The 144,179-nt window shown below is 38.9% G+C and overlaps 1 protein-coding gene across 1 annotated transcript; it reads right to left on the reverse strand.

The window, feature by feature from the left end:
• Window positions 1-35,040: 35,040 nt before the first annotated feature.
• On the reverse strand, window positions 35,041-35,816 carry LOC132229334 (jun dimerization protein 2-like). Its single transcript, XM_059686028.1, has one exon. The coding sequence runs from the start codon at window positions 35,787-35,789 to the stop codon at window positions 35,301-35,303; it is 489 nt and encodes a 162-aa protein (XP_059542011.1). The 5' UTR covers window positions 35,790-35,816; the 3' UTR covers window positions 35,041-35,300.
• Window positions 35,817-144,179: the final 108,363 nt, after the last annotated feature.

Genomic DNA, 144,179 nt, shown 5'->3' on the forward strand with positions numbered 1-144,179 from the left:
CCTATCAAATAATAGATAAACATGGTAATTAACCGTACCTCTGACATGCTTCCCATTGGCTAATCAGGGCAATATGCAAATTAACTGCCAACCAAGATGGCGGCCGGCAGCTGAAGCGAACAGGAGGCTTGTTTGCTCCAGTGATGGAGGAAGCCAAGGTTCCCCGCCTGCCACTGCCGGCCTCTGAGCTGCACTCTAAGAAACAATGAAGCAATTATAGAAGCTAAACAAACCCCAGAAACCTGCTTTCAGCCAGCCGGGCCTCAGAGCTGGAGCTGCAACAGTGTTTCAATTATAGAAGCCAAACAAGCCCAGATACCTGCTTTCAGCAGCCGAGGCCTCAAGCTGGAGCCAAGCCTCAGAGCTAAAGCCGGCTCTCAGCTCCAGTGACAGCCATAGAAGGTAAATAAATCCCAGAATAAAAAAAAAAGAAGAAGAAAAAAAGGAGAGGTTGGGAGCTTCAGTCGCCCGCCAGTCTGAAAATGGCCCTCAGCCCCTCACCCAGACTGGCGAGGCACCCCAGTGGGGACCCCCACCCTGAAGGGGGTGTGACCAGCTGCAAACACCCATCAGCCCCTCATCCAGGCTGGCCAGGCACTTCAGCGGAACCCCCACCCTGATCTGGGACACCCTTCAGGGCAAACCAGCCGGCCCCCACTCGTGCACCAGGCCTCTATCCTATATAGTAAAAGGGTAATATGCAAACTGACCCTAACAGTAGAAAGACTGGGAATGACTGGTCACTATGACACACACTGACCACCAGGGGGCAGACGCTCAATGCAGGAGCTGCCCTCTGGTGGTCAGTGCGCTCTCACATGGGAGGAGCTCTGTTCAGCCACAAGCCAGGCAGATTGTTGCCAGTACAGTGGTGGTGGTGGGAGCCTCTCCTGCCTCCTCAGCAGCGCTAAAGATGCCCGACTGCAGTTTAGGCCTGCTCCCCACTGGCAAGTGGACATCCCCCGAGGGCTGCTGGGCTGCCAGAGGGATGTCTGATTGCCATCTTAGGCCCAATCCCCCGGGGAGCAGGCCTAAGCCGGCAAGTGGTCATCCCCCGAGGGGTCCCAGACTGCAAGAGGGCACAGGCCAGGCTGACGGACTCCCGCCCCACCGAGTGCACAAATTTTTGTGCATCGGGCCTCTAGTCCTATATAATAAAAGAGAAACATGCTAATTAGCATCCCTCCATTATGCTCAAGCCACGCCCAAGCCATGCCCACCAGCCAATGAGGAGTGGGTATGCAATTTAACCCGACAAAGATGGCAGGTAATTTGTAATTTGCATACACAGAGCAGAGTGGGAGAGCTGGCAGCTTGGAGGGTCGTGGCTCCCTCGGTCTGAAAAAACCCAGAGAATGGGGAGCACCCGGAATTCTTGGAATAGTAGTTTTGGTGGCAGCCCCAGGACCAGAAGCGGGAGCCCAGAGCGAGCGGGGGTGGGGAGCACCAGGAATGCTGGGAATCATAGTTCTGGTGGCAGACAGCTCTCCTAGACACTGAGCAAAGTGAGCCTGGAGCACTGTTGTGGTTGGGGATGGAGGGAAAGCAAAGGTGAGAAACATAAGTAAAATCAGAGTGTCTAGGAAAAATTAAAGGGAAAATATCCTAAAACTTCCAGGAAATCTCCACCAACGGAGCAAAGAAAAAAAAAAGCCTCTATTATTCTGTGAGTAACAAACCAAACTGGGTTGGGGGGGTCTCAGACAATTTGTTCATATGACTGCAAAGACAGACAGAAACTCCCGGATTGGAGAGGGCTCCCAGATTGGAGAAGGTGCAGGTCGAGCTGAGGGACCTCCCCTTCCACCCCCACCCCTACCCCCCCAGTGCACAAATCTTCGTGTACCGGACCCCTAGTTTAGATATAATCTAACTTCCCCATTCTAACCGACTCAGGAGGGGCTGTGGAAGCCCACCACAAAAGCCTGGTAGTTAAGAAACAGATAAAAAACAAGGAAACCGAAGGGTATAAAGAGAAAGCTTCCTCCATATTGGCTTACTCAGGGATTTGGAGACCTGGCCCCCTGAGTCACTGTACTAGTATTTGTGAAACATCTGAAAATAAATGGGTTTATCCTGGACCTCCATTTTTCGGTCGCCTGGTAAATTAACAGTAATATATATTCGAAAGTTGCTAAGAGAGTAGATCTTAAATCTTCTCACTACAAAAATGTAATTATATGAGGTGATGGATGTGTTAACTAACTTTATTGTGGTAATCATTTAATATATGTGTGTATCTAATCTTGTTGTATACCTTAAACTTACACAGTGTTATATGTTAATTATATCTTAATAGAGCTGGAAAAATGAAGGGAATAATAACCAATGTAGTACTTACATAAAGATGACCATATGGATCAATGAACTGTAATTCAGAGTAAGGAGAAACCTTCATATCAACCATCAATTGATGTTCAATAATAGTGTAATAATACTTAATTGGAAAAGAGTCACTTTTTAAACAAATAAAGCTAGAACAACTGATAGCCACATCCAAAAGAACAAATGAAAGAGTTTTTAGGGGTAAAATAGGCAGGTTTAGGGAGTTTTAGAAATAAAGAGGGTCCATTGGGGAGGACTGCAAAACTGTGGGGCTAGGAGCTGCCAAAAGGCATATATTCACAAAGAACTAAAGGCACCACAGCCTAAAGGGGAAGGAAGACACCCATTTACAGAAGACAGGGAAAGCCACAGGGAGTAAAAAAACAAACAGGAGAAAGAGGAAAACATATTTTCACAGGGATAGAGAATTCTACCACTGAGGGGGAGAGGTACAGGGGAATCCCACGTGGGGTTTGAGCTCTGAAGCTGCTACAGTGACCAATCAGAGGGGATATCAGGACACAAAGGACTGCAGCCTTTATAAACCCTAGGAAAGAGGAACTGAGTGGGCTACCCCTTTGGGACCCCTGCCCATGTGGGAGTCTGTGCTTGTTTCCCAGTAAATGTCCACCTTTTCCTGTACCACCTTTTGTCCGTGGCTTCATTCTTCAAATGCACCTGGACAAGAAGCTGGGAAATCACCTTTGCCTCCTGCCCAGAGGAAAACCAAGCATTTCGGTTTGATTTCTGTGTTTCACAAATTTGGGTGTCTCTTTCATAGCATATACAAAAACTAACTCAAAATGAATTAAGACCAACATGTAAAAGCTAAACTTAGAAGAAAATATAAAGGTAAGTATTAGTAATCTTAAATTTGGTAGTAGTTTTTAAAATATGAAATCAAAACAAAAATTAAAATAGATAAATTAGACTTTATCAAAATTAAAAGCTTCTATACTTCAAAGGATATGCTTAAGAAAGTGAGGAGACAACCCACAGGCTGGGAGAAAATTTTTACACATCTTAAGTTTTATAGGCCAGGGGACTTACACCTAGAATATAAGAGAATAAAATCATTACAAATCATTAATAAAAAATCAAATCACCCAATTATAAAATGGGCAGTTCTGAATATACATTTCTTCAAAGAATATATACAAATGAGCAATAAGCCCATGAAAAGATCTTCAGCATCATAGCCATTAGGGAAATACAAATCAAAACCTCAATGACGTACCACTTCACACCTAGTGTCACTGAGGATTTGAAGATAATGGAACCCTCATATGCTACTACTAGAAATGTAAAGTAGTGCAGCCACTTTGGAAAACAGCTAGGCAGTTCCTAAAACGATTAAACATAGAGTTACCATTTTACCCAGAAATTCTTTCCCTTTGTAATTAGCTAGTTATTAATTAGAGGAAGGGAGCGAATGGAAGGCCAAACATTATAAGCATGGCCATTTAGGTAGCTTCAAATTTCAAAAACTCCCCAGGAAACCATCCATCTATTTCCTGCAAATCAATGGGGGAAAGGGCTGGACAAAGGGGAAGATGGGAGCATGTGCAGTGAGTCAGGATGCTGTAGGGTGCTTGCTGCCAGTCAAAACTGGAAACAGAGATCATTGACTAGAGAGGGTGGAGTCAAGGAAAGCCCAGAAAAATTTGGAAATGCATACCCTCCCCCCCAAAAAGAGCTCACTCTCTTGGTGCTCATGGTTCTCTTGGCTCTGTGGCTTTCTTGCATTCTCCCATGTTCCCTCCATAGCCACGTGGACCCCCCACCCCCCACACACACAATGGACTGATGGACTAAAGCTGGGACCACAAACTGATCTAGCCTGATGCTTGACTGGAGTCTGCAGACATGGAGTGGGAACTCTGGGTAATAACTTGAATCCTAGCCATGCTCAAGGAATAGCTGGACTTTCTCCTTGGCTGGACAAAGGGAAATAGGGCCTTGGAAACTCAGGTGTTTGATTTCACAGAAATAAAGCTTTCTGCGATAGCTCTTTCTTCCATGCAAGTCTCGGAAAATTATTTTTCTTGTGACATCACAAGATGTCCACATCCCCTGGCAAGTGGTGGGGATGAGGAGATCTCTCCACCAAAAACATTTACACTTTATACATAAATGTTATACATAACATCCTATCTAATAATAGACAAACATGGTAATTAACCGTGCCTCTGACATGCTTCCCATTGGCTAATCAGGGCGATATGCAAATTAACCACCAACAAAGATGGCAGTTAATTTGCATATGTAGGTGTGATGCTGGGAGGCGCCTGCAGCAGTCGGTGATCGGAAACCCAGGTGGCCAGAAAGAAACGGCCACCTTTGCCCCACCTCCCAGTGACTTCCAGCCGTGGTCGCAGAAGCGGGGGCCTTTGCCCGACCCCCAGCCGCGATTGGAGAAGCAGGGACTTTTGCCCGACCCCCAGCCGCGATTGGAGAAGCAGGGACTTTTGCCCGACCCCCAGCCGCGATCGCAGAAGCGGGGGCCTTTGCCCGACCCCCAGCCTCGATCAGAGAAGCGGGGACCTTGGCCCGACCCCCAGCTGTGATCTGAGAACAGGGGGCCTTTGCCCTGCCCCCCAGCCATATAGGAGAAGTCGTGCGGGGCAAGGGAGAGGTGGCACTGACACCTAAGTAGATCGGGAGCACCTTTAAAACTGCAAACTCCCTGAGACTGGATCCCGGCCGCCATGTGGATTGCGAGCACCTTTAAAACTGAGCGGGTAAAACCCCCCGGAGACCGGGTCCTGACCACCACGTAGATCGCCAGCACCTTGCAAACTGCAAACCCCATGAGACGGAGTCCTGACCACCAAGTAGATCTCAAGCACCTTGCAAACTGCAAACCCCATGAGACCGGGTCCTGGCCGACACGTAGATCGCGAGCACCATTCAAACTGCTTGGGTAAAACCCATGAGAATGGGTCCTGGCTTCTATGTGCTGCCACATAGATCTTGGGGGGCCAGCAGCCGCCTCTTCTCTGCCTCCCCCCTCCCGCCCCCGCCAGTGATCAGAAAAGTACCTGTATTTTTTTTTCAAAGTACCTGTATTTTTAATAATTTCTTGACAATGTAAAAGAATTTTACATTATGATCCAAGGGTGGTGGGGTGAGGAGAAGGAGCAGCAGAAAAATCCAACCAACAAAAAGGGAAACAGAAATGCATGGTGGAAGGGATTTGAAGGGTGGGTAGGGGCATTGCCCAATTCTAAATGGAATTGGTTTCTTACTGAGTACTATTCATGGGAAGACAGCATCCTGACTCCTTCTCTATACAGCATATTGGGAGTAAATATGATGCATCCAGGTGGAAATATGATTAGGGGTTGGAAGACAGACAGGAAAAGAAGTCATAGACACTGAGAGAGTTACTGGCTTGCTGGCTGCAAATACTGAGTCTGCAATAGTGATAGAATAAAAAAGTGGGGGATATCTCTGGACGATTCAAGAGATAAGGGGCAACTCTTCTATGGTTTTGACTTGCCCAGCAGATTCCCACATACACACGTGTACACGCCTATGTTTGCATGCACACACATATACACATAACTGACTGCCCTCCCTGGAAGCACAGAAGAAGAAGAATCCCCCAGAAGAAGAAGCCGCCCACCTTTGGTCCAGGCGCCAGCGCTTGTGGCCAGGGAAATAGGTTCCCTCTTCTCCTACTGCACTCATTACTTCAATATTCCACTTCTAAATTTCTATCCTGTGCTGCAACCCAACTCCACTTTTCATCGGAAGGATACGGAACAGAGAGAGCAGTGTTAAAAGCTTACATTTTAAGCCGGTAAGGTTGGTACTTAGACATATAAATGGAAAACTAGAGTCCTTAAGGTCACAAAGGCTACAAAGGACAGGGACAGCGCATGACCTACTATATCCAGCAATCCATGTGGGGACTGAAAACTTTGCAATGATGACAATTAGTGAAGATATGAATCAGCTAAAATAGTTGACAGGGACAATTCTTCCATCTTTGAAAATATCTATATCAAGTTTGTTTAAATAGATTTTCATCTGCATAATATAACACATTCTGACAAGACCACCACCACCACCAATGTGGTCAGTGTTGTGCTGTAAAATGTTTAATAACTGAGGGATCCCCCCCCAAGTGCACAAATTTTTGTGCACCGGGCTACTAGTCATTATTTATAATAGCAAAAAAAAAATGTGGAAATAATCCAAATGTTCACCAATTGGCAAATAGACAAATTATATATGCAATAGGATGTTACTAGTTAGTAACAAGTAATGAAACACTGATATGTACTACAGTGTGGATGACTCGGGAAAAGTTAGGCTAAGTGAAAGAATACAGTACAAAGGAAGACATCCTTTTATAGAAAGTGCCTGAGAATAGGAAATTCTATATGTATTTAGAAAGTACATCAGTGGTTGCCTAGGCCTGGGGGAGGAAGAGTGGATTGGGAATGGGGATTGGAGGGGTTTTCTTTTGAGTGTGATGAAAATGGTCTAAAATTGATAGGGGTGATTTTTTTCACAACTCTGTGGATATACTAAACAAACAAAATGCATTGTGCTGTACATTTTAAATGGGAGAATCTTGTGAAATGTAAATTATATCTCAAAGTTGTGTCAAATAAAAAACACTTTAATGATAATGTTCAATCTGCTTCTAAAAATGGCTAGTTGAAACTGAAATCTTGGTAGACAGGCATTTTTTTTCCACTCATAAGAAACATTGTTTTTGTTGTTGCTATTTGTGCTATCACATTAATGTGATCTTTGCTATTCTACTTAGAATCTTCCAGCCTGAAAGCAGAGGAACGAAAGTTCATCTTCCAGCTACCTTATTTCTAGCATACCATTAATGTCATACAGTAGCTGATGCTTACTAAGTGACAACATTTAGATGGCTTTGATAGATTTAGGAAGCCAGCATGCCTTCAATAGGCTAAGGAGTGAGGCAGTGCTATTTATACCTACGTAGGCACAATGTGATTTAGCCACCAATCTTCAAGGAAAGCCCTTGAGAGCAAGATATGTATACTTCATATAAAACAACTTTGAAAGCCAAAAGGTAGCCATGAGCATGGAAAGCATCTCTCCTCTTGCTGAGTTTTATGTATCATCTTTCTTGAACTTCACCACCTTCTCATGAATCAAAGTGAGTTATTTCTTGGAGTATGAGACCAGATGTGTGTCCTTCTGGCATAATCCCTAAATATTGCGAAACTTACTTCCTTTATGAACTCAGTAAGAAATTCAGCAGCAAAAAATGTCCACTGGGTCTCTCGGTCAGCGTTCGGAGCACGGAGTTCTTTATTTGTCCATGACTATAATTGCTTCTTGTTTAGTCCTTGACCTTAAGAAAAGTCTTGTTTTCAAGAAACTCCTCAAATTGTCATGCAGTGAGTTTTCACAGATTAAAAGAGAACACCAGGAAGATAATACAAAATACATGGGGAAATGAAGATTTTAAAGTATGTGTGTGTGTGCATTTCTAAGAAAAGCAATTGGAGGGCGTTGTTCCCTTTCCCAGCATATTGAAAAATGAAAACAAGGCAGAAACTAAACAGAGCCCACAGAACTCTGAAATACCCTTCCAAGTCTTTGCTTGAACAATTTCCTTTAAAAACCAGGAGTGCACATTTGGTGTGTTTGTGTGTGGAACCTCAATAGGGTGATAACATACTTTAATCCCACCGTTAATTATAGGGCAGCAGTTTCTCTTCTCAAAACTAGTCAAGCATCTGGTTACTTATTTTATTTTTCTGAGACATAAACAACTCATTTTTTTTAAGAACCTTGAAAATATCCTGTCTTTCATCTAAGTCCAAGAAGTATTGATTTCTCTGGTTATTCATTGTTATTTTGTGAGCAATATAGTTTCCACCTGGCAACAGAGAAGTAAATTGGGCAATTTATAAGATTTCATAGCATTTATTCGTTGTTGAAAGATACTCAAATACACTCCTATAGATCTCAAGTTATTAAGAGAACTCTTGATAGTCTTTCTTTCGAATAAAAAAAGTCAATATGTATTTTGACAAGAAATTGTAGAAAAGAGTGCTCTGTTTTACATAAGATGAGTATTTTTATTCTGATACTGACCATAAGACTGATGCTTAAATTAATCTTTCATATATTGCAGTTATGGCTTACTCAACAAAAATAGGCTTTTAATGTAAAATGAAAACCTGATCAGAGTCTTAAACATGTATGTAATCTCACTATCTTGAGCTAGATTACCTGCTTTATTTAGGTTAGGATTTTTAATTACTTTATAGAGTCATTTGTTTTTAACAAAGTTTAAAAAATAGCCATAGGTATCACAAAGAACAGTTTCTGGGTCACATACAGCTCATAATTAAATGGAATAATGCTGAGGTTTGGAATGTGAGTTCTGAATGGGTGCACAAAAATTCATATATTTTAGAATATCACCAAAGAATCTCTTAGGAAAATGTAAATATAAACTGATTTATGTTAAACATATTCATTATTGTATGTATATTTATCTTTTGATGTAGCTATATTATTATTATGTGAAATTTACAGAGTATTTTCCTATCTTTCCAAAGTACTATTGTTAAACATGTGCTAAATTTGATCCTAATTATACATGACTGTGAAATACTCTACATCAAAACAGATACATTTTTTTTATTGCTTAAAGTATTACAAAGAGTATTACATATGTCTCCTTTTTTTCACCCCGCCCTTGACAATCCCCTGGCCTCCCCTACCCCCCAGTGTCTTATGTCCATTGGTTATGCTTATATGCATGCATACAAGTCCTTCGGTTGATCTCTTACCCCCCCCACCCCTCCCCGGCCTTCCTGCTGTAGTTTGACAGTCTAAAACAGGTACATTTGATATGAATCAATTTGACTATAGTTTTCAGCAAAGCAGAAAGTGTTGTGTTTAGCAGAACATTATAGCTTTCCTCTTATTAGAAGTTTGATAATGAATTAAAAGAATATATGGTGCTAGTTGTTTTGACTTCTCAAGTAAATCAAAGCTTGCTCCTAGTGAGCACTATTTCCATTTTTAAATACTCCCAAAGAATACTGCTTAATCCATTACAAACTTCTTTGCATTAGCATCAGGTTTAGTATAGCCTTAGATATAATAATTTTCTTATTTAAATTTACATATAAAAATACCCCAATTCTCTACAATTTATTGAGTAATCTTTTTAGATGTTATAAAAAATATACCATCAACTTCCCACAAGATCAATTAGAATTTTCAGAAATCATAACCAAAGTTGACTTGTACTCCTTATTGAATCACCTTCCTCTGTAAAGTTTTTTATTTAAAATGTTGATTATAATGCAATCCATAGTGAATAGTGAACTTGACACTGGTGGGGAAACAGTATATACATAGTGAACTGCCAAAATTGTTGAGCTACACAGGGCTTCTAGCTAGGAGAGTTTACCCCTTATTAATCCATTCACTGCTCACTCCCTCTCTGATATTTGGCTTCAGTTTCAAATTTGCATGAAAGCATTTGCATAGAGATGTCATTTCCAGCATGAACAGCAGACAAAGCCATCCAAATATACAAGTCCGGAAAATAAATTGTGTTTTTCAGAAGCAAATGTTCAGTAGCAAAAAAGAGTCATATAATATTAAAGTGAACATTGAATTTATATTCTGATGCAATTATTTGTTAGACTTTGGTTTGCAGTAATACCATAAGGCAAAGTCACTAATCACTTTCACTCAGGTTCAGCATGACGTTTATGTATTTTGTATTTCCTGAAATGAAATTCCTCTTAGCAATGAAATTGATAAAACAAAGTAAAAATGTTTACTAGTATGTTTCTTTTCATGAATTAACTTTACTAAACATCCCACCATATTCTCAGACAAATCATTCATTTAATCAGCTTGCAAGTACATGTGACTCAATGGCAATCAATAGAGAGCCATCATATGTCCTGTCTGGGCCCGTGGCAGGCAGGTGGGGTTTTTCTGTTGTATAGACAAGGTTACTGACTGTTATAAAATGCCACCATTCATGTCACATCGGCTCACTTACTAGCCATTCTGTATAATGTTTTTAGTGAGATTCTAAAAATATAATCTAAATATTAAATATAAAATACTGTCATTTTTATATGATTTAGAGAAAGTACTACACTCCCCATCACATGATTAAAACAAACTAACAAAACTTATGTTAATATGAATGGACATCTGTGTGCTTATGTGAAAATGTTATTCAGTCTGATAAAGAATACTTTTTATTATTGTAAAACTAGAGGCCCTGTGCACAAAATTCATGCATGAGGCAGGTGTGTCCCTCAGCCCAGCCTGCACCCTCTCCAATCTGGGACCCCTCGAGGGATGTCCGACTGCCCGTTTAAGCCTGATCCTGCTGGCTCCCAACCGCTCACCTGCCTGCCAGTGACCACCCCCTAACCACTCCCCTGCCAGCCTGATTGATGCCTAACTGCTCCCCTGCCAGCCCGATTGCCCCTAACTGCCCTCCCCTGCAGGCCTGGTCCCCCCCAACTGCCCTTCCCTACAGGCTGGTCCCTTACAACTACCCTCCCCACCGGCCATCTTGTGTTCACATGGGGACAGCCATCTTGTGTGTTGGAGTGATGGTCACTTTGCATATTACCTCTTTATTATATAGGATAATAATGACCTAACAGTATGGGATATTGGAATAGAACCTCTAAAATAGCATGTAGATAGTCCTCCAGTTCAATATAGTTCCATGTTTCATTTGCCTGGAAAATGTCTGTTCTGCATGCCGTCATGTTGACTAATTGCATTTTCAAATTTCTACTCCTTTCTTTCAGATTTTATCAGGTGAGCCTTCAGGTTAGTTATTGGTGACATATTGCCATTTGTATTCTCTATGAACTTCTCATCAAAATAGTATGAAAAAATAATATACTTTGATCAAAATATTATGAAAAAATAGCATACTTAACAAGCTAGGTTAAGTTTCTTTTCAAAAATTTTAAATCAGTGGCAGACAAGACACTTATATGCCCATTTCTTACCTGCCCACTTTAGGAATGTATTTTACATAATCATTAATCTAGCATATTTGAATTTTAGTTACATCTATATCATAGTTAAATCATGCCTTAACTTGCATAATTAATATATGTATATAATTTAAAGGATGCCTGTAAAGATAGTTTTGGAGGTACGGTTTGGAAACATTAATTTTCTATTTTAAATATTAAGAAAATTGATTTAAAATACAGGGTGTCCAAAAAATGTATACACACTTTAACAGCTTATAGCTCAATTTTTTAAAACAATATGTATTTTAATAACCACTGCCTTTGTAATTATTTAAAGTGTGTATACATTTTGGATGGATACCCTACATATGTGGATTTCAAAAATTATTGATAATTTTATAATCAGAGTGATAAAATAACTGTGGTTAAAGGGCATAATTTAAAAATAATATAAATCAGAAGATACTTTTCAAGACAAAGAGTAATGGTTTCCGGCAAAAGTAAATTAGGAAAGAAAGAAAATAGAACCATTTTGACATCATTGTCACTGTTATATGAAATGTCAAACTGAGACTAGATAATAAAAAGAGATGAAACAACAATGGTCACACCAGTCATAGCCAGCCTGTGATCTGGGCACTCTTAGGAGGAGTGATGAGAATTGTTGAAAAAGCCAAGAACACATGTGCAGAACAAGCAGTTACTGTCAACTAAAGAACAGTGTCATCTCCATGTACATACCACTGCTTTTCTTCTACATTACATAAGATACAAAGTCATATTAAATCATGTTCTGCATTCCAAGCATTTTGTTGTTCTTTCCCATGAAGTACTATTACTATAACATGGGGATTTAATTTCATTTTTCATTTAAAAAATCCTCATACAGAATGAGGACAGACTGTTTTGAAAGATGGGAAGATGAAGACATATCTTAGCTGCCTTAGTCTATGCACTACTTTTGTTTTCTGGATGGTGTTATTTAGCCAACTGTAGTAAACCATTACCGTCCCACAAAGCTCTTGAAGGGCTTCCAATAGCTGGGGGAGAGAGGCCAAAACATTTCTAAGAATAGATATTTCCAAAGACTAAATAAAAAAGGTGTATTTTAAGCAACAGATTTGCAGGGATATAGAAAATGAAACTTAAAATGAAAGCCATAAAAAGCAAATGTAATATCAAGGAGGTCCCTGGAACATTACAGAGGACTTGTCAGAGGAAATTAAATAAACAACAAGGCTTTTAAGAAACATGAGCTCAGTCACAGATCACCTGCATTACAATCCTTCAGGCTCCTCTGTTTAACTAGGGGCAAGTTAAGTCTCTAATCTGCAATCCCAGGTTAAATATAATACCTATTTTGTGAAGTTCAAATTAGTTAATTGGTGAGAATATTATAATAGTTTCTGGTCAGCTGTTCACCAAACATTCCTCCTACCCCAAATAATAGAATACAAACAAAACAAAACAAAACAACAACAAAAACAATCTTTAAAGGCTTAAAAATAATTTCAAAATCTTTGCAACAAGTATTAATATATCCAAAAAGGGGCAGTTTATTATAGGTTTTGTGTTTTCAATATTGCTACCAATTGTTTAAACTTTTTTGCTATATGATTATGAAAAGGATAATCCATGCAAGAAAGACTTTTCTAGAAAGGGAAATTATGGTATGTATTAACAGAATCATCCAAATTTAAAAATAAAAGTGTTATGGAATTTTGTCTGTTATCTTCTCAAGAGAGCCTTAAAACTTCTTGTACTGACACTACTCATCCTAAATTCATTGTTTTAGTATGTGCTTTCTCTTGTTTTTTCCATACCATTTTCCCCAATCTACTCTTAACAAATACAGTGAAAGCCCCATTATAAGATAATATTGTCTATTAAATCTTGAGCTAGACTGGGAGCCCTCTGGGGTGGGTAGGGTAAGGCAATGTCAAATTCATCTTTTATTATCTTACTCATTGTGTTCCTAGCAAAAGGTCTCATCATAGTTAGAACTCAGTAAATGTTTATTATTACATTTAATTTTGAAATCTAATATTTAGAAAATGACATGTCATGTATTTTATAGCTGTAGTTAATAGACAAGGTGTTAATTATTGGGCATGCTGAAATATGGTGTCCAATGCATATGAAAACAAGATAGACTTTTTTTTTTCTTTACTGAAGTTGTAGCTATAGGCTGTACATTAATCATTAAATTAAATAATACTATGAATATTATAATTATTCTTTTGGTGGTGTTCTTCTTAATGTAATGTTACATTTACTGATTTGAATTCTGCAATGATTTTTTTCCAAAGAATTTTTTAATGCTTATTTTCATCCTTGGTGGTGAGATGTATGCAAAAATTGTGTAGATACCCACTCCCCCCCACCCCCAGGCAGGAAATAGGTATGGATATAATTTTCAGTGGACTACTGAAGCATGTTGCCCACTGAATTGGTCTAAAATTTTTGTCATTGGGAATAGGCAGAGTTTAGGTATGAATGGAAGAATAAAGGGAGGAAAAAAGCCCTAGCTTGAAGAAATACAAATTTTAGACTTTGACAAAGTTGAACTTGGGTCTCAGCTTATCTTCTTGTAAAAGGAGGCAAATAAACTCTGTTCCCAGAGGCTTCTCAGGTCAACAGGCCAAGGATAGGTTTGCTGAACATTTGTTTTGTAACTTGTGAACTATAAACACAACCTATTACACAACTAAAGAGCTTTAAATAAAACTTTAAGGATAAGATAAAGTAAAAACAAAACAAAAACAAAAATGACAAATAGCAAGTTTTCTTATCTGACGTGTTAGTAGTTGAGTATGCTATTTTGCTCTTAGTCATTCTTAATGTAAGAAGCATCACTTACATTTATGTGCATAACATATGTGCATATATGAACATATTTTCATGAATGTATACAAAGAAAGAGCCTCAGTCATGATCCTTACTACTAATAAAATATAATTAACACTTCTCTATATATTCAAAACCACTTGGAAATCAGAAACACCTAGAAACCAGAGTACTTTCCAGGTTAATAAATAGACTTTAAAAATATATTTTTCAACAACCAATTTTCATAAAGAAAATCACCAGATAAAGATTCTTTTTGAATGGCAGGTAGAGAAATATGGTTCATTTCCAATCACAATATGCTTTGTAAGAAATGAGATCCAACCAAGCAGTTGATATTTCTGTGAAGAGTACAAAAAATTAATTAATTTTTTGTTTTACATCTCATTGGGTAAAAAAACAAAGAGTTTATCCAGCAATTTTCTTACAGTATTTGTTACTATATTAGTCATAGTTCTTCTGGGTCATTTGAGTTAAAGTTGGAAAGAAGAAAAATATAATCTCAATTAAGGTTATTTAGGAAACCTAAGTCTGATACTAAATGGTGAAGTTATCAGAACAGGCATTCTATGGTCAAAAAAAGTTCACTGAGTATATATGTGTGTATATGTTTTTTTAATTTTTTTTTTTATTGCAGAGAGGAAGGGAGAGGGAGAGAGAGAGAGAGAAACATCAGTGATGATAAGGAGTCATTGATTGGCTGCCTCCTGCATGCCCTGCTGGGGATTGAGCCCGCAACCTGGGTATGTGCCTTGACCAAAATTGAAGCCGGGGCCCTTCAGTCCACAGGCCAATTCTCTATCCACTGAGCCAAACTAGCTAGGGCCAATGTGTATATGTTAAACCAGATAATCAGCCTTATGATTGAATTGCCAGGTTAGGTCCTGCTCACCTCTGCACTATCTGCCATAGGCTCCCTTTGCTGCATACTCAGCAACTGCTAAGAGCCTAGTACACCACCATATGTTGTGTTGAATCAAAGTAATAGGATCTTAACTGAATCTGTCATCTCTTAGTTTTGCTCAATAATTTGTCCCCCAAAAGAGATCTTTTGAATTATAAACCACATGCAAAAATGTAAATGTTATAATTTTCATTTCATCTTTCTGAACTATCATGTATCTATCAACCTAAACTATATAGCACACACCTGATGCAGTCACAGCATATGGACTTTTTATTTTGCTCATTTTAAAGAAAAAAATGGACACATTTATTCCTGCCAAATATGTGTTTATCCTTTATGTTTTAATGTATCCTACATATAAAATCTAACTTATGTTAATTCAATAGTGCCCATATTGATAGTTAAACCTAGGTATATAAATTTAGTTTATATAAACATTAGGCAACTTGAACCTTTTCAAGTTAAATTTATTATTTATTCATTTTATTTTTTTAATGTAAAATCTTTTAGATTTTTATAAATATATTTTTTATTGTTGATAGTATTACAAATATCTCCCATTTCCTCCCCCTTACCTTCCCTCCTCCCAGGGCATATCCACCCTCTCAGGTCTTTACCTCCCTATTGCCCATATCCCTGATCTATGCCTGCCCTATATAATAAAAGGCTGATATGCAAATAGACTGAATGGCAGACCAACCGAACAACTGATCGCTATGACATACGCTGACCACCAGGGGGGTGCATGTAGAACATGGCGGGCATTGGCAGCAGGCAGCACAGTGTGCAGCATGGCGTGTGTTGGCAGCAGGAGGCAGAGCACGGAACACGGTGGGAGTCAGCAGTGGTGGGATGGTGGAGTAGATGAGCGGGGGTGCCAGACAAAGGTGGGGCGCCGCTCACTGTCATCAGGATGAGCCTCTGGTAGTTACTGAAAGTTCTTTGCTCCTCCGCACTGCAGTCCCGTCTGGCACTTGCACCTGCTGCTGATGTTGGTCTTGCTTGCACTGCTGCTGGCTCTAGAGCCGCCGCTCACCCCCACTGCTGGCGCTGGCCCAAATCACTCCATGCCATCAGCGGGTGCAAGCAGGGCCAGATCTATCAGCACATGGGAGCAGCAGTGCGGGAGCAGGGCTGCTAGCAGACAGGAGAATGGGGGCCACGGTGGGAGGGGCCAGGCAGGGGCATGGAGAATGGGCCAAGACCTGTCCCTGTGCCCAATGCAGCCTTGCGGCCCACAGTTCCTTTCAAGGTGCATGAATTCATGCACTGGGCCCCTAGTAAGTATAAAAGTTCTTTGGTTTATCTATTCTTGTTCCCCCAACCATACATCGAGGTATCTCAGTCTGTTCCATGCCTCCCTGCTTTGGGTTTTATTTTGTTGGCCAGTTCTTTTTGTTCATTACAAATTTGTTCCACAAATAAGTGAGATCATGTAATATTTGTATTTCTCAGTTTGGCTTATTTCACATAGCATAATATTTTTCCAGGTCAATTGATGCTGTCCCAAAGAGTAAGAGATCCCTCTTTTTTATAGCAGAGTAGTATTCCATAGTGTGAATGTTCCACAGCTTTTTTTATCCATTGATCTACTGATAGGCACTTGGGCTATTTCCAAATCTTAGCTATTGTATAACACTGCTATGAACATAGGGGTGCATATATTCTTTCTGATTGGTATATTAGGGTTTTTAGGATATGTTTCCAGTAGTGGGATCACTGGGTCAAAAGGAAGTTCTATTTTTAATTTTTTTTTGAGGAAACTCCATACTGTTTTCCATAATGGCTGCACCAGTCTGCTTTCCCACCAGCAGTGAACTAGTATTCCCTTTTCCCCACATCCTTGCCAGCACTTGCTGTTTGTTGATTTATTGGTGATAACTGACAGATGTGAGGTGATATCTCATTGTGGTTTCAATTTGCATTTCTCTGATGATTAGTGACTGAACATTTTTTCCTGTGTCTCATGGCCATTTGTATGTCTTCTTTGAAGAAATACCTACTCAGGTCTTCTGCCCATTTTTTAAAATTGAATTGTTTGTCTTCTTTTTGTTGAGTTGTATGAGTACTTTATATTTTTTGGATATTAACCCCTTATCAAATGTATCATTGGCAAATATGTTCTTCCTTTCAGAGTTCCCTTTTAAATTTTATGGTAGTTTCTTTTACTATGCAGAAGCTTTTTATTTTGATGTAGTCCCATTTGTTTAATTTTGCCTTAGTTTCCTTTGCTTTAGGAGATGTATCTGTAAACATATCACTACATGAGATGTCTAAGATTTTACTGCCAATGTTCTCTATAAGATTTTTATGGTTTCATGCCTTACATTTACTTTTTTATTCATTTTGAGTTTATTCTTGTGTATGGTGTAAGTTGGTAGTCTAGTTTCATCTTTTTGCATGTGTCTGTCCAGTTTTCCCAGCACCATTTATTGAAGAGACTGTCTTGACTCCATTATATGTTCTTGCCTCCTTTGTCAAATATTAATTGACCATATGGTGTGGGGTCAATTTACGTGTTCTGTGTTCTGATTCTTTGGTTTTATGCCTGTTCTTGTGCCAGTATCAAGCCGTTTTAGTTACAATGACTTTGTGGTATAGTTTGATATCTGGTATTGTGATCCCTCCTACTTCATTCTTCTTTCTCAATATTGATGCAGCTATTTGGGGTCTTTTATGGTTCCACATAAATTTTTGGAGTATTTGTTCTAGCTCTGTGAATATGCCATTAGTATTTTAATAGGGATTGCATTGAATCTGTAGATTGCTTTGGGTAGTATAGACATTTTAATGATGTTTATTCTTCCAATCTATGCACATGGTATATGCTTCCATTTGTTTGTATCTTCCTCTATTTTGTTTCAATGTCCTATAGTTTTCCAAGTATTGGTCTTTTACTTCCTTGGTTAAATTTACTCCTATATTTTTTGTTGTTGTTGCAATGGTGAATGGGATTGCTTTTTTAGTTTCTCTTTCTGAGAGTTCATTATTGGTGTATAAAAATGCCATCAATGTGTGTATGTTGATCCTGCTACCTTGCCAAATTCACGCATTAAGTCTAGTACTCTTTTTGATGTTTTATGTACAATATCATGTAATCTGCAAATAATGACAATTTTACTTCCTCCATTCCCATTTGGATGTCTTTTATCTCTTCTTCTTGTCTGATTGCTGTGGCTAGGACTTCCAGTGCTATGTTGAATAAGAGTGGTGAAAGCAGACATCCTTGTCTTGTTCCTGTTCATAAGGGAAATGCTTTTAGTTTTTGCCCATTGAGTATTATGTTGGCTATAGGTTTGTTGTATATGGCCTTTATTATGTTGAAGTATAATGTCTCTATTCCCATTTTACTGAGAGTTTTTATCAAAAAAGGGTGCTAAATTTTGTCAATTGCTTTTTCTCATCTATTGATATGATCATGTGGTTTTTATTTTTCAATTTGTTTATGAGATATATCACATTGATTTGCATGTATTGTACCAGCCTGCATCCCTGGAATAAATCCCACCAGATCATGGTATATGATCTTTTTAATATATTTCTGGATCTGATTTGCTAATATTTTGTTGAGGATTTCAGTATATGTTTTCATTGGGGATATTGGCCTGTAATTTTCTTTCTTTGTAGCATCTTTATGTGGTTTTGAAATTAGGATAACGCTAGCCTCATAAAAAGAGCTTGGAAGTGTTCCTTCCTCTTGAATTTTTTTGGAATAGTTTGAGGAGGATTAGTGTTAGTTCTTTGAATGCTTGGTAAAATTCACCTGTAAATCCATCCGGTCTAGGACTTTTGTTTGCTGGGAGTTTTTAAAATACTGCTTCAATTTCATCTACTGTTATTGGCCTACTCCAGTTTTCTGATTCTTCCTGATTGAGTTTAGGAAGATTGTATGTTTCTAGGAATTTGTCCATTTCACGCAGGTTATCTAGTTTGTTGGCATATATTTGTTCATAGCATTTGCTTACAATCCTTTGTATTCCTGTGTGTCTGTTGTTATATTGCCTCTTTCATTTCTGATTTTACTGATTTGAGTCCTCTCTTTTTATTTCTTGATGAGTCTGGCTAGGGGTTCATCAATCTTTTTTATCTTTTAGAAGAACCAGCTCTTGAAGTTATTGATATTTTGTACTGCTTTTTTAGATTCTATGTCATTTATTTCCTCTCTGATCTTTATTATTTACTTTCTTCTACTTCATCTGGGCTTTTTTTGCTCGTCTCTTTCTAGTTTATTTAATTGTATGGTTAGATATTTTATTAGTCCTTTTTCATGTTTCTTGTGGTAGGATTGTAATGCTATTAACTTTCCTATCAGGACTGCTTTTGTTGTGTCCTCTAGGTTTTGGGTGGTTCTGTGTTCATTTTATTTGTTTCCAGGAAGTTTTTAATTTCTTGCTTGATCTCTTGGTAACCCATTCATTGTTTAATAACATCCTATTTAGCCTCCATGTGTTTGAATATATTTGAATTTTTTTATTGTAGTTGATTTCTAACTTCATGCCGTTGTGATCTGAGAAGATGGTTGGTATTATATCAATCTTCTTGAATTTGTATAGACTTGTTTTGTGCCCTAGCGTGTGGTCTATCTTTGATAATGTTCCATGTGCACTTTAGAAGAATGTATACTCTGTTGCATTGGGGTGAAATGTTCTGTAAATATCGGTTAGATCCATCTTATCTAGTGTGTCATTTAAAGTTCTCTGTATCCTTGTTAATTTTTTTTGTCTGGAAGATCTATCCAGATATGTCAGTTGGATGTTAAAATCCTACACTATGACTATATTGCTGTCAATATCTCCCTTAAAGTCCATCCAAACTTTTTAATGTACTTGGGTGCTCCTATATTGGGTGCATATATTTTCTTATTGAATCATTCCCTTTAGTATTATGAAGTGGCCTTTTTTGTCTCTTGTTATCACCTTTGTTTTGAAGTTTATTTTGTATGATATGAGTATTGCTACTCTAGCTTTTTAAAAAAATTTCCATTTGTATGGACTATATTTTTCCATCCCTTCTCAATCTATGTATCCATCACTCTCAAGCTATGTATCTTATGTTCTGAGGTGGTTCTCTTGTAAACAGCATATATATGGGTCATGTCTTCTTATTCATTCAGTCACTCTGTGTCTTTTGATTGGAGCATTTAAGCTATTTACATTTAAGGTTATTACTTATAGGTATTTACTTATTGCTGTTTTTATTTTCTTTATGGCTATGATCTCTCTGTCCTTTGCTTTTTCTTAAAGCAGTCCCTTTAACATATCTTGCTTTCCTGATTTGGTGGTAATGTAGTCCTTTAACTTTTTTTTTACCTGGAATATTTTTTATTTCACTTCATTTTTAAATGATAGCCTCACTGGATATAGTAGTCTTGGAATTAGGTCTTTGCTTTTCATGACTTCAAGTACTTCATGCCACGCCCTTCTGGCCTGAAGTGTTTCTCTTGAGAAGTCAGTTCTAATTCTAATGGGCACTACTTTGTATGTAATTTTCTTTCTCTCTCTTACTGTTTTTAAGATTCTTTCTTTGTCTTTAATGTTTGTCATTTTAATTATGTGTCTAGATTTGGGTCTCTTTGTTTTGATTGGGACTCTCTGTGCCTCCTGAACTTGTGTGACATTTTTCCTCACCTAGTTTAGGAAGTTTTTGGTCATTATTTCTTTAAATAGATTCTCTGTTCCTTGCTCATCCTCTGCCACTCTGGTATTCTTGTAATGTGCATGTTATTACATTTTATGTTGTCCCAGACCTCCCTTAAGATATATTCCTGCTTTTTATATTTTTTTCCATTTGCTGCTCTAAATGGGTATTTATTTCTACCTGGTCTTCCAAATCACTGATTTTGTCCTCTGCTTCATCCAATCAACTTTTAATCCTTTCCAGTGTGTTCTTCATGTCAGATAGACCTTTCATCATTCCTTTCTGGTTCTTGTTAATATTCGCTATTTCACTTTACATGCTGTTGTAATTTGCATTAAGTTCTTTAAATATCGTTATAACTGTTGCTTTGAACTTTATGTCTGATAGGTTGCTTACCTCCATTTCATTTAGTTCTTTTCCTGGAGATTCTTTTCTCTCACTTGGGGGTTGTTTCTTTGTCTCCTCATTTTAGCTGTCTCCTTGTATTTGCTTCTATATATTAGAACTGCTATGCTTGACAGTATTTGTAGGCTGACCTAATTTGGAGAGTGTCTTGAGGGGCCCAGTGGTGTAGTCTCTTTATCCATCTGAGCTAGATGCTCTAGGAATGCCCCCTTGTGTGCATTATTTGGGCTCTCCATTTATAATTGGGATTTGATTGTTTAAGTCCTATTTGTGGGAGGGATCTATCCTCCAACTTGCTGCCAGTGAGGCTACACCTCAATGTCATTGTGCCAACTGTTCAGTGGCCAGGGACTCCTTAGACCAGAGGCTGGGTCTGCCTTGAATCTCTCATCTTGGTTGACTCTGTTCTGAGATGTACTCCTTTCCCCCACAGAACTGGTCCCACAGGTGTCATATGCACGTGCTTGGAGTCCCTCTGGCTTTTGTCTTGCTGACCACTCTGGGATGGTGTCTGCGGTGGCGATCCAAACTGCTGTTTTTAGATTCAATATATTTAGATCCAAGCATTCTGCCAGCCAGTGTGACTCAGGAGTTGAGCATTGACCTATGAACAGGATGTCACAGTTCAATTCCTGGTCAGGGCACATGCTCAGGTTGAAGGCTGGATCTCTGGTAGCGGGTGTGCAGAAGGGAGTTGATCAATGATTCTTTCTCATCATTGATGTTTCTACCTCTCTCTTCCTCTGTGTAATGAAGGAATATATAAAAAAAACAACATTCTGGAATATTTGCTATATTTTTTCTTCTATGTAAGGATTTTAACCCTATTACAATGATTTACATATTAATGGAAGCAACTCATCTATGTCAATTATAGTTTGAGAGGTAAAGATATCAAGAGAAAATTGTGACAATAAATAATAGATTAATTTAGAATATAAAGGACATTTTCCTTTTTTAAAGGCATAAAACAATATTTCTCAATGCAATTTTTCATGAGTAATTTATTACTATTGGTAAGTATATACAAATAAATCAATATACATTAATTTATATACAGATGTCAAATATACAAACTTCATAGTGTAATGAGAAAAATATGGATTGAGAATAAAGACAGATACGAACTTAATTCTGGGTTATAAATTCATTAAATATATAATAGCAGCCAATGTTTCTTAATTCTATTTTGACTCAGTTTTTCTTATCCATAACATAAAAATAACACCCACATATATTTCATAAGTTTTCCCTGAAAAATAATGGGGTGATATATGAGATATTATGTGGTTAGCGAGATTTAATAAAAATAAGTTAATCTAAAGAAACTAATATGGAAGGTGTTAATATGTGATAAATTTCTTCTTTATAAATTATCTGGTCCTAAATACTTATTTTGTATTTCTATATTTTAGTGCAATGTTATTGGTTTAAGCATTCTAACTCGGACATTTGAAATACTAATATTGAGTTTACTACATTGATTTCTTGCCTGAGCCAAAGCATGAGTCCTTATGCATCCTAACTAGTTTTATTTCCTGAAAAGATTCTCCTGTCACTTTCCAGCTTGTAGATTTAAGCTGGTGAAAACAGAAGCCAATCAAATGCTTGTCACCCAGCCAGGCCACAAGGCTCACTTGTATGAAGACATTAGTGTTTCATCATGTTTAGAAGGGTACTGCTAGTCCTGATTTGGCTCTGAAGTTAGGTCACCTCTCAAATATGAATTAAATAACTGAATTCTGGCTAAAATTATCTCTGGGTAATTTTCTTTCTTTAAAGGATATATTACATTCTTTTTAAAGAATAAGTTGTGGTCATACAGTGGCATTTTCTTAAAACCTCCCTTCCCGAAAGTAAAGGAAATGGTAGAGTTGGCCCCTTGAGAAAGTGATTAATCCCCTGGCCACAGAGAAGCAAAATGACAACTTGGATAAATACCTTGTCTTTTAACACTACGCTTTAAGCTACTGTGGCTAGTTGCAGCAGAAATTGTAATGAGGGGTCTGTAGAAAATGGTTCTTCAGAACAAACCAGCAAAGCATTGGTGGGAATGTAAGAAAATGATAGTGTTCCCAGAGGAATTTCCTTTCTTCCAGGCTTACACTTTGAAGCTTCGAATCTGAACTTTTGAACTATGTTGGCTTTATCTTGTCCCTTTGGAGAGATTTGCAAGGTACTCTTATAATACATGCTATAATTTTGTTCTTAAAAATTAATGATACAATGATTTTCAAAGAAAAAACGCCTTGTTTCAAAAAATTCTACAATTAGCAAACACACACACACACACACACACACACACACACACACACACACAACCGTCTTTCTGATATGATTGGTCCTATCACAGTTTAAGGAAAAACAGTCCTCTTTGTTATATCTCCAAGGCTTCCAGTAATTTATTATAAAGCTTATAAGTTATTATGTGAGGCTGCAATGCTCTCTTTATAACAAGGAAGAAGACAAAGGGCAAGCTAAAAGGGTAGAAATCAGAGAGAAAACCAGCATGTGGCCAGTTGAGGATATACAATTGAAGCTGAATATATTCTTCAAAAAAGAATTATTTTTAACAACTATTTTCTTGATATATGATTCAGCAAATATGCTGTTTTTTTTTCTTTTTGGTACTGAGAGACAGAGAACATCACATTCTCTAAACTAATAAGATTAAGCTATTGAAACAATTTGTTGGAGCTTAGAGAGTCTCCTACAAAAAGACAGGTCTCACAAAGACCCTCTATCTGTGCCTTGCAGTCTAGTTCAATTTCTGGTTTAGTATAATGAGAGAAGCCACAGTCACACAAAAGAGGACTGGTATTTCAGTTAATCATTAAGTTTCAAAGCATGGTTATTTTCCAGAAGGAATACTTTAACATTTTTTTCTATATTTACATGTTTTTGTATTGATTCTAAAAATCTGCAATAGGTAAGGTCAAATTTCCTAAATACCTTAGTGAATTCTGCTGTTTTCACTTATTTTCAAATCTCATTGAACCAGTTGATAGCTCCACCTTACAGTGAAGGAAATGCCCTTAACTTGCTTCTTGTCTTTGTTTAGTAAATGTATAAATTTCCAAATGCTATAGTATCAAGACACACATTACCTAGATTAAAACATAAATTAATGAAAAACTTTTCATGCTGGCCAGAATCAAACAGAGACTGATCACGCAGTTATGCAGCTGTCAATAAATTAACTTTTAAAAATGATTAAATTGGAAATATAAACTCTTGAAAAATGTAAATCACCAAAACAGCATTCTAAAATATAAACCTTGCTCTAAAAAGAATAACCTACTGATCACCAGAGAATGTCACATATTAAGCTGACAGTATCCATCAAGAAGTGATGAAATTATAATATTTATATGGTTTCAAGGCACACAATACAAACTTGATGAAAACTTGATTACAATAGTATACCATCTTCAATTTTAAAAAATGAAATATTCAAAATTTATTATTCACTGGAAACTAGTAGAACAACTTATCAAACATGTCTAGAAAAAACATTATGTTTGAATCATTGCCGTAATCATTGACTTTTAACTAGGATATCAGATATTTTATTTTAATTTCACATGAACATATATATATAAAACTTATAAAATGAGAAACAATAATTTAACTATTGTTTTTATGCATATTTTACTCAAACAAATTCCCTGAAAGGTGATATAGATTAGATCATTGTGAGAGTTCTGTAACCTATTAATATGTTATATACAGGGCGAGGCAAAAGTAGGTTTACAGTTCTGTGCATGTGAAACACAGTTTATTTTTATATTGTTATTTATTAATTGTATTATTTTTCATACTAAGATGTTAAAATCTACTTTTCCCCCATCCTATATGTTAATAATATATGTTATTACTATACATTCTGCCTCAATTACAATGATGTAGATGGCTTCTGGAACACATAGTTACATATAATGATGTTAGAAATTTCATAAATATAAGACACATCTACAAGGCCAATCTAAAAAACACTATGCTTTATATGTGGTTTGGAGAAATTTACCTTAGCCTAGTTTGCCATTAATAAGTTCTCTCTCAATAATTATTGAATGAGTATTAGAAATATTTAAAAATTACTATAAATATTTTTAAATAACACATAATGTTTGAGTGCAATGAGAAATTTAGATATTCAAGTTCTGTCAAGCACCTTTTAATTCACTTCAAATATCAGAAGAAAAAATATAAAAAAAGCAAACAACAACAAAAACACAACAATATGTAAACTTCCAAAGTCAAGACATGGAGGAACCTTGGCCACATTTCTAGCACCACTGACAATGTAAGCCCCTGGAGACTCATTTACCTTTGTCAGTATCTAAAGTGGAAATAAGCAATCTTCAGAAGCGGGAAAAGGTATTGTAAAATAAGTCTAAATTCAATGTTTTTCTAGGTTTTGCTAATGCAATACGTGTGTATGTGTAACTCTGGTATGTCCCTTTACCTTTACATTCATCAGTGTCTCTGTCTGTAAGATGAGCACAATAGTAGGTACCTGACGAGTCTAATGTGAGGATTAGAGGGCTTGTGTTTTACAAAGTGTCAAACAAAAGGTCTGGGCTGTGATGAACACTTAATCAATAATAGATTCAACGTTACATATTCTCTATGCTTGCTATATAAGTGCATGCTGATTGATGTTGCGGTGACCTTGCACTTAATGCCGTCCCATTACCAAGGTGTCTCAAACAAATTTGTGATGTGTAGATGAATATTTTCCTCTACCACTTAAACATCCTCTTTTTGCACCCATGGTAAATATAACCAATACTGTTTGATTGTTTCCTGTGTACCAGATATTTTATTTCATTTAACCCTCATAAGAATCCCAAGATAGAGGCATTACCATTAAGCTCATATTACAGAAGAAAATACTAAAATTTGGAGGGCAGTTGGAGGAGTAGTTTAAAGTCGTGACAGCGGGCCCGGCCAATGTAGCTCAGTGGTTGAGTATAGACTTATGAACAGGGAGGTCACCATTTGATTCCCGATCAGGGCATATGCCCCATTTGTGGGCTCAATCCCTAGTAGGAAGCATGCAGGAAGCAGCAGATCAATGATTCTCATCATTAATGTTTCTATCTCTCTCTCCCTCTCCCTTCCTCTCTGAAATCAATAAAAGTAGATAAAAAATGTTAAAAAGTCACATAGCTGGCAAGTGAAGAGTTAGTATTCAAATCCATACAATAATAGCAGTGACTAAGCTCTTACCTTTAAACCATAAACTCTTCCACCTCTTATCCTCCCATTTATCAGTTATGTATTCATTCATTTCTCTCTTCCCTGCATCCTTACACTTGTTATTAGGACCCCAATATCAGACACAGACAGAGGCATTACAATAGAAAGATTTAAAGCATACATGGTCTTAAGCTCTGGCTTTGCCATTAATTAGCTTAAGATCTTGGAAAATTTTACTTAACTGTACTATGACTCAATTTCTCACTATAAAGTGGGAAAAATGAAATAACACAGGTAAAACTGTGATTACAAGGCCGGCACATGTTAGGAGCTCAATATATATTACATTCTGTATCATTTATAGCTTTGTGTGAATAAACCATTAGTTTGAGCATTTTAAACCATCTTTATGAGTCAATTAAAAGACTTGCCTACTTAAATAAATGTTAAAAAGTTCAAGTAGGAATAACTAATAGATATAGATAGTTCTACACTAGTGTCTACAAAAAGAATAAAAATTAGTATGAAAATAATAAGTATTGACTTAGCAATTACCTTTTGCATAATGACATTGTGGAAGTTTCTTTACAGACATTTTTTTACAGACATTTTTTATTCATTTTCTTTGATGATAGAGTCATACTTATTCATTTAATTTTTAGTGTTGAGAGTACTACTGACGTGCCCCCTTTTTCGCCTTTGCCCCAACCCAAGTGTTCACCATCCTATTGTTTGTGTCCATAGGTAATGAATATCCTATCTAATAAAAGAGAAACATGGTAATTAGCATACATCCGCTACCCTTCTCATTGGCTAATCAGTGAGATATGCAAATTAACTGCCAGCCAAGATGGCGGCCGGCAGCCAGGCAGCTTGAAGCGAACATGAGTCTTGGTTGCTTCAGTGATGGAGGAAACCAACGTTCCCCGCCTGCCTTGCCGGCCTCTGAGCTTGCAGTTTGAAACATTGTTACAATATAGAAGCTAAACAAAACCCCAGAAACCTGCTTTCAGCCTGCCGGGATCTCAGAGCTGGAGTTGATACAGTGTTTCGATTATAGAACCCAAACAAACCTGATACCTGCTTTCAGCAGCAGATGCCTCAGAGCTGGAGCCAGAGCTAAAGCTGGACCAGAATAAAAAAAGAAAAAGAAAAAAAGGAGCAGTTGGGAGCTTCAGTCACCCGCCAGCCTGAAAACAGCCCTCAGCCCCTCACCCAGACTGACCAAGCACCCCAGTGGGGACCCCCACCCTGAAGGGTGTGTGACCAGCTGCAAACAGCCATCATCCCCTTACCCAGGATGGCCAGGCACCCCAGTGGGGACCCCAACCCTGATCCAGGACACCTTTCAGGGCAAACCAGCCGGTCCCCACCCATGCAACAGGCCTCTATCCTATATAGTAAAAGGGTAATATGCCTCCCAGCACCGGGATCAGCGGAGCTTAGAGGCCTCTCGGCACCGGGATCAGTGTGACAGGGGGCAGCGCCCAAACCCCCTGATTGCCCTGCGGCTCTGTGTGTGACAGCTGCGGCGCCCCAACCCCCTGATAGGCCCTGCTCTGTGTGTGACAGGGTGCGGCGCCTCAACCCCCCGCCCCCCCACAGGACCTGCTCTGTGTGTGACGGGGTAGAGCCATAACCTCCCCATCCATTGGCCCTGCCCTGAGTGTGAGAGTGGCGGCGCCCCAACCCTCTGATCAGCCCTGCTCTGTGGGTGATAGAGGGCAGTGCCCCAACCCCTGATGGGCCCTGTTCTGTGCATGACGGGGGCGGCACCCAACTCCCCAATCGGCCCTGCTCTGAGCCCGACCAGAGGCTGCACCTAGGGATTGTGCCTGCCCTCTGCCACCCGGGAGCAGGCCTAAGCCAGCAGGTTGTTATCTCCTGAGGGGTCCCAGACTGTGAGATGGCACAGGCCAGGCTGAGGGAACCCCCCCCTTACCCCCGAGTGCACAAATTTTTGTGCACTGGTCCTCTAGTATGCATATAAATTATTTGGTAGTTCTCTTGCTGCCTTTCCCTCTGAGATTCGCCAGTCTGTTCCATATTTCCATGCTTCTGGCTCTATTTTATTCATCAGTTTATTATGTTTATTAGATTCCACATATAAGTGAGATCATGTGATATTTATCTTTCTCTGACTGGTTTATTTCACTTAGCATTTTCATTTCCAGGTCCCTCCATGCTGTCTCAAAGGGTAATAGAGCCTTCTTTTTATAGCTGCACTAGAGGCCCGGTGCCCAAATTTCATGCATGGGGGGGGAGGGGGTATTCCTCAGCCTGGCCTGCACCCTCTCCAATCTGGGACCCCTCGGGGGATGGCCAACTGCCAGTTTAGGTCTGATCCCTGAACTGGCAGTCAGACATCCCTCTTGCAATCTGGGACTGCAGGCTTCTAACTGCTTGCCTGCCTGCCTGCCTGATAGCCTTTAATTGCCTCTGCCTGCCAGCCTGATCACCCCTAACTGCGCCCCTGCCAGTCTGATCTCCCCTAACTTCCTCTGCCTTGACCCCTATCACCATGGTTTTGTCTGGAAAGAGGACCAGATGACTGGAAGATGTCTGGTTGACCTGGTCTAATTAGCATATTACCCTTTTATTAGTATAGATCAGGGGTGGGCAAACTTTTTGACTCGAGGACCACAATGGGTTCTTAAACTGGACTGGAACAAAAGCATGGATGGAGTGTTTGTGTGAACTAATATAAATTCAAAGTAAACATTACATAAAAGGGTATGATCTTTTTTTTTTTTTTTTTAGTTTTATTCATTTCAAACGGGCCAGATCTGGCCCGGGGGCCGTAGTTTGCCCACGGCTGGTATAGATAGTATTCCATTCTGTAAATGTATAACAACCCAACAAAGTAAGACTTTTCATATTTCATTTTTATAGATGTGAAAGAGCAAATTCAGAGACTTTAACTTATTGCCTAAGCTTATACAACTATTAGTTGTCAAAGAAAGAATTTGGATTTTGAGACATATAATCTTCCTGTTGTTATAATCTTTCTCCTCACACAAGAATAAGAATGCACAACTTCCCCTTGGTGGGAAACTAATTCTGCAATGTAGCTTTGCAATGACCGAGGAACAGTAATGGGAACATTTGCAGTTGAATATGAAAACAAAGCAAATGAAAAGGCAAGGAGATTAGGGAAGGCTGAGGCTACTACCCTCCCAGATGCAGCTTTAGACACCCATAGTCCTATTTCAATTCCAGAGGTCATCTTGCCAGAGTACGGGTCACCTTTGCCCATGGCATTGATACCCAAGTTGTCTGGATTCTCTTGGCAGTAACTCAACTATAACACAGAAGATGAGTGGTAGCTTCAGGTTGATAAGCAGAAGACCCTGCTTTGCATTCCTGTTTCACCACTCTCATTAAAGCACACTGTTGGCTCAAGCCTTTTGCTGACTCAGGGCTTATGTCTACTTCTTTCTCTTGTATCCCTTTCCCCTTGCAGCACTTGTGCTATGCAGAACAGTAGAAGCACTTTTGAAAATACCAAAAGAAAGGAGCTTAATCAAAGACATGTAGAGATGACATCTTAATAATAATTAATTACAAAGTGTCCCATGGAAATGTTTTTCAGTCATTAAAGAGGTAAGCCACTATTAGTTTCTAGTTGTTATAATAACTACAAATCACAACAGTAAGTCTAAACTGCTTGAAGCCCATTATTTTAAGTGATACCCAGTTCCTTAGAGCAGTGGTCAGCAAACTCATTAGTCAACAGAGCCAAATACCAACAGTACAATGATTGAAATTTTTTTTGAGAGCCAAATTTTTAAAAATTAAACTATATAGGTAGGTACATTGTTATTAACTTAATTAGGGTGCTCCTAAGGCTTAGGAAGAGCCACACCCAAGGGGCCAAAGAGCCGCATGTGGCTCACGAGCCGCAGTTTGCCGACCATGGCCTTAGAGCACCAGAAACAACAAAAAAAACACCCAAAAAAGTGGAAATATTAAAAACAGTGCCACTATACAGTACAGAAAACAAAAATTACTATCATTGCAAAGGGAAAAATAGAATATGATAGAACCTATATCAGTCATCTAGTCAAACCACATTATTTTACTTAGATGACAACTAGAGCAATGAAGATGATATATTTGGAGTATATTAAGAGCTGGATGAAATTCAAAAGGTCATCAAATAATTTGATCAATCATTCAAACCTAAATGTAAATTAAAACCAATGCCAACTTCAGTGCTATCCATTTTTTCAACATTTCCAAAGAACATTAATAACCTTCACAATGTTCACTTTTTAACTTTTTATTTTATGGAAAACTTCCCTAATCTGATATTCACCCTTAAAGTTGAACTCTAAACCATATTTTTGTTCTGTGTGTGTGTTTTTTTTTCTGCTCTGAGTGAAGTATATCATCCTTTGTCTCTGTATTATAATTAGGCTTGAGTTCAGTTGGCCCTGGAGGCAAGGAGAGAACAAAATACAGAATCTTAAACTCGGTGTGACTTTTTGTTTCTTTGACTGGTCTTCATAGACTTCATGCTTAAAACTTTAAGTTTCTAGTTTTAAATCTTCATACCTCTCTGTAGCTTTTTGTAGCACTTTGATAATTCAGGTATTTTTGCTTCATGGGCTTTTGCTCTGAGGACTATTTGGAAAAACAAAGATGAACAGAAAAAAGTTATTTGGACAATTTTTTTTCTTGTTGCCTATTATTATACTATCTATTGTTTATTGTCTATGTAAGTTTAAGTAGTGTTGATATGAGCGGAGATGAAAAGTCCAATGAGCACATTTGTCAAATTTTCTGTGAAATATTTAATAGCAACAGGTCCACAGAAGAGACATATATATTTTAAAGAACTTTTCTTCATTAGAATCACTTGGAGTTTCATCAATGCTAAGTTCCTTTTGTGGTAAAGGTATTTTTAATTATGTGCATAATTATGGTTCTGTGTGCTTTCTGAAATTTTTATATAAAACTATTTCTGCATTTATTTTACATACTAGTAGCCCGGTGCACGAAATTCATGCACATTAAAAGGGAATTAATTGCCCTAACCAGTTTGGCTCAGTGGATAGAGCATCGGCCTGCAGACTCAAGGGTCCCAGGTCCGATTCCGGTCAAGGGCATGTACCTTGGTTGCGGGCACATCCCCAGTGGGGAGTGTGCAGGAGGCAGCTGATCGATGTTTTTCTCTCATCGATGTTTCTAACTCTCTATCCCTCTCCCTTCCTCTCTGGAAAAAATCAATAAAATATTTTTTTTTTAAAAAGGTAATTAATTAGCAGAGATATTTTAACATTGCTATTTGCCCTTTCTCTATAATATAAATGTGAGAGATGAAAGGAAATTAGTAAAATGTATATGAAAATAATATATAAATTTATTAATAAATAAACAGTAACAAAAGGATATAACAACAACAGAGGCATGATATAAAAACGACAAAAACATGATATGAAAACAACAAAAACATGACATAAAAACAACAGTGATGCAAACAATGGCTGATAAAGTGTTTAAACTTATTCTAATATCTCCCTGTACACCAGATTAAGAATTAAAACACTTTCAGAGCGCTTGACTAATTTCCCTTGTGATGAAGTACTTAGAACTTTAACTGTAACATCACATGCTCTTCAAACTTGAGAGAAAGCGACATATAACTGACCATGCGCAAAAATGGGTTCAGGTAGGAATATGCCTACTTTGTCTAGAGTTTGCCCTTGTGATTTATTAATAGTCATCACAAATGCTGGCATCACGAAAAACCGTCATCAAATCAATTTAAATGGGAGGCCAGTGTCAGATGGGGACAAATTAATTCTTGGAATCAGAACAGCCTCTCCCTCTGCAGATCCTGTTTATATTTCAGCTTCGATAATGTTAGGTCATAATATTTTGATAATAAATCTGGTACCATTACAAAGACCCCATTTACTATTGAGATTTCTCAATAGCATGATGATTGCACCCACTTTCAATTTTAATTTATGACACGGCATTCCAGAAGGAGTAATACTATTCAGAAATTCGATGGGGAAATTTTCCTTTGTTTCTTTGTTATGGGGTGGGGCCACATCAGTAACAAAGAAACAGAATTAAAACTTTATTGTGGGGAGCCGCTACAGTGTTTTGGATAGGTTCAAGCTTTGGACTGATGAGAGAGCACAGTCCTCTCATTGCCACGTGCAAGTCCCAGCTTGGAGGGCAGTGCCCTCCCAGCACAATTATAGCCAACTGTTGTAGTTGTAAGCTTGAACCTATGGTCCGACCATGTACCTGAGTGATGTGGGCTTGAAAGAGTTCAGGTGTATGTAGTTGAGTAGGATTGAAACCCATGAGAATGTTTGTAAACATCTTGGTCACGCCCTTACTTTGCCTCGTAGCATCTGCTATAAAATAAAGGCATGGCTGTGGGCACGGTCGCTGTCTCTCAGAGAAGCAGCATCCCACCGAGACCCGACCTTCATTCTCTTGTCTGTCTTTTCTAAGCCTTTCAGCCACCCCACTCAGGTTCACCCGTGCTGGCGCGGCACACTTTAGAAAGATCTGCCTCCAAGCTCCCAGGGCAGGTTCCTGCCTCAAACTCTGCCTTACAGGAAACAGCTCCGGGAAACAGCTTGGGGGAGAGCGCAGCCGTTGCCAAGACAACCCCTGTAGGACTGACTTCCACTGGGTCGTGGCTGTACGTCTGTATGTGACGAACATCACCCATGGTTTTTATATAAATAGATTAATTATTTACTTATTTATTTTTAACTAGCTGTACCTGGCCATGCGTTGCTGTGGCTCAGTCTGGTTAAATGGAAAAGAAAGAAAAGAGAAAGTGCATGTTTCTAATATGTTTAATTTCACAATGCTTGTAGGTATACAATATTTTTTGTTGTTCCATTGTCTATGCAGATATAGAGATTGTCTGGTTTGCCGACTCTAGATCATGCAACATATAATTGTCCATGTGAGAAGCAATCCATGTCTAGATCTAAACCGCACAATTCTAAAGATTGGCCCGGAGCTTTGTTGATGGTGATTGCAAATGCCAATCGAATTGGGAATTGCAATCTCTTAAATTGAAATGGCATGAACGCTATGATAAATGACGCAGCTCAATTCCAACGCAATGTTACATGAAATAATTAAATCAAAATGAAAAAAATCGAAATCTATGAAAATTCAATTTAACAATGCAATTGGAAACATTGAAATAGAATCGTAAAATTGGAAATTTGGAAATTGTAAATGGATCGTAATCAGAAACATTGAAACAGAATCGTAAAATATTTAGTATAGAGTGTGTTGCTTTTACGTCCAACAGATGGCATTGTTTTTCAAAAAAAGCATGTTTTTACCTGTCACAGGTGTGACATCTATATAATATAGGTATATAAAAACATGTGTGTATTCCAATGCAATGTTGTGTCAAAATTTCAAAGCAATCGGTAAAGAACTTATGGAGATTTAAGATTTTGAACAAACAAACATTTACATTTTTATTTATATAGATTAAACTTATTGGAGTACAGGTTTCAAGTTTACAACTCAACAAAACATCATTTATACCTGCATTGTGCTCCCACTGCACCAAGCAAAGTCTCTTTCTGTCCCCATTCACCCCTCATTTTGCACACCTTCATCTAATCCAGTGGTTCTCAACCTTCCTAATGCCATGACCCTTTAATACAGTTCTTCATGTTGTGTTGACTCCCAACCATAAAATTATTTTTGTTGCTACTTCATAACTGTAATTTTGCTACTATTATGAATCGTAATGTAAATATCTGATATGCTATATGTGTTTTCCGATGGTCGCGACCCACAGGTTGAGAACCGCTATACCCTTTCCCTCAGGCTATTACCACACTTGTCTCTATGTGAATATGAATATACATATATATATATTAGAGGCCTGGTGCACAAAAATTCATGCACTCAGGGGGGTTCATCAGCCTGCCTGCACCCTCTCACAATCCTGGACCCCTTGGGTAAGGGTCTCTAGGCCTGGCCTGAGATCAGGGTCTATCAGGGCTTTCCTTCCCCCGGCTGCAGGCAGCTGGCCCTGCCCCCACTGCTGTCACTGCTTGCCATTTGTGCAGCGCTGCCCCCCCCCCCCCGCCACTGGTTGCCTCCCTCTGAAGGTGGCAGGTATGGTGTGTGATGACTTGGCTGCCCTGGGCCTCCCTCTGTGGGGTGATCGCTGGCCAGCTGCACACCTGCCACAGTGTCGCCAGCTGGTGGCCTGGGCCTCCTCTTTTTTTTTTTTTTTTTTAAAGTACGAAATGTTTACTGAGAGATACAGAACTGAGTACTAGGAAGGGCTGACCAGGATGGAAATGCACCACACCCTGCCCCTGCTCTGTCAGGACATCCAGTCTGTAAACATTCAGTGAGTATGTGCTTTGGCAGGGCGCCCCTGCCTCGTGCCCACAGCAACTCTAGCAGGGCCGGTGAGGGTGCACCCCGACTGCCACTCCGAGCAGGATTGAGCTGGCCTACGGTGGGTGGGTACATCAGGGCCTGGCACCGTGCCCTTCTCCAGCCTTGCATTAGGATCAGGGTCAGGGTTAAGGCTGGGAGAGGCAGATTGCAGTTTTACTCTGAGTTCCATACTCAGTCTAATTTTGGTTGCAACTCATGGCTTTTCCTGGCTGCTCCTTTGGGAGGTCCTTTGGGTGGGTGCCCTGGCGGAGAGGCCGGAGAAGTGCCCACAGCTGCTTGGTTGGGCATCTCTCTGGCCCAGAACTCTGTCCTGCCTCCTGCAAGCCTGGCCCCAGGCAGAACAGGCCTCCCTCAGGACTACTTTGGTCTCAGCGCTTGGTCCTGGGTTTCATCAGCCTGGGTTTCTTCCCCTGGTGTGGCTGATCTGAGTTTCACAAAAAAGCCTGGCCGATGCTGGCTGTGCTGAGCCTCACGGAAGAGTTTTTCATGCAGCAAAGAAGAGCCCTCTGGGACCCTCCTCCTCCACCTTCTCTGCATCTCCTCCACCTCTTCCCCCTCCCAGCCTACGGTCACTTCTTCTCCAGCTGCTCCAGCAGTGGGTTGCCTTCTGAGTCGGGGGTCTTAACACGGTCGGTCCTGACGATGCAGGTGGGGCGATGCCGGTTGAGCATCAGGATGAGCTGCTGCCGCTCCTGCTTCAGCTCCTCCATCTGGGTTTTCAGCTCCGCATTCATGAGCTCCAGCCACTCGGATTCCCGCTGCAGAAACTCCGTCCGCTCCTTCTTGTTCCGACATCGGGCAGCCACCACTTTGTTCTTTTCCAGGTGCCTTTTCCTCTGCTCCTCTTTCTCATCTAGCTCACTTTTCACAGGTTGAGGCCTCTTGCCAAGTTTCACCTCCAGGAAGTGCAAAGGGGCGATCATGGCCCCAATGTGGCAGATGTCAGCATATTTCAGCTTCTCTGCAGTCAGGGCCAAGCTGGGGAATCCGGTCAGGGGACTGAGCCCTGGCAGAGAGCCCGCAGTCATGGAAGGGTCCGAGATCTGCCCAGGCATCATAGCAGGAGGAGTGGCAGTCCAGCCCTGCAGGAGCCACAGGGGAGGCTGTGACCCTGGGGCCTGGGCCAGGCTGCAGGCGCCATGCCCGCTCAGGAGCCGCAGTAGTGCCAGCCCCACCCTGCAGCATCCACTGCTGCCAGCGCCTCCCGTCGCAGCCCCCGAGTGTTCCTCTCACAGGCTGTGGCCTGGGTCTCCCTCTTTGAGGCAATTGATAGCGGGGCTCTGCCTGCCTGCCTCATCACCCCTAACCATTTGTCTGCCTGCCTGATCGCACCTAACCACTTGCTGGAGGGAAGGGCCATCCCTGTGAGGGGTCATCTGCCTACCTGATTGCCCCTAACCATTCGCCTGCCTACCTAATTGCCCCTAACAGCTCACCTGACTACCTGATCACCCCTAACTGCTCTGCCTGCCTGCCTGATCACCCCTACCTGCTTGCTGTGGGGGCAGGGCCAGTGTGGTGGTTCTAGTCTCTGGTTGTTCTGGTCTTATGCCTCTGGGCTTTTATTATATAGAATATATATATGCTTTATTGCTTAATCCCTTCACCTTCTTTCATCCAGTCCTTCAACTGCCTTCCCCTCTGACAGCTATCAGTCTATTCCATGTATCTATGCCCCTTTGTTTCTATTTTGTTCATCAGTTTATTTTGTTCATGAGATTCTACATATAAGTGAGAACATGTGTTATTTATTTTTCTATAACTGCCTTATTTCACTTGGCATAATAATCTCCAGATCCATTCATACTGTTCCAATAGTTACTATTTCCTTTTTTATGGCAGAATAGTATTCTGTATTCCATTGTGTAAATGGACCACAGTTTTTAGTTTGCTTGCTCGTTCATTTGTTTTATCACTTATCTACTGATGGGCATTCGGGCTGTTTCCAAAGCTTGGCTATCACATAAACAAAATGAAGGGTAAAAATCAAGGGATCATATCAATAGATGCAGAAAAATATTTGATAGAATTCAGCACCCATTTATGATAAAAAAAAAAAAAAACACCTCTCAGCAAAGTGGGACAAGAGGGATCATACTGCAACATAATAAAGGCCATATCTGACACACCCACAGCCAACATCATACTCAATGGGCAAAATCTAAAAGTGTTTCTCCTAAAATCAGGAACAAGACAGGATGTCTGCTTTCACTACTATTATTCAACATAGTACTGGAAGTCCTAGTCATAGAAATTAGAAAAGAAGAAAACATAAAAGGCATCCAAACTGGAAAAGAGAAAGTAAAACTGTCATTCACAGATAATATGATATTGTATGTAGAAATCCCTAAAGACTCCACTAAAAATCTATTAAGTCTAATAAATGAATTCAGCAAAGTAGCAGGATACAAAGTTAATATTCAGACATTGGCTGCATTCTTATACACCAACAATGAACTATCAGAAAGAGAAATTAAATTACGAAAATAATTCCATTTACTATTGCAGCAAAACAAAAACAAATCAAGTACCTAGGAATAAATTTTACCAAGAAGGTAAACGACCTGTACTTGGAAAATTATAGGATACTGAAGAAAGAAATTGGAAGATACTAGGAAGATACTAGTAAGTGGAAGCATATGCCATGTTCATGGATTGGAAGAATTAACATTAAAATGTCCATATTACCAAAAGCAGGCTATAGGTTCAATGAAATTCCTATTAAAATAACAAAGACATATTTTGCAAACTAGAACAAATATTCCAAAAAATTATTTGGAATGAAAAAGACCCCACATAGCCTCAGCAATCTTAAGAAAGAAGAACAAAATTGGAAAGAATCACAATACTAGATGTCTAACTAAAGAGCTTCTGCAGGAAAAAAAAATCAATAAAATGAAAAGGGAACACACTGAATGGGAGAACATATTTGCCAATGATACATCTAGTAAGGGATTAATTTAATTTCTCTGTGTATTGCTGGAAGTCTAAGTAATTAGAAAACGATTAACAATCCACACTAATAAAAAATATAAATATATTTCTGCTGTAACCACGTCTAAGTTACTTCTCAATTTGATCTATGTTACTGTGTTGGTGTCCATTCTTATAATGCCCTCATGGAACGTATTTTAAAAAAATAACTATAGCTAAAACTAAGCCATTCTTATTTGAGGTTTTGTGTGTAAATTTTGCATCTTAACTGCTAAGATTAACCTATCTTCAGGAAGATCAAATTCATAAGAACACTCAAGAACAAGTTTATATGTAATTTAATCTATGTAACCAGCCACGTGATATAATTCATAATTTTGTTTTTCTGAGATAGGCAGAAAACTATGTAAAATCTCAAGTTTCTGCAATATTTCTTGAAACAAAGTATAGAAAGCAAATCATTAAGATATTATTTCTAAAAGAAATATGAAAAATAGTCAGCAAAACAAAAGGAATATACATTATGAAATGGAATGTATGCATTAATGTATTTTAAACTCATTGTTTCTGGCTTTCTTTTTCTAGCATTTTCCTTCATAAGCTATCAGCAAAGAATCACTTATAAAGTAATCATTACTTTTAGTCACTTTCACATAAATTAAAATTAAAAAAATTAAGTTTGAAGTAACAGAAGGAAATATTTTCCTTAGGAATTTTTTAAATGACTTACCACCAATTACTTACTTAAGTTCCGGATGTGACTAACAAATGTACATATGAGAAACATACATTCACTGGCAAGGAGGCACCTGCACCATTAATCTCTAATGAAAGACATTTAACATCCTTGAAGTATTTGTCAATTCTCTGCTATAGAAAACCACCTTTGAGCACTGTCTTTGAACACTGTATGTGCTCTGACTTTTCTCTTACTCAGACAAACAGTGTCACTTCACTACTCAATGAACCAGCCAGTAAATTGGTCCTCCACAATGGGTCTGAAATCAATAACTAATTTTGAAAACTGATTAGTTTGCACCAGAGTAGTAGACAGTTCCGAATTTTGCCGGAGGACATAATCAGCCAGTAAATAGAGGTATTAGTGCACTAGTAATAGGTTGGTAATACAGCCCAAATCTATCGTAAACTCTTTTCCGCAAAGGGCAATTTGAGTCTTTATAAGCAACTTTACTTGTAAATTAAACTTTTTTTTGATGTTGAAATAAAGCCTAGTTTTATTATGCCACATAGCTGGTTAATAAGAGTTGTTTGTAAATGAATTCTAATAAAGCAAGAAAACTCAGCCTTGGGAGACTGTTAAAAAGCTACAGACATTTTTATACATTTTGGTTGGTTGTGAATTCCAGATGTTTCCAACATGAAAAATGTTACGTTTTAACAGTTAATGTTGTATTGCTAGCCATTCAGAAGATGTATCTTTCTATTATATGGGAATGTTGCTATGGAGATAATGTATGTCTGACCTAGAAGAGGTGGTGAGGGAATTGTATTGAAGAAAAGGAGAATATCAATTATGTCAATAATTGAGATGGTAGCGAAAAGGTAGACATCTTACCCACAACCACTTCCGGAAAACATATGTGAATACACCAGGCACAAAATGGATGTTGTTTTAGCTTCTTGCATTGGCTTTATATTTAGCTGCATCAACTGATTATATGGATAAAACCTGACCACTTGATTGTAATGCAAACTGGCACTAAATTTAACACATAGCTTTAAAAATCATTCTAAATGCACATGCTATAGTTTGGCAATTGCTCCAGGGTCCATGTTAGGGCTGTGATAAAATGCAACTTCAGAAATCTGTAGTAAAATATGCCCTTCTTAAAATTCTGAGACAGTTGAGATTCCACAAGCAAAGTTAATCTACAAAACTGGGGGTGGGAAGCTTGATAACACAGCATTCCAGACTGAATTGCTACAGCAGAGCTGAATTGTGATTTCTAATGTGTATACTCAGTTCAATTTGATGCTACACTTGAACTGACAGAGGAAGTGCAGATAGAAAAAAATCATAAACTATATTCCCAGCAGAGATTCCTTGTTTTACTTTGGGTTGGGATGTAAATACTTAGAAATCGGATGGTAATTTAAAACCTCAGGTTACCTTCATTTATTCATTGGAAACTCTTAGTATACAATGGTGGCAGTGCTGGGACAAAGCTCTTAGTCTAGAGCAGGGGTGGGCAAACTTTTTGACTCGAGGGCCACAATGGGTTCTTAAACTGGACTGGAGGGCCGGAACAAAAGCATGGATGGAGTGTTTGTGTGAACTACTATAAATTCAAAGTAAACATCATTACATAAAAGGGTACGGTCTTTTTTTTTTTTTTTTTTTTAGTTTTATTCATTTCAAACGCGCCGGATCCGGCCCGGGGGCCATAGTTTGCCCACAGCTGGTCTAGAGTATTTAATTTACTGCAGTGAAGAAACTAATATTTATTCTTTAATATGTTCACTAGAGGCCTGGTGAATGAAATTCATGTACTGATGGGGGTAGGGGGATTGTCCCTCAGCCCAGTCTGCACCCTTTCCAATCTCAGACATCCCTCTCACAATCCGGGACTGCTGGCTCCCAACTGCTTGCCGGCCTGCCTGCCTGATTGCCCCTAACTGCTTCTGCCTGCCAGCCTGATCACCCCTAACCACTCCCCTGCCAGCCTGATCAATGTCTAACTGCTCCCCTGCTGGCCTGATTGCCTCCAACTGCCATCCACTGCAGGCCTGGTCACCCCCAACTGCCCTCCACTGCTAGCCATATTGTGGTGGCCATCTTGTGACCACATGGGGATGGCCATCTTGTGCCAGGGCATGATGGTCAATTTGCATATTACCTCTTTAGTATACAAGGTATTTAAAAGGGAAACATTTCACCCACAATTCCACTTTTGAAGGAAAACTCTCAGGAAGAAAGAAAAAAAAGGAGAGAAGGAGGAGATATGAAAAGCTGAGGGAGCTCCTTCACTTGGGTTTTGATGCCCCACAGAGGACTTCACTGTGGAAAAGCCCTGGTAGTTTTCTTTTTGTTATTTTTTCTTTTTTGTTAGTTAATCCTCACCCAAGGATATTTGACTTTTAGAGAGGGAGAGAAAAAAACATTGATGTGAGAGAGACACATGGCTTGGTTGCCTCCTGCGCACAACCCACTGGGGTAGGGGATCAAACCTGCAACCCAGGTTTGTGCCCTTGTCAGGGAATAGAATCTGTGACCCTTCAGTGTGTGGCTGATGTGCTACCCACAGAGCCATGCTATCTAAGACCCCACTTTTTTTATTTTTACAAATATTTATTTTTTACTAATTTCTTTATTGATTAAATTATTACATATGTGTCCTTATTCCCACATTATCCCCATCTCCCCGACTCATGCTCTCATGCCCCTGTTGTCTGTGTACATTGGTTAGGCCTATATGCTTGCATATAAATCCTTTGGTTGATCTCTCCCCCTTATCCCCACCCTCCCCTACCTTCCCTCTGAGGTTTGACAGTCTGATTGATGCTTCTCTGTCTCTGGATCTGTTTTTATTCATCAGTTTATGTTGTTCATTATATTCCATAAATAAGTGAGATCATATGATATTTATCTTTCGCTGACTGGCTTATTTCACTTAGCATAATGCTCTCCAGTTCCATTCATGCTGTTGCAAATGGTAAGAACTCCTTCATTTTTAATGCAGCATAGTATTCCATTGTGTAGATGTACCAAAGTTTTTTAATCCACTCATCTACTGATGGGCACTTAGGCTGTTTCCAAATCTTAGCTGTGGTGAATTGTGCTGCTATGAACACAGGGGTGCATATATCCTTTCTAATTAGTGTTTCCAGTTTTTTGGAACATATTATTAGAAGTGGGATCACTGGGTCAAATGAAAGTTCTGTTTTTAGTTTTTTGAGGAAACTCCATACTGTTCTCCACAGTGGCTGCACCAGTCTGCATTCCCACCAGCAGTGCAAAAGGGTTCCTTTTTCTCCACATCCTCGCCAGCACTTGTCCTTTGTTGATTTGTTGATGATAGCCATTCTGACAGGTGTGAGAGGGTACCGCATTGTTGTTGTGATTTGCATCTCTCAGATGATTAGTGACTTTGAGCATGTTTTCATAGTTCTTTTGGCCTTTCTTCCATATTCTTTCAAAAAGTATCTATTTAGGTCCGTTGACCATCTTTGGGTTGTTTATCTTCCTCTTGTTAAGTTGTATGAGTTCCCTGTAATGTTGGAGATTAAAACCTTATCGGTGATAACATTTGAAAATATGTTTTCCCATGCAGTGGGCTTTCTTGTTGTTTTGTTGATGGTTTCTTTTGCTGTGCAGAAGCTTTTTATTTTGATGTAATCCCATTTGTTTATTTTCTCTTTAGTTTCCATTGCCCTAGGAGCAGTATCAGTGAAGAAATTGTATTGTCTTTATCTGGTTTTGATATTAGGGTGATGCTGGCTTCATAGAATGAGCTTGGACGTGTTTCTTCCTCTTGAAGTTTTTGAAATAGTCTGAGGAGGATAGGTTTTAGTTCTTCCTTGAATTTTTGGTAAATCTCCCCTGTGAAGCCATCTGGGCCCAGGCTTTTGATTGCTGGAAGCTTTTTGATGACTGCTTCAATTTCTTCCATAGTCATTGGCCTATTGAAATTTTTAGAATATATCTGATTGAGTTTTGGAAGGTCGTATTTTTCTAGGAATATGTCCATTTCCTCCAAGTTGTCTAATTTGTTAGAATAGAGTTGTCCATAGTATTTTTTAACAATCCTTTATATTTCTGTGGGGTCTGTTGTTATTTCGCCTCTTACATTTCTGATTTTGTTTATTTGGGTCCTCTGTCTTTGCTTCTGGGTGAGCCTGGCTAGAGGTTCATCAATCTTGTTTATCTTTTCAAAGAACCAGCTCTTGGTTTCATTGATCTTCTGTATTGTTTTTTTTGGTCTCTATGTCATTTATTTTTCCTCTGATCTTTATTATTTCCTTCCTTCTGGATACTGTGAGCTTTTCTTGTTGCTCTCTTTCTAATTCTTTGAGTTGTAGAGTTAGATAATTTACTACCATTTTTTTTCTTGTTTTTTGAGGTAGGCTTGTAGAGCTATAAACTTCCCTCTCAGGACTGCTTTCATTGTGTCCCACAGATTTTAGATTGTTGTGTTTTCATGGTCATTAGTTGCCAGGATGTTTTCAACTTCTTCTTTGATCTCTTTGGTATCCCAATCATTGTTTAATAGCATGCTTTTCACCTTCCAAATGTTTGATTTTTTTTTATTGTTTTTATTATAGTTTACTTCTAATATTATGCCACTGTGGTCTGAGTAGATGTTTGGTATGATTTCAATCTTCTTAATTTGGGGAGACTTTGCTTGTGACTCAATATGTGGTCTATTTTTGAAAATGTACCATGTGCACTTGAGAAGAATGTATATTTCATGGCTTTGGGGTGAAATGTTCTGAAAATGTCAATTAAGTCCATTTGATCTAGTGAGTCATTTAGGATTGATGTTTCTTTGCTGATTTTTTGTCTAGAGGATTAATCCAATGATGTCAATGGTGTATTAAAGTCCCTTACTATGATTGTATTATTGTCAATCTCTCCCTTGATATCTTCCTGGAGTGTTTTTTTTTTTTAATGTATTTGAGTACTCCTGCATTGGGTGCATATATGTTTATCAGGGTTATATCCTCTTGTTGTATCGATTCCTTTAGTATTATGAATTGGCCTTTCTTATCTCTTGTTATGGCCTTCACTTTGAGATCTATTTTGTCAGATATAAGTATTGCTACCCCACCTTTTTTTTTTCATTTCCATTTGCCTGAAAGATATTTTTCCATCCCTTCACTTTCAGTCTATGTGAGTTCCTCATTCTGAGGTAGGTCTCTTGTAGAGAGCATATATATGGGCCATGTTTCCTTATCCATTCAGCCACTTGATGTCTTTTTATTGGAGAATTTAGTCCATTTATGTTTAAAGTTATTATTGAAAGATACTTGTTTGTAGCCATTTTTGTGCCTGTTTTCTTTTTGTTTGTTTGTTTGTGAAGCTTCTTATTTCCCCTTCAATTTTGAATGATAGCCTTGCTGGATAGAGTATTCTTGGATTCATTCCCTTGCTTTGCATCACTTTGTAAATATTCTTCCATTCTTTTATGGCCTGATGTGTTTCTGTTGAGAAATCATTGGATAATCTAATGGGAGATCCCTTGTATGTAACTTTCTGTCTCTCTCTTGCAGCCTTTAAGATTCTCTCTTTGACCTGAACATTTGCCATCCTAATTATGATGTGTCTTGGTGTGGGTCTTTTTGGGTTCATCCTGTTTGGGACTCTGTGCTTGTGTGACGTTTTTCTTCCTCACCCCAGGGAAGTTTTCTGATATTATTTCTTCAAATAGGTTTTCTAACCCTTGTTCCTCTTCCTGTTGTTCTGTTACCTCTATTATTCGTATGTTGCTTCGTTTCATGTTTTCCCATAGCTCCCTTAGGCTCTCCTCCTGTCTTTTAATTTTTTTCTCCAATTGCAGTTCACTTTGGGTGTGTTTTTCTTCCCTGTCTTCTAATTCGCTAATTCGGTCCTCCGCTTCTCCTAGTCTACTTTTGAAACTTTCCATGGTGTTTTTTATTGCAGCTATATCACTCTTCATTTCTTCTTGATTCTTACATAAGTTGTTGATTTTTTTCATTCATTTCTTCTTGATTCTTGCATAAGTTGTTGATTTTTTCCTCCATCCTGTTTATGCACTCTAGGATCCTTAGTCTGAATTCTTTTTCTGACATATTGCATGCCTCTGTTTCACTTAGCTGCTTTTCTGGTGAGTCCTTTTCTTTCCTTTGGGTGTTTCTTTGTCTACCCATTTTTGGTCTCACAAATTGATTTAGATGTTGAATCATGCAGGGGCTGCTCCTTGGGCAGCAGTGGCTCCTCAGGCTGCGGTAACCCCTCGGGTGGTCACAGAAGTGACTGTTCCTCAATTGGCAGCAGCTCCTCTGGTGGGTGCTGTTCGCAGCAGTGGTGTCTCCCCTGGCTGGTGGGAGAGGCTGCTCACACAGCTGCTGTTCCTTGGACAGGGGTTGGCTGATAACGAGGCTGCTGCTCCTCATATGGGTGCAGACTGAGCACGGCTGCTGCTCCTTGGACGAGGGTGGGGTGTTCATTTGGCTTCTGTTCCTTGACAGGGCCAGACTGCTCATGTGGCTGCTGCTCCTTGGACCAGGGCTGACTACACTCTGCTGCTGTTCCTCAGATGGGGCGAGCTGCTCATGAGGCTGCCACTTCTTGGACAGGGGCAGGTTGCTTACAGGGCTACTCCTCCTCGTATGGATGCAGCTGCTCGTGCAGCTCCTGCTCCTCTGATCGGGGCCTGATGCTTGTGCAGCTGCTGCTCCTCAGGCGGGAGTGAGCTGCATGTGCGGCTGTTGCACCTCAGACGGGGGCAAGCTGCTCACCCAGTTGCTGCTTGTTGGACAGGTGAAGGCTGTGTGTGGCTGCTGCTCCTCAGACCAGTGTGGATTACATAGGGCTGCTGCTTCTCAGACGTGGACAGTCTGCTCATGTGGCTGCTGCTCCTCAAATAGGTTCAGGCTGTTCGAGGTGCTGCTGTTCCTTGTACATGGGTGGGCTCCTCAGACAGCTGCTGCTCCTCAGATGTGGGCAGGTTGCTCGCACAGCTGCTGCTCCTCAGATAGGTACAGGGTGCGGGATGCACGCAGCATGCAGCTGCTGCTCTCTTTGGACAGGGATAGGCTGCACTGGGCTGCCGCTCCTCTATTATGGTCAGGCTGCTCATGCAGCTGCTGCTCCTTGACAGGGTGGACTGCTCACGTAGTTGCTGCTCCTTGGACGGGGGAGCAGGCTGCTCACACAGCTGCTTCTCTTTGGACAGGGGCAGGCCACGTGATGCTTCCATTCTTAGGCCTGAGGCAAGCTACCCTCGGGGCTGCTGCTCCTTGGACAGGAGCGGGCTGCTCATGTGTCTGCTGCTCACGTGGTTGCAGTGCCCTAGGCTAAAGCATTGGGCTGGTCAGAGGGGAGCATGCTTCAGAACTCACAGGAGCCTGTGCCCAGTGTGTCTGGAGACTTGTTGACTCTGGGACCATAGCTGAGGTAGCAGGTCCCTGGCAGGGGTGGCTGTAGAGTCCCAGGTGTTATCTGAGGGCACCCTGGTTGGAGGTGAGGCTGGGCTCCCAGTTACAGCAGCTTTTTCTTTCAAAAGACTAGACCTATGAGGATGAGCCAGCCTCCTGGTACTGTTTACAATGGTATCACAGGCTGCCTAATTAGGCGAACCCAGTTAGCCTGCCCCCAAAGGTCTTGTGGGATCTAACTGTGCCTCACTCACATACACACACACACACCCCACATGACCACACACTCCTCTTTTGCTCCCTTACTCACTCACACTCTCTCCCTCACTGCTGCTTTCTTCCTGTCTCAGTGATTGGTTCTGGGGTGTTATTGACCCGTTCGTGGATGGAGTTTCCTCTCTAGGTGTCTGGTTATGAGGCTCGCTCTCTAGCACCTGTCCAGACAGGATAAAATTCACCTCGACAAGACACAACACAAAGGGAACAAAGCACGAATGTACTCACAACAACAACCCCCCTATAAGTGACCACCTGAGAAAAGAGAATTAGGGGAGACAAAAGAGAGCATAAATGATATCAAAGGTAGAGAAAAAGATAAGAGAGAAAAGAAAAAGGAAGAAAAGGGAGATTTTATATATATATATATATATATATATATATATATATATATATATATATATATAAAACACCACCAAACCAATAGATAAACAAACAGACAAACAAAAAAATACAAACACCGAACCCGCAGCAAAGAGGGGGTGGGGGCAGAATTTGTAAAGGCTGAGCTTATATACAGAAAATAAAGTTAAGAATTGGATGAATATGGGGAGGACCTAAGTTCAGTGTAGAGGAAGTAGAAATGGAATGGGTGGATAAGAGGAAAGGGAATGAGAAGAAAATAATAATAATAAATTTACAAAAAAATTAATTTTAAAAATGGTATAAAAATAGCAAATAAAATAAAATAGAGTGGTGGAAAAGTAATGCGAAAAGAAATAGAAAATAAAGCAACAGACAAAAAGAGGAAAACAAAGAAAAAAGAGATAACAAAATAATAATTAAAAAATAAAAATTTAAAAGTGAAGTGTTCCTTTGGCTGGCTCAGGTTCCTGTTGCTGGGACTGAAGATCTCTCTTTAGGCCAGTCCCTTTGGACTCTCAGGGACTATTTAGATTTTTTTTTTAATCCTTTGTACCATTCAGGGTGGAATCTGGGTGTGGCTGTATTGGTTGCCTAGACACTGCAGTGAGGAGCTATCTCTTCAGGAAAAATGGCTGCCCAGGTCTTGGGCTCAGGCATGACTCAGCACCAGACTCACTGCCGCTTCTCCTGGACTCCCCTCTCTCCCCAGATTCCACAAGTCCACACCTTCTCGCAGACCTCAGCCACAGGTAAGTGTCTGTATCCAAAAGGTCCTATGAACTAGGCTCAGTGAAGAAAGGCCTCTTCGTCTCTGTGCGCTCCTCTCCTGCCAGCACTGCATGGTCTGGTCAGCCCTCCAGGTCTCCCTCTCTGTGTTCCCTTTCCTGACTGTGGACCCAGATCTAGAATCCCCACGCCATCCCGCAGTTCTGTGGACCTTCTTTCTACAGTCAGACACTGTGCCTGTCCCCAGGGACGTGGCTTGGTGCTGATTCTGTGCGGATTCCCTCTGACCCTCTGGGCTCAGAGGTCTGGCAGACTCTCCTGCCCAGAATCTTGATTTTACCTTTCTCCAGGGATCCTCGGCCCTTCCCAGCTGCAAACCGTCTCCCAGCTGAGTCTCTTTCACCAGTTCAGGCTGGATGTTACTCATTTTAGCTGCTCACCCTATCTGCTCTGGGACAAGGCTCGGGATGTGCCTGTCTATGCGGCCACCATTTTATCTCTCCCCCCACTATTTTTTTCTAATCTGTGTTCCTGAGATAATGTACTCAGGTTCAATTCAAGTTCATCCAGAGTTATATTTTAGTGTGTTTTTTTTTAACCTAAAATGGTTAATTTTATCAGAAGCAATAGATACCTGTATGTATTAAAGCTACTTTTATTTTTTATGAATTAGCTGGAAAAAACAGATAATGTTTATCCAAATATCACAAAAACATTCCAAGTCCAGTAAAATACCTTAGATGTATTAGAATACATCTAATTAATATTGGATTAATTAATTAATATTGGATTAATTACCAATATTGGTAATTAATATTGGATTTATTGGATACATAATGTTGATGAAATGGTGGCAAAGCACACTTTTGAGAATGGGAGTATGATGAAAGGGGCCACATGCTAACCTGACAAACTCAAGGAATGCCTGCATAGTGGCCTTACAAACTCAGAAACCTAAAGTAATAACAAAGGATGGTCTGAAATTAAAACATTTTTAACTGAAAGTAGTTTATGGTGGGTAGTCATTGAAAGGCGCACCGCCTGCCTCTCCGGGCGGTGCGGGGGGGAGGAGTCTGGCCGCTGGGCTCTGAAATCCCTCCGCGCCCGCCGTAGGGCCTGGCCTCCCCGGAGCGGTCGAGTCTCCGGACCGGCCGAGGGGTGGGGGCCTGGCGGTGACCGACCACGGGGGAGGTCATGGGAGCGGAAGGCCTCACCGCCTCACTCTTTCCTCCCTTCCCCCGTGGTTGGCTCCCCGCTTGCCCGCGCTGAGGCCGAGGGTCCGTGCGGCCCTCGGGGCCCGGTCGGGGGGACCGGGGCCTGTGTGGGCCGACCGCCGGGCCCCATGTGGGGGGCCATCCTGCCTTGTGGCGAGTTCGAGCGGCAGCAGCAGGAGCCGGACAAGGACTGCGCCCTCCATCTTGCCTTGGGTCCTCCATCTTGGGACAGAGCCATGTGCGCCCTCCATCTTGCCTTGGGTCCTCCATTTTGGGATGGGGCCATGTGCTTCCTCACGGGAAGAAGCCGCTGCTAGCCACACCCAGGATTTCTCTGAATTAACCAATGGTGATCAAGGGAAGTGCACGCCATCACTATGACCACATCCTGTACCGACTCGCGCCTGGCCAATCGGCCGGGCCCACAGTGCCCTCTCCTGCCCTCACTCCACCCCCCTTTAAAACCCCCTGTCCCATCAGGCCTCGCTCTCTTGGCCACTGGACTTTCTGCTGTGTCGGTGGGTCTGGTGAACCGGGAGCGCAGGCCGGCTTGCATAATAAAGGACTCTTTGCTTTTGCATCGGACTGACTGGCTCCCTGGGGGTCTTGGGAACTTTGAAATCTGGGCACAACAGTCATGTCATAGGCTGGTATCTTTCCTGTCAAAGGTCAATTTTTACCTTAACTGAGCCTATCATCTTTTTGCATGTAGGATAACATATTGTTGGAATGTCAAAGTAACTTTCCTTTTTCTGTACCACTCAAAGCACAGGCAGCTGCTCTGGGGAGACCACAGATCCCCTCATTGTCATTGAGTTAATTGTTGGCTGCTAATGATCCTGGACCCTCCTATGTAAAAGAAGCTTGTCTCTATCATTTTACTTTTTATCCAATCCCAGAGGTTTCTCCGTTTTGCTTCTCCTGCCTCCCTTATCCATCACCAAAGGTTTTCATGTAGCCCACTTATATCAGATGAACACAAAAATAGAGAACACAAAACAGGTCATCAGGGTTTACAAACCATTTATTCCTCTTTTGATTTAACATATAAAATAAGGTGAAAAACTACCATTCTCAAGAGCATTATCTCAATATGTTGAGAGTTTCCTTCCCAGCAATTGTTGACAGTTTGGACTCAAATAAACTCACAGAAATTCCTCACAGGTTTGAATGTTTCTTATGTTGACATGAGTGACAGGAAAAGTTTATACAAGGACTTAAACTGGGTTTTCTGAACATGAGAAAATTGAAAGCAAAATGGAAATAATATATAAAATAATAATTAGCAAATAAATATCATAATACAAATAGATTCTCCTACCATTTATCTGGTAGAGAGATGTTTTTATTTTTATTACTGGAAACAAAAAACCCCAGTAACAGACTAAAACTTTTCAATAGTTTTTTCACAAAAATATTGATATCTTGTAAGCAGATGTTATATTTAAATTCAGATATTAAACATACATATTCTTAAATATGGAATTTGAAACAAATGTTTAGATTCTATTTTCAGGGCACAATAGATTATCAGTTGGAATCATGTTTTTTAAATCTGTGACTTTGGAATCATGTCACTGTTAGTTGAGATTAGCTTAGAACAACACTTCACAATATGCTCCCCTCCCATTTCCTAAACTTGCCTAATCATAAGATTCTTTTGTTATGTTGGTAAAAATGTAATTTCTTTTCATGCTCCCCTGGACATTTTATTTCAATGGTTCTGGGGTTGGAGTATAGGGAGTTATTGCTTAAAGGGTATAGTTTCTGCTTGGGGTAAGAAACATGTTCGGAAACAGAGTAATGATGGTTGTACAACATTGAGAATGTTATTAATGCCATTGAATAATATAGTTAAAAATTAAGATGGTAAATTTTATATATATATATATATATATATATATATATATATATATATATATATATATATATAGTTTTTAGTATGTCCATAGAAATTGCGATATCTTTCTGAACTGTGATGCAAAAGTTAGGTTTGTAATTTTGTCCATCACGATAATGTAATATCACTGTATGTACAGATTTTAAAGATCATTTGCATAATATGATTATAGGATGGCCTTAATGACAGTAAACCATTGGAAATTGTATTTTTCTGGGTAACATTCTTTAGTTAGATTACCCATACTACTTAATTAGAAGCAGAAACACCAAACTTTGTTTATTTTCATTCTGCTTTTGTGGTGAGACTCTGCTTTTAGGAGGCTGCCTTCTGGTTGTGGTCATAGTTTTTGAGCTAATCTGCTCCTAAGTGTGTAGAGACAGACACGGTGTTACATGTGATGAGAGAAAAATAGGCCCTTCAGGTGTAACAGCTTAACTAGACTGAAGTAGAGTGAGAAAATACATTTAGAGGACTTCTTGCTTTGAAAGACAGTATTAAATGATTAATAAGTGTATGTAAGTTATGTCTTATTAAGTGCGATTTCAATAGCACTGTCCTAAAATAATGGTGGACGTTTTCCAAACAAGCTAGTGGCTGATATAAACCTATTGGGTCATTTAAATGCGTCTTTCTCTGTAGGGCACATTTGTAGATAAATTTCCCTATGCCAAGGCCTCTGGGTTTATGTTTTATAAATTGAAAGAAAGGTGGTTTTAAATTTGAGAAACATTTTCCAATTTAATTCTGGTGCCTAAATGTTTATTCTGTTGAATAAACAAACAAACCAGTTGGGACCTGTAAATGTCAAGTTACTGAATCCCCCCTCACTTCATTGTAAGTCGCTCAGCATATAGAACTGAGTAGATAGTTGAGCATAAAAGACAGTCAAGGTTAAGACTACAGCTATAGGCATTTAAAAATTCCCTGCAGCAAAGGCACGCTTGAGTACAGACTTACTTTAGTGGAACAGAAGCTGCCAGCCTCTAAATCTGAAATGGTAATATACATAGATACTATCACATATTAAGAAAGGAGCATACGGTCTTTTATGTTGACCTACTGAGATTAAGGTGTGAGGAAGGGAGTTGTGTGTGTGTGTGTGTGTGTGTGTGTGTGTGTGCATGTGTGCTCACGCGAGTGTGCACACACTCTAGTACAGGTACACATGCACACATCTAGGACAGTCTCTCCTCACAGTTAACCAGATTCCCTACCGAACATAACTGAAAAATGATGCTTGACATATCCTGTATGTGCTTAATCAGAAATATAGGTTGAAAGAACCATTTTGTTGTAAAAGTTAATCTCCAAAGTGAAATTCAACATTCTATCAGGGCAGAGTGCTTGCTGAATTGAAAGTATGTTGAATTGGATTAATACCAGTAGGACATTGGTATCATTGAGTATATAGAATAGATTTTCAGCTTTTTAGGTCTGATCTTTGTCATTCAGGATAAAATTGAGTTAAATGTCCTCAAGTCCTGTTTGCACCTTAAAGCTGCCTAGGTAAGCTACCATAGCATTTGCACACTCTGTTCTATTCTTGCCATCACTAAGCATGAAACCCTTGATTGAGCTGTTGCATATATGTCTGGCTTAGTGTAATCATTTAAATTACATCAAGTTGGTAACAGCCATCATCTATTTGTTACTAAACTAAAATTCTCAATTACCAAAAGTTTTTTTGTGACTCTCAAGATGGGTGGCCTTCACAAGTAGCAGGCAGCCAAAATATGCAGCATCATCTTCTACAAACTTGCCTATTACTAGAGGTCTGGTGCACTAAATTCGTGCACGGGTAGGATCCCTAGGCCTGGCCAGCGATCATGGATGAACGGGGTCTTCCAGCTGCCAGCCAGGGCCTTCATTTGTTCCACACCACCCCCTGGTGGTCAGCACACGTCATAGTGAGCAATGGAACTCCCAGTCTCCCAGTTGAACTCCCGAGGGAACACTTTGCATATTAGCCTGAATATATATATACTAGGGGCCCGGTGCACGAAATTCGTGCACTGGGTGTGTGTGTGGGGGGGAGTGTCCCTCAGCCCAGTCTGCCCCCTCTCACATACTGGGAGCCCTCAGGCATTGACCCCCATCATCCTCCAATTGCAGGCTCCGCCCCTGCCCAGGCCTGATGCCTCTGGCCTAGGCGTCCGGCCTGGGCAGCGGGGACCCACAGCTGCAGCGGCCCCGCGATTGTGGGCTTCGCTTTAGGCCCAGGCAAGGGACCCCTAGCTCCTGGGACTGCTAGCTTCGGCCGTGCCCAGCTCCCATCGCTGGCTCCACCCCTACTTCCTGCTATCACTGGCCAGGGCAGAAAAGGCTCCTGATTCTCTGATCATGGCTGGGGGGCAGGGCAAAGGCGGCCCCAGGGCCGCCTTTGCCCTGCCCCCCAGCTCTTAGCTCCCCCCTGGGTTTCTGATCACTGTCAGTGGCAGGGGGCTTCTTCCTGCTTTCCCTTTCGCCTCCCTGCATTGTGCCTACATATGCAAATTAACCGCCATCTTGTTGGCAGTTAACTGCCAATCTTAGTTGGCAGTTACCTGCCAATCTTAGTTGGCAGTTACCTGCCAATCTTAGTTGGCAGTTACCTGCCAATCTTAGTTGGCAGTTAATTTGCATATAGCCCTGGTTAGCCAATGAAAAGGGTAGCTCGTACGCCAATTACCATTTTTCTCTTTTATTAGTGTTGAGATATATATATATATATATATATGTATATATATATATATATATACATATATATATATTTTTTTTTTTTCAGGGATGAAGAGAAGTTAATTCAAATCATTTTTTTAAAAAGCTAAGATTTTTGTATTTATTTTGCTATCTAGAAATTATTAAAATTTTAGCATTAGTATTTTGCCCTAATTTTTTGTCAGAATGGTAACAGATGGAAAAATTTTCTACAGATTTTGTGGTGAATATTGTCAAATGTCCCTGGTTTGGGGTTACATTAAAAGGATAGCATTACTAACTGCCATTTGGCAGAAGTTTGTATGATGTGTGCACATTTTAGTCAACAAATATTTTTAAAATGACATCTGTACAAATTAAAATAGAATCTGAAAATATAATTTGATGAAAATTCTTCTTGCTGAGCATGCCAGGATAGAAGCAAATATAGCTTATTTTTAATGGATTATTACTTTTTTAATTGAATCTATTGGGGTGATATTGGTTAATAAAATTATATAGGTTTGTCGTGCACAATTCTATAATACATCATCTGTAGATTGTGTTGTGTTTTCACCACCCAAAGCAAGTCTCCGTCCATTACCATTTATTCCTCTTTTACTCTCTTCTCCCCTCACTCTCATTTCCCCTTGTAATCACCATATTGCCTGTGTCTATGAGTTTTTTTCTTTGCGTAATCTTTTTACCTTTTCACCCAGTCCTTAACCCCCTTCTCTGACAGCTGTCAGTCTGTTCTCTGTATCTATGAGTCTGATTCTATTTTGCTTGTTAATTTATTTTGTTCATTATATTCCACATATAAATGAAATTATATGGTACTTTCTCTGACTGGCTTATTTCATTTCATGTAATATTGTCCAGGTCCATCCATGCTGTAGCAAAAGATAAGATTTAAATTGTATTACTTATTACAAATATAATGATTGAATATTTTGTATGTAAATCTTATATAATAAAAGCCCAATATGCAAATTTACTGAATGGTGGAACAACCGGTGGAACAACTGGTGGCTATGACACCACCAGGGGGCAGATGCTCAATGCAAGAGCCCCGCCTGCAGGCCCCAGGCAGGTGCCAGCGGGGGGCCCCCAGATCACCACATTGGTCGCCCCACAGATCAGCCCTGATTGTTGACCAGGCCTAAGGATCCTATCTTTGCACTAATTTTGTGCACTAGGCATCTAGTATATACATACATAAACTCCTAACGATATATACTAATATATTATATTGAGGATGAAATTATGCCATATGTGATAATTGTATGCCTCTATAAAAATGTTTTGCACAGTTTAGATATAAATAAATATGGAATTAATGTAAAGGCAAATAATACAGTGGCCATAATTAAGCTTTGTAATTATTGTTAAACTAGAAGCCCGGAGCATGAAATCTGTGCACTGAGAGAAGGGGTGTCCCTTGGCCCAGCCTGAACCCTCTCCAATCTGGGACCCCTCAGGGGATGTCTTACTGCTGGTTTAGGCCTGATCTCTGTGGAATCGTGCCTAAACCGGCAGTCGGACATCCCTCTCACAATCCGGGACTGCTGGCTCCCAACCGCTTGCCTGCCTGCCTGCCTGATTGCCCCTAACAGCTTCTGCCTGCCAGCCTGATCATACCCTAACAACTCCCCTGCCAGCCTGATCGACGCCTAACTGCTTCCTTCCTGGCCCAATCGCCCCCAACTGCCCTCCCTCTCCTGCCGGGCCAGGCGACCCTAACTGCCTTCCCCTGCTGGCCTGGTCGCCCCCAACTGCCCTCCCCTGCCAGCCATGTTGTGGCTGTGGGTGCCGCCATGTTTTAGGGTAGGCAGTTCATTAACATATTCCCTCCTATTGGCTGTGGGCGCTGCCATCTTTGCAATGGTGTGAGGGTCAATTAGCATATTCCCTCTTTAATAAATAGGATAGCACAAAGTTCTCAATCAAATGCAGTATAATTCTTCATGTTTACCTTTGTCACAGTAAGCATGTTTCCAAATGACTTGGGAGAAATTATATATATATATATATATATATATATATATCTAATATGCTAAGTATCTGACCTTTCAATCGTTAGCTATGACATGCACTGACCACCAGGGGGAAGACACTCATTGCACAGGCGGACACATGGAATAAACTGATGAATCTCAGAGGAAAGTGGGGAGGGTGGGAAGAGATTAACCAAAAATCTTGCATACTATAGGCCTGGTGCATGAATTCGTGCACTGGTGGGGTCCCTTGGCCTGGCCTGCAGAGATGGGGCTGAAACTGGCTCTCCAACATCCCCTGAGGAGTCCTGAATTGTGAGAGGGCACAGGGCAGGCTGAGGGACCCCACTGTACATGAATCCATGCACAGGGCCTCTAGTGAAAGATAAGGCAGTATTTGGAATAGTAAACCTGAAAGACTTTCTCAAACCTTGGAAATATTTGCTAAAATAATATAATCAAGATTTTAAAATACTTGTAAGATAATAAAGGGAATCCTCAATAATCAAAAAAAGTAGCAGCAAAAAAGCTGATTAAAAATCTCTTCATGAGAACTACAGCTGCCCTGTGAATGTTTAACAATCTCAACACCCTAACGTGTCATGTTTTAAGGACCATCTTGAGGACAAGAGGCAATATGCTGGGCCCCACAAGGTAAACAATCTGGTTCCATTAAATTCAGGGTCCTTGAAGGACTATACACTCAGTGAAAAGTAAATGTACTCAAAAGCAATATCCATCTACTAAGAATTAGAAACAGATGGAAAGCCTGCCAGACTCCACCTAACCTCTGGAATGGAAAAAAAAAAAAAAAAAGGCTTTCTGAGAATTCATAATTTTATTCCTACCTTTCCTTTAGTTTGGAATTTAAATGTATTCTTTCTGCTTCATCCAGGAAACTTCGAATCAATAAATTATCTAAAAGTGTTACTCACTATTAACACTGAGTAGGGGATAATGTGGGGCTAGATGAAAAACAAACTGAATTCTCTGGAACAACTCATTATCAAAGTAGAACTTGCAGGATTCTGATGAAACACAACATGGTTTATTCAATATTGCAAAACTCATTAGGAGACAAAAACCAATATGAGTACAAGCAACTACATCAAAAGCAGGAATGGTTCCTCAAGGACTTTAGGTTTTGAAATTATCTGATAGGACAATAAATTATGTTTATTTATAATACAAGTTTCCCCCACTATGTGAGAGTAGAGCATTCTCATGAGACCTTTCATAAGTCAAAATGGCATCAAGTGAAGAGAGTCTCATTTTCTGAAAGTTAACATTTCTTCACTTCACTTTTATGAAAGACATACACTAGTACTGTTTTCATTAACTAAAAGAAATCTGAACAGAATTATTGGTTTTACAAAAATAAATGTTATCAAACTGATGTAGATATTTTGTAAAAGCAAAGTGGCAGAATGCAAACTTTCAGAAAGCAAGAGATACCTGTATTTAGAGGAATACAGAAGGTTTTTAAAATATGAATCAAGAAAAAATTGCTCTTGAAAGAAGAACCAAGATGGTGGCATAGGTAAACACCTGTACAGCCTGTACAAGATTACAACTAAAATACAGAACAGCTATCACCCAGAACTGCAGGAAAGCTGGCTGAGTGGAAGTGCTACAACTAGAGCGGTAAAGAAGAAAGCACATTGAGACTGGTAGGAGGTGCTGAGGCGTGGAACAGGCTGGTCCGGCACCCGGGTGTGCCGTTTTTTAATCGAGAGGGAGATCGCCTCTTTGGAGGCCACCTGTAGGAGCAAGGAGTCCCAGCCCCACGCCAGCCCCCCAACCCAGGGTTCCATAGCTTCAGAAAAAAGTATCTACTGGCAGTAAGAACTATGGACTGTGTAAACCAGTGCGGATTGGGGCTGAGTGACACACAGGCTGCTAGAGACTCAGCTGCTCCTCTTAAGAGGCCAGCACCATGAAATGAATTTACAAGTTCCTGCTTACTCTGAGCTCCAGTGGAGGGTGAGGCACTGGGGGACCCAGACAGATATGGGGAGAAACTGGACTGTCTAGCATTGGGGTAGGAACTCGGGGGTGGATTTCTTACAGACAGAGGTGCTCTCAGTGGTCATTGTTCCCATGCCGGGATCTTCTGGTGCAGGGCTGACTGGCAGACATTTCTGCTCACCCTGCCCTGGAGAGTCCCTGAGACACTTCCCCACCCAGTTTACAACCCTACCCAAGCTGAGCGCAGCAGCTTTTGCATATGAATAGCCTGTCCTTTCTCACCCTAAAACCTGTTGAAAAAGCTGAACCTGGATCAGGGAGCCCCAAACCTATCAATAAAAGGCCCACAGCTGACACCAGCACCAGCCTGCCTTGCTTCACAGCTGGGCCTTGTCTGGGAACTTCCAAACCCAATACAAAGAGGAGGAATATGAAGATCTCACTGTAGCTCCTGCTGGATGGACCAAGGGAGTGGCTGACTTTGCAATTCCTTGGAGATCCAAAGGCCAGTGTACCCAGTGGTCATTGTGAAACCATACCAGATTGAAATTCTTCACTTCTATAAGTGATACACTCCAGGGGCAGACTCAGTGAGCAACAAAGCCCCACTGAATCAAATCCTGACCCTAAAGGGTGTCTCCTGCACAGCAGCTTTTCCACTGTAGTCACAGCTGGTCCCCACAGCCAATTGGCCTGGAGGTCAATTCCTCACAGTGATACCAACAGCAATCAAGGCTCAACTATAACAAGACTGTGCACACAGCCCACAAAGGGGTGCACCAAGAGCATCCATCTCAGGTGACTGGGGAGGCTGAGCCACTGGGCCCTATAGGACACCTACTACACAAGACTACTCTATCAACTCAAGGAGACTTAGCAGCTACCCAATACATAGAAACAAACACAAGGAAGCAGCCAAAATGCAGAGACAAAGAAACATGTCACAAATGAAAGAAATAGAAGAAAGCAAATTACTGGATATAGAGTTCAAAACCACAGTTATAAGGTTACTCAAGAATCTTCTAGAAATCTCTGAGGAACTTAGTGAGACCTTCAAGGATCTTAGTGAGAATGTCAAAAAAAAAAAAAATTAAAAAAAAATGAAAAAGGACCAACTAGAAATTAATCATAAACTGACTGAAATAAAAAATATTATACAGAGATCCAACAGCAGACTAGAGGATCCCAAGAATCAAATCAATGATTTGAAATACGAGGAAGCAAAAAACACCAAACCAGAAGAACAAAAAGAAAAAAGAATCCAAAAATATGAAGATAGTGTAAGGAGCCTCTGGGACAACTTCAAGCATACCAACATCCGAATTATGGGAGTGCCAGAAGAAAAGAGAAAGCAAGATATTGAAAACCTATTTGAAGAAATAATGACAGAAAACTTTCCCTACCTGGTGAAAGAAATAGACTTACAAGTCCAGGAAGCACAGAGAACCCCAAACAAGAGAAATCCAAAGAGGACCACACCAAGACACATCATAAGTAAAATGCCAAGGGCAAAAGACAAAGAGAGAATCTTAAAAGCAGCAAGAAAAAAACAACAAAAACAGTTACCTACAAGGAAGTACCCACACAACTGTCAGTTGATTTCTCAATAGAAATAATGCAGGCCAGAAGGGAGTGGCAAGAAATATTCAAAGTGATGAATAGCAAGAACCTACAACCAAGAATACTCTACCCAGCAAAGCTATCATTTAGAATTGAAGGTCAGATAAAGAGCTTCACAGACAAGAAAATCTAAAGGAGTTCATCACCACCAAACCAGTATTATATGATATGCTGAAGGGTATTCTCTAAGACGAGGAAGAAGAAGAAAAAGCTAAAGATAAAAAATTATGAACAACAAAGTGACAACAAATACTTATCTATCAACAACTGAATCTAAAAATCAAGTGAATAAAAAATCTGATGAACAGAATAAACTGGTGAATGGAATAGAATCAGGGGCATGGAAATGGAACAGACTGACGATTCTCAGAGGGAAGGGTGTATGTGGGGTGTGGGAAAAGATTAGACAAAGATCTTATATGCATGTATGCAGTACCTAGGAACACAGACAATAGGGTGGCAAGGGCCTGGGGTGGCTACCGGGTGGAGGGGAGCTATGGGGGAAAAAAAGAGGGACATCTGTAATAATCTCAACAATAAAAATTAAAAAAAAAAACTTAAAAAATGCTCTCAATAAAGTCAAAAGTAAATATGGAGAAATAAAAATTTAAGTTATAATCATAAAATTGTCAATGAAGAGCTCAAACAATAGGAAAATAAAAATGGAAAGATAGATCATGATTTAGATGATTTAAAGGATCAGAATGTAGCAGTGAAAGATGAAGATTATAACATATGAATAGCTAAGATAAAAACAGGGAAAAATTTTAATATATACTTTATTATAATTTCAGAAAAATCTATTGAAGGAAACTATATTAGAGAAATTCCAGTGTTGATGGAAGTAATAAATCTTCTGATTTATAAAACAAAACAAATCACAAGAAGGAAAAGTAAAAACAAATCTAAACCTACAAACAAAGTCAAACTGCAGAACAGCTTTGTAAGCAGAGAGAAAAACTAGATTATCTATCAGGAATGAAAATTATACTGTTTATTCACTTTTCAACATGAATAAAGTTAGGTGTCAACTAAAATTTTTATGTTTTTTAAACAATCATTTGAGAATGATGGATAAAGAAGCTATCAGATAATTTTACACTGAGAATTGACCATCCATAATCTTTGAAGAAAAGAAATTCTAATGATTTTTTCTCAAAAACAAAATAAAAATATCCTATGAGATGCAGTAATAATGATTATGGATATTAAAAAACATGTAGGAAAATAAAAACCAGCATTGATTATGAAACAATACAATATTTTCTAATTTTGGTTGGTTAAAAACCCTAGTAAAACAACACAATGAGATGAATTGAAGTAAAAAGTATTGTTTACAGATGAGAATGATGACTGAGCAAAAAGCAATATCGTATGCAATTAATTTAAGCAACTTGAACCTGTTATCCAAGAAAAGACACAACTTTGAGAAAATGAAATATACTATAAGTAATTTTAAATGTTGTCATGTACTAGACCACTTATATTTTATTTTAAATCCCAGTAAGAGTAGATCAACGAACAATGAAGCACAGATTTCAGAAAAAAAATGTAAAGAAAAAATTTTGTTCTATCAAGCCTATTACTCTAAAAGAGAATGGCCTTCATCTTAAAAAATAATTTTCTGGCCTCTACAGGTATAATGTGTAGGTTGGATGGCTGTTTATATGTTTTCTCATCAAAAGCATTTAGCTACTAAATGGATAAGTTAGGTATAGTATAATATTTCTTCTGAAAAATACTATCTGAGTCAATGATTATAATATACTAGGGGCCCGGTGCACGAAATTTGTGCAGTGGGTGTGTGTGGGGGGGGGGGGAGTGTCCCTCAGCCCAGCCTTCCCCCTCTCACATACTGGGAGCCCTCAGGCGTTGACCCCCATCACCCTCCAATCGCAGGATCGGCCCCTTGCCCAGGCCTGACGCCTCTGACAGAGGCGTCAGGCCTGGGCAGGGGACCCTCATTTCCCCCCATCACTGGTTATGCCCCCAGCCCAGGCCTGGGCAGGGGACCCTCAGACTCCTCCGATTGCTGGCTCTGCCCCTTGCCCAGTCCTGATGCCTCGGCCAGAGGCGTAGACCCCCATCACCCTCCGAATGCCTGATCGGCCCCTTGCCCAGGCCTGACGCCTCCACCAGAGGTGTCAGGCTTGGACAGGGGACCCCCATCTCCCCCCGATCACTGGCTCTGGCCCCCGCCCAGGCCTGAGGCCTCTGTCCCAGGAATCATGCCTGGGCAGGGGACCCCCATCTCCCTCTGATCGCTTGCTCTACCCCCCGCCCAAGCCTGACGCCTCTGACCCAGGCTTCAGGCCTGGGCAAGGGGACCATCATATCCCCCCAACCCCCGGCTCCGCCCCCCCACCCAGGCCTGATGCCTCTGGCCCAGGCATCAGGCCTGGGCAGGGCCCCCCCCCCCCCCGCCCAGGCCTGATGCCTTGGCCAGAGGAGTTGACCCTCATCACCCTCCGATCACCAATCACTGGCTCGCCCCCTTGACCAGGCCTAAGGCTTCCGGCAGAGGTGTCAGGCCTGGGCAGGGGACCCCCAGCACCCTGCGGTTGCAGGCTCCGCCCCTGCCCAGACCTAACGCCTCTGGCCGAGGTGTCTGGCCCGGGCAGCGGGGACCCGCAGCTGCAGCGGCCCCACGATCGTGGGCTCCGCTTTAGGCCCAGGCAAGGGACCCCTAGCTCCCGGGACTGCCAGCTTCGACCGTGCCCAGGTCCCATCGCTGGCTCCACCCCTACTTCCTGCTATCACTGGCCAGGGCGGAAAAGGCACCTGATTCTCTTAGCTCTCCCCTGGGTTTCCGATCACTGTCAGTGGCAGGGGGCTTCTTCCTGCTTTCCCTTTCGCCTCCCTGCATTGTGCCTACATATGCAAATTAACCGCCATCTTGTTGGCAGTTAACTGCCAATCTTAGTTGGCAGTTAATTTTCATATAGCCCTGATTAGCCAATGAAAAGGGTATCATTGTACGCCAATTACCATTTTTCTCTTTTATTAGTGTTGATTATTTTTTCTTGATTTATGATAAAGGGGTTAAATATACCAATAAGCTTATAAAATACAAGAAAATGTTATTATGCAGTGATTTTTGAATGATGAGAATAATAGCTTTCAAATTCTACTTCATAGCAAGATGGAATAATAGAAACTTCATGTATCTTTTCCATCTGAAACTATTAAAACATCATACTAAAGATATGAAACAATTCTTTTCAAGACATTTGACATCAAGCAAATAAAGACATTAATTCCTGAGTAGTGGGGGAAAAAATAAAAATTATCTCTATATTTGTCCCAGTTTACAACTGGAGAGAATTCGTAGGCAGGTACAGGAAGGGGAATCTGGTTAGAACCTAGCAGTCTTCTAAGATGAGGAGATGGACTGGGAGCTTAGGGAGGCTTGGGGCTAATGTTCATAGGAAAAGGTTCCAGAGAAAAAGAGCTGCACAGAGAATTTGGGAGGTCTGAAGTGGGCCCTCTTCAAGCACTCAGTTGAGTAGTAATCAGTGTATGTATATGAGCAAATTCCCACCATTAGACAAAGAACCTTCAAAAAATTTAGAGGAAAAAGTTCTTGATGATCACAAAGGGTTAGGAATAGTTTTTGATCCAGCCAGCCTGAGTAGAAAACCTTATAAATAAAAAAGATAGTTGGTAGAGTACTCAGAAGGTTTTACTTGACTACAGAAATAATTAGCCCTAGTCTAAACACTGCTCTGGTCCTGCCTAACAAAGCTTAAAACCAAGACCACATAGGATCAAGGGACTTAGCCACATTTCAGAACAGATTAAGAAAATAGAGGACATGTGTAATATTTTCAACAATAAAGGTTAAAAGAATAAAATGCCACTCTTCTTACTAAAAAAAGAAGTAGGAGGAGGAGATGTGGTCAGAGGAGTAATGGGGGCTAGATCACACAGGTCCCCCCTTCCCCATATGTCACTGGGAAAAAAAGAATATTTATAGGAATATAAAAATACCTACCACCTAAAATGGTAAAATTCTCAATATCTGACATCCAATAAGAAAATTACCAGGCATGCAAAGAAGAAAGAGAATATGACTCATAATGTATAAAACAAACAAAAACATCAACCACTAACACCAACTCTGAAATTATATTGATGTTAGACTTAGTCGATAATGATATTAAAACAATTATAATAACTACTGGAGGCCCGGAGCACAAAATTCGTGCACTGGAGGGGAGTCCCTCAGCCCAGCCTGAGCCCTCTCGCAGTCCAAGACCCCTTGGGGGATGTCCGACTGTTGGCTTAGGCCTGATCCCCCCAGCAGTTGGACATCCCTCTCGCAATCAGAGATCCCTTGCTCCTTATCGCCCGCCTGCTCACTCCTTACCCCTCAGCTCATTCCTTACTGCTTGGCTCACTGCTCCTTAGCGCTGCTGCAGAGGCGGGAGAGGCTCCTGCCACCTCCACTGTGCTCACCAACCGTGAGCCTGGCATGTGGCCTGTGGGAGTGCACTGACCACCAGGGGGCAGCTCCTGCATTGTGCATCTGCCCCTGATGGTCAGTGTGCATCATAGTGACAGGTTGCTCTGGTTATTCCACCATAATGGTTGCTTAGGCTTTTATTATATAGACTAGAGGCCTGGTACACAAAAATTTGAGCACTCAGAGGGGTCCCTCAGCCCGGCCTGTGCCCTCTCATAGTCCAGAACCTCTTGGGGGATATCCGACAGTGGCTTAGGTCCACTCCCCATATGGAGCAGGCCTAAGCTGCAGTCGGACATCCTTAGGAAGTGGGAGAGGCTCCTGCCACCGCCGCTGCGCTCCCAGCCATCAGCTCAGCTCCTGGCTGAGTGGAACTCACCTTGTGGGAGCACACTCACCACCAGGGGGCAGCTCCTGTGTTGAGCATCTGCCCCCTGGTGGTCAGTGCACATCATAGCGACTGGTTGTTCCCAGTCGTTCCCAGTCATTCAGCTGTTAGGGTCAATTTGCATATTACCCTTTTATTATATAGTATTCCACGTGTTCAAAGGCTGAGGAAAGATTGAATACATTAATTATAAATATAAAAGATATAAAATAAATAGATCAAATTTAACTTGTAGAGGTGAAAATAAAATGTGTGATATTAGAATAATAGCCAATATGACATTTTAGAAAAAAAGATTAATGCTTTTGAAGACAATAATAAAAAGTCTTCAAAATGAAGGACAGAAGGGGAAAAGACTAAAGAATGACTAACAAAGCATTTGAGCTATGGAGGAACGTCCATAGCTGATTTGCATGTAATTGTCTCTCAAAAAAAAAAAAAAAAAAAAAGGAGATATGTTTGGGTGGAGCAAAATACATATTTAAAGGGAAAATTACCAATTTTTCCCCCAAATTTGATGAAAACTAAAAATTCACAGAACCAAGGAGCTCAAAGTACCCTAAGTATGTATTCACAGCCAAATAAATTCAATAATTTGTAATAGCATGCTCCAGGTTTCAGCTTTAATTTTATAAGAAGCATCAGAAAGATAAAAAGCTCAATCTTTAGTTTCTCTTCATTTTGGTGCAGATAATAATAACATTAAGAAAAATTAATAATCAATTTTAATTAATGCTTGTAATATGTAAGAAATTTATGATTTCTTAAGACCTGGGCCCCCACACTATTGTTTAAGAAAAGTTTATTTTTTTAAAATGCCAAATATTTCTCTTTGTTGATAAAGAAAGTACAATTTATTTAATTTTGTTTGGACTATAATTAAGCTGCAATTAACTTTGTTAATTTTGACTTTTAAAATTTGTGGTAATTTATTCAGGGTAATTCTAGCATTTATCTTTTTACCATCTATAAAATATAATTGCTCAATAAAGCAAAATAGGAATCTGCAATATGTACACAAAGTGCCTAGAATAGTATTATGTTTTCAATGACTCACTGACTGCAGAAGTAAGTATTTATAATGAGACAAATGGGAGTTTAACATAAACAGACCTTTTTATTGGGAAAGTTCTTTAACTGCTGTGTTCATTCTAGCTGTATTTATTTGAAACTTTAAAACTAAGAGTTTAAAAATACTTTTGACTTTCTATAAATTTACCATAGTTTTTCTTCAATTAGTCAAACTACTATTTTAAAACAAAAAATAAACAACTTTGAGTTAGACAACTAAGCCCAGTTTGAATTATTGTCTCCCAGTTCATTAGCTGTGTTATCATAGTTTAGTTTTCTCTTTGTTTGTAAAGTGGGAACTACACTATCCGTCCCCTGGTTTCCCTTGAGGATCAAACGACACAGCATAGACATAAACTAAAGTCATTCAGCACACGGTAGGACAATAAATTCTGTAAAGATAAGTGAAAGAAAAAGTAACCTAAATGTTAGAAAACTTTTCTAAATTTTAAGGAACCAGTAGAAAAAACTGAAACAAAAAATGTTCTGTCTCTTTTTAATGATGTGATATCTGTATTTAGCTGTAAATATGTATTTTAGTTATCAAAATTCATTGTGCAAAACCGAATTATAAAATATGGTCATTACTTTTAGTTTAGTAATTGACTTCAACTATAAAGATGCAGTAACTTTAAATGGTATCCTCCAATATGTTTTACAGAAACTTACTATACACATTTCTGATCTCCTTAAAGATCTAATTCAAAATTCCATCCCATGGCAAGTTTGGCATCACTAAGGAAATAGGAGAAAAACCATAATAGTTGAATGACAACATTAGCAATAATTAAGGGTTCTTCCCAGGTCTGCAGACTGACAAAGCTACTAACAAAGAGCAATGAGTGGTATGTGAAGCTCCAGATAAAGGAGGTCAGAGGACATTGGAAGGGAATTTCCCAAACACAAATGCCAGCCCTCTGAGGGAGCCCCTTCAGTAAGCCATGATATGGATTTCTGGGAAAGGGAAAACTCAAAGCCAATCTACTGAAGAAATGTAACATAAATTTGAAAGCACATTTTGTTACTATATTCAAATATATCCTCTACTTCTCCACACACAGCTGAAATACTCATCTGAGGCTAGGTAGACATTGAAAGAGGAGCATTGCCTTAAAGTCTAAGTCTCCACAAAATATTTTTGATAGATAAAAAGTAAATAATGTCACAAAGATATATAGGGTGTCCCCCCAAAACATATACATACCCTTTGAATAATTATAAAAGCACTTTTATTAATCTGCATTTAATTTTCAAAATTGAGCTATCAGCTGTTGAAGTGCGTATACATTTTGGGGGGACACCCTGTATAAGATAATAAAAGTATGCATCTTAGGAGTTTAAATGAAGAGGACTATGACCTTGCTACAGTTTGGTGTTCAACAAAAATTAAGAAAATAAAGGTTAGTATTTCAATAAAGTTAATGTGTTTTCAGTTTAGAGATGGAAAAATAAAGTAACAGAAAGTGAGAGTTATAAGACTGAGTCCATCCAACCAATTCCATATTTTATAGATTAGAGACTGAAATGGAGAATTAACAGAACTGCTCAGTGTCAAAGAGGCCATTGGAGTTGGAATTAGAACTTAAACTAGACTTCTGGTTTCCCAGTGGCCCGTGTTTTCTCTGAGTCAATTGATGTGTTTCTATTTTGTCTGTCCCCTGGAGTCAGGGAAATGGGTTTGTATAGCCAATAAAACTGAGTGTAGAAAACATACTGAGGCACACATGAGCTTCTGCACTTCACAAGCAGCTATCATCAGCATGGAGATAAGTGAGGTGGCCACTCTAAAACCAGTGGCGCTTCCCATGAAAAGATACAGAAGCAAGTTCAGTGGACAGCCTTCCTTTTCTAAATTGGAAAGTATTTTGCTTCTGTAACACAATCTTATCTTATGAGAAATTTGGGTCTGTGTTAACAGAGAGCAGAGCAATAAAGCAGAGCTGGTTGTTAGACTTGCTTGTGCTTCTTAGGCCATGATGTTTCACTTGTAAAAGTGAAACGTTTCACTTGTAAAAATGAGGTGTGCTTTGCAAATGAAAACCAGGCATTCCACTGGGGTGATAAAAGTGTCAAATTTAGAGCTGCTGGGTTGAAAGATGAGAAGGAAAACAAATCACTGAGTTCCAACAGGAAAAAGTTTAAAGTAGGAACTACTAAATCATTTAAATCTTTGATTTCTAAATAATTATATTTTTTTATATTATAATTTAAATAATTCTTCATATGCATGTGTTTCTTTCATACCACAATGATTTAGTATAACTTTCAGAAATAAAGTAGGTAGCAGGATCTTTCTACAAAATTGAACCACAACATTATTATAAATAAATCAAGGAAATATGTTTCCTTTTAGATAACTTTTAGTAATAATATCATTCATTTAAAACTTATTAATAACCTACAGATTATATTCTAAGAGAGATAGTCCCTTTCCTAAAGTGGACGAGATACTATTCTCTATTTTTAAAGTATCATGTATTTTAAAATTTTCTTGGTCAATCAAAAGAAGTTTGTTAGCCAATTATTATGGATCAAACATCATGTTAAGCTCCAATAGTACAGCAGAGATCAGCTCCAGTGCTCTAGCAATGCCCTCTCAAAAATTATAGACAAGTGAGGAAGAGAGATAATCACAAAGAGTTAAGTTCTATGAAGGGGAAGGTTACTGGATCTAAGAGATTATTATTTACATAACTACAGATTATAGCACAATTCAAGAATTAGCCAAATAAAAGAGGAAGCTTCCAAGTGGAGAGATCAGCCTGTGTGAGACTCAGCTTTACAAGAACTCGGCTTAATCCAGGCTTTAAAAAATGGCCATGTACTTGAAGCTTGGAGAGTTAGGGAGATCCTGGCATAATATTGCCCTGGAAAGGAAGGCAAAGGTCAGATTATAAATAACCTTGTTAGTCTATGAAGAATTAATATTATAATAGGGTACATTCTAAATATTTACAATAAACCAGTAACATAAAGATTTAAAATTACATAGAATGACTTAATTATTTTAAAAATTCTCCCTTCATGAGTTGTGAAGAGAAAGTAGTAAAGGAAGGTAAAAGTGAAAGCAAGGACCCAAATTATACTGTAATTTTGACTTGAAAAAGAGGGTGGTAAAATAGATCAAGAAGAGCGCACTCAGTTGAGACAGTTTGGAGAATTAAATTGACAACATTTAATGATGGGGCTGAAGGACATACTGGAGTGACTCCTAAGCTTTATCCTTCAGGAAAAGCATGGTTGAAGGAATCATTTCCTGAAAAGTAAAATAAATTAAGGATAGGAAATATTTTGGGGGGAAATTAAGGGACAAGCAGGCGGTTGGATATACAACTCTGAAACTCAGAAAAGGGATTTGGAAGAAATCTATAAATGGACTTAAAGCCATTGGAATGGTGGGGTCACCTGGGAGAGAGTGAAAAGGGAAATAAGAACCTAGTTAGTGAGATCTGCTATATCTAAGATTGGTGCCTATTTTGTTTAAATGTTACTAAGGGTATTCAATCTCCTTTCAAATCTGAGTAGCAAGAACTCTGTAGATTGATGGCTATTGTATTAATCTGGGGATAATTAAAGTAGAGTCAGTGTGAATGACACAGAAAGGGTCATTCTACTATACTGAATACCATCAAAGAAAAGCAAGATTTAGTATAACACATTCATGAAACAAACAGATAAATTAAGTTTTGTTTTATAGATAATTATAATAGCTGCTCTAACTTGACCAAATTATTGTTGGACCTGTATTGAGAAAATGTTTGAGAACAACACTTACATTAACTTGATAAAAGCCATTCAATCTTCCATTTTGCTAAATAAAGAACCCTTTAAAATCTGCAGTTATATTTGGCAGTTTCAGAATTCCTCATCTGTCACCCCTCCCCCTAAATAAAATGCTGAAAAAATAAATAATAACAATAAGTGAATGGAGAAATGACTCATATTTGTGGATTAAAAGGTCCAATATTGTTTAGATGTGAATTTTCCCCAAACTGTATAGATTTGACACAATACCTATCATAATACTACCAGGTTTTTTATGTAGAAATTGACAAGTATATTCTATAATTTATATAGAATAGTAAAGAACCTAGAAAATTTAAGAGAATTTTGGAAACAGAAGAACAAAGTTGAAGGACTTTGGCTATTTGACTTTCAGAATTATTATAAAGCTAGACTATACAGACAGTGAGTTATTGGAATAAAGATTGACAAATACTCTAATGGAACTAGGGAGTGAGGAACTCAGAAATAGACTGACTTAAATGCTGTCATTTGATATTCAAAAATAAATTAAAGTTATGAAAGCAAAAAAATAAAAAAATAAATGAAATAAAAATAAAATGCTGATACACAAATTGGTCTAGAAACTTACAGTGTTAAAATTAGTCCCTATAAAAGATTCAGTCAACTACAGAATTAGTTGAGGTGTGACTTATTATGCATAATGGTGAGAAAATGGGGCTATTGAAAACTCTGCCATATGTTCCCAAGTGTTTAGATTTTGGAGAAAATATATTACAAGAAAGAAATCATATGGCTCATCACTGGTATTGGTTCTTTATTTATTAGATGTTTTTACTCATTCTAAGTTTTACCAAATTAGAAAAACTAGAATTTTGAAAATTCATTCCACCAAATCACAGAATAAACATATCTATTTTCACATATATGTTACCATGAAGATTTATCAAGAAATCTCTAAAACCTTAAGAAAAGTTAGTGGAAAATAAACATATTTTGAAAACCTAATTAGTGCTAAGTATAGGGCAATTCTTTTCTCTTCTTCTATGTACTTATCATCATAAAATATCTAAAACAGAGTCATGCACCTTTAACTCATTATACCAAATCAATCACAGATCCCATCTTTCAGTTTTCTGCCTTAGCCGCTTCTCCTTCTGACGTAAACAGTTCTGTACATTGCTTTCTTTTCAGAAAAAAAACCTTACAAGCCTATTTGCTGTTGTTGTTGCTGTGTCTGTATGCGCACAGGGATGACTATTGATTGATTTCCATGTGGCCAACAGTCCTCAGGAAGAATGGAGGATTAGTTGGTGAGCCACCTGTGGTACATACGGTCTCATTCATATAAGCTGACCGTCTACCAATTTCTAGAGCTGTAAAAGTTCAAACATGAGGAATCAGCTGAGAGGAGCCTAGTGAAGGCAGGTAGTCCATTTAGGTTCAAAATCTAAGAAAAGAAGCAGAGTCCGTTAAGAAGGGAAGCAGATCCATAAAAGAGTAAAGAAATACAGTGAAGAAAATAGTGTGTTGCCTCAAGGTAAAAAAGCTACATTGATAGCTGACTAGTTTTCAGGTGCCCATTGTATGAGTTCTGTTTGTGCTTAACACTTATAGGTTCCATAATATTTTCTTTATCCACCTATTGACCAAGAGCATCCAGTTTCACCTGACTTTTACTTGAGCTAGTTTGAATTTAGTTTTTCAAATAGACCAAGAAATGGTGTTAACTAAATATTCCCAAATGTGTATGCATGGGTAGTTAGGACAACAAAGTATGTACAAAGTTGGCCATGGAGCCTTATGCATAATATTGAAGAATTGAAGCCAGAATAAATACTATTACAGCAACAACACTTAATATTACAAACTCATTTTGCATACATGCATTGAGTTTAACATAAAGGCTAAAAATATACAATCATATATTTATTTTGATATCAAATATGTAAAGATGGTTTTGTTTGATGGAATTAGAGGTTATTATTTTATTTCACTGGCTTTTTTTATTTTTAAATTGTCCAAATGAAGCATGCATTATTTTCTAATCAGAATAATAAACTAAGCAAGAAAAAGAAAATATACTTATAAGTCAAAGTCAAGAACAGAATACAATAGACTATGATTGTACCTACGATTTTTTTAAAAAGTTAAAAACTAGAAAGTATATATTCTAATATGACTTTAATAAATTTTTATGGTGGCAGATTGGGGATTTTTGGGGGGTGTTTTCACTTTCTTGCATAACTTTTCTCATAACATTTATGTTAATATGTAGAATTATGTTCCACAAATCTGGCACATGTGCAGTAGATATCTGACATTTTTGTCATATAAGAGTCAATTCCTAAGTATATGACAACATGGTGGTGAGGTAGTAATTTATGTTGACTAAAGTGAAATTATTATGTTTAAGAATCATTCTCAAAACAAAGTTTCTAAATCACAGGACAGCAAAAGCTTTTAAATGGATAAATTGTCATCCTAAATATGCCTTAAAGCAAATTTTATGCTACTGAATATTAAACTCCTGAAAGTAGTGGATTGACATGAAATACTGGTAGCATCAAACTATTTTATATAAATACTATTCCTGTAATATGATTTTAGGAGAGATAGGATTGTGTCTTTATGATAGAGACAACATAATGATAGCTAATGTCTGGAAGGTATTAGACTGTGGTTATAATAATCACTGTAATTGTAACAGTTCATGCCAGCTCAACTGCACATCTATTCTTCATTTGTCCCTAACCTAATTTGTTCTACATATGAATATACAACCCTCATCAATTTAAAGTGCCATCCCTTGGCTATGTGGGTCATTAAAGATAATACATAATGTATGAGTTCAACTATCCAAACTTAGAGGGGGAAGTCTTTTTAGCCAAGTGTGAAATCATTGCTACAAGCTGACTTCTGAAATTTAATCCAAAGCAAGCCATGATCACAAATGACTATCAATCAATTTCAGCATTGCTCATATTTTTATTTCGAACGGAAATGTTTCATTAATATTTAGACTCTAATATTCATCATTAAAGCAATTGACCCCAGCAAATTATATAGATAACTCTATGAAGTTACTGAAATTTTTCATAGAGCATTGCTTTCCCAAAAGACAAACAATTAAATCCTAACAATGTGCTGAAGTCATTGGAACTAGTTCATTTAAGAAACACAACTCATTACTTGGGATGACAGGATAAGTAGTAGGTTTGCTGTGGTAGTAAATAAAAAACACACACGCAGTGAGTTAAGTGGAACTAAATATTTCCCACTTTATGTTAATACTTTTGAGGGCTATATGGAAAATGAATATAGAAAAATTAATGAGAGTTGAAGGATTATAACACACTTGGTGATTATGTTAATACCATGACATTATTTTGACTATTTAGCATTTTCCATTTTTATGAATATTATTTTGTTTCATTTCCTATTCCCTTCCTCAAATCTAGTTTCAGTTGCAGAGCTTTAAAAAAGAAAATCCCCATCCTATCAAAATGAGTTTAATTAGAAACACAAAATCTGTTTGTCTAGGATCCCTCAATTCAGCCTTGAATACTGAGGGTAATAGATTGTTTAGGGAGGTGAACTCATTACCTTTACCCCTGTGCCCACTTCCTGTGAACATGAGAGTAGATAAGATTCAAAACTTAGAGAACTTGGAAAATTGCTTTCAGGGATATGCCTAGGTTACAATTTTACTTTGAAAGTGAAATGTGAAAGATTAATTTTTCCATGTCTTCTTCACGCTATGACATATAAGTACTGACTTTCTTGACAGTTTAGCAATTTTTGCTTAGGTAGTCTTCTTAAACAAATATGAAATATTAGAATGAAGGACTGTTTTCTTTGAAATTGATATTTTTGTAGTGCACTTCTTGGCAATAATCAGAAATAAATTGCTGGAGGATTTTTTGGCCAGAAGATTCTTTGTAGTGCAAGTGAAGAGGGAAAAAAAAGCTATAACATATGTAGAGTGAAAAATAGAGATATTCCATGATACACTGGGAATTACAGTTGCAACATGAACTTGTAATTTACATTTCTTTTCAGGGTATGTGTTTGTGTTTCTAAACATGTGCATAAAAACATAGGGGATAGGATCATTTCCTCTTTGTGGTTATAGGATATTATTTCTATTTAACTTTTGCAATTTTTATGGCATAGACTAAATGTTTATTTTAAATTAATATGAAGATACTGAGCTATTAAATGTATTAAATGAATGTATGACATCTTTTTCAGTTTTTTGTATTTTCTTAAAATTTTATATTCCTTTTTATGTCTTCTAGTAGAATACTAATTCCAAAGCAAGAGTGCTACCTTACTTCATATTTTTTACACACAATAAAGTTTTTATTTGTGTTCTATGTTTAGAAGTCCTGGGAAAAGTTGAAAAACAATTTCATGTTGAGCGTTGTTACAACCATATAAACCACTTTAAAGCTTTCGCATGATGATTCTCAATGGAGATCTTGGCATTTATACGTAGCTTAAAATATGTGTTTAACATCCTTGTAAATACAGTACTTAGCTAATAAAATATATTTGAAAATATTGCCGATGACACTGACAATATAATAAGCTTAATGCTAAAAGCTCTTATGTGTGTGTCTCTCTTATAAAGCATACAAAGACATGGTGGTATTACATTTTTAAATGCAATAGAAATATTTAGGTAAATTATATTACTTAAAAGAATCAAAAGCTGTATGTGTTTTCTTGACCTGCAGTAAACTGATGTTGAATGGAAATTAAATGAAACCAAATAGCTTTCACTATTTTACTTCCTGAAGTAAAATAAAATAAAAACTAAAATGACAACGTATTTCTTAATATAAAATACAACTTAATCAAGTTTTGCTTATTTATTTCACTAATCTCAAATTTTTTTCCTTAACTGACTTACAGTTCTTTTAAACCTTTAACCCATGAATACATCAGTGAGTTTAAATTGTAAACATCATTTTAACCTTAAATAAAACAAAGGATCATATACAGGTTCAAAACTAGAAATCTCTGAGCTCTGCAAGATACTAATAGAAAGCTTTCCTCCCTTTGTTGCCCTTGCCCCTGCTTTTAATCATTCATTCATTAAGCTCTTACTTTTTTGCCAGGACCTGTTGGCAAGACCAGGGACACAACAGTGAAAACAGACAAAAATCCCAACACTCACAGAGCTTACATTTTAGTGGAAAAAAATAAGATGATATCTTGACAATTAAGTAAAATGTCTGGTGTTAGACAGTGATAAGAAATAATTCGCAAGGAGGGTGGGTAGGAAGTGTCTGGAGCGACGTAGTTGTACATTTGGATATGGTGTCAGCTAAAACTTCACAATCAACCCATGAGAAGAGGTTTGAGGTTATTGAGAGAGAGAACCATGCACAAGGAGGGGTGAAGAGTAGTCCAGACATAAATATTCTCTGACATGTGTCTGACATGTTTAAAGAACAGCAAACAGGCCTGTGTATAGCAAGTGAGAAAAAGAACAGTAAGAGGTAAACTCACAAACCTATGGAGGCCACTATAAGCATTTTAACTTCTACTCTATGTGAGATCTGAAGCCGCTGCTGTGTTCTGAACAGTGCTTCACATTGTGAGTTCATTTTTGAGGGGTTATCTTGACTGTTGTTTTGAAGGAGGAAGGAGCAATTTTGGAAACAGGAGAATAGTTGCGGGTGCTGTTAGGGGGAAATGAAGTGATTATGGAGGAAGAGGATGAAGTATATAATGAGTTTTCTCCCTTCAAAGATTCAAAAATAGAAAAATAACGTTTATGCAATTCCATAACGCAAAGATGATCACTGCAAATTTTTCATTTTTTGGCTTTATTACTTTTCTCTATTTTTGAAAAAACTGTATATTTTAAAAAACAAGTTATGCCCTTTATATTGGCAAAGTCAAAGATATGTAGATGAAAAAGTATTTCTAAACATATTATATATAATACTGGAGGCCCGATGCATGAAATTCATGCAAGAGTAGGCCTTCCTTCCCCAGCTGCCGACACCGGCTTCCCTCTGGCACCCGGGACCGGGCTTCCCTCACAGCCCCGGCTTCGTCTGGAGGTTGTCCAGTCTAATTAGCATAGTATGCTTTTATTATTATAGACTAGAGGCCCCGTGCAAAAAATTTGTGCACTCGGCAGGGGAGGGGGGTCCCTCAGCCCGGCCTGTGCCCTCTCGCAGTCTGAGACCCCTCGGGAGATAATGACCTGCTGGCTTAGGCCTGCTCCCGGGTGGCAGAGGGCAGGCCCAATCCCTAGGTGCAGCCCCTGGTCGGGCTCAGAGCAGGCCCGATTGGGGAGTTGGGGCACCTTCCCCTGTCATGCACAGAGCAGGGCAATTGGGAGGTTGCGATGCCACCCTCAGTCACGCTCAGGGTAGGGCCGATTGAGGGGTTGGGGCACCGCCCCCTGTCACCCTCAAGGCAGGGTCGATGGGGAGGTTGCGGTGCCACCCCCTGTCACGCACAGAGCAGGGCCAATCAGGGGGTTGGAGCGATGCCCCCTGTCATTCACAGAGCAGGGCCCATCAGGGGGGGGTTGGGGCTCTGTACCCTGTCATTCACAGAGCAGGGCCCATCACGGGGGGGTTGGGGCACTGCCCTCTGTCACGCACAGAGCAGGGCCCATCAGGGGGTTGGGGCTCCGTACCCTGTCACACACAGAGCAGGGTCGATCAGGGGTTTAGGAAGCTCCGCCCTGTCATGCACAGAGCAGGGCCGATCAAGGGGTTGAGGAGCTCCCCCCTGTCACTCACAGAGTAGGGCCAATAGGGGAGTTGGGGCACCGCCCCCTGTCACACTCAGGGCAGAGCGGATGAGGGGGTTGGGGCTCCACCCTCTATCACCCACAGAGCAGGGCCGATCAGGGGGTTGGGGCACCTTCCCCTGTCATGAACAGAGCAGGGCGGATAGGGAGGTTGTGGCCCCGCCCCCTGTCACACACAGAGCCGCAGGGCGATCAGGGGGTTTGGGCGCTGCCCCCTGTCACGCTGATCCCGGTGCTGGGAGACCTCTCGGCTCCGCTGATCCTGGTGCCAGGAGGCCTCGCGGCTCTGCTGATCCCGGTGCTGGGAGGCATATTACCCTTTTACTATATAAGATAGAGGCCTGGTGCATGGGTGGGGCTGGCTGGTTTACCCTGAAGGGTGTCCTGGATCAGGGTGGTGGTCCCCACTGGGGTGCCTGGCCAGCCTAGGTGAGGGGATGATGGCTGTTTGCAGCTGGTCACACACCCTTCAGGGTGGGGGTCCCCCTGGGGTGCCTGGCCAGTCTGGGTGAGGGGCTGAGGGCTGTTTTCAGGCTGACTGAAGCTCCCAACTGCTCTTTTTTTCTTTTTCTTTTTTTATTCTGGGCCAGGTTTAGCTCTGGCTCCAGCTCTGAGGCTTTTGCTGCTGAAAGCAGGTATCTGGGTTTGGGTTCTATAATCAAAACAATGTATAACTCTAGCTCTGAGATCCAAGCCAGCTGAAAGCAGGTTTCTGGGCTTTTGTTTAGCTTCTATATTTGTTACAATGTTTCTTAAACTGCAGGCTCAGAGGCCGGCAAGGCAGGCGGGGAACGTTGGAGTCCTCCGTCACTGAAGCAAGCAAGCCTCATGTTAGTTTCAAGCTGCCTGGCTGCCGGCCACCATCTTGGCTGGCAGTTAATTTGCATATCTCCCTGATTAGCCAATGGGAAGGGTAGCGGTCATACGCTAATTACCATGTTTCCCTTTTATTAGATAGGATGGTATTTCCCTTCTGTACAATAACTTAATATGTAGCAAAAACATTAAATATTATTTAGTCATTATCCTAATCATCCCACTTTTAGGAATCTATTCATAGAAAATAATAAAGATATCAACGATCCTATATAATAAAAGGCTAATATGCAAATAGATCAAATAGCAGAACAACCGAACAACTGAACAACCAGTCACTATGACGTGTGCTGACCACCAGGGGGCGTGCATCGAACATGGTAGGCATTGGCCACAGCGGGATGGTGGAGCAGGTGAGTGGGGGTGCCAACCCAAGGGGGGGCACCGGTCACCATCATCAGGGTGAGCCTATGGTGGTTAGTGAAAATTCTTTGCTCCGTACCACAGTTCCACTCAGCACTCACACCTGCTGCCAGCGCTGGCCCCGCTCACACCCACAGCTGGTGCTGGAGCTGCTGCTCGCACCCACTGCTGGTGTCTGGTGCTGGTACCAATTGCTTGGAGCCATCAGTGGGGGCAAATGGTGGTTGCTAGCACTGATCACCCCTGAGGGCTTCTCATCCTTCCCCTGATCCTGAGGGGTGATTGGGGCAGCAGCCACTGCTGGCCCCCACTGATGTTGCCAGCCCTGCTCACACCCACTGCTGGAGCCAGCTCCAATCGCTCTCTGTTGACAGCGGATGCAAGCGGGGCCGGCACCATCAGTGCATAGGAGCAGGGGCAGTGGGAATGAGGCTGCTGGCAGACAGGGGACATGGGCTGCAGCAGAAGGGGACAGGCAGAGGCATGGAGGATGGGCTGAGGCCCGCCCCTGTGCCTACTGCAGCCTCGAGGCCCACAGTTCCTGTCAAGGTGCATGAATCTGTGCACTGGGCCCCTCGTTTATATATAAATATGTCCTTTGCTGTGTTGTTTGTAATAATGAAAAACTGGAAGAGAACCATATATAATTTAACATACTTTGTATTTTATGGAAATTATCTTAAGCATTGCTTAGAAATTTGGAAAAACTTACTTGGAAAAATCTAGGCCAAGGATATTTTTATTGTTGTTGTTTGGGAGAGGACAGTTTTCTAACAAACATTATGGAGATGCATTTAATAATGTAATTCTGTGAAGATATGAGTTCTGTGTACTTAAGTCCAATTATAATTTCTTGGTCATCTCTTAAGTGTTCTATACCATGGGAGAAGAATAAGAAAAATAAAAAAGAAATAACAACCCAGAGCCCAGCAATGCCCCCCAAAATCCTGCTGCATTCTCAGTAATTTAAGTTCTGCAAAGATTCAGTGCAAGAAGAGGTCAACAAATTTTACTATAGCAAATTATTTATGATAGAATAATAATTTTAATTATTTTCAGCTGGATTTTAAATGTTTTAAAAATGATTTATCTCCTTCGGTGTTTAAATAAAAATGAGTTAGCTAACAGCATTTCTTTGAACTAGACTGTCCTCAACAATTGATTATTTGTGGTAGTTTTTATTGATGAGTTAGTTATTTAACTCCCTTCTAGATTTAGCTCAGTTCATACTGTTGACAATTTCAAACTAATCAAACTTCCACTATTTTGAAGTACAGGATTTAACCTTGTTTCTTCAAGAAACTACTCTAATTCTCTCTGATTAGGACTGTTACATACACAGCCACTTCAGTGAAGGAATTTATTTATGGATATGAGAAAGTAGAAACTGAGCTCTATAAAATACGTAGTGAAGCTGCTAGTGACAATATACTTTTAAGATATTTCAAATGCATTATTCTAATGACATTTCTAAAGAAAAATTAACACAAAGATAAACATTCTCCAAGGAAACCCAAAGAGATTTATAGAAGAGTCCAGTGGCTTCTGTCCAGTAAAGGATCCTGAGGAGACATTTCCATAATTAGCTCCTAGAGTAAGTTTACTCTGATTCTTCACACAGCATTGAAATTCCATCACCTTTGTGTTAACCCCTTTGCTTAACCCTTTGAGTGCCAACCAATATCCTAGGAACTATGCTAAAATTGCCAAGGCATTTTTACTGATTTTACAGCAGTTTAGGGAAAAAAACATATGAATCTCAAGTAAATGAAGTTACATATTCAAAAACTTAAGGAAACCTTTACTACATTGACATATTTAGCAATATCATCATCACTAATAAAAGCAGACTTAGAACTGGACGCCATTTTGAAGCTTTGATAGCACTCCCAGCACTTTTGGCGAAAGACAGGAGGAGCGCAATCCCCGGCACTGTAGGGGTTAAATATCTTCATTCCCACCAAGAAGCCAAAATGTTACTACAACCAAAGGAAATTCAAAACTGGAGTCCAAGAAATGCAGCCACAATTGATTGTGAATTTCATATAATGTAGACATTGTCACACTTCTATGAGACAGCAACTTTGAATCTCTAGAGAAAGGAAATCAATTTGAATCAAACTGGACAATGTGAAATTCTCAGACGTAGAACTTCAGTAACTAGATTTACTTAAAAAAGAAATCAAAAGATACTGTCTAGCGACCAGTTGGCAGCATGGAAGTTTTTAAGATAATCATTATAGAAGAGGAATGTATAGCCATTTAAGACAGACCAGTCATTCTACTGACCGCACTTATGAAGGACAAATTGATCTTTCCTTTATCAGGGGATTATACTCTCTTTTTTTTCTGATCTGCCTTTACATAAGAAACATAATTGTCACTTATTCAAATTTGCTTTTTGATAAATGAATGAATTCACTATGACTTGGTGATACATGTCTCAGTCATGAGATCTTTGTCATTTCAGCTAGTTCTCTTTCCTAGGTGATTCAATATTCTGGGGTTGGATTTGCTCTAGCTCAAGTAGCACTTCCAGAAGGCCCCTCCCTTGCCATCTTAGTTCCCTCCCACAAATTATGCATTTAATAGCGCATGTGATCCTGTGCCTTTTAGTCAATTAAAGAGATGTCTACTATGTTGTTTAGGAATCTTTTCAAAAAATACATGTGAGCTAATTTTAATATTTTAGTATGATTAACATTTTGATATGGAAGACATTTAAATACTGGTGTTTTAATGAAACTGATTTTTAAAATATTTTTAACTTTTCATATATTCAAATGTAAAAATTGGAACAATGTCTTCCAAAGTTTCAACATTCATGAATAACTATTAAGCAAGTATAAAAAGCAACCAAAAGACAAATCAGAATCTGTAGGGTCTTTATAGTCTTTCATTTATTTATCTAACCAACAAGTATTAACTGATGCTTGGACGAAAAGTGAACTAGAATTGTGTGTATGTGTGTGTATCATTATATTTTTCATTTCACACATGTAAACTCACTTCATAATTTTAATAATTCCGGGTTTGACTTACCATCCCTATTTTTCAGGTGAAGAAACAAAGCTCTGAGAGTCTAAGTGTCAGATGGGACTCAACTGTCAAAGGTATTCCAATTTATGGCATTCTAAAAGGTAAACTTCTTGAATGTAAGTACTACAATGATGCCTCAATCTTATGTACCAAGTTTGTGCAAAGCACAGAAGTGTATGCATTATGGATATATAAATCCAATGTGGAATCTGGCTTAATTAGCTTTTAGTTTATAAAAGTGATAATGTAGATGTATACATAAATATATAGCAATACAAAGAAGAATGTTATGAAACAAAATAGATATAAATCTATCCTCCTATATAATAAAAGGGTAATATGCAAATTTACCCTAACAGTGGAACAACCGGGAGCAACCAGGAGCTATGACGCACACTGACCACCAGGGGGTAGATGCTCAACACAGGAGCTGCCCCCTGGTGGTCAGTGCACTCCCACAGGGAGAGATCTGCTCAGCCACAAGCTGGCTGATGGCTGTGAGCTCAGTGGGGGTGGCGGGAGCCTCTTCTACCTCTTCAACATCACTAAGGATGTCCAACTGACGGCTTAGGCCTGCTCCCTAAGGATGTCCGACTGACAGCTTAGGCCCAATCCTCCAGGGAGCTGGCCTAAGCTGGCAGGTGGACATCCCCTGAGGGGCCCTAGACTGTGAGAGGGTGCAGGCCGGGCTGAGCACCCCCTCCCCACAAGAGTGCATGAATTTTCATGCACCAGGCCTCTAGTAGATTATATAAAATCTTGTTTAGGTGAAATTATAACTTGAAAGTCTAAATACCTTTTTACAATTTCTTAAATGTCTTGTCCATTGAGAAATGGAAAAAGAAGATTGAACCTAAAATAGAGCTATAAATGGTTATCTAAAGTAAAATACAACTGTAACCTATAATATTCTAGTTTCTAGTTTATCTCAGTTTTGGTTTCTGGAGAATATATTAAGAAGAAATGATCCACTTCCAGGTCATACAAACTCATGTTCACATTTTTCAGCTCTTTATGCCATTGTATTTTCTCATTCATCCTTTAGCTCTGAACTTGGGAGAAGCACAGGAGGAAAGGACAGGCTGCCAGAAACCCTTTCTGTGTGATTCAGTAGCATGACTGCTTAGTTTCAGGCTGTCGGCACAGTAGTAGGCAGGACATAATGTTTCTGCAATTAATCTTCCTGATGTACCAATAATACTTGGTGGGACAGAATGATTACCAGTAGTTACTAGCTCTTTTTTTTTCTCATTCCTGGCCAATGAGTTCAGCCAATGAGCCAGAAGAACTGTGATTGAAAACCAAAAAGGGGCAAAATCCATTAGCATTTTACTTTTCTCAGTATGGTCATTTCCTTCAGTTCACTGAGCTTGAATGGAGCCCATTTGATGAAATAGGGACTATATTATTGCTAATAATCATCATCATAATATATATATATATATATATATATATGTGTGTGTGTGTGTGTGTGTGTGTGTGTGTGTATATACTCATATGCCATTTTAACTATACTATGCTTGTAGTTACAATACATGTCTGTTTGCATACATGTATACCTTTTAGAGTAAATCATATAAAATTTAAAACAGAAAGATTGACTTTCCAACGTAGAATTTTATGAGGTAAAATTATCCACTATTTTCTGAAAGGACAATAATGGCATTCAGAAACTAAATGGCAGGGAGCAGTTCCCTCTGAGCTTCCAGCAGTGATTCATAGTTTGATAGCTCTGAATGAGTTAAGCTTTGTCTCTGTCTTGGCAACCATGTTATATCTGGATGAAGATGTAAATCCTGGGGCACCAGAAGGAATGTAGCCCACATAATCTGCCCTGTGATCCAGAAGCAACCATGCAACAGCCAGAAACAGAAATACATGTAAACATCTCCACCATAACTGTGTTTTTCAGGAACAAGCTTTCTTTCATCAAGAGGACAAAAATGAGTTCCTGATTATGAGAAGACTGTAGACATGTTAGTTTTGCACTCTGACAGGAAATCTGGAAAGCCTAGTGTCATTGACCAGATGAAATAATATCAGCTCAATGTGCAGTGCTCACTCAACATGGCTGCAACAGAACCAAAAGCTCTATGTTGAGTCTTGGGTCTCTGGAAGGCTACTGTCCAAAAGCCTGTCCATTGAAATCTGGTGATGAGAGAAGTAATGAGGACTAAGCTCTAGCTTCTAACTCTCAAAGTCTGTGTGATGCTGACAAGAGGAAACCTTCAGATCCAGCAAGCTATAAAGGACAACATACATTTTTACTTTTCATTTCAAGGAAGGCTTTCCTGGCCCAATGCCCTTAAATATGGCACCTCTCATCTCAAAAAAATGCCTTCTCCTCACTCTTCTCATACTTCAAGAACAAAGGTGGGAAGTTGTTTCTGTTGAATGCATTGGACCAGGCCTGAGCTTTACGATTTATGCCAAGAGAGTTCCTAAAGCTACAATTATCATCATCTCCTTGTCTTTTTCAGGCATTTGGTTAATAGAGGAATGGGTTTTCAACTACCTAAATACAGGCGTGTCTCTTTCAGCTTTAGTTTTTCTAGTTTCATCAAAATAACTTCATGGCACAATTTCTGTAATCAAATCTAATAAAAGGCAATATGCAAATTAACCATCACTCTGCAACAAAGATGGTGGTGCCCATAGTGCCCCCCTACGGAGGAAGGGAGGGCTGCGGACACAACACGGGGCTGCTGGGCTGGAGGGATGCTCTGAGCCACTGTCGCGCTGCTTGGGGCTCACCCCCAGCCCAGTGGACAGAAACCCAGTGGACAGAATGCGGTTGGAGTTCCCAGGCTTTTGGTTTCTGCAGCCCCTGTACCAGAACCAGAAACCAAGAGCGTGGGGAGCACTAGGAGTGCTGGGAATTGTAGTTCTGGTGGCAGACGCATTGTGTGATCTCCTAGACACTGGAGCAAAGTGAACCTGGAGTAAGTTACTATTGTGGGTGGGGGATGGAGGGAAAGCAAAGGTGAGAGACGTAAGTAAAGTCAGAGTGTCGAGGAAAAATTAAAAGGAAGATATCCTGCAACTTCTAGGAAATCTCTACCAATGGAGCAAAGAAAAAAAAAAAGACCTCTATTATTCTGTGAGCACCAAACCAGGCTGGGCTGGGGTCTCAGACAATTCGCTCCTATGATTGCCAAGACAGACAGAAACTTCATTCTTTTATGTAGCCAGGCAGATGCAATGCACATCATGCACGTTTTTGCGGAAGAGGACTTAACAGCACCGTTTGCTTTACACCCTCTGGTAAGTCACCTTTTTGGTGGCCATCTGTGTTAGTTAATTGCCATAATCAAGAGTAAAATTAAAGCTTTTCTATCTCTATGACAAGCAGGTCCTTACAGCTTGGAGCAAGGCAACTATCTATAATAATAAAAGTGTAATATGATAATTAGACTGGATAGCCAAACGACCTTCTGGACATCATTCCAAACATCCTTCCAGACGAAGCTGTAGTGGTGGAGCTGAGGCAGAGGCCGTTAGGAATGATCAGGCAGGCAGGCAGAGGCAGTTAGGGGTGATCAGGCAGGGAGAGGCAGTTAGGGGTGATCAGGCAGGGAGAGGCAGTTAGGGGTGATCAGGCAGGCAGGTGAGCAGTTGGCGAAATCAGGCAGGCAGAGTGGTTAGGGGCAATCAGGAAGGCTGGCAGGCAAATGTCCTGGATTGTGAGAGGGTGCAAACAGGGCTGAAGGACCACCACCACCCCTCCGCCATGCACAAATTTTGTGTACCAGGCCTCTGATAGTTAAATAATTTGTTGTGACTCTGTCCTATTTATATTTTTATTTGTTCATATAAAAGTATTTTGATCTTTATTTTAGTCTGTTTTTTAGGAAACCACAAGATTATCCGGTTCAACTAGCATGTATGCTCAAATATCAACACAATTTAAAATAAAAACAACTGGATATTTACCCAAACTCACATGATCCCCCAAAGTGAGATATGATTGTAATAATTCTATTATAACTCTCATTTTCTTTTTGAACTACAGCAACAAAATGACTATCTCAGGATTGACTTATGGTCTACTTTTGTTCACTGGAGTATTTCAAGTGACCCAAATAGTGCTTGATACACAAACATCACTCAATGCTTTAAAAATTATCCCTACAAACCCAGTTAGTGGGGCTCAGTGGTTGAGCATCGAACTATGAGTCAGGAAGTCATGGTTCGATTCTCTGTCAGGGCACATGCCTGGGTTGTGGGCTCCATCCCCATTAGGGTATGTGTAGGAGGCAGATTCTACACATCTCATCATTGATGTTTCTCTCGCTCCCTCTGCCTTTCTCTCTCTGAAATCAACTAAAAAAACATTAAACATTATCACTACAAATATTTGAGGTTGAATGTAGCAAAACTGGGTATTCTTATTATGGATATTTATCATTTACAATTTTCTTTATTTCTCTTTGTATTTTAAGTAAATTCACAAGAAAAATTCTTGACAGGTCAAATACATATCCAACTGTAGTATATCTTAAATCACCAACCATAGAAACATATATTCAAGTGATGACATCAATCAACTTATTATGGATCCATTTGCAGCCAAACATTCCCCTAAACCAGTCTAATGTTTTGGCAACATACCTGAAAAGACTCACTAAAAATTTATTAGCATAGCTTAAAATAGTTTTTTCCCCTTTCTCTGGCTCAACAAAGGGAATAGTGTTTGCCCTCTGAACATGTAGATTTTACAGTTTAACGTAGTAAAGTTCATGCTTGCCAAGAATTACAGTTTTTAATGAGCCTTTATTAAAACCATTGCTGTGTTTTAGCTTTCATTTCACCTACTGCATTTTTAACAATTAATTATTTTTTTTTTCTTTACTGATTAAGGTATTACATATGTGTCCTTATCCTCGCATTGCCCCCAGGCCCCCCACTCATGCCCTCACCCCCCTGGTGTCTGTGTCCATTGGTTATGCTTATATGCGTGCATACAAGTCCTTTGGTTGATCTCTCCCCCTTACCCCCACCCTCCCCTACCTTCCTTCTGAGGTTTGATGGTGTGACTGATGCTTCTCTGTCTCTGGATCTGTTTTTGTTCTTCAGTTTATGTTGTTCATTATATTCCACAAATGAGTGAGATCATGTGATATTTATCTTTCTCTGATTGACTTATTTTGCTTAGCATAATGCTCTCCAGTTCTATCCATGCTGTTGTAAATGGTAGGAATTCCTTCCTTTTTACAGCATCGTAGTATTCCATTGTGTAGATGTAACACAGTTTTTTAAACCACTCATCTGCTGATGGGCATTTAGGTTGTCTCCAAATCTTAGTTATGGTAAATTGTGCCGCTATGAACATAGGGGTGTATATATCTTTTCTGATTGGTGTTTCTAGTTTCTTGGGATATATCCCTAGAAGTGGAATCACTGGGTCAAATGGGAATTCCATTTTTAGTTTTTTGAGGAAACTCAATACTGTCCTCCACAGTGGCTGCACCAGTCTGCATTCTCACCAGCAGTGCAGGAGGGTTCCTTTTTCTTCGCATACTCACCAGCACTTGTCATTTCTTGATTTGTTGATGATAGCCATTCTGACAGGTGTAAGATGGTACATCATTGTCGTTTTGTTTTGCATCTCTCAGATGATTAGTAACTTTGAGCATGTTTTTATATGTCTCTTGGCCTTCTGTATGTCCTATTTCAAAAAGTGTCTGCTTAAGTCCGTTGCCCATTTTTTGATTGGGTTGTTTATCTTTCTTTTGTTAAGTTGCATGAGTTCCCTGTAAATGTTGGAGATTAAACCCTTATGAAAGATAACATTGACAAATATATTCTCCCATGCAGTGGGCTTTCTTGTTGTTTTGTAGATGGTTTATTTTGCTGTAAAGAAGCTTTTTATTTTGATGTAGTCCTATTTGTTTATTCTCTTTAGTTTCCATTGCCCTAGGAGATGTATCAGTGAAGATATTGCTTCGGTATATGTCTGAGATTTTGCTGTCTGTGGATTCCTCTAAGATTTCTATGGTTTCCTTTCTTAGGTTTAAGTCCTTTATCCATTTTGAGTTTATTTTTGTGTATGGTATAATTTGGTTGTTGAGTTTCATTTTTTTGCATGTATCTGTCCAATTTTCTCAACACCATTTATTGAAGAGACTGTCTTGACTCAGTTGTATGGTCTTGCCTCTTTTGTCAAGTATTAATTGAGCATAGTGGTTTGGGTCAATTTCTGGGTTCTCTCTATTCTATTCCATTGGTCTAAATGTCCGTTCTTGTGCCAGTACCAGGCATTTTTGAGAACAGTGGCTTTGTAATACAGCTTGATATCTGGTATTGAGATCCCTCCTACTTTGTTCTTCTTTCTCAGAATTGCTGTGACTATTTGGGGTCTTTTTTTACTCCAGATAAATTTTTGGAGAGTTCGTTCTAGGTCTGTGAAGTATGCCATTGGTATTTTATTTTTTAAAAATATATTTTATGATTTTTTACAGAGAGGAAGGGAGAGTGATAGAGAGTTAGAAACATCAATGAGAGATAAACATCAATCAGCTGCCTCCTGCACACCTCCTGCTGGGAATGTGCCCGAAACCAAAGTACATGCCCTTGACCGGAATCGAACCTTGGACCCTTCAGTCCGCAGGCTGACACTCTATCCACTGAGCCAAACTGGTCAGGGCTGCCGTTGGTATTTTAATGGGGAGTGCATTGAATCTATAGATTCCTTTGGGTAGTATGGACACTTTAATGATGTTAATTCTACCAATCCATGAACACGGTATGTTCTTCCATGTGTTTATGTCTTCCTCTATCTCTTTTTTCAGTGTCCTGTCATTTTGTGAGTACAGGTCTTTTACCTATTTAGTTAAGTTTATTCCTAGGTATATTAACTTTTTTTTGGTGCAATGGTAAATAAGATTGTTTTTTAAATCTCTTTCTATAAGCTCACTATTGGTGTATAAAAATGCCATAGATTTCTGGGTGTGTATTTTGTGTCCTGCTACATTGCCAAATTCATCTATTAAGTCTAATACTTTTTTTATGGAGTCTTTAGGGTTTTCTTTGTACAGTATCATGTCATCTGCAAATAATGACAGTTTTACATCTTCTTTTCCAATTTGGATACCTTTTATTTCTTCTTGTCTAATTGCTATGGCTAGTACTTCTAGTACTATGTCAAACAGGAGTGTTGAACGTGGGCATCCCTGTCTTATTCTGTTCTTGGGTAAAATGGTTTTAGTTTTTGCCCATTGAGTATGATGTTGGCTGTAGGTTTGTTATATAAGGCTTTTATTATGTTGAGGTATGATCCCTCTATTCCCTCTTTGCTGAGGGTTTTTATCAAGAAAGGGTGTTGGATTTTGTCAAACATCTACTGCATTTTTATTTAAAATTTATTTTTTAAAAATTTGTCCATTTTTTAAATCAAAACTTAATGAGAATGCTTCTTCTTTTTAAAAGGTTTGAACTTAAGTAGTTTAATTAATTCATACCGATGTTGAACATATGTAATATGTAACCTTTAAAAACAGAATTCACATTGGTGTCGAAGATCATGTTATTGTAACTTGCAATGTTTGTAAGTAAGATAGATCTTTAATTGACAAAGCACTTCAGACTCTAAATTAAGTTTCAAAATTATTAGGTTGGCTCAGTAGCCACAGCACCAAATGAACAAATTTTTAGGTTACTATATATTATGAACCTAAGATTTTCTGGTTTATAAAATATTAAAAACAATAAAAGTTCAAATTGAGACTAGGACAGGCGAACCTTTAAACTCCATTTCTGTATACAATAAAAACTTTGTTGTTTCTATAGACCACAAATTGTAGAAAAAATTACCCCCAAATTTCTTCCTAGATGAAATATGATATAGTTGATGGTAGCATACTTATTAATAATATTGTTTCTAAACTCTCTCCATTTGAGGATGTTTTATAAATAAGCTAAAAGAAGTGAATTTTGATATCTCTAAATGTCACGTTCTAATAAATGTTATCATTTTTCTCATTTTACGCTTTATTGAGGTATAATTGATAATAAAAATTACACATATTTAATATATATAGATATATCTTGATAAGTTTGGACATATACATGCATTGATTATACCATAATCACAATCAGAGTACTAAACATCCCCATACCATTACCTCCCAAATGTACTTGTGTCCTGTGTTCTTTGGCATATGTGTGTGTGTGTGTGTGTGTGTGTGTGTGTGTGTTTTAAAGACACTTAAAATGAGATCTATTCTTTTAATGTATTTTAAAGTGCATATTACTGTATTGTTAACTATAGATACTATAGGTACTAATACACAGACAAGATGTGGAAACAACCCAATGTCCATCATCAGATTGTTGGGTAAAGAAAATGTGGCATATACATACAATGGAATACTATTCAGGATTAAAAAAGAAGAAAATTCTGCACTGGCTGGTGTGGCTCAGTTGGAACATAGTCCTGTACACCAAAAAGATTGTGGGTTTGATTCCTGGTCAGGGCACATACATAGGTTGCAGGTTTGATCTCTGTTCAGGACCCATATGGGAGGCTGCCGATCAATGTTTCTCATATCTCTATCTCCCTCTCATTTCCTCTCTCTCTAAAATCAGTAAAAACATGTCATTGAGTAAGGGTTAAAAAAAGAAGAAAAAAAATCCTGCCTTTTGAGACAACATGGATGAACCTAGAGGACATTATGTTAAATGAAATAATCCACTCACAGTGCAATAAACAAAGCATGATTTCACTTGCATGAAGTATCTAAGAACTACATGTAACCATACCTCTGTTTCTATTTTGTTTGTTAGCTTATGTTGTTCATTAGATTCCACATATAAGTGAGATCAAGAAATTCAATAAAAATAAAATAAAATAGTAGAACACATAGAAACAGTGAATAGAATGGTGATTGCCAGGGGGTATAGCACAAAGGGAATTGGAATTTGTTGCTCAATGAGTATAAATTTGCTGTTTTTTAATGCTAGATGGATAAATTCTGGAGATCTGTATTTTCTATTATAATATTAAGAGTTTTGGCTAAGCTGTTTTATGTCTTCTCAAGAAGAAAAAGTATTCTTAAATCCCAGGGGAAAAATGAAATAACTGAAAACCAAATGATGGATTCCTTGGCAAGAGTTCCCTGGATTTACTGGATTTTGGATTTCTGCACTATTTTATCCTGCTCTTTGAATACATTTTTGTTTTGTTCTAGGTTTAATGAATAACGTAGCCTTCTCTAATCAAAGTCTGTGTGTTCAATTTTCTTAATTAGAAAAAAATAGGTTAATGGGAAGTTATCTTTTATTCATTTTAATATTTGAAAGTATACTTTGCCAGTAAATTAATACAAAATAGAAGTACACATGTGACACTGCACTGAAGTCTGCCTTGGAGTACACGATTTAGAATTCTTCAGAGACTTTAGAATCTCTGGTTCTGAAAACTGCTGCAACCATGCAAGGGGATTAGCCATAGGATTAAAACTATAGATTAAATTTAAAGATTTAAGAATTATAAAGAATAACAGTATTATCACTATGAATTTTGAATGAACAGTTATTAAGGGAGATGATAATTAATTTGTTTTCCTTGCAATTTGAGATATAGTGGATAGACTATGAATTACATACAAATCATGAATCCATTTTTGGTTACTTGTATAACCTCTACAAGTTACAGAAAATGTCAGAGGAAACATAAAAAAAATGCATTATATCCTATCTAATAAAAGAGAAACATGGTAATTGGCGTATGACCGCTACCCTTCCCATTGGCTAATCAGGGAGATATGCAAATTAACTGCCAGCCAAGATGGTGGCGGCGGCCAGGCAGCTTAAACTGAACATGAGGCTTGCTTGCTTCAGTGACGGAGGACTCCAACGTTCCCCGCCTGCCTTGCCGGCCTCTGAGCTTGCAGTTTAAGAAACATTGTAACAAATATAGAAGCTAAACAAAACCCCAGAAACCAGCTTTCAGCCGGCTGGGATCTCAGAGCTGGAGTTGATACAGAGTTTTGATTATAGAACCTAAACAAACCAGATACCTCCTTTCAGCAGCTGAGGCCTCAGAGCTGGAGTCAGAGCTAAAGCTGGCCCAAAATAAATAAAAAAAAGGAAAAAAGGAGCAGTTGGGAGCTTCAGTCCCAGCCTGAAAACAGCCCTCAGCCCCTCACCCAGACTGGCCAGGCACCCCAGTGGGGACCCCCACCCTGAACCATGACACCCTTCAGGGCAAACCAGTCAGCTCCCAGCGGTGCACCAGGCCTCTATTCTATATAGCAAAAGGGTAATATGCCTCCCAGCACCGGGATAAGCGGAGCTGCGAGGCCTCCCGGCACCGGGATCAGCGTGACAGGGGGCAGCGACCAAACCCCTAGATCGCCCTGTGGCTCTATGTGACAGGGGCGGGGCCACAACCTCCCTATCTGCCCTGCTCTGTTCCTGACAGGGGAAGGTGCCCGAACCCCCTGATCAGCCCTGCTCTGTGTCTGATAAGGGGGAGCTCCCCAACTCCCTGATACCTTGCAGCTCTGTGTGTGACAGGGTGCGGCGCCCCAACCACCCCACACCACGGGCCCTGTTCTGTGTGTGACGGGGTAGAGCCATAACCTCCCCATCGGCCCTGCCCTGAGTGTGACAGTGACGGCGCCCCAACCCCCTGATCGGCCCTGCTCTGTGGGTGGTAGAGGGCGGTACCCCAACCCCTGATCCGCCCTGCTCTGTGTGTGACAGGGGGCGGTGCACCAACTCCGCTATCGGCCCTGCTCTGTGCATGATGGTGTGGCGCCGCAACCTCCCATCGACCCTGCCTTGAGGGTGACAGGGGGCGGTGCCCCAACCCCCCAATTGGCCCTATCCTGAGCAACCTCCCAATCCGCCCTGCGCTGTGCATGACAGGGGGCAGAGCCCCAACTCCCAAATCAGGCCTTGCTCTGAGCCTGACCAGGGGCTGCACCTAAGGATTGGGCCTGCCCTCTGCCACCCAGGAGTGGGCCTATGCCAGCAGGTCGTTATCTCCCGAGGGGTCCCAGACTGCTAGAGGGCACAGGCCGGGCTGAGGGACCCCCTTCCCTCCCCTCCGAGTGCACAAATTTTTGTGCACAGGGCCTATAGTATATATATAAAAGAGTAGTTTGAAAAAAATGCGTTGTATAAATTTACATTTAAAATTTAATTCCAATGAATGTGAATTTGATGTATGAAGAGATAAATCTTTTTAGAAAAAATTATCCATAAAAATCAACAGTTCCATATGTACCAAAACTTTCACTTTGAACTAATGTATCAGAAACTTATCCCAATACTGTCAATCTATAAAATATTCTAAACAATTGTATCTTCAGAATGATAGTTTTAAAATGAATATTATCAAAAGTTATATCAAACATTTGCCTAGAGTAACTGACATTACTTTCAATAATGTTGATTCAAAATGGAATTGTTAAAAGTATAAATGTTGATGACAAATAAATTAATAGAAAAATTAGCCGAAAAATCATGATGAACCAAGATATATTAACAATGGGTTACTGTAACATAAAAATTATGACACCAAAGTATCATTTTTTGCAATTTCTAAGTTTACTCATAATACCCTTTCATGTTTTATAAGTGATAAAATATTTTTTAAAGTTGATTCATATCTCTGTACCTTTAAGTGTATTTTTTCTCCTGCTTTTTGAACAAGTTTCTCCATATTCTCATTTTGCATCATATTCTACAAATGATGTAACCTTCCCCAAATCATTCTTTTATGCCCAGTGTTCTTAATTAAAATAAACAGGTAAGTGTGGTGTTTTCATTTGTATTCATCTTAATATTTAGAAAGGATAATATAGTGCTGTTTCCTTATTGTGCTATCTCTCTCTGTTTTTCCACTGCCTTTGTTCCCCTTAATTATATAACTTTCTTCATACGTGCTACTATTTTCCAGAGATAAAAGAGCCAATTTCAATATATATATTTTAGAGAGGAAGGGAGAGATAGAGACATCAATAATGAGAGAGAACCATTGATTGGCTTCCTCCTGTACATCCCCCATTGGAGATCAGCCCGTAATAGGGGCATGTGCCCTGACCTCCTGGTTCATAGGTGGATATTCAACTACTGAGCCAAGCTGGCTGGGCCAATTTCTTTCTTTTCTTTCTTTTTTTTTTTTTTAAGAATAGAACCCTAGGTTTAAGATCTAAGTCATGGTTTCCCAGCTCACCAGATATTATGCACTTATATGACTGTCCTGAGCAGATTTTAAAAATAACTCTTTTTTTCCCCTCATTGAGAAGGTCCTAATGAGCCATCATTCACCATATTTGACACAGCTGGTGAATGAGCAAAAGAAATTGTTACAGAATCCTAAAGCAAACTGCACTCCTCTTTCAGCACCACCTGGGGCCTCTTAATGTATGAAGCAGGAAAAGGAAATATGCAAATTTTGATATCATTTACATATAGCTGATTCCACTGAATAGTTTTCTTGTGTTTCCTAATGTTTTCACGGTTTTCTCAGCAGACACTTATCAATCATTTTTCTTGTCAGTAAGAACTTCATTTCTTTTGTATCCATGTTAAGTGTTGCCTGAAGTTACTGCAATTTTTGAATCCTCTCAAGGTAGGAATTTCCTTGGATAAGTTTACAAGTCTTGACAGCAAAGAAATCACCATTGTGGAAAAGACAAATAGCAATGATCCAGTGTATAATAAGCAACAGACTACCAGACTTCATTCCTTACTTTAATGGCGCTCTTGATTACCATCGGCAGGGCATGAAAATGAAGCAGAAACATTACAGCACTGATGCAAAGCTGCAGAGTTTTTTCCTCTAGGTGTGGGTGCCATATTGCCCATGGACCTCAGCCTTGCTTTGTCAGCTCTCATTACGCATGTCTGTCTTTAACAGCCACTAAAATGTAAAGGTCCCTCTTTGAGATCACTCATATCTGCTTTTCTAGCCAATATGTTGTTTTTGGAAAAGGATGACCTGACAATTAACTACAAAGTTAATTTAAAAAAAAATCTAGAATCTCTCTATTTTTCAAATATATTAGATTTTATTATAAACCCCTATTAATTTAAAATAATTTACATAGATAGTGGCTCAAAATAACAGTGAGAGTCAAGACCTCTTGCTCTCACACTCCTGTGTTAACGCACATAATTCCTTTGGGTTTATTCTTCTTTATTTTCCTTTTGAACCATCATTAGAAAGAAATGTTATGATACTAGATAATTTGCTATTTTTATTTAATTTCAAATGTCTATTAAAAATCATTCTGGCTTCTACTACTGCACATATATACTTTTTAATGTAATCAATCTTACAAAATTGTCTTTAATGTACAAAAATGGATCTGTCTATAAAGTCTTTTTTATTTCCATTTTCTAATAATTTTACTTGCTTTGATCAGATTTTGTTCACCAAAGTAAAGATTGCTGCAGACACATTCCTCATTCAGGTGAAAGTATCTGCGTAATTCATATCAAAAGGTCAAATACAAGATGACTCTATTAAAGCAACCCAGTCTTTATTCAAAAGAACTACCAGCCACTGTTACATTTTACAACCTTTTCCATACCTGGTATGCACTAAATGTTTGTGTCCCCTCAAAACTCATATGTTAAAATTCTAACCTTCAATGTATTAGGAGCTATTGGGCAGTAATTAGGACATGAGAATGGAACTCTCATGAATGGGATTAGTGCCCTGATATGAAGGCATGAGAGAGTTCTCTGTCTTTGTTCTCTGCCACTTGAGGATATGAGACAATAGCTGTCTGCAAGCTGGAAAGAGAATCCTTTCCAGACACAAGCTAACTGGCACCTTAATCTTAAACTTTCCATCCTCTAGCACTGTCAGAAATAAATGTCTGTTGTTTAAACAACCCATTCTATCGTCTTTTGCTAAAACAGCCCACAATGACTAAGACAGTAGTACCTTAGCTGTAAGCAGGAAAGGACAAGGAAGTCACAGAGCTGCCTCCAGAATCTTTCTTTTCTTTCTTTTTTAAAAATGTTTTCTTAATTGATTTCAGAGCGAGAGGAAGGGAGAAGGGAGAGAGATAGAAATATTGGTTGGCTGCTTCCTGCACACCCCCTACTGGGGATTGAGCAGCAACAATGGCATGTGCCCTGACCAGGAATCGAACCAACTAAGCCACACCGGCCGGGCCTTCTCTTCATTCTTAATGCCTTTGCCCAGAACAGTACTACAACTAGAATGATTTCATAGTCTGTCCTTATGTTTTCATAGTGGGTTTCTCAGTACACAGAAGACACAGCATTCATGTATTTAACACATATACTAGTATGTCTAATTACTTACTAGACATGGCTGAGCACTGGGAATTAAGTGGTGAGTGAAGCAAGCATCATCCCTGCTGTCATGGACCCTACTGCCCAGTAGTTGAGAGAGACCAACAAGAAATAAACAAAAATGAAGTGCAAACTGTGAAATACAACTCTCCTGTTTTTCATTTGTTGAAATTCTTACTCTTTGCTTTCTTTGTTTCCAACACATGCACTTTTTACCTTGTTCTATAACCAAATTGAGAAAGCTTACTAAACTTCATGCAATATTCTTTTCCTTGAACTTGGTGTGGTCAATGTAATATCAGTTTACTAGTATATACTGAAATATATACCAAAATGCACTGCACCATTGTATAACCTTGCCCCAATTAAGGCCCTTAACCTAGCAACTCTAAAAGAGAAAGACACAATATTAACCAAAAATTGAGAACCAAACATACAGGGTGGCCCACAAAAATGCATGCACACTAACAGCTGATGGCTCAATTTTGAAAATGAAATGTATTTTAATAGACACTGCCTTTATAATTACTCAAAGTGTGTGCATACATTTTTAGGGGCGACACCCTACATTAACTATTGAGAAGTGTCACAGATTTTCTTAGCACCAAGACTTAAAAATTATTTCTCTTTGTGGTTCTTCAGAAAAATGAGCATTTATTCATAGTACAGATAAGTAACAGTTACTCACAATATTAATAATAAGATAAAGTAATAATAAATGTTAATATATTAAACAGAGGCAAGGTTTTCCTCTTTCTCTGCTACTTTCTCTTATGTATATGTAAGCAGGGAAGTCCTGAGATTATGTCTTAACTTTGCATTTTAATTCCAAAAGGTTAGTCAACATTGAAAGATTTTACTCTTAATGGTAAATTCAGGAGGCTCTTATCAGGGGAATCTGTGTGATGCTGGCTGATATGTACTATTTGAGTATAATTGTCACCAACGCCCAACATAATATGCTTTGGTGAAAGTTATGACTTTTAAGTTATTTTAGTCCATAATATTACATGAGGAACCCAATTGAATTTCAATTTGTTTTATACTTACTAATCTCAAGGGGAACTATTCACCAGCTGGAGGTTGTAGTGGCCCAAGAAATGAATCGCTGATTTGAAATAATTGCCATAGTATTTCTGGGCAGAGTAAAATAAATCTTTTAAGTGTATATGATGCATTGATTTGTTTATTCACCAGATTGAATACCTTAAAAATCTTATTAGAGCGTTTAATTATCCTATCTAATAAAAGAGTGATATGCAAATTGACCATCACTCCAACACACAAGATGGCAGCCCCCATGTGGACACAAGATGGCCTGCATGGGGGGCAGTTGTGGGTGATCAGGCCTGCAGGGGAGGGCAGTTAGGGGCAACAAGGCTGGCAGGGGAGGGCAGTTAGGGGCAACCAGGCTGGCAAGGGAGGGCAGTTAGGGGTGACCGGGACACCAGAAGAGGGCAGTTGGGAGGGACAAGGCCTGCAGGGGAGGGCAGTTAGGCATTGATCAGGCTGGCAGGGGAGTGGTTAAGGGAAATCAGGCAGGCAAGTGGTTGAGAGCCAGCAGTCCTGGATTGTGAGAGGGATATCCGACTGCCCGTTTAGGCCCAATCCTGGTAGGACCAGGCCTAAACAGACAGTCAGACATCCCTTGAGGGGTCCCAGATTGGAGAGAGTGCAGGCTGGGCTGAGGGACACCCCCTCCCCCATGCATGAATTTTGTGCACCGGGCCTCTAGTCTCTGTAATAAAAATTATCTTAAAATGTTTAATAACAGATTTCTTGGCTATATTATAGCACTGAAAATACATAGAAATAATGTTTTAAGAAATCTGCATACATAAAGTATATACAATATACAGAATGTAGGTAGAAACATGTATTTAATTGATGCTAAACAGACACAAATAATTTTTCACTTAAATTAGCACCTGTGAGTGATTGAAAGCTATGCCCTTAGAACCCTGCATGTTTTCCATGAGTAGGGGGAGCCTTGCTGTGTATATAATGATGCTCTTCAACACTGGTAAAATGATCAGAGGAATATCTCTTTAAGACCTCTCCCACCACATAAAATACTCATTCATACATCAACTCAGGCAGTTTCATGAGGAGAGGCCCATTTTGAAAGAGGGTCAAGGTTTCAGATTATAAAGTTGAAAGGCTCACGTGCTTCACTTTCCCTTCGCACTCCTACCTTATTAATGCAAAGTTCTGCACAAGGAGCAGTGGTAATTAGAATCTGCTCTGGACCACCACCAAGGTTTTCTATCAAATTTCTTTCCTGTTTATATTTGAGTTACTCAGAAGTTATCTGTGTATCCTTTGGACATATAGGACCTATTTTTTTAAACTCCCGCTGTACAAAGAATGTAACCTTTGCTGACTGGATTCTGGACTATATCATTGTATTTCTCTCTTACACTGAGAAATCTCATAGGAAAGAGTGAAAGTAATTCATCATAATAATCTTCTCCTCCCAGTTCAGAACAAAAACCGAAAAAATACACTTCTTGTTTAAAAGGCTTTATTTCCTAAGGTTGAATACAGACTGCCTAATTAACTTTAGTTCAGTCAAACATAAGTTTTATCTATAAAGTATCCTCTAATAAAATAAGTATGAGGTTGTTTTTAATATAATTTTACTTCTACTTATTTTTGAAGTTTTATTTGGATAATTAATTGGAGAATCATTAATTGGAAAATAGAGCAATTGGATGTTATTGATTGAGAACTACAAGAACATCTAGGAAGTTAATTGACTACTGTTTTCTTGTGCTGATAAAGTAGACAGGTTTGATAATTATTTTATCTACCAAATTAAATTTTAGTCTTCTAAACAACTTATGTTTCTTGATAGATATTCTTGGGCAACTTATGTTGTTGTTTTTTTCCAGTGATTTTTTATTATTTTTTAAATTTACAAGAAAGAGGATCATTACTTCTGAAAGGAAATTAATATAGTTTTCTTATCTGTCTATATCTTTCTTATGTCTAAATATAAGCCTTATTGTATCAGCAGAACTAAAAGTCTTCCAGTTATGATTTTTGGGATAGGAGTTCTTTAATAATTGATGCAATTTGGGGGATCATCTAATTCTGTTATTTCTCATCACAGAGAAGAAAACAAATACAGAGAAGTAATCCAGTCAAGTCACAGAGTTCATAACTCAATAAGCATAAGAAACTTGAGTTTTCTAGTTTTCACTGTCTTATTCTCTATGCATTCAGAATTGACTAGTGGTATAATAATCAGAAATTTTGCGTGATATTTTATCTGTGCTTGGGAAATCTTCTTAAAGATTAATTAGAAGAGTGTTTAGTTCTTTATTGCCTTTATGAAAAACTTATACAATATTCTAATATATACATTGTATATGTACCTGGTTAAAATATTTTCTATTTAAATATTCATGAAAAAAATTTAAAATTTTTCAAATTTGGAGAATGTAATAGCACATAATTTGAGGATATGAGAGAACCACCATTTTTAGCAAAAAACACATCTATAGTGAAAGGCACTGGTGACTCCAATGAGTTGCATAATTGGGTACAACTCATTGTAAAGCTTTATTTTACAAAATGTAAAAAAGTAACCCTTATATAAAACTAGAGGCCTGGTGCACAAAATTCATGCACATGGGGGGAGGAGGGGATACCTCAGCCCAGACTGCACCCTCTCCAATCTGGGACCCCTTGAGGGATGTCCGACTGCCGGTTTAGGATTGGGCCTAAACCGGCAGTCGGACATCCCTCTCACAATCCTGGACCGCTGGCTCCTAATCACTCACCTGCCTGCCTGCCTGGTCACACCCAACTGCCCCCCTCTGCCAGCCTGGTCGTTCCTCACTAACCCCCCTGCCAGCCTGGTCGTAGGCAGCCATCTTGTGAGGGCATGAGGATTAATTTGCATATTACTTCTTTATTATATAGGATAACAGTTTTCTTCACCTGGCTGATTCACCTTGTGTTTTAATCACTTAATCATAGTTAGGTTTTCTTGAGTTACTTCACACCAATTTGTTATTCTTTAAATAGATTCAACTCTAACTTTTTGGTGTGTTTTGGTTCAAATTTTAAATTCACGGCCATGTTTTCCCTATGATCTAAAGGGAGTAAAATATATATTCAGGAAAGAGTTTTCAGTACTCCTTGCAAATACAAAGTGGTAATGAATTTCACAAAGATGCAAACACATAATTACAAGATAAAAAGAGAAGTTTACATGACTTGTGTTAGCAATAGATAGTATACTACTTGTTGACATTAATTTCCATTTCCTCAGAAAGGACCTTGTTGTCTGTCACAACGGTGTTTTTGATCTAGAAAATGAAATTACCAGCAAGACCTACACATTTTCATTTCTTAAAGTAAATTCCATCTTAGTTGTTAAACTACTTTCTCTTACTTGTTTATCTTAGGAGTGCAGGTGGTATTTATAGGTCCTTTTCAAATGCCTGCCAACACACACACGTTATTAAAACCATGCATTTTTCTGGGAATCATTTAAGGGACAATCTTGTGAAGCACATTTAAGTATACTACTTAAAGGACTAGGAAGCAATAACCATCAATGACAAACTTGTACTCCAAGGACCTCTTTTTGAAATAAGTACATGATTCTTGTCCCTTCTTTAGAGGAAATGCTATGAAAACATTTTTTTAATTATAAATGATCTATGATATGTATATTCATTTATTGTAACAATGTGTATGATTTCTAAAAGCTCCCTTTTTCTTAGCCTTGATTCAAACCAAAGTTTTTCTGTTTTCCATCATTTCATAAGTGTATAAAGAAAAAATAGACTCATGTTGACTAATGTTCAACAGACTCCTCCACAGGTTGTTCAGATTGTATCAGTTTCTTTACATGTAATGATTTTTATAGCAGCTAATGGGTTAATAAGAACTACAGACTTTTAGAACATTGTTCCAACCAGATTATCAAAACACCTTGAAGAAGGCACTGAAAAAATGCCTTTCTAATGTGACTAATGAGTACATGCAATGAGGAAAGTTTATGACCACTTGGACCTATTCTTACATATATTATACTATTAATATTAATAGTCAGGTATTATTTTTGTACTGGTGTTCAATAACTTGATTCCATAATGATTTTAGCTCTTTACAAAAACAGTAGGAAGAAAAGAGAGCTTGGAGAAATTAAGTAACTTGCTTAAGTGTACACAGCTCTTGAGAGAAAAATCTAGGAATCCCCCCCCCTCCCCACCACACACACACACACACCCAATTTTAAGTCCAGAGCTTCCAGGTAAATTGTATGACAATAAGAAGAAAGTGTAAAAATGTGTTTTATTTCTCCTTGAATCTTTACATCTTGTCTCTTTCAAAGACTAAATGAACATTTTATGTAAGGTAAAATTTGCCTTAAATTTTGAGTTTAATAATCTAGATTTATGAGACTATAATTTTAAACTAGAAGACGCAAGTATTAAAAGGGTTTCAAAAGATGTTAATTTAAAAATGTCAATTTAAAAAAAGGTATAAGGAATTACTGAATAGGGAAGGGCATTACAATGAGACCAAATTTAGTTGAGGTCACATTCCATTGATTTTTATACCCTCGTTTCCATTGTCCCAGCATATTATTGTCACTGTGTGTGTGTGTATTTCAATAAATAAAAATCTTGTTGGAATCATTTCTATTTGCTTAGATAGGGCTATAGTAGGTCAATACTCAAAAGTTATAAGTTCAAAAATTATTTCAATTAAACTAGAAATAAATTAAATATTAAGAAGACTTTTAATAATTTAAAGAATAAAAGTAATACAATTTTGAAAATTAATAAGATATAATTTCACTTTACCCAGGGGAAGAGATAAATCAGTTATCTTGATTTTATTTACCAAATCCTTTATTTGAACATTGACTCCTCTGCTGAAAGGTATGACCCCCTTCAACTTTCCTTGTAAACAGGTTCCTCATAAACAAGTATATATGAAACAGGAAGAGTAGAATAACTAAAATCCCTAAGAAGAAAGTTTAATTATACCTTTCACATATATTTATAATTTATCTAATTCTTTTTCCAAAATTAATCTTTCACCTCTAGTATTGATTTCTCTGTGCTTCTTGAGTCGAAGCTACACATAAAAACATAATCTAAGTAAATTGTTTGATGCACCACTTGAGTATAAGTTGATAAACTTGTCAGGTCTGTGGTTTTGGTAATCATTCTACTCTGACATTTAGTCAAACTGATCATCTAGTTCTTTTCCGATAAGATGCTGTAAGACCAATGACTGATATAGCTGGGTATGTGCTAAGAATGCTGCTTTAATTTTAGTCAAGAATTAAAGTTTGAATAGTACCAAAATGTCTGGGTTGCCAAGTTGTAGCTACATATTAAAATTTCAATGCTAATTTTACCCATGAAACATTGTCCCAAAGAAACAAATTAACGTTACAAAAGAAAATATTAGAAACATATTTTTAAAAATTTAGGGTTGACAACTTATCTATGACTTTAAAATTATTTGAAACATGGTATTAAAATATGAAGGTCAGCCCCACTGGGTATGGCTCAGTGATTGAGCATCAGCCTATGAACCAGGAGGTCACAGTTTGATTCCAGGTCAGGGCACATGCCCAGGTTATAGGCCGGATTCCCAGTGTGGGGCATGCAGGAGGCAGCCAATCAATGACTCTCTCTCATCACTGATGTTTCTATATCTCTCTCTGTCTTCCTTCCTCTCTGAAACCAATAAAAAAATATTTTTAAAAAATGTGAAGGCTATGTATCTGTGAGGGTCATTTTCTTTAACAATTTAATTAACGACATTGTCCTCCATTAGACTGCTCCATTACAATGGGAATTATGTGAATTTCTGCTCCTTATTCTAGCTTCAGTATCTAATAGATTTCTCAGCACATAGTAGCCATTCAATAATATTATTAAAGTATTAAATGAATCTTTGAGAAATCAAAATTTTAATTTTTTCTATATTGTCTATCTATGGTGGAAGACTACAACTCTTACACTCATTAACTTGGTTAAATTTATCTGTTATTGGCTACAAAATGAAACACTGAAAAAGAGAGAGGAAGGACAAAAGATAAAAGAGGTAAAAAAAATTCAGAAATGTAAATTTATTATACAGCAACAATCTAAAATATTTGTTTTATTGAGGGAAACTATTGTCTTCATGTAGGAAAGGCATGGAATTAACTTAAATACTAACTTTTTAATAAAATCAAAATTACTCTGAAGTCTAACAGAATCTTAACCAAACAGGCTTAAAAATCTAAAATTAATCATTTAATACACTTGCAGTCAAACTGAGAGATATCCATAGAGAGATGAGAGAGAATACAGTCTTAACTGGCATTTTCCTATGCCCTCTCTTTCATGTGCCCCAATACATAGCTGCCTTGCCCTTTCTCTTCTCATTACCCTTATTATCCCAACTATAATGCCTTCTTTTTCCGGTGTGTAGGAACAACTAAAGAACAAAGTGGAAAATCATGGCTTCATGCTCTATTGTCTTCTACACAGTGCTGGCTGCATCATTGATTTCTTCAATACATTCCCACTCCATTTATCGTACCCAAATCTTTGTAAATTATTGTCCAGGATAGGCTGAAATTAAGTAAAACTCTGATATTTAGTTTTTATTTCTCTAAAAAAAAAAAGAATAAAAAAATCTTTGGAGGTAGCTTGTATGTTTTCTAAAGAAATATTTTCCTTTACTTAGAGAGGACATATTTAAAAACTCTTAAAGAAATATCTACTTGGGAGAAAAAAATAAAAAGTTATAAGGGCACCTTTACCAGGGCTAGTCATGGGCAGGGGAAATAAGAGGCAGAAATAACAGCTGGTGGCAGCAGAAAGGCAATAAAAAATTCAGTCACAAACACATCGAGCAACAATATGTTCTGGTGATACAAAAGATAAGATTTTTGCTGCCCTTGAAGGCTCATGCTTATGGGAAAATGCAGATAAAAGATCAGGCAGATCAAAGATTCAGGACCAAACTAAGATGCATCCTTAGCCTAAATGGATTACAAGAGTCAGTTCTTAAATCCTAGACTCTATGAGCTAATGGATGGAGAATTGCAACCTCTTTTGCCAGCAGGTGGAGGCAGTGAGAAAAGCTTGGAATTGTCAGGTTCTATGACAAAAGAGATAGGTACCAACCATAACTGTGTGTGTGTGTGGGGGGGGGGGGGGGGAATATTTTATAGAATCATTCCTTTAGCTATATTTTTAGTATTAAACATTATTAGATGAGAAAATATCTCAATTATACCTTGGTTAATAGATTTTGCCAGCTTACCTAGAAATCTAATAGCTATATTTAGCAATATTAATATGAGAAAATGCATTGAAACAAATTTGGAGAATAGTTTTTTCATAGCCCACACATTTTGCTGCAGTCTCTATGTGAAGAGAAATTTCTGTAATTTCATTATTAGATCATATATTTTTTAAAAATATATTTTATTGATTTCAGAGAGATAGAAACATCAATGATGAGAGGGAATCATTGATCAGCTGGCTCCTCCACGCCCCCAACTGGAGATGCAGCCCGCAACCCGGGCATGTGCCATTGACCAGAATCAAACCAGGGAACCCTCAGTCCTCAGGCCGATGCTCTATCCAATTAGCCAAACCGGCTAGGGCTGGATCATATCTTTACCCTAGCATAACTATGCATGTATCTTTTAGAGTGAAATAAAGTTTTTTTCAGCAAGGTCATTTAGAAGCTAACCCTTAAAAATGCTTAAAATATAACAAAAAATACATGATTCTTCTCTATAGAAAAGATAAAATTTATGGTGTCCTTAGGTGGGATGAGGAAGAAAAAGTTTAGGGTTGAACCAAGTGAAATAGGAAAAAAGGAAACAAAAATCTGTACTAGAAACTTACATGTGATCAAATGTATGCAAATATGTAAGTTACATATCTGAACATTTTATTAAGGAGTCAAATTGTATTAAAAAGTGTCTTAAAAGGATACAATCATATCTCAAGCACTTGGATTTTAAAAAGGGGTAATTAACAACCCTCTTTTAGTCCTTGAAAGTGTCTTCTTTATCTAGAATATATTTGGAATAAAAATTTTTTGCACTGTACATTGTATCATACCCCTATGTTATATTTAAATAGAGATCGTTAATTTCTTATTACTTTATCAGATAAATGTTGAATATTTACTATAATACAAGGATTTAAAATGGAAGAAAACACTTCAAAGTGTTTGCCCTTGTGAAGCTTATATTCCAGTGCCAGAGAGAAGAATATAAACAAAAATAAAAAAAGTTAAACATATAATATGTTATCTAGGGATACATTTTACAGCTAAAAATAAATTAGGGAGAGTGGTAGAGAATACTAGGGGTACTGCAATTTAATACAGGGTGAAAAAGGCAAAATGCGTGTTACTGCTCATACTTAAGACTGGTATCATTAGCTTGTTGCTCCCGGGCAAGTCAAATTAGCTCAGGAGTTCATACAGTAAGAAGTTTGCCTCAAGTGTATCTTACTTATGTTTGGACCCTGTTTGATTCAATATTAATTTATTCTTAAGCAATAATGTGGCATAAAGTATTCAGCCTAAGCAACACAAAACTGCACATGTATTTTTCTTCATTCTATTTTCCTTTAAGAGCACATGTGAGCGTAGCTTCTGTAAAACACCAGATGGAAGGGAAACAACAGCTCGGCACCACCATCTGATCGCCATGCGGTCGTTTCTCCGTGCACACAGAAACTGGAAATTTCCAGGCCTCAGATGTAGTCACATGTGTCCTCTGCTGACGACCGCAGATTTGCCTTCAAATGAACCACAGGAATGTTTATTTCCTAATAATCAGCAGCAGCATCTCTTGTCATGGGCTGTTTTGTTTTACATATGGGCCAGCAGTATTGGTCCAAATTCCAGCCTTAGCCTCAGGTCACTTTCTCTACGGGAATTTTAAAATTACCAATGTTAATTATCTCTCTAACTCTTGTCAAGGGCTATGAAAAAAATAATCTTCAAGAGTCTTGAGAAAATTATGACAATCCAGGATTTGTTTACATCGATAATAATTTTAATGATTTGGCCCAACTTCCTTATGATGCACATTGTCACATTATGACACCATCTGAAGTGATATACCTTCTAGTGAAAAATGACAGAAGAACCTCCTCCAACTAATCAACTGAAAGTTAGTCAGACAGACTTAGGGAACATTTCCACTTAGAGATTCATACAATCTGCTATTAATATAGCTCCAGAGGAATAAATCTTCCCTTATGCTTCAAAAAAAGTATTATTGCATAAAAGTTAGTAATAATTATAATAATTAACATTTATCCAATTCTAAATAATTATGTACAACTATAAAATGAAAAGATGTGAAATTAATCACACCCCAGAGAAAGGAAGAGAATGCAAGCTGGACGAGGGTGGCGGCTTTTCCAAGTAGTTCACTTTGAACAAAGCCTCACACTCAAGAGGTGTGAGGTAAAAGCTTGACTAACAGATAAAAAGCAGTACCTGCCCAGTCAAATAAATCTATGTAGATGTCAGGGTCATGCCCTCGTGATTTAAATGATCATCTTTTCTATGGAAAAAATAATTATCAAAGAAATTGAATAATTTAAAAAGCATAATTTAGTGCATCATCAAATGCTTGTGAAATAAGGCATAAGTCTAAGAAATAATTTAATTTCCAGATCCTACGCAGGAGGTATTTAAATGGAAAATCATTTTACATTGGTGTTGTTATTATACTTTGAGTTTGTCTTCATTTACTCAACAAGCATCTTCACATATATGAGCTTACATGTTTTTGACATAATAATTAGATTAGGTGTTGCTTTCTTCATGCCTCCTAATTTTTTTAAACAGATAACAATTAAGAAAAAAGTTGTGTACAGGCTTATAAATGATGGATCAAGAGCTCTATCAAAAGTTCTCCACTCCTGCCCTGAAAATAATCTGTTTTCATTTACAGTGCTACATTAGATTGGCTATAAAAAGATTTTCCTTTTGAGTAAATCAGAGGAATGGTTGCACACATCTCGAATTTGGCATCGGTGATTTTGGAAACACATATTATGGGTGTCCACTTCCCCTTCTTCCACATCATAGGGTTGCCAGTTAATCCATTCTCTCTCAAACACATGGAAGAGAGGGCTCTGTTCTTAAATGCCCGCTGCTCCTAGCATGGAATCTGCCCCACCCCTCCATCATTGGAATAGAATCAATGCCAGCTAGAAAAACTCTCTACCTTTCTAAACTGTATATAGTAGAGTATATATTTCTAAGAATTATTTATATTACTAAAGAACTTAGGTAACCCTAAATATACAGAGAAAATTAAATTAATGGTTCTTCACACCACCATATGTACAGCGAGAATAAAACATGCTGTTCTCAAACAAATGTAAGAGAATAACTAAATTGATTAAGACTAACTAAAACTCCCCCTAGAACTAAATTATGTGGGGGTATCTGTTGATTCATATATATATATAATTTTTTTCTAAACTTAAATGTAAAATTGTTAATGTTCATTAGTAAAAATCACAAAATCACTAAATATAGGGTCTTAGCATGTAAATCATTATTATTTCACAGTGATTTTTTCAGAACATATCAATTGACATTTATATAGTGAATTAGACTTTATGTGTATTAAATTTTTCACTATGTTCCTTACCTATAAATTCTATGTATCTTCTTAAGTATAGGTGCTTTAAAATTATAATTTAGTATTTATTTTTATATTTATTTATTGAATTAGACCTATTGGCATTGTTCATTTGTCTTTTTATTTGGGATGACTTATGTGATTTAATGGTGTTAGTGTTCTACTAAAAGTGTAAAAACAGCTCAAATGATAAAATAATGCTTTTACAACATATCCTTTATATAAGTAAGACACACATGTAATTTTTATAATATATATTTATTTTATAGGTGTTTTACCCCGTGTTTTCTCCATGAGATAAAATAATTTAAATTAAATAATAAAGTATATCAAAATACCCAGCAATATGTGATACCTGCTGCCATTATTCCATGGGAGAGATGAATGAGCCCTCATGTCCTTGTAGGGAGACAATGCACACAATTCTACCCACTCCTTCATGGGAAGTAGTCATCTCACTATCAGGAGCGTGCTGATGTGACATCTCAGGAAAGAAGCCTAGATAAAATAACTACAAAGGCATAAAAACTATACTGAAAATTTTAGAGTGAGTCAATTATGAGTAGTTTTTGTTGTTTATCGTCATTGTTTAATTAGCTGTAGATAAACTATGACAACCTGTTGTCGACAGTGGATATTTCTATTGGACATCAATTGGAGTGAAAGGTTCCATGTTATTTATTAATTTGCTCAACAATATTTTAACTCAGTATTTCAAATTCAACTGTTAAAAATAAAAAGAAAAATGAGTGACTACTCTGTTCTTGAAGGCCTTTCAGTGTAACCAGGAAACTAGGACGCCTGTGCACAAGATTGATTTGATCTTCAGGTCCTCTGGCTCTAACTGGTAACTTTATTTTCCTGGCACTTGTCTGTTTAGACTCAAGTCATGTACGTTGGTTTACCGTGTCTGCACTTTAGATGGACATCTGCACTTACAGCGGAGCGTGATTTTTCTGTGTGCTTGGTAATGATGTCAGTACCATACCCTCTGTTTTGCTTTTTCAAGAAGATGTGTCTCCTATGTCTTAGACAATTTCATGTATAGAATTTCCAAGCCTCACACAACTCATCAAAAAATGTGGTAGATGTTCCAAAGTTTTACAAAACTGCTGAAACTCTCTTTAATGTAAGTTAAAGCCAGCACTTTTTGCAAAGGCAGCTGTTTTCTGATGTTATGCAGTTACGCAAGAATATAATTAGCATTTTTAATGTGTATCTAAATTTCAATCCTATTCCAACTACTGATAGATCCATCATAAATATGAAATGGAAGTAAAAACAGCTTTGCATATTGCTTATGTACCATATGCAAACTAGGTATTCATATTTCGGACACATAGTCCATCATATTTTTAGATCCATCTATAACTAAAAGATCTGAAAGGAATGGAGGGGTAGAATGCTTACTTATCACACACAGTAGTGACAGCTTTCTACACTATGGACTAAATCCTAAGTGTAATTTAGCATCCCTTGCCTCAATCACCAATGGTACAGGAATTTACAGCAAGAGTGGTCAAGATTTGATTTCTGTGTATTCCAAATTTTAAAGCTTAAAAATCATATTTTTAAAGTACCCATAAATTCCCCAAAAGTCTAAAAATTCTCCTGAAAGTTCTCAATTATTTATCATCAAAATCATTGGGCTCAAGCCCCTACAAAATTTAAATCTTAACAGTTAAGATGGTTTAATGGAGATATGAAAAAGTCCCGATCAACAATATTATCAGAATAAAAAAACTATATCAAGTTATATAAAACCAAAATTTCAACATTATAATTTTAATTCATAGACTTGATAAAATTCTAATTACTAATTCTATCAACTAAATAGGAGGTATTCTAAGATTTAAGAATTGAAAATAAAAGTATTTAAATTTATATACATGAACCTAGCAATTCCACTTCTGGAAACTTGTCTGAAGAAATTCAAAACACTAATTCAAAAGAATAGGTGCACCCCTATGTTCATAGTGGTATTATTTATAATAGCCAAGATTTGGAAGCAGCCCAAGTGTCCATCAATAGATAAGTGGATAAAAAAGCTATGGTGCACTTACACAATGGAATACTATGATGATCTCACTTATATGTGGACTCTAATGAACAAAATGAACTAACAAAGAAAATAGTGACAAATTCATAGGGAGCAGACTCATCTGTTAGTGGGTGAGTGAGGAGGGATATGAGGGATTGAACAAAAGAGAAAAAGCTCATGGACACTGAAAGCAGTGTGGTGATTGCTGGGGGGCAGGAGGGTGGATGGAGTTGAAGGAAGGTATGGGGGGTAAATGGTGATGGATGGAGACTTGACTTGGGGTGGCAAACACACAATACAGGGTACAGATGATGTGTTGTAGAATTTGTGCTCCTGAAATCTGTATAATGCTGGTTAACCAGTGTCATCCCAATAAATTTAATACAAAGAAAAAAATTTAAATACATAAAGGTGCATCATTATCTATATCAAATCTATTCACCTATAGCATTTATTTAAAATAAAAATTTCTCTTTTTATTATTTTTATTTTGTGAATATTTGTATATTTTTACATGCAATGTGAAATTCAGTTGATTAATATATCCTCAAAATTTCAACAAACAAAAAGTTCTAAAATTCTAAAATCAAGTAGTATAATAAAAAACTCAAAGTTTGTGGTTGCTTTTACCATTTTGACTGAAAAGATTGTTTATTCAGTTTTGCAGGGAGATACAGTAGTTTAATTCTTTATATTTAAAGATTGACTTAATACTAAAGGACATAACCTCATTCTCTAAACAGAAATTTTGATGTCTCACCCTCAGATATCGATAGTATACGTAATGTTAATTGTAGGGATAAGAAGTTTGTCTGAAGGAAAAGGTTAGGAATGGGGCTTTCTATCTACTAGAGATAGAGGAGGCAGTTCACTATCTACATACACCAAATTGGCAGTGACATGGCAATTAAAACACTGAGCCCTGGGGCAGGGCAGGTACAGGATTCCAAGCAGTGCTGAAGCCCCCCTCAGCGGTCAGGGCGGGTTAGAAGGCATGCCAAGCTGTCCACAAAGCAAAAGGAAAGGTTCCCCTCCTTCCCAAGTGCAAAAAGTGAAGTAAGCAAGAAGTGAAGTTTGGCCAAAGTGAAGCAATACCTAAGGAAATGTTGGGAGAAATTGAGAGGCCAAAATGAAATTACTTAAAAATGTCTTATTCCAAATCAGAAAATAAAATAACCATAAAATAACCAAGCTCAAGTAAATGAAACTTCTTAAACAGACACATGAAACATTTTCTGTAGTTGCTCTAAGATGTAAGTATCCATATTTTGAAGTTATTTAGCTATTCTGAGCTTACTATTACAGACTCCCAAGAACTCAGCTCTCCTACTAATGAATTCAAAGTGGAGTTTCCTACTACTATTCTCAAAGCTATTAAAAATATATATATATTATAAGAACATGGAATTGGTCCCAATTAGATAGATTTTACCCAAGAATCACTACAAAATTATATAGCACTGTGTTATAAATATATTGTTACAAATGTTAATAAATAAAAATATATGGTAATTTAATTTTATAATTGTAAGTAAAATAGAATTATATGTTTATGGCACCAAACCTCTGATGCTCTGGCCTCTGTTTGAACTATTAGAAATTTTAAATTACTTGAAAAATTATAATGATTTGGGTACAATACATTTCAAATACAAAAAAATATCAAATGGATTCTTTGCATACTACCAATAGCACATATTTATTTGACTTGGGATAATTATTTGGTAAATTTATTTTGTTGTTTACTTTTTAAAACCAGATAGTATTAGAATCAAAACATTAGAAAGTTTAATTGCTCACCAAGATACTTCAAGAAGAGAATGTAGAAAAGAAAAGAAAGATAAATATGATAAAGAGTAGGAAGTAGAAGAAAAGAGCAGAAGAGAAACAATAAAAATATTTTTCCATGGCAGAAACACTGAAACTCAAAGCTAAAATTCTATATTTAGCTTTTAGAGTTTAAATTTTTACTAACATGCTGTCTATGGAAGAATTAACACAATAATTTTTCATATATTTCAAAGGGCAAAATCCAAAACTAAGTTATCTAAAAGAAAACGATTCCAGTTCTTCCCTATAAATACAATTCCATTTGTTTCAGTTGAAATAAAAAAATAAAAATAAAAAAGGAGGGGGGTTTCTCTTAGTTAATATAGTTTAACTAAGTCAAACTGGGGAAATGATTCAGAGAAACATAAAATTACTAGAGTTACACAATCCTGTTCTCCAGGAACTCGGACTCTGATGTACAGAGAAAATATGTTTTCATGTGTCTGAGAAAGATTAAATTGACTAGAAGTTCATTGTAGTTAGGAAGCAATTCAGAAGCCTAGAACGATTTCAATGAGAACCATGATAATTTACTATGACTACTTTAGCATAAGTCATAAGATATTTTGTTCTCAGTGATCTCTTTCATAAGACAACACTGTGAATGGCAGGCAAGAGTAAATAGATCTGTTTTTCAGGTGCTTATATCATTCTTTAATGGAATATAATAACTGAAGATATTTTAGCTATAAAAATATATCAAAGCAATTTCATTCTTACATATTTTGACATACCAATTCAAGATAGTAAAATATACAAAATCATAGGAATTAGAAATAGGCATTTATTTACCAATTTTAGAAGTCAACAGCCTGATCCACAGCAATATTAATAGATAGGTAATTCAGTTATCATACTTTTGATCTACAGAAATGAAATTTTGAAAGATCAAAACATTCACTAAGTCACAATTTTATACAAAAACCTCATGGAATCTAAAATGCATTGAATTAACAAGTTGTTATGCAAGTAATAGTAATAGATTTAGTGAAACAAGAAAAAGAGATTTTTTTTCATCCTAGAGATAATGGGCACCACTACCTAAAAGCTTAACTATAGACCAAGATCTCTAAAAGAAATAGCACTGCACAAAATAATTCTGTATTTATTCTCACTATAAAAAAATGAAACTTCTATATTAAAACTTTTTGTCAACTTGTAGGCTTTATATAATGAAATAAATATTTAATTTTTGCTTTATAAAAAATAAGAATGAACTAGGTCGGGAGAAAACAATCAGTATGTTCAATTAGATATTATGATTTTGAAGGATTTCTTCTTTCCCATCCCCACGGACTATCCTGCTCCTCTCAGATGATATAGAAATTATTAAATGAATTCCTGCATGCAAGTAACTTGTCAAGGGTGAAGGGATGATAATAATATTGCAAAAATAACTCAAAGAATAGTGTTTATTATTATTTTCAAAAAGACGATTGAAATTTTAATTAAGAAAATGTCAGATATACCTGGGGATGGGATAGAATTCAGTATTTGAATCAAGGAGTTGGCCTCAGGCAGAAACCAGAATAGTTATTTATCTTTTGAGGTAGGAAGTTGATTACAAAATACAGGTAAAGGGGAAAGTACAGGTAAAAGCTCTGTGGGATCATATAGAAATTTCCTTTGCTTTTATTTCCGTAATGAAATAAGAAGCAATATAATATGCTTAGTAACAGAGTGGAGAGGATCTTATAGATTTAAGAAGAGTGTAAAAGGTGTGAAATATTCATCTTGGGAAGAGAGAAATGAATTGACTAAAAAAATGAAGGAGTTCTTGGCTCCATTGGAGGGCATTGGTAATAATTTAAAATGAATAAAGCCAGTTTGGTTCTGTGTTACTCTTCAATATGCAAGTGAAGAATTTAACAAGAGCTGCATTTTGGCCACATGAGTAGAACAGATTAAATGAAATGTGGCAAACTAGGGCAGGATGTATTTGAGGGTGTGATTATTATGTTGCACCAGAAAATTTCAGTCAAGTAAGGAGAGAATTAAAGGTCATGTGAGAGTGTCAGACAATGAGTCTGAATTAGAAATATGAAAGGTTTGGATTTGATGGCATCTGGTCACCTAATCAGATGAACAGGACAGATAGGAAATGACAGATAAGAGTGGAATGCTTGATTTGAGATTACCTAAAAAGACTGGGCAGAAGAGATGAAAGATAAAAATAACTGGAGTCAGAGCCCAGGAAACCAGAATGCTACAGTGCTGGATGTATTGTGCTGGTGGATATCATAGTCACAAAGATTTAAAACACCCTTAGTGCTCATGATGAAGTTGCTTAGAAGTACAGGTTTTTGTGATACTCCTTTCTTGTGAGGTCGCCACACAGGGACAGGGGAACTGAACCAGAAACTGCAACAGAATGCCGCCTGGCCCTGCAATTCATTTCCCACCTTCCCATCTCTGGAAAAATGCCAATATTCATAGTTGTACTGTCACAGTCTTCCTAAAAATGCATCAGGTCAATGTGATCAATGTTCTATATTCCTTTATTACATTAACTAGAGGCCCGGTGCACAAAAATTTGTGCACTCGGGGGGAGGGGGGTCCTTCAGCCCAGCCTGTGCCCTCTCACATTCTGGGACCCCTCGGGAGATAATGACCTGCTGGCTTAGGCCTGCTCCCGGGTGGCAGAGGGCAGGCCCAATCCCTAGGTAGATCCCCTGGTCTGGCTCAGAGCAGGGCCGATGGGGAGTTGGGGCGCCGCCCCCTGTCACACTCAAGGCAGAGTCAATGGGGAGGTTGCGGCGCCACCCCCTGTCACGCACAGAACAGGGCCCATCAGGAGGGTTGGGGCTCCTTACCCTGTCACGCACAGAGCAGGGCCAATCAGGGGGTTGGGGCGTTGCCCCCTGTCACGCACAGAGCAGGGCCCATCAGGAGGGTTGGGGCTCCTTACCCTGTCATGCACAGAGCCGGGTCGATCGGGGGGTTGGTGCTCCATACCCTGTCACGCACAGAGCAGGGCCCATCAGGAGGTTGGGGAGCTCCCCCCTGTCATGCACAGAGTAGGGCCGATAGGGAATTTGGGGCACCGCAGCCTGTCACACACAGAGCAGGGCGGATTAGGGGTTTGGGGCGCCGCCCTCTATCACCCACAGAGCAGGGCCGATCAGGGGGTTGGGGCGCCGCCACTGTCACACTCAGGGCAGGGACGATGTTGGGGGTTTGGGCGCCGCACCCTGTCAGACACAGAGCCGCAGGGTGATCAGGGGGTTTGGGCACTGCCCCCTGTCATGCTAATCCCAGTGCTGGGAGGCCTCACGGCTCTGCTGATCCCGGTGCTGGGAGGCATATTACCCTTTTACTATATAGGATAGAGGCCTGGTGAATGGGTGGGGCTGGCTGGTTTGCCCTGAAGGGTGTCCTGGATCAGGGTGGGGGTCCCCACTGGGGTGCCTGGCCAGCCTGGATGAGGGGATGATGGCTGTTTGCAGCTGGTCACACACCCTCAGGGTGGGGGTCCCCACTGGGGTGCCTGGCCAGTCTGGGTGAGTGGCTGAGGGCTGTTTTCAGTCTGGGACTGAAGCTCCCAACCTCTCCTTTTTTTCTTTTTTCTTTTTTATTCTGGGCCAGCTTTAGCTCTGGCTGCAGCTCTGAGGCCTCTGCTGCTGAAAGAAGGTATCTGGTTTGTTTAGGTTCTATAATCAAAACACTGTATCAACTCCAGCTCTGAGATCCCGGTTGGCTGAAAGCAGGTTTCTGGGGTTTTGTTTAGCTTCTATATTTGTAACAATGTTTCAAACTGCAAGCTCAGAGGCCGGCAGGCAGGCGGGGAATGTTGGTTTTCTCCGTCACTGAAGCAAGCAAGCCTCATGTTAGCTTCAAGCTTCCTGGCTTCCGGCCGCCATATTGGCTGGCAGTTAATTTGCATATCTCACTGATTAGCCAATGGGAAGGGTAGCAGACGTATAGCTAATTACCATGTTTCTCTTTTATTAGATAGGATACCCACAAGAAACTCAACTGCCAGGCCATCTGTCAACACAGATATTTTCATCCTTATATGCACACTCCCTAAATTCACCTAATCTTTCTCCTCTCCTGACCCCCACATCCTTCTACTGCAATCTCTGGAACTCATGTCACCCCATCACCAAAATCCTCCAGGGCCATCATCTTCTCCTCTATTAGGGAACTAAAATACTTTTTTTTATGGTGAAAACATTGCTTCTGCTGATCTCTTGCTAAATGGAAATTTTTTCTTCTCCTACAACCTTCTTCCTTGAGCTCAGGTGGTTTAGCTGTCTTCCTTCCTCCTCATTGAGATATAGACCATTATTTCTTCCTCTCTCTCCCCCAGTTTTTTCAGTTTTATGAAACTTATGCCATTCAATCCAACCATCTACCAATAGTTCTTGTTTTGGAAATTCTGGGACTTTTCTATCATTCTCTTTTTTGTCTTGGAATATTATCAACTGGCACTTGCCCCCAAACTCTCTCTTTCCCTCCAGCACCACTCCTGTCAAAATTCCTGCATTTCAATATCCATATCAACCAAAAAAGAGGTCGGAGAACCAAGAAACCCACAGAAAACACTCGAAAAGCAGTCAGATATCCACTCCTAAAAGTCATCAAGTTTTAATGGTTTTATATTGATTTTTAATAAAAATCAAAACTAACAATTCCTAAAGTTAGTCAAACCTATCCAGAGTTAGAAAAATATAGAAATCTGTCACAGTAGTATATTTTTAATACCCAAGCTGGATAATAATAGTGTGAATTAAAACTATTATTCAATATCATGAAGATAATTCATATGATTTATAAGTATAAAATTCTAAACAACACAGGCAAAAACACTCCAAAAATATAAAAATATATGTACAGAGGTGGCTAAATATTAAGAATTACATAAATGTCAGCAATAATATTGAATAAAAAGTGAAAGAATAAAACATGAGACTTTGACATTGAAAAAGCATTTGGTAACATTCAAAAGCATTCCAGAGTTTTTAAACTGTTTAGCAAGCTTGGAGAATAAAGTGCTCTCTTGATTTGATGAAAAGCATCTCCCAGAAACCTTCAACAGACATCATGGTGAAGTATTAGAAACAATACCACTCAGGTGAGCAATGAGATAAGGATGCCATTATCCCTGACTTAACAGTGCAATAGGCAAGAAGGATAAATAAGAGTGACTAATGGGAAAAAAAATAGACACAAAATAGGAATTATTTAATGATAGTTCCTGCTTAGATAAGAAAAAATAATTAAATTATTAAATTTAATAATTATTTAATACTTAATTAAATAATTAAATTATTAAAACTGGTTGGAGTGTAAGTAAGTGGCAGAGTTATAAGATCTACATAGAAACAGTAATATTATAAATGATCAATAAAATAAAATATTAGAGAAAATGTTTAATTTATCCTAGGAATAAAAATATATGAAATATTTATAAATCAACCTAAGAATTTTTAAGCCCTCTATCAAAATCTTGGGAAAGGCTAGTCTAAACAGAGTAAGGGCAAGTCCTTAAGTAGAGGTACTTGAGGTTTGGGCAGAACATCCTTGATATTCCCACTTTAAAACTACTTTGTCTAGTAGTGGCTTTCACTTGATTTGAGCTAATGAGGTATAGTGGTGAATCATGTGGACTCTGGAAACATATGAACTGTGTCCAAATCCTGACTGTACAATATACCAGGCGGTTTATTAATTTCACTCTCCTGTTACACAATCTCAACTCTTAACAAAAATAATGATAAGAATATCTATCTGTATTATACTATTGTTAGAATAGAGTGAGATGTGACAAATAAATTTCTTAGTGCAACATCTGGTGCAAAGTAATTTTTCAGAATTCCAGAAGCATTTTTATTTCTCACAGAGTAGTACAATATCTAACTGTTCTCCCTATTGTTCCTCTTGGCTCTATTTAGTTTATTAACGCAAAGTGATCCCGTTAAAAATTAAATCAGAAAACAATATTTGACTCAGAATCCTTCAATTCTTTCCTATTACATGCAGAGTGAAAGCAAAACCCTTACTATGGCCTAAATCAGTGGTCAGCAAACTGTGGCTCACAAGCCACATGCGGCTCTTTGGCCCCTTGAGTGTGGCTCTTCCACAAAATACCGACTTCTGCGCATGGGCCACGAAGTTTCAATCACACTGTACATGCACGCCCACACATGGTATTTTGTGGAAGAGCCACACTCAAGGGGCCAAAGAGCCGCATGTGGCTTGCGAGCCGCAGTTTGCCGACCACTGATAAATGACCTTTTACAATTTGGTCCCGTGCTTCCTCTCTTGTCCTATTCCATCCTACTTCTCTCTCAGGAAACTTGAGTTTGTGTTCCTCTGTTTGTGGCTCTCTGCTCTAAATTCACTACCTTACCTCCTTCTTCTATTTGTTCAAATGTCATCTTTTTGCAAAAACCCTCATTGATTATCTGATCTAAAATTGAAAATCAAATTACAAAATCCTTACTCTGAGCACTCTAAATTCCCATTTTCTTCAAAAATTGTTTTGTCGTGGCACTATGTAATAGGCAAGATCCTATATAATAAAGGCCTAATATGCTAAGTGTTTGGTCGTCCAGTCGTCCATTCAATCAATCAAAGCATAATATGCTAATGATATGATAAGGCCACTCAACCGCTCACTATGATGTGCACTGACCACCAGGGGACAGTCGACCAGTTGACCAGTTGTTATGACATGCACTGACCACTAGGGGGTACACGCTCTGACCAGTAGGTTAGCTTGCTGCTGGGGTATGGCAGATTGGGACTGAGCAAGACGGGCTGGATATGCCCTAGAGTCCTCCCACAGTCCCTCCCCATCTGGCCAACCTCCCGCATCCTTCCCCGGCCCCGATCATGCACACGTGGGGTCCCTTGGCCTGGCCTGCGCCCTCTTGCAATCTGGACTGATGGCACCCCGCTCCACCCCGAGTGCACAAATTTTGTGCACCGGGCCTCTAGTATTTTACATAAGTATCTATCATTGCCTTTCTTAATAAAGGCTAATCTAAATTGGGACAGGGATGTTCATTCATTTTCCTCTGTCCTCTTCCCAGTACTTAGGACAGTGTCTACCTGGAATAGCATATATATTCACTAAATATTTGTGGCATGACTGTAATTATTATCCAAATATTACCACTAAGAAATGGGCCTATTGAATTTATTTCTATCTGTTAATATTCCAACTCTTAAATATTAAAATATGTCATGTTTTATTGGCATATTTTTATGGTGACTTTATATTTTCCTCCTTTTAATTTCTAGCATAGAAAAACTACCTTCTAGATGTGATGATCCTTGATTACCCTGAACTATCAAATATCCCAGTAGATCTCCCCTTAGCGTTTCTTGATATTCATTTCTTTAATATTCTATACTTTAACAAGTCGAAATATTTTTTAAACTATGCCTATATTTCAAATCTCTTTCCCATGAGTTACTGAGATTCAAATGCCTAGACTACAAAATCAGCCTCAGTACCTACACTGAGCAAGTGAGCCAGCGCATCTCAGTCAGCATTTGGGTTTGTCTCTATCTCTGGGAGTATGTACCAGATTCTCAACACCTATCATCAGTCAAGCTTCAGGGCACAGCTATGATTTGGAGAGCATAGAAAGTTGTGTAGGCCTGGCCCCAACAGAGGAGACACTGTGGTGTATAAATAGCATGGGAAATAAGTAAAAATGATGAAGAATTTTTTCAAAATTCTGACCAAAATGATCTGTCAACTTTTGGAAAAATTACAAGATCCAGAAAAAATTGGCTTTATGTTAAAAGTTATTAGTCCTACCAGATAACATTTTCTGAAGAAAGCCTGAACTAGAGAGGCTCCATGGAGAGTTCAGGATTTACTAGTAAAACATTATACATGGGGGGACATTCACACCAGAAAATGAGCCAATGAAGCACTTTCCTTACTTCTTGCTGGCCCTGATTACAACCTAGAACCAAAATCTTCCAGTGCATTGAGATAATCAAAGGTTGTTTTTAGAGTAATGTGCATATAGTAATTTATACGTGGTAAAGACTATGGTGTCATATGGGAAACAAAACCTAGATAACACGATTCTTCCCATATATTGCTTTAATTATTTTTCCTGATGGATAACACCTATTAAATTGGCTGAAGTTGTTATACAATTTATCTAATTTATAGTTATAATTATTTTAATTGGATTCTCATACCCATTTTCTGATTATCTGTATTATGCTTGTTAGGAAATTATTATTAACTCTGGTTCTACTGATGCACCTAACCACAATAGTTAACTCAATTCATTTTGTATCAATTAACAATGCTATTTTAACTTAAACATAAGTAAAGTCACCAAATATTTCGAATCCTTAATGTTAGATAAAGATAAATCTTTAGTTACAAATATTTAGAGGTAGTTATATATTAGTATTCCCCACACTCAGGGTTTGTTCTTACCCTTAGGTAATAAATATTATCCTTCAAACCATTCCCTAGTTGCATTTTATGCAGATAGTAATCAAAGGGGGTTTATGACAGGACTCTCAGCCTGTAATTATATACCTCAAATGGACTCCTGAGGTTTGACAAATAAATGTATATCATAGAAAACATGAACTTGAGTCCCAAATAATGTGATGACTGGAGATTACTGGTGCTGCAATCCAGGTTTCACTGAACTAGAGAATCTCAGAAAAGACTTTAGAGAGAAAAAAATTTAGCAGTTTTGGTAGCAAAACATTTTTTAATGAAGCAACAGTAGGAATCTCAGTGTAATAACCTGACTGCTTTGATTAAAGTGTGAAGATAGATGGAGAAGGCAAAGGGTACAGACCACACACACTTCCAGGTCACAAGCTAGCAAGTCCTAATGTGTCCATGATATCTCCTGTCTCAGAAACAATAAGAAAATATTAAAGAGGAAGGCAAAGTGCAGATGTTGGTATAAAGTGAGATGCAGTCAAGTTGACCCACACGGAGTCTATAGTTGATGTAGTATATGGAATGAGATAGTGTCCAATGGCCTCAGAGAGAGAGATACCACTAAGAGGTTCTTAGATGTCACTAGGAGGCATCTCATATAGTACACAAATACCATCCACTTCCTTCTGTCTTCTCTGACTTTAGCACTCAAGGGTGGTTTACAAATGGCCTGTAATTTTAGTTCTATTTTTGCAATGGGGTAATTATGGATAGTGAATGTACAAGTAATGATCTATTTTAGATAATCCACATCCTGTGATAGTTTGAGTATGAATACTGTTCTGACTTACCTAATAACTATAATATTAAAGAATTATGATTTTAATACAAACTTTATTTTTGTCAGCTTGCTCTTGAAATCTTATACTCTTTAAAGAACTCTTTTTTATATTTGTTAGATAACTTGCATTCCATTAATCTGAAGTGTCCTTTTGCCTTTTCCATTCAACAAGATTTTATGTATCCTCAAGTCTCAATTCAAAAGTCACCCTTTCTATAAAAATGGTATTGTATAGTTGCCTCTTACTCAAGTTTAAGTTATTGAGTCCCTTTGCAGGGCAAACATTGAGGACAGTCAAAATTACCTATGAAATTAATTTATATCACCCACTAGAAATAATTTTACATATACATAGTTTGTTTATACAAACCTATATAAAATCCTCTAACTTTTGGCTTGTCAGCATTTCCTATGTGGTTCCAAATTTAAGAAAGCCTTAAAATAATTTGCCCATTTATTTGGTCAATTTTTCTCTTAACTTTCTTGCTTACTTGCAATTTTCTTTTTTTTTAATCTTTAATTTCTTTATTGGTTAAGGTATTACAAATGTGTCATCATCCCCCCATTAATCCCCAACCCCCCCCCCCCCGCCCCACTCAGGCTCTCATCTCCCTGTTGTCCGTGTCCATTGGTTTGGCTTATATGCATGCATACAGGTCCTTTAGTTGATCTCTTCCCCTTCCCCTCACCTGCCCCTACTTTCCCTCTGGGGATTGATAGTCTGATCGCTGTTTCTCTGTCTTTGGATCTGTCCCTGTTCATCAGTCTATGTTGTTCTCTATATTCCACAAATGAGTGAGATCATGTAATATTTATCTTTCTCTGACTGGCTTATTTCACTTAGCATAATGCTCTCCAGTTCCATCCATGCTGTTGCAAATGGCAAGAGTTCCTTCTTCTTTACCACAGCGTAGTATTCCATTTTTTACTTAGATGTACCACATTTTTTTCAATCCACTCATCTGCTGATGAGCACGTAGGCTGTTTCCAAATCTTAGCTATGGTGAATTGTGCTGCTATGAACATAGGGGTGCATATATCCTTTCTGATTGGTGTTTCTGGCTTCTTGGGATATATTCCTAGAAGTGGGATCACTGGGTCGAATGGGGGTTCCATTTTTAGTTTTTTGAGGAAACTCCATACTGTTCTCCACAGTGGCTGCACCAGTCTGCATTCCCACCAGCAGTGCAGAAGGGTTCCTTTTTCTCCACATCCTCTCCAACACTTGTTGTTTGTTGAGCAATTTTTTTAATAAATAGCATTAAATTAGGTATGTGGCTCACCTTGACTGAGCTTCTAAAAAAGATTACCCATCTCTCCTGTGCCCTTTGACTTCACCCTCTTTATGCTATTGTCAGGCAGTTTTTCATATTTGTCATTTCTGTTTGCGGAGATGTGACACTGAGGCATTCTCTAAAGCTGTCTCCCATTTGGATATATGCTTTGTCCCTTTAGAGAGGCACAAGTATTATAACTAAAAATAGAAATTAAAATATAATCTAATAGTATGGTATTAAGAACAATGGCATGAAATAAACAATAAATAAATGAAAGAGGTGGGGTTTTTTTTGTAATTTGCTAAGTAAAAGTCTGTTTCCTTGATTTGACCTTTCAGTTGCCGACAAATGTTTGTTCCTAGACCTTAAACGGTGGTCATGGTGGTAGGGGAGACCTGATTTGATAAACTGGCCATCCTCGAAAGGCTCCTCCGCCATGTTTCTCTATGGTCCCAACACTAGGGAGTGAGCTCTATGGGAACAGAGTCTCTCTCATCTTCATATCCAATGTCCAGCACAATTTAGTGGATAATAGCCCTCAATAAATGTTTAAAGAAATGATGACAAACAATTTTTGAGTTATGAATGTTTCTACATGAAATCTTATCAATTCTTACAATTCTTTCAAAATATGTAAGATTAAACTCCATTAACTGGCAACAGAATTATTTGTGCTTATTTCATATTTGTAATATTATAAAACAGAATTATTCTGAATTTAAACTTCATTTCTAATAAGAAGGTTTTTGTCTTTCATGAAAACACAGTGAAGTTGTGCCACTGAAATGATTCATAATATTGTTTATACTCATACTAAGCAAGAAGACATAATTAAACCCCCTAGTGTGCTCACAAAGAAGCTTGATAAATGTTTATTAATTATTATGGGTGTGCTATAGATAACAAAGACAATACATAATGGGTCATTTAAAGTCAGCCAGTGTCTAGTTCAAGAATTGAATTTTTCTCATTGCCTTGTTCTGTAGTCACAATATAGCTTCAACTTGAATAATTAAATTGAGGATTCTCTTATGAAAATTTTCTAATGAAATCTTGAAAGAGAACATTGTTGAACAACATGTTCCAGCACAAATTCTATACTAACTATTTTTAACAATCTTTGGAAAACATTGGCTTAATAACAGCTTCTCCTTGGACATCAGAACTTAATTAGGCAATCTTGTATTGTATACCAGATAAAATGGATAGTTAGCAACCTTAGATCATATGGCATGAAATAAATCATGCTACAAGACTTCTTCCATTTACTGTCTTCCACAGTGTGGTGCTTAATTGGTTTGAGATAAATGATTTCCATCATATGCCTCTGTTGAGGATAAAAACCAGAAAATGACACTATTAATATACTGAAGTCGCCTCATTATTCAGGAAGATTAGACTAAAGAACTGAGATAACAGGTCTGTAGATTGTTTTCCCAGCATATTAGATGGCTTTGCTAATGACTGCAGAGTTTAGAATCATTTATATAAGTCACAAACTGTGAACATGATAGTAGTGTTAAGTGAATAGGAATATGTTTCAATAATATTTTAAGATTTCTTACATGCTTTTCCTCTTGTGAGCTCGCGAAGCAATAAATTTGATGTGGTAGACTATGGAATTAGAGTAAAAGAAAAATATATAAGAAATTTTAATGAAGATTTTAATTCAGCCATTTATACTTACATGTATTACGGAGCAGATTATATGTGTGGTAATCTTTCATGGTTCTAGGCAATTATTTCAGGAAAAGCAATTAAGTTTCCATTTAACTAGTTCTAATATGGCTGATAAATGCTTTATGGAATAAGTAATCTAATGGATGATGATAATATTTTTGTTTGGGATCATGTAAGCAGAGAAGGCCATTCTCCTTCCTGTGAGCAGAATGCCGGGTTAATGTCCTTTTACAGATATGAGTGTTCCTAACAGGGACATAACAAATTGATAATGGAAACTAATTAAGACTATGAACCCAACACCATTTCAAGTATCATGTTTAAGAGTTATTAATCCTCAAAATTCTTCATTACAGACAGAGCAGCTTAGAGTTTCTATAAATATCTTGAGTTTCCAGTATAATAGAAGCACAAGAATAAGTTTCTTTCAATTTCATACATGGGCAGAAAAAATGAACAGTAAACAAATACAAAAAATAACTATAAATAAATAAATATAACTACCTTCTTTTCCAAGAAAGAGCTTGATAGATTTTGAAAATAATATAATCATATTCTAAATTTTTTTTAATTTATATCAAAACTGTGTGTTTTTGCTAATTTTATTTTTTGTTACATGGAAGTACTTTTTGCTTAGCATGCCACAGGTAACCGATGCTGAAAGTGCCAAAAACACTAATGCTATTTTCATGAAAAAAAAATACAAAGTGTTTTTAAAATCTATTTTGATGCTCTAAAATTATTCCAGATTTCAGAGGAAAAAATGGGGCAGAGGGAAAATTGAATTATTTATAGAGGGAAGTGATGACATTGTATTTTCAAATATGCTGAAGATTCACTTTATATCCAGAAGTGAGACCCAGGCTAGTGAATTAAGCATGTAACATATTAAATATTTCTAATTTTGAATGTGACTATAACAGACTGACAGCATACTGGCTTTACCTCTATAAGAATTTGTATTGTTGAATCACAATTCCAATAATAAAAGCAATAAAACTTAAACCTACAACCAACAAATCAAAAATGAAAACAAAACAAAACACAACAACCATAAACCCACAAAGAAAACGAATCTACCATGAAAAAATTCCCTGATGATCCTGCCGAGTCCAACCAAACAGTTATTATGAGGGGAACATGGAAACATTAGGCAGAGCTATGTTTGATCACACATCAGGCCCTGCCTCCATGCTTTTTGCTATAATCAGGGCCATAATCACAGTGCCCCACTTAGATGACATGTCTGGGTCAAAAGACATATTCAGAGATCCAAATATGTACTCTGAGTAGAAGGAAACTATTGACCTATGATCATCTTTATTTGCATGTTCAATTTTTATTCAACATGTAATTTATTCTGATGTGAAACAGAAGATACATAGTTTGTAGTTCTAGAATAATTTTGCAGCAGGACTATGTCCTAATATTGACATTATTTGAATTATTCCGACTTGACATATAACTGAAACTTTTGAAAATGGGTGGGAAATGGTCAAACAATGCAACGTAGCATATTAGACTCAGAAATAAAGTCTTATGCTGAAGTCTATGGCAACCATGCTTCTCTCATTTTAAAATGCAATAACTCATGCATTTCTCAGGACCCTGCACGCTTTAAGATTCAGTGACTTTATATATTTTTATACGTATTTCAGATTTTAAAATATAGGAATAAATCTACATTCTTTGCTTTGAATATTCTAGAATCTAAACATCATTAGAACCAATATCTAGTTTTAAGGCTTAGCGCATGTGTAATTCTATACACTCTGATCCAATTTAACAATAGAGAAAGATACAGGAATTGTGGTTAATTGTAGAAAGTGATTGCCAATGACTATTTTCCAAGGTCTGGGAAGCCATCTGAAAGATCAAACATACACAAAACTAGGTACAGGGTGTTGCAATTAAGCATCACATCTAATGGCCCTCCAATAAAACTCTGCTGGAAGACACAGTGATTAGAGACACCTGCAGGTTAATAATTAGAAGCATCTGAGCACAGAAGCAATTAATAGAGGAAAACTCCCAGGAGAGGAAAGGTTGAGCATGAAACTAAATAAGATTCTTTCAAAAGTCCTATTTTTAAAAGTCTGTGTTAATGAAGTGTGACTGAGTCCAAACTCTTAAGAATGCATTAATATACCCATATTTAGTTTGTTCTGTAGCGTATTTTTAAAAATTAACTGTACTCCTAAATGTTTTCATTCATTGTAATCAGAAAGGATTGTTTTTCTCTATTTCCCAAGTAGTATCAAACAATTTGTAGCTGTATGGGAACCAGAAGTAATGATTTTCTAGGTAAAACAAAGATCACCAACATTATATTTATGTCTACATTTCTAGAATTTTTTTTAAAAAGGCCTCCAAACCCCACTTTCCCTAATAAAACCATTCTAGCATGCCTGATGAACTATTTATAAGTGAAAATGTTCTGATTCTTAAATAGTGAAACTGCTTTGATTTTCATGTAGAAACCTTGCCATCATTTCAGGACAGCATTATTTTTTATAGTCAATGGGTCCTTTTGGCTACACACTGAAATATGTTCAGCTGGCATGCAACCTGCTATTTTGTGCTGATCATCTTTTAATCTTTATTGTGTGTATGTATATGAATTTCTTATTTCAAAATTATATCCATTTTAGCCATCTTAAATACATAATATTCAATTAGGTCAAACTGCTCATTTTCTGTTCCAAGCTGATTGCAAAAGTAAATGTTTTGAGGGTATGTAGCAAAGGCTAATGTATTCCTAAGCAAAATGGAAAAATGATAAACCAGGAAAAAGAGAGACATTAAAGGACTGCTCTGGCCATGTGACCTAATCATTAAAAGACACTTTTAATGGTGGGGGAAATCTCAAACATTACAGAAATACAGATTCATGAATTATTTATAGTCATAAAGGCCCTTGGTAAACATGTAAAATTCAAGCTCTAAATCATTACTTTGAGAACTACTTCTATTATTTTTCTCTGTCTTATAATGAATAATTTGCATCAGAATCCCAATGCATTTGTATTCTAAATAAAAATTGACTTGATCAAATATGACATATATTATATCCTATTTCCAATTTATTTTTGCTTTCATCTTCTTAATAGTATACCTTGTTCATAAGGACATATGTTGAACAGTTCAGATTTTTTGGTAATTATAATCCAAGACAAAAAAAGGTGCAATAAAATATTGGTTTTATTGTTATTATCATATTATCATTATTATTAAATGAATGCTTCAGAACATTTCACTTCAGATACAGCTTTTATTAGGTTTGTTCTGTTACCCTAGCTCCGGCTTATTTATCTTATTTGTTAGCCATGGTCTTCTAGAGTTGAAATAACCTTAGAGCTTATAAAGATACATTCTTTTGGGGGAGTTTATTTCATTGATATGTCTTTTTTAAAATATAATTTTATTGATCTCAGAGAGGAAGGGAGGAGAAAGAGATAGATACATCAATGATGAGAGAGGCTCATTGATTGGCTGCCTCCTGCATGTCCCCTACTGGGGATCGAGTCTGAACCCAGGCATGTGCACTTGACTGGGAATCGAACCAAGTACTTTTCAGTCCACGGGCCAACATTCTATCCACTGAGCCAGACTGGCTAAGGCTATTGCTATGTCTTTCTATTGTCCTTTAAATTTTATTATATTTCCCCTTCTTACTTTTTCCGTGAAAGATGTTATGCTTACTAGGTTTGTTCAGATTTCCCAGTGTTACTTGTTTTCTAGCACTCTGATACTCAAAGTGATGCCTATGGACCTTACCTATATGCTTGTTAAAAATGCAGATTCTTAAACTTCCACCCTGGAACTGCTGAATCAGAAGTTTTACTTGAACAAGATCCCAGGTAATCCAAATGCACATTAAAGTTTTAGAAGCAATGCAGAAACCACCAAATAGGTGCTGGTTTAAAAATGAATAGTTGACTCTTGAACAACACAGGATTGAACTGTGCCAATCCACTGATACATGGATTTTTTTCAATAAATATTATAAATGTATTTCTCTTCCTTAGGTATTTCTTAATAACATTTTATTTTCTATAAATTACCTTACAGTAAAAATAAAATATAATACATACTAGGGCCCAGTGCATCAATTCGTGCACCTTGGTAGGAACTGTGGGCTCTGAGGCTGCGGAGGGCACAGGGGCAGGTCTAAGCCCATCCTCCATGCCCCAACCCAGCCCCTCCCACCGCTGTCCCTGATCCCCTGTCTGCCAGCAGCCTGATCCCACCGCCACTGCTCCCACGTGCTGATGGCACCAGCCCCACTCACATCTGCTGACAGCATGCAGCAATTGGGGCTGGTGGGTGCGAGAGGCAGCTGCTGGCCCTGATCGCCCCTCAGGAGCAGGGGGAGGTGGAGGAGCCCTAAGGTGTGAGCAGTGGCTCTGGTACTGACAGCAGGTGCGAGCGCAGCCAGTGCCAGCAGCAGGTGCAAGCACCAGCGGGGCCACAGTGCATGGGAGCAAAGTATTTTCAGTAGCCACCAGAGGCTCGCTCAGATGACAGCAACCTGCCTTTGGTCTGGTGGCCCCACTCATCTGCTCCACCATCCTGCTGCGGCTGATGCCTGCCATGTTCTTTGCTCTGCTGCCTGCTGCTGATGCCCGCCATGTTTTGCACATGCCCTCTGGTGGTCAGCACACATCATAGCAACAGGTTGTTTGGTTGTTTGATTGTTCCACTGTTTGGTATATTTGCATATTAGGGTTTTATATATATAGACTAGATGCCCGGTGCACAAAAATTTGTGCACTCGGGCGGGGGGAGGGGGTCCCTCAGCCCAGCCTGCAACCATTCACAGTCCAGGACCCCTTGGGGAATGTCCACCCGTAGACTTAGGCCCGCTCCCCAGGGGATCAGGCTTAAGCTTGCAGTCAGACATCCTTCTAGCAGCCAGGGAGCCCTCGGGGATGTCCGACTAAAGACTTAGGCCCCCAAGGGATCAGGTCTAAACCGTTAGTTGGACAATCTTACTGCTGCCACAGAGGTGGGAGAGGCTCCTGCCACCACCTCTGCACTGGCCAGCCATGAGCCAGCTTCTGGCTGAGTGGCACTCCCCATATGGAAGTGCACTGACCACCAGGGGGCAGCTCCTGCATTGAGCATCTGCCCCCTGGTGGCCAGTGTGTATCATAGCAACCGGTCATTCTGCCGTTCAGTCAATGTGCATATTAGCCTTTTATTATTATTATATAGGATGTCCCTATTTCCCCCCTTTTGCCCCCTCTACCCAGCTCTTGCCCCCCACTTCTCTCTGGCCATCACCATACTGTTGCCTGTGTCCATGGGTTGTGCATATATTTTCTTTGGCTAATCCTTTCTTTAAATTCACTTCTTTAAATTTGTATTTTCAGATAAGTGCTTATAACTGTAATATTATATATTTTCTATTATATCATTTAGAATTAAGATATTTTTTAATTGAACCCTTGTAAATTTTAGTGCAATTTAATAAATTATGCTAGAAGCAATTAGGAGATTTTTCATGTAATGCAGATACATTTCAATTAATATTTTATTAATTTTTATTTTTTTAATATTTTAATTTGAAATAATCTCATACATCTAAAAAAAACTATAAAATACTACAGCATATTATATGTACCCTTCACCCAATTTTTTAGGTGTTAATAATTTAAACATAACCATTATACAACTAACAGAATTTGGAATATATTTTCCTTATAATCTCTTTAATGTTACTTAATCCATTTACTTTGCTTTTGTTAATCTTCACCCAAGGATATTTTTCCATTGAATTTTAGAGAGTGTGAAGGGAAAGGGAGAGACACATTGATTGGTTGTGTCCTGCACATGCTTTGATAGGGACTGGGGATCAAGCCAGCAACTGAGGTACATGCCCTTGACTGGAATTGAACCTGGGACCCTTCAGTCCACGGGCTAATGCTCTATCCACTGAGAAAAACAGGCTGCAGCTTAATTCATTTACTTTTAATCTATATGTGTCTTTATATTTAAAGTGGGTTTTGTTTTTGATTCACCCTCATAATCTGTCCTTTAATTGGTGCATTTATGCCACTGACTTTCAGAGTGCTTACTGATAGAGTTACTGCCATATCAGGCGGCTTCTGGGTCTTCTGGGTCCCGCCCTGCCTTGCCTTTTTTTTCTTTTTTCTTTTTTTCTAAGACATTTCAATTTATTTAAAAGAAGCCAATATACAGGATGTAAAGGGTATGATATTTACAACAGTACAGTAAATAGGTTGGTTTCCCGGTAGGATCAGTAGTCTTTCAGTGAGTATTAACCCCCTTTCTCCTTGATGCTTGACCCAGCTTGCAGACAAACAGCAACAGTGGGGTGGGATGGGACTGCAGGATAGAAAGTCTCCCTGAAGGGATTAAAAATCACGTAGAGGCTAAAATGTCCACGAAGGGGTCTTGGGGGTGAGGGGTTCCTCTGCCTCATTCTTTTGAGGGCTTGGCAGCAGGAATGCTGAGGGATTTGCCCCAAACTAACACACAGCCCACCCTGAGCCTGTAAATCTTCCACCTATGGAATATTCCCTTCCTGAGAGAATCAGCCCTAATTCTTCAGCCAGGGCCTGGAGGAGCCGCCCAGGCCGTGGGCACAGCCAGGACTGTGGACATTTCATGGCCTTTTCACTCCCACTCCAGCTGCCTAACAACTCTGCCCTGCTCCCCTCGCCCACCTCCCCCGTCACCCCATCAGGACACCGTGCACAGGAGGGGACACTGGTTTTCCCATGCCCATTGGGAACTGGCTGTTTCTGTTTTCTGGAGTAAAAAGGTTCCTGTGGGTCGGGTAAGCTCTCTGCTTGGCAGGAAGTTCTGAAACAGAGCCACTGACCACACCCACCTCCTCTGGGCATGGAGCAGCTCCGGCCCTCAGAGCTCATCTCTCCAGCAGAACTGAAGGGAAGACTGTGTGTACCCTTCTGTCCCTCACTCGTCACATGCCCAGCACCATCAGTGTCTCACTTCCTAATTCCTATCACTGTATTTCATTAGTTCCATACTGTCTTACTAATCATGAATCTAAACAAATTGGTTCAAAAGGAGATCCTTCTATTTTTAAAGTAGCTGGGGCTTCTGGGGGAGGGCCTTGCCCTGCAGTAGCCTGGACCCGCTGATGGGTGGTTCCCTGGCCCCAAGGCAAGACCCGCTGCTGGGACTTCTGGGGGAGGGCCTTGCTTTGCAGCCTGGACCCGCTGATGGGCGGTTCCCGGACCACAAGGCAAGACCGGCTGCTGAGGCTTCTGGGGGCGGGCTTACTGGCCGGGGCGCTTAACTAAGAATCCCTGAAGCCCGCAGTGCGTGGGCCCTCCTCTTTGCTCTTCGCTCACCTCAATTCGCCTGGGCCACCCGGCTTCGCTTCATTGCTTGCCGCCTATGTATGCAAATTAACCGCCATCTTTGTTGACAGTTAATTTGCAAATCATCCTGATTAGCCAATGGGAAGCGTATTGGAGGTACGGTTAATTACTCTATTTGTCTTTTATTAGATTAGATAAGATTAAAATGTGTTAATTGACTGCTTATGTTATCAGTAATGTTTTCGGTCAACAAAATGAGAAAGCATGTTGTGAAGAAAGTACCAAGAGTATGATTGGGCTATCAATGGATGAAGAGCCTATTCTATCTAATAATAGAGAAACATGGTAATTAACCATAACTTTGCTACCCTTCCCATTGGCTAATCAGTGAGATATGCAAATTAACTGCCAACCAAGATGGCGGCCGGCAGCCAGGCAGCTGAAGAGAACAGGAGGCTTGCTTGCTCCAGGAATGGAGGAAGCCAAGTTTCCCCGCCTGCTGCTGCCAGCCTCTGAGCTTGCACTCTAAGAAACAATGTTGCAATTATAGAAGCTAAACAAACCCCAGAAACCTGCTTTCAGCCTGTGGTCTCAGAGCTGGAGCTGAAACAGTGTTTCAAATATAGAAGCCAAACAAATCCAGATCAGCAGCTGAGGTCTCAGAGCTGGAGCCAAGCCTCAGAGCTAAAGCCGGCTCTCAGTTCCAGTGACAGCCATAGAAGGTAAATAAATCCCAGAATAAGAAAAAAAAAAAAAAGAAAAAAAGGAGAGGTTGGGAGCTTCAGTCACCCGCCAGCCTGAAAACAGCCCTCAGCCCCTCACCCAGACTAGCCAGGCACCCCAGTGGGGACCCCCACCCTGATCCAGGACACCCTTCAGGGCAAACCAGCTGGCCCCCACCCGTACACCAGGCCTCTATCATATATAGTAAAAGGGTAATATGCCTCCCAGCACTGGGATCAGCGGAGCTGCGAGGCCTCCTGAACCCGGGATCAGTGGACCCACGAGGCCTCCTAGCACTGGGATCAGCAGAGCAGCAAGGCCTCCCAGCACTGGGATCAGTGGAGCCGCGAGGCCTCCTAGCCCCTGGAGCAGCATGACAGGGGCAGCGCTCAAACCCCCTGATCACCCTGAGGCTCTGTGTGTGACAGGGGGCGGGGCCACAACCCCCTGATCAGCCCTACTCTGTGCCTGATAGGGGGAAGCTCCCCAACCCCCTGATTGGCCCTGCTCTGTGCGTGACAGGGGACGGTGCCCCAACTCCCCTATCGGCCCTGCTCTGTGCTTGAAATGGGGGAGCTCTCCAACCCCCTAATGGGCCCTGATCTGTGAGTGACAGGGGGCAGTGCCCCAACCCCCTGATCGGCCCTGCTCTGTGCGTGACAGGGGGTGGCGCTGCAACCTCCCCATCGACCCTGCCCTGAGTATGACAGGGGATGGTGCCCCAACCCTCCAATCAGCCCTACCCTGAGCGTGACTGGGGGTGGCATCATGACCTCCTGATCCACCCTGCTCTGTGCATGACAGGGGGTGGTGCCCCAACTCCCCAATTGGCCCTGCTCTGAGCCTGACCAAGGGCTGCACCTAGGGATTGGGCCTGTCCCCTGCCACCCGGGAGCGGGCCTCAGCCAGCAGGTCGTTATCTCCTGAGGGGTCCCAGACTGTGAGAGGGCACAAGTGGGGCTGAGGGACACCCCCCCCCGCCAGTGCACAAATTTTTGTGCACCGGGCCTCTAGTTCTATATAATAAAAGGGTAATATGCAAATTGACCCTAACAGCACAACAACTGGGAATGACTGGTCACTATGACACACACTGACCACCAGGGGGCAGACGCTCAATGCAGGAGCTGCCCCCTGGTGGTCAGTGTGCTCCCACAGGGGGAGCTCTGATCAGCCACAAGCCAGGCTGATGGCTGCCAGCACAGTGGTGGTGGTGAGACCCTCTCCCTCCTCCTCAGCAGCACTAAGGATGTCTGACTGCAGCTTAGGCCTGCTCCCTGCTGGCAAGTGGACATCCCCTGAGGGCTCCCAGTCTGCCAGATGGATGTCTGACTGCCAGCTTAGGCCCAATCCCCAGGAGAGCGAGCCTAAGCCAGCAGGTGGTCATCCCCCGAGGGGTTCTATACTGCGAGAGGGCACAGGCTGGGGCTGAGGGATCCTCCTGAGTGCACAAATTTTTGTGCGCCGGGTGTCTAGTTGTCCTTATAAGAAGAGAAAGAAAGAGAGAAAGGGAAAGAGAGAGAGAAGTCAGGAAGACAGATCTCACCAGAACATCATCATGCTGACACTCTGATCTCAGACTTGAGCCTCCAGAACCATAATGAAATAAATTCTGTTGTTTAAGCCAAACAAGTTATGGTATTTTGTTATGGCAGCTGGAGCTGACTAAGGCAGATGATATTTATAGAATGTCTACTGTGTCATAGAACTTTTAAGAATACAAAGTAGAAAAAAGTGGTTAAAAACAACACAGGAAGCAAACCTGCCTCATAACTTACTTCATAGTTAACTGCTAATACCCTACTGTAGACCAGAAGCTTTACCAATAACATAAACAGTGGACTGGCATGTTTTTATGTTATATGTAGTACATATTGCATTCTTACCATACAGTAAGATATAGAAAACAAAATGTTATTAAGAAAATCATAAGTAAAAATGCTCTATAGAATTGTGTATTAACTATACTAGGTTTTTATTGGTCAGCCTTCTGCACCCTCTCCCCTTCGTCCCCACCTCACAGTACTAAAACATGGTTTTCTTTTCCCCCTTGACTGGTTAGTATTCCAGAACTACATGATCTTAAAGCATGGAATGTAAAATTAATTAGGCTTGATTTCTGGCCTGACAGCTTATTATACTGAAAGAAAATTGAGTTCAGGTGTCTATTCTTTACATATGATTCAGAATACCATCATTTGACCAGAACCACAGTATTTCAAAAGACACCTTTAACCTAACATTAAACTAGTTTGTACAGAGAAAGTTTATTATCACATTTCCTGTTCAATGATACAGCTATTAGAACTTCTAACTTTAGGAAAACAAAAAATAGACAGATATGTCATGCACCTACTCCTGGGCCAGACTGGAAAAACAACTAAATCAGAGATCATCCACTCAGAATTAACACACTAGACACAGCTGAGGAGACAATTCACAACCAGGAAGGGCAGAGGACACCTGAAGAAGAGTAGGAGAGGGGATCTGGGCTGGAGAGGGACACACAACTACTGGGCCAAGAGGGTGAGGAGGAAGCTGCACCGCACCAAAGCTGCATCACTTTGGAAAAGTCACAGGGCTGCTGGCAGCTGGGGAATCTAGATCTAAGACTACAGCTGTGCAAGGCTGTATCCAGAAAGGTGGCCTGAAAAGTGACCCAAGCAGCACGGTGCTGGTGGGAGAGAAACCTGCAGTTTCGTGGTTGTTTTGCCTTTGTTTTGTCTTTGCTTTTATTCTCTAAACTCTGTTTGTAGGACTTTTCAATTTCAAACAATCACCTGAGGTTGTGGTGTAGGTAGAGGCCCAGATTTGTGGAGCCTGCGGAGAGGCTGTGGAGGGAAACAGGGCAGGGAGATGTGACCGGGAATCTGGCATTGGGACATTCCTAAACCCAAGCAGCCATTTTTCTCCTGAAGAGCCAGCCCCTCCCAGTAGCCTCAAGGTAGGTAATACAGCCTGCCACACCCTGCCTCCGTTTTGAGCTACACAAAGGGAACAAAGGCTCTGAATAGCCCCAGAGAGCTCTAAGTGACTGGGTTGGAAGAGGGGCCAGTTCAGCCCCAATATTCTGGGACCCAGACTGATTAAAAACTTCAGGTTGCCAGCCAACACCACTGGTCTCAATACAAGGATCTCTAACCAATTAAGAACAGAGTAATATTTTGGGCCACTGGCAGAAGAGTAACTCAGGATCAGGGAAGAAATATCTATCTGATTCCCTGTAAGCAAAACAGCACCACCCCCACTTAAAGTCCTGTGGGAAACAGACACTTAAATGATTAAGATTGATAGCTAGCAGACAGGCAAAGTGGGCTGATTGGTCCTGCCTGCTTGCAGACAAGGCCTGTAGAGACAGACACAAACAGAGGAGCAGTGGATCATTTGGTGCTAACCACCAAAGACAGTTCCTGACAGTGGTCAGCACCTAACTACCTACAGGAAGCCCAGAATTGACAGACAGAACAGAAGAGAGGGATATGAAACCAGTCCCCATGTGGCATTAAAACTCAGCTAAGGCAAACGGCACTTCACTTTTTTAATTTATTTAATTATTAAAATTATAGTATTATTTTTTCTTTATTCTATTTTTACTAGAGGCTCAGTGCATGAAATTTGTGCACGAGGGAGGGGGGGTCCCCTCAGCCCAGCCTGCACCCTCTCCAATCCTGGACCCCTCGGGGGATGTCCGACTGCAGGTTTAGGCCCGATCCTGATCAGGTCTAAACCTGCAGTTGGACATCCCTCTCACAATCTAGGACCGCTGTCTCCTAACTGCTCACCTGCCTGCCTGCCTGATTGCCCCTACTGGCCCCCCTGCCAGCCTGATGACCCCTAACTACCTCTGCCTGCCAGCTTGGTATCCCCCAACTGCCCCCCCCGCCAACCTGGTTGCCCCCCGATGCCCCCCTGCCAGCCTGGTTGCCCCTAACTTCCCCCCGCACCAGCATAGTCACCACTTACTGCCCCCCCCCCCCCCCGCAGGCCTGGTCACCCCCAATAGCCCCCTTCTGCCAGCCTAGTTGTCTCCAACTGTGCCCCCTGCTGGCCTGGTCGTCCCTCACTAACTTCTTCTGCTGGCCTGTTTGCCTCACACAGCCTGCTCTTCAGTTGTTTGGTCATCCCTCACTAAACCCCCTGCCAGCCTGGTCACCCCATGCAGCCTGCTGTTCAGTTGTTTGGTTGTCCTTCACTAACCCCAATGCTGGCCTGGTTGCCCTACACAGCCTGGTATTTAATCATTTGGGCGTCCCTCACTAACCCCCCTGCTGGCCTGGTCACCCCAACCAGCCTGCTTGTTCAGTTGCTTGGTTGTTACTCACTAACCCCCCCTGCTGGCTTGGTCACCCCACACAGCCTGCTGCTTAGCTGTTTGGTCATCCCTCACTAACCCCCCTGCCAGTCTTGTCGCCCCACTCAGCCTCTTTGGTTGTCCTTTCGGTTGTGATGACCCCTGGCTCTTTATATACATATAGATTTTTATTTTTATTTTACCTTATTTTCTTCTTATTTTCACATTTTTCCTCCTCGTGTCTCCCTTTTTTATCCTGTTTTTTTCTTCTGTCCCTGCTTTAGTTTTTTTCTTTACTTTCTTTTTACCCCTTATTAAAAGTTGATCTTCTTTATCTGCCATATTGATGTATTATTATTGTAGCCTCTGTTGACTTATTCATATATCTAATTTTCTCTTCCCTGCTCCCACTCCATCTCCTGCTCTTGTTTCTCACTAGGTAATTATTTTGCCCCTTCCTCTCTTGCTCATTTCTTCTCCTAATTTTTAAATTAATTTCACTTCCTAAATTCAAGCCTATCTGATCTTACATCTATTCTCTTTTAAAAAGTAAATAAATAAATGAATAAATAAATAAATAAGTTTTGAAATTTTCAGTTTGTTTGATTTTTCCCTTCTTATCCATTCATTCTCTTTCTACCTCCTCTTCCCTAAACTGTGGTCCTTCCCCTACTCATATAATTCCTTAACCTTAGTTTCTGTATTTAAGCTCAGCCTCTACAGATTCTAACCACCACCCCCTTTTTTGGGTGTTTTTTGTTTGCACTTTTTGATTTATTTGTTTGTTTTGTGGTATTTTCTTCCCATATTTTTTCTTTCTTTTTCTTTTCCTTTTGATTTTTCTTTTTACTTCTTTCCTTTTTCTTTTTTCTTGATAATTTCTTTGCTCTCTTTTCTCTCTCTCGTGTTCTGTTTCTTTTGTGTCATGTCTTGCTGTGTTTTATTTTGTGCTGTTTGGTCAGCACCTCAACAACAGTTGGGATGATGTGGTAGAGAGCAAGCCACATAACCAAACACACTGAGAAGAAACTCCATCCACAAATGGGACAATAACATTCAAGACACAGCTACATCAAGAGAACCCAAATAACTCAAGTAGGGGGCATCCCTTGAATACCTGAGATTATGTACCACTAGACCCCAGAAAACATCTATTACATAAGACAAATTCAATAAATCTGGATGGCATAGCGGTGTGTTTTAATACATAGAAAAAAATCACAAAGGAATAGCAAAAATGGGAAGACAAAGAAACAACCCCCATATGAAAGAAAAGGACGAATCACCAGAAAAGAAAATGAAATGGAGGAAAGCAATCTGTCAGAGGCAGAATAAGAAATTCACCAACATGTGTAAGAATCAAGAGGAAATGAAGAATGACATAGGTGCAATAAAGAACACAATGGAAGGTTTCCACAGTAGACAAGAAGCTGAAGACTAAATCATATAGTCAGAAGATAAAGTAGAAAAATACCCATGCAGAGAAGCAACTGGAAAAAACAAAACAAAACTGAAAAAGCAGGAGAGTCTAAGGGAACTTTAGGACAACATGAAATAAAGCAACATCCACATTATAGGGGTGCCAGGAGAGGAAACTGGGCAAGGAATAGAAAACTTGCTTAAAGAAATAACAAGAGAAAAATTTCTTGATTTGGGGAAGAAAAAGGTGATACAAGTCCAGAAGCACACAGATTCCCAAACAAGATAAAGCCCAAAAGACCAACAGCAACACACATTGTAACTAAATTGGCAAACATCAATGACAAAGTAAGAATCTTAAAGGCTGCCAGAGAGAGACAGAAAGTTATCTACAAGGGATCTCCCATTAGACTATCAACTGATTTCTCATCAGAAACACATCAAGCCAGAAGGGAATGGAATAAAATATGTAAAGTGATTCAAAGCAAGAGACTGAATCCAAGAATACTCTATCCAGCAAGGCTATCATTCAAATTGAAGGTGAAATAAGGAGATTTACAGACACAAAAAAAAGGCTAAGGAAGTTTATTACAACTGTTGGGGTCCAACCCCAGCAGGTCCAGGAGTTCCCAAAGGTGTGGACGAAGTCGGCTAAGAATGAAGGACACAGAAACAATGTTCAGTTGATCAGCATACCAAGGTTTTCTAGCCAGGTTCTGTGTTTATTGTCCTGTTACATCTGTATTTATACCAGTTGATTTTAATCCTATCCATTCTATTCCAAAGGTTAGGGCGTTTCTTATCTCCATTCCAAGGTTACTCTATTGTTCTATTAAGCTACAAGAAAGTAACTGAAGGAGATTATCCTAAGTAAATATTATGTAGCTTAAGCATGATTGTTCATAGTTAAAGTGATTAATTACCCGCCTGGCACTTAGTTAAGGGGTTTTATTCCCTCCCTAACTCCAGGGAAAATTCCCCACCTGGGGAAACAACCTTTCTCGGGGAGGTGGTCCTGTTTAAAACACATAGCACTAAGAGGGGGAGCAAACCATATGCCATATATCCCAGGTCCCTTGAAACATAAGCTGTGCAGATGTTTCTTCCCTGCAGCGACTGTGTCAAGCAGCAAGGGTGGGCTGGCTTCCAGCATACAACTAAGCCAGCAATGCAAGAAATACTAAAAAGACTGCTGTAAAAAGAAGAAATAGAAAGGGAACAAGGAACATAGGCATAAAGAATAAAAATGGCTACAAACAAGTACCTATCAATAATAACTTTAAATATAAATGGACCAAACACTTCAATCAAAGACATTGAGTGGCTGATAAAAAAATAAGACCCATATACCAGTATATGCTGTCTACAAGAGACCCATCTCAGAATAAGGTACTCACACAGAATCAAAGTAAAGGGATGGAAAAATATGTTTTAGGCAAATGGAAATGAAAAACAAAGCTGGAGTAGCAATACTTATATCTGACAAAATAGACCTCAAAGTGAAGGCCATAACAAGAGATAAGAAAGGCCACTTCATAATACTAAAGGCATCGAAAAAACAAGAGGATATAACCCTGATAAACATATATGCACCCAATGCAGGAGCACCCAAATACATAAAAAACTTCTGGAAGATACCAAGGGAGAGATTGACAACAATACAATCATAGTAGGGACTATAATAACCCACTGGCATCACTGGATAAATCATCTAGACGAAAAAATCAGCAAAGAAACATCAATCCTAAAGGACTCATTAGATTAGGTTGACTTAATTGACATCTTCAAAATATTGCACCCCAAAGCTATGGAATATACGTTCATCTCAAGTGCACAAGGGACATTTTTGAAGATAGATCACATATTGAGTCACAGGCAAAGTCTCTCCAAAGTCAAGAAGATTGAAATCATATCAAACATCTTCTCAGACCACAATGTCATAATATTAGAAATAAACGACAATAAAAACAATAAAAAATTCAAACACTTGGAGGCTGAATAGCATGCTATTAAACAATGATTGGGTAACCAAAGAGGTAAAAGAAGAAATTAAAAATATCCTGGAAATGAATGATAATGAAAATACAACAATTGAAAATCTATGGGACACAATGAAAGCAGTCCTGAGAGGGAAGTTTGTAGCACTACAGGCCTACCTCAAAAAAAAAAAAAAAAAATTGTGATAAATCATCTAACTCTACAACTCAAAGAGTTAGAAAGAGAGCAACAAGAAAAGCCGAGAGTGAGCAGAAGGAAGGAGATAATAAAGATCAGAGCAGAAATAAATAACATAGAGACAAAAAACAAAACAATACAAAAGATCAATGAAACCAAGAACTGGTTCTTTGAAAGGATAAACAAAATTGATGAACCTCTATCCAGGCTCACCAAGAAGCAAAGAGAGAGGACCCAAATAAACAAAATCAGAAATGAAAGAGGAGAATAACAACAGACCCCCAGAAACAAACAAACAAAAAAATTGTTAAAAAATACTATTCCAACAAAGTAGACAATCTGGAAGAAATGGGACATATTCCTAGAAAAATACAACTTTCCAAAACTCAATCAGGAAGAATCTAAAAATCTCAATAGGCCGATAACTATGGAAGAAATTGAAGCAGTCATCAAAAAGCTTCCAGCAAACAAAATCCCAGGGCCAGATGACTTCACAGGGAAGTTTTACCAAACATTGAAGGAAGAACTTAAACCTATCCTCCTCAGACTATTCCAAAAAATTCAAGAGGAAGGAACACTTCCAAGCTCATTCTATGTAGTCAGAATTACCCTAATTCCAAAACCAGATAACGACAACACAATGAAAGAAAATTATAGGCCAATATACCTCATAAACATGAGTGCCAAAATCCTCAAAAAATTCTAGCAAATTGGATCCAGCATTACATCAGAAAGATGATATAGCATGACCAAGTAGGATTTATTCCAGGGATGCAAGGATGGTAAAATATCCGCAAATCAATAAATGTGGTATATCACATAAACAAATTGAGAGATAAAAATCACATAATCATATCAATTGATGCAGAAAAAGCATTTAGCAAATTCCAACATGCTTTCTTAATAAAAACCCTCAGCAAAATGGGAATAGAGTGATCATACCTCAACATAATAAAAGTCTTATATGACAAACCTTCACCAACATCATACTCAAAAACTAAAATCATTTCGCCTAAGAACAGGATAGAGACAGGGATGCCCACTTTCACCATTCCTGTTAGACATAGTTCTGGAAATGCTAGCCCTAGCAATTAGACAAGAAGAAGAAATAAAAGGTATCCAAATGGGAAAAGAAGTTGTAAAACTGTCATTACTGGCAGATGACATGATACTGTACATAGAAAATCATAAAGTCTCCATAAAAAAATTATTAAACTTAATAAATGAATTTGGAAATGTAGCAGGATACAAAATTAACACCAAGAAATCTATGTCATTTCTATACACCAATAGTGAACTTACAGAAAGAGAGACTAAAAAAACAATCCCATTTACCATCACACCAAAAAAATTACCATACCTAGGAATAAACTTAACTAAGGAGGTAAAAGACTTATACTCAGAAAACTACAGGACACTGAAAAAAGAGATAGAGGAAGACATAAACAGATGGAAGAACACACCATGTTCATGGATTGGTAGAATCAACACCATCAGGATGTCCATACCACCCAAAGCAATCTATAGATTCAATGCAGTCCCCATTAAAATACCAATGGCATGCTTCATAGACGTAGAACAAACTCTCCCAAAAATTCATATGGAATAAAAAGAGACCCCAAATAGCTGCAGCAATCCTGAGAAAGAAGAACAAAGTAGGAGGGATCTCAATACCAGATATCAAGCTGTATTACAAAGCCATTGTTTTCAAAAATGCCTGGTAATGGCTCAAGAACAGACATATAAATCAATGGAACAGAACAGAGAACCCAGAAATCGACCCAAGCCATTATGCTCAATTAATATTTGACAAAGGAGGCAAGAGCATACAATGGAGTCAAGATAGTCTCTTCAGTGAATAGTGTTGGGAAAATTGGACAGATGCATGTGAAAAATCATACTAGACCACCAACTTACTCCATAAACAAAAATAAACTCAAAATGGATAAAGGACTGAAATGTAAGATGGGAAACCATAAAAATCTTAGAAGAATTCATAGGCAGAATAATATCAGACATATGTCATAGCAATATCTTTACTGATACTTCTGCTAGGACAATGGAAACTAAGAAGAAAATAAACAAATGTGACTACATAAAATTAAAAAGCTTCTGCACAGCAAAAGAAACCACCAATAAAAGAACAAGAGAGCCCACTGCATGGGAGAACATACTTGTCAATGTGACATCGAATAAGGGTTTAATCTCCAAAATTTGTAGGTAACTTTTATAATTTAACAAAAAGAAGATGAACAATCCAATAAAATAAAAATAGTCAAAGGACTTAAATAGACACTTTTCAAAAGTGTATACATACAGAAAGCCAAGAGGCATATGAAAAAATGCTCAAAGTCACTAATCATCCAAGAGATGCGTATCAAAACAACAAAGAGGTATCATCGCAACACTGGTCAGAATGGCTAACATCAACAAGTGACAAGTGCTAGAGAGGATGTGGAGGAAAACATACCCACAAACACTGCTAATACAGACTGGTGTAGCCACTGTGGGAAAGAGTATGGATTTTCCTCAAAAAATTAAAAATGGACTTCCCATTTGACCCAGTAATCCCACTTCTAGGAATCTATCCCAAGAAATCAGAAACACTAATCAGAAAAAAATATATGCACACTTATGTTCATAGCAGCACAGTTTACAATAGGTAAGATTTGGAAACAGCCTAAGTGCCCATCAGCAGATATGTGGATTTAAAAACAGTGGTACATCTACACAATGGAATACTATGCTGCTGTAAAAAAAGAAAGAACTCTTACCATTTGCAACAGCATGGGAGGACCTAGAGAGCACTATGCTAAGTGAAATAAGCCAGTCGGAGAAAGATAAATATCACATGATCTCACTCATTTGTGGATTATAATGAACAAGAAAATCTGATGAACATAAGTAGATTCAGATACAGAGAAGCATCAAATAGAATGTCCAATCACAGAGGGAAGGCAGGAGAGGGTGGGATTGGGGGCGGGGGGCGGGGAGGGGCGTAAGTGATTAACCAAAGGACATATATGCATGCATGTAAGCATAATCAATGGACACAGACACTAGGGGGCGAGGGCATGTGCTGGGGGGCGCGAGCGACTGGGGAGAGTTCAATGGAGGAAAAAGAGACATATGTAATACTTTCAACAATAAATAATTTAAATTTTTTAAAAAGTTAGAAATTCTAACCTTCAACTGATAAAGTAATTCTAAGTTACATTACATGTTTATGTCCAAAATTGATAGTCTTGGAAAACATGAAAATATTCAGTGTTTTTTAATTTTATGGAAAATATAGAATATCTTCATAGAATTTGGATTTTTTTTTTCTAAATTTGAATGTTTTAAAAAGGATAGTATTTGGTAGAAATCCATTTATTTACATTTTAGGATGAAAACAGCAATTATTTGTACTTTGGCTGCCAAATATAGTGCTCTGAAAGCAAATGTTAGCAGCTTCTAATTGTAGTGAAGTAGCAGGAGTTTCATGAATTATACTTCTTACAAGAAATGATTCTGGTTAGGGTCTTATTCCATTGAACACTTGGGCATTTATTTTTGCAGAGTTGAGAGTGAGATGGCCATAAGTCAAAAATGCGGGCAACGTCTAGACACTGAAAGAAAAGCAAGTAATGGACCTTCTACTTAGAATTTCTAGAAGGAATGCAGCTTTGCTGATAACTTGATTTTAGCACTTTAAAACCCATTTTGGACTTTGGAACTCCATAATGGTAATACGCTAAATGTCTGTTGTTTTAAACCACCAACATTTTAATAATTTGTTATAGCAGCAATCAGAACCTATCACACTACACATAGTAAGGAAAGGATTCTCATGTTAAATCATTAAACAAATCACAGAGAGATTGAATTCTCTTACATATGCAGCATCTCCATCAAGGATTTCCACTGGGCTGTTATCAGTGCTCTTATCTCAGCTCTGTCACTGACTAACTGGGTTATTTTAGGAAGTCTCTTCACCTGTCTGGACCACATGCCTCTTCTTGCATGTGGAGAAATTAAACAACATCATCATGTCAGATTTTCTTTACTAATTTGATGACCCTTTCAAGGATTTTTCCATTCATCCTCTATGTAGATTTTAATGAACTTTAATTTTAGTTGCTTGAATTATGGATAAAATAAGCACTTTAATGATGTCTTTTCAAATAACCATCATTTTCTCCCCACCCTGAGCCTTTGATATGAACGTCTGTAATGGGCTGTGGTGGAGGTGGAGGCACCATGGCCTCTCCATTGGCTGAGAATCATATCATGAGGATCCTGCTGGCTTAGAAAATCTAATTGAAAACAAAATCATACCAACCCATCCTCAAACTGTTTGAGAATAAATAAGGAGCACCTTATGAATTTCTTGAGCAGATTTCTGGACAAGAATAATAAATCAAAATGGAAAATTAATTTATTAAATAAACTAAATGATTAATTAAATGGGGAAATGCATTGAGAAACTTTATGACAGCTTGAAGGTGAAATGACTTGTTTCCAGTTGGGCTTTTGAAGATTCATAATGGGTTAAAGTATGCATGAGCTAACAAAAACAGAGTTAATGTCTCTTGGAAGTCAAAGACACTTTTTTTTTATTGGTCTGAAAACCAACAACCAACTATTACATGAAGTGTTTAACTTAAAGCCTTTGTTTAACCTAATGGCACTTAAATTCCTTTTCTCAAATTCCCAGGGTGACTTATCTCCTCAGTCAATCAACCTTGGCTGGACCACTAACCTGCTCTCCTCTCTAATTTGGGGTCTCAGGGAAATTGACATTCTTTAGCTCACTTCTGTCAGGCTTCTGTTTGGTTCTTTCTCCATTCTATTTATCTTAACTAGTGCCATTCTCTATTTCAAGGCCACCAGGGTCAATAATCAAATTAGGAGGAGACCTAAGCCTTGTGTTTCTGGGTAGTAAACTTCAGAATACCCTGTCTGCCTCTAGCAATTGGAAAGAAGGAGTGGAAAGATAAACTCTTCTTGCATTGGCAGCTCTTCGCCAGATGAGAAATGCTGTGAGAAAGCTTTCAGAACAAAGTGTGTTTTCAAAGTGTTTGCTGCTGCCACTGTTGCTTCAGCACAAGGCAATCTACAGAAGTAGAGAAATGCCACAAGTTTCCAGAAAGCAAATTGTTCAAGTTATCCCCTAATTCGAAGAACATTTTATAAAATAAATTGGTAACAAAGTTGTTTTTCCTGATTATAGATGATTTGCTGTTTCTAAAATGCTGAATGTCCTCAGGAGTCAGTATTAACTCCAGATACTACATGCAAAATAGTAATTTGTATGGTCAAAAGCCATTCAATACACCCTTATTCCAGTTCTGAAATAATTAAAATATGTATGAAGTTTTTTTCCTTGCCATAGAATACATGAACTTTGCCTTAGAAGAGGTTTATTGACTGATTCATGGTAATGTGTCATTTATTAAACTTTGTAATGTTTAATGTTCAATAAAAGTAATCTCAGTTTAACATTACTCTTCTGAAGAATAAAAAGATTCTGGGTATTTTTTAGTAAAGTAAGAATTAAAAATACAAGATTTGCCCTAACCGGTTTGACTCAGTGGATAGAGTGTCAGCCTGTGGACTCAAGGGTCCCAGGTTCAATTCCAGTCGAGGGCATGTACCTTGGTTGCAGGCACATACACAGTAGGGAGTGTGCAGGAGGCAGCTGATCAATGTTCCTTTCTCATTGATGTTTCTAACTCTATCCCTCTCCCTTCCTCTCTTTAAAAAATCAATTATGTATATATATTGTGTATATATATATATATATACACAAACACACACACACACACACACACACACACACACACACACACACACAAGACTTGTTTATCTTGTAAAAAATATCAAAATTTGCCCAGCCGAGTGTAGCTCAGTGGTTGAGTGTCGACCCAGGAACCGAGAGGTCATCGGTTCGATTCCAGGTAATGGCATATGCCCAGGGTGCAGGCTCGATCCCCAGTGTGGGGCATGCAGGAGGCAGCTGATCAGTGATTCTCTCACATCATTGATGTTTCTATCTCTCTCTCCCTCTCTCTTCCTCTCTGAAATCAATAAAAATATATTTTAAAAAAATCAAAATTTATGTTCATTCTTTGAATGGACAGAGCAGAACACTGCTTAAACATTACATTCTTGAAATTGTTACCATCTAAGAATATTTAGGACTTTCATACTGCTATTGCTCACTTTGATATAATGAATTATTTTGCAACCCAGCCACATTGATGACTCTGGCCTACATATATATATATCTAAGCGACCAGGAGACCGCACACTGACCACTAGGGGCAGACACTCAATGTAGGACTTGCAGAGAGACAGCAACTTTGCAGAGTGCCTTCTTGCACCATAGGAACCCTCAGGGGATGTCAGACTGCCAGTTTCGGCCCAATCCCTGCAGGCCAGGCTGAGGGACCCCATTTGCCGGAGGGACCCCGCTCACTCCAGACACCCTTCAAGCCTGGGTGCCGCCCCAGGTGCTGCTGGCCCGGGAGGGACCGAGGCCACGGGAGGTTGGCTCCAGGGCGTGTCTGGGCCATCTTACCCAGTCCCTCCCTGCTGGCTACCTTCTAATTAATTTACTTTCAATGTGCGCAAATCCGTGCACTGGGCCTCTAGTAAATACATAAAATACTTGACAGATGCAAACGAAGGTAACAGAAGAAATGCAGAAAGACTTAATAGTAAATTTATTTATTTTATAAAAGCAGAAATATATTCCCAAACTTAGATCAATGATTTTTTTACTGGTGTGCTACAAGAATTTTTGAAACATGCAATACCTGATTATTTAGTTAGGAGTACTGACCCTTAGATTGTCAAATAAGAAAAAAAAATGACAATAGCTAACACAATAGCTGTTTGGTGTGAGTTAATCAAAAGTATGCTTATTTTTGTGTCAGATGGAAAAAATATAATTTATTTTTTGGTGTGCCCAAGAATTTTAGTAATAGGTTTATGTATGCCATGAGATGGAAAAGGTTGAAAGCTGCTGCCTTAAATATACAAATATGG

This window comes from Myotis daubentonii, chromosome 3 (assembly GCF_963259705.1).
Source record: "Myotis daubentonii chromosome 3, mMyoDau2.1, whole genome shotgun sequence".
Classification (NCBI taxonomy): Eukaryota; Metazoa; Chordata; class Mammalia; order Chiroptera; family Vespertilionidae; genus Myotis; species Myotis daubentonii.

Bases quoted from the DNA above. Each gene is read 5' to 3' on its own strand.
- LOC132229334 (XM_059686028.1), bottom strand. From the start codon at position 35,789: ATGATGCCTGGGCAGATCTCGGACCCTTCCATGACTGCGGGCTCTCTG.